The 142960-nt window shown below is 48.6% G+C and overlaps 1 protein-coding gene and 2 pseudogenes across 4 annotated transcripts; 1 reads left to right on the top strand and 2 right to left on the bottom strand.

Annotated features, from left to right (window-relative positions):
• Positions 1-9246: 9246 nt before the first annotated feature.
• LOC308549052 (heterogeneous nuclear ribonucleoprotein A1 pseudogene) lies at positions 9247-11347 on the bottom strand (annotated as a pseudogene). The gene has a single exon. The product of its transcript is annotated as a heterogeneous nuclear ribonucleoprotein A1 pseudogene (transcript).
• Positions 11348-19869: 8522 nt separating this feature from the next.
• Positions 19870-121557, bottom strand: KIRREL1 (kirre like nephrin family adhesion molecule 1). 2 transcript variants are annotated; one of them, XM_081120929.1, is made up of 15 exons: positions 121292-121557; positions 37830-37979; positions 35909-36058; positions 30664-30821; positions 28511-28661; positions 27400-27505; positions 27139-27287; positions 26790-26917; positions 25991-26165; positions 25810-25910; positions 24010-24208; positions 22691-22798; positions 22393-22532; positions 21529-21606; positions 19870-21282 (listed from the first exon to the last, which is right to left on the bottom strand). In XM_081120929.1, the coding sequence occupies exons 1-15, from the start codon at positions 121341-121343 to the stop codon at positions 20806-20808; spliced, it is 2322 nt and encodes a 773-aa protein (XP_080977055.1). In that variant the 5' UTR covers positions 121344-121557; the 3' UTR covers positions 19870-20805. The 2 variants fall into 2 exon arrangements, with proteins under 2 accessions (XP_080977055.1, XP_080977054.1); XM_081120928.1 differs by having other exon boundaries at positions 25991-26117; positions 121292-121426.
• LOC308549310 (non-histone chromosomal protein HMG-17 pseudogene) lies at positions 60388-60794 on the top strand (annotated as a pseudogene). The gene is made up of 2 exons: positions 60388-60624; positions 60772-60794. The product of its transcript is annotated as a non-histone chromosomal protein HMG-17 pseudogene (transcript).
• Positions 121558-142960: the final 21403 nt, after the last annotated feature.

A 142960-nucleotide genomic window follows, 5' to 3' on the forward strand; every position in this document is an offset into this window, starting at 1 on the left:
TCAGGCTCCAGAAGCTCCTTGCCTGCCCTCCCCACTTCATCTTCGTGCTGACCCCTTGGCCCCACCACACTCCCTTGGAAGCCATTACAGAAAACAAACTACCTTGTCTCTGAGATGGGTTCCCAAGGCGGAAAGCAAAATACCTGCCTTGTGCATAATAAACCAGGCATGCAGAGCCTCACAGAGAAGGCCAAGGCCACCCCAAGAAGAGGCAACATAGCCGCAGCCACCTCCTCACAGTGCCGGTACCCCCGATGCCTGGAGCCTCTGCCCAGAGTGTGGGTGGGCAGGACGGACGTCTAAGAGAAGCTCAAGAACACTTTAAGCAGTGGGTCGCCTCCCAGCGCCCATCCCTGTACTCAGTCCCCAGACAAGTTTGTGGCTGTTGGCTTATCCCAGGAAAACCACCCCAAGAGCACGATGCCTATGTTGCTAAACTCAGAGGGCTCACCACTTGGGGTGTTTATTCAAGAACGAGACCGCAGCCATTGCAAGGTAGTTTGATTTACTTGCGGCCAGTAAAGGAGACAGGAGATTCACATCAAACTGAGCTCTGTTCACAAAGCTGTTTCCCCAACAGGAGGCTTAGCCATTGCCTACATACACTATTTGGTCAATTATACCATGATTTCTTCTTTGCAGTTGGCTACACATATCTGGTTGAGCTCCTGTCAAGCTCATCCTGTTTACAGCTGCATCTGAAAAACACTGTGCTACATTCTAACATTTAGCAAGAGTAGCATTTAGTAAGAGCTGCCCAGACCTTGAGACCCTTGTCCCACCTAACGCCATGGCTGGGTCAGCAGCCGCGCTGGCGGGAATGCTTCTCCTCCCTGTGAAGAGTAGGCCCTTACTCATCCTAGCTCCTGCTCACAGGCCACACTCTCCTCGCTGTGAACCCTCAACAGTCACAGGCAACGGCTTTCTCTTCCTGCTCTGGCAGCAGCTATGCGTTCAGATTCCTAGTATTTAGCGATTATGGCACAGATACATTTATTTGCATACAGGTCTGTCCCTGCTACTGGACTGCACATTCCTAAAGGACAGAAACCATAATTTACTCATTTCCATACCCCGGAGACTTTGCACAGTGTCCAGTACTGACTCACTGAATAAACGAGTTTAAAAGGTGAAACTAGAAGCTAGGATCAACAGTCCATCTCAGGTTCCTTTTCTCCACTCACCCACGACTGGCTTTCTGAACGCCTGTTTTCCCCTACCTGAGATTCTACATAGGGGTAAGAGGCTATAATACACAGGGTGGGGCAAAAGTAGGTTTATAGTAGTTTGTATGAAAAATAATACAATATAATTAATAAATAATATAAGAATAAACTATGTTTCGCATACTTACCATTGTAAACTTACTTTTGCCCCATATATTAGATGAAACTTCCTCAGGAGAGATTAGCCAGACTTGTGCAGGAAGAGAACATTGGGGGGGAGGATCTACTGAGCCCAGTCTCTGCCTGCAGGGAGCTGCCATCTCATGAGAAAACCATGAAAATAAACAATGACAACCCAGTAAACCAGTGCATAGAAAGAGAAAAGAAGCTACACCTCTTCCTGCGATGAGCCAACAGTCACAAATTTGTGACCTTGAGTGCAAGGATGGGGGCACCTAGGAGAATCCCCTAATCCAGACAGGGGCAGGAGGTGAGAAAATCTCCAGGGAGGAGGCAAAGCCCTATATAGTTTGCGTAGGATGACCAGGAGCTAGCTAGAAAAAATTAAAGGGGATGGACAAGTGTCGAAGGAGAGAACAGCCCATTCCAAAAAGGAAGGAAATGGCACAGGAATCCTCAGGTTGGGGTGCGATGAAGAAGGAAACGTAATTCAGTGCCAAATGGCTCAGTTGTGAAACAGCATGACTGTGAGGCAGCCCCAGGCCAGGGCCTTCTCCAGCTAGACAGCTCTGCTGTGCAAATCCCTGCTCTGCTCTGCTCTGATCTTTTCTGTGCCATTCTTCTCTGGGCTTAGCTGGGCTGCTCCACTCTGCTCCTGCAAGACACCTTCAGTGTTTCAGCTCAGCCAGGGAAACGCAACCTTCAGTCTTTGGTGGAAAGGGAAAGTGCACTCAGAGAACCCAAGGGGAGCTGGCTTATATAGACATGAGTCCCCATCCCTGGTCCCTGCTTGGTACATCTTCATGCAAATGAGGACTCCAAATCCTAGCAGTTTTGTTACTGGAAAGAGGACCTGGCCCTGGACTGGCCTGCCTAGGGCCAGCAGGTAGTGTGTGGGTTCTTGACTTCATGCAGGAAAGAGTTCACAAGACAAGTCCAGGTGAGTTTTAGAGGATGTTTTTGAAAGCTAGGGACAGTGAAATATGAAGGGCTGGGGAAACGAACCCAGGCTGGTCTGCTTTGGTTCACTAAGAAGTCAGGGAAAAGGGGGTCTTCGGGTCAGGTTCCGGGGGTTTGTCTGGGACAAACTGCTGCTGCCCATTGCTGCCCTGGTTGCAAGCCTCGTGGGGTCCCTTAGAGTTCAGGGACGCCTGTGGGAGAAGAGGGGTGGGGGAAGCACAGCTCCTGGGAAGAGAGCAAGCTGGACCTTCCCTTTGAGGGGTTTTAAAGGCTGAGCATTTAGGGAAGGCCTTAAGGGAGGCTCTTGATAGACTATTCACTAACTTTATTCGGATGCACCAAAATGAAGATTATTCTCTTAACTTCCTCTGTCCTTGGGTGTGGCTGGCAAATGGCACTAATTGAATTTCTACTGTCTCCCTGAGTAGGGTGACTTAAGCTATTTACCCTCTGGTTGGGGAGGAGAAGTGCAACCATTTACTCATAAGTGTCCCAGGTTTAGGGAAGATAGGATTTACTAGATGGCTGCAAACCATTGTTTAACTATCTGCCTCAGTTTCCCTATTCTGCCTGTCCTGGATTACTAGCCTGTCTCAGTTTGGCCCAAAAGGCACTTCCCTGATTGGTCGGAATGGAGTTTCTCTGATTGGTCAGTGAAGAAGTGATGCTAGCTGCACAGCTCCAAGTGGGTGGGAACAGCCTCAGTCCCGCCGTTGGAGCAGGATTCCAGGGACTCCTTTATCAGGCCTGGCTCATGTGGGAGAAGCACAGTGCACGCTGCTCCCTGCAGTGCAATTTGCGTGCAAGGCCCCTGTGTAGAAATGGCTGCTAGTACCTGCAAGGGCTCCTGGAGGCTAACTGGGCTCAAACTAAAAAACAACAACAAAAACACACAAGAAACAGAGTCCAGCAGCCATTTCTACAAAGGGGCCTTAGGGGTCCCAACAAGAGGTGAGGCTGGAGAAGGAGCTTGGTTCATGGAAGCCGTCAACCAACTTCTTAGTGGGCTTAATTTTGTCCCAATCTTGACAGGGAGCCTTGAAATGACTTCAGGGATGAGAGTATCACATCAGATTTGCATTTTAGAAAAATTATTTCAGCAGCAGAGTCAAGTATGGATTAGAGACGTTAGGGTAAAGGCAGAAGGATCAGACAGGAGGCTCTCATATTCACCCAGACAAGAAGTGAAGAAAGCTGGAGCCAAGGCAGGCGTAATGGACGTCGAGAGGAGCAGCCAGGCTGGAGTGCGAGCGGGAGGCAGATCCAGCAGGTCTCAGTGACTGGATGCGAGGCGTGAGGAAGGCAAAAGGGACAAGCCTGTCTCCCAAGGTTTTAGATTAAGCACCTGAATGAAAGGTGACAATCCAAGGAAGAAAAGGCAGGTTTTGTAGGCAGAGCATGTTGCATTTGAGGTGCTGGGGGCATATAAACAAAGGCAATCTGCAGCTTAGAAGGAGAGAGAGGTTTGAGAGTCATCAGCATGACCTTGGTGGCTTGGAGACAAAACAATAGGTGATGTTTCCCTTAAAACTGTGGGCGGAGGGAGAAGGTGGTCCAGGACAAAGCACTGGAGAATAGCTACATTTAAAAAAAAAAAAAAATAGAGGAAGAGGGGCCCGCTTCTGCTGAGACTGAATGGGGGGTGGGGGGATTCAAAGTGACAGCACAAAACAAAAGGAGGAATTTCAGGAATGGCCATGTGGACAAAAGGGGGCTACATGCTAAACTCCACAAGCTCCTGAGGTCTGTGTGGTAGCCCTGCAGACTCAGAGACCTCAAGTAACCACATGGGATGGTCTGAAATTAAAACTTTTGAACTAAAAGCGGTTCACGGTGAGTAGCCATACCCCAAGGCAGTATTTTCCTCTGGCCGAGGTGAATCTTCATCTTAGTTAAGCCTGTCCATTGTCTTTTGCATCTAGGATAACACCTGATAAACATGCCTTTGCAAAAACAAAGTAATTTCCTTTTTTTCCACATCCCTCGGAGCACAGGCACTGCACCAGAGAGGAGACCACAAATCCTCCCATTATAACTGTTATCATGTTGACTGTTAACTGTTGACCGTCCTGTGCCCACCTATGTAAAAGAAGTAGGTGTATATGGTTTTGCTTTTTAGCCAACCCCAGAGGCCTTCCCACTTCGCTTTCTCCCGCCTCCCTAATCTTTCACCAGCGGATTTCATGTAACCCACTTACATCTCCTCTTGATTGTAATGTACAAAGCAGGGTGCAGAACTGCCATTCTCCAGAGCATTTTCTCAATTCTTTAAGGTTTTGCTTTCCAGCAATTGTCAGTTTGGCTCAAATAAACTCATAAAAATTCTCTACAGGTTTGAACGTTTCTTACGTTGACAATCATTAGTGTTAAATGTTGCAGAAAAGTCAAGGAAGTGTCAGGAAAGGCTTAAAAGGGACCCCAAAAAAATTAGATGTCCTGTCTAACTTTTCCATCAAGATTATCTCTGCCTTGGTCTATCAGCTATTTTACTCCTGTAAATTGTAAAAAACTGATAATGAAAATGATTCTTCTCCATAGAAATGCAAATTCGTTGTTTGTGGTAATTGATTAGTGCCTTGTGGACAAACCAGTTTTGTAAATTTACTTCAGAATTCCTGGCTGGCCTATACCAGTGTGTTTTTCTGAATTTTTCTTTGAACTAGTTAAAACATTGTACTGGATCTCTCATTAATTAAAGGATTAAACACCAATTTTGATACATGTCCATTTTATATTTGTATAAAAGTCATGATTTAACTTTTGTTTAAATGATTTTGTAACAGAAGAAAATAATTAAAAAGTGACCACTGGCTTTGACAACTGGAGCAAGACCTGTTTGGAGGTTTAGCAGGAGCAGAATACAGATTGCAGTGTGCTCAGGTGTGTGTGTGGGGGGGGGTTACAAGAGAAGCAGAGACAATGGATTTAAAGGTACTTTGCTGTGAATGGAAGGAGAGATTAGGTATTAGCTGATGGCAACCTATTGTGGAAAGAAGGCAGTAGTAGTTCTTTTACAGCTGGCACCACAATTCCTGTTTAAATGCTCAATACCTTAGTAAGCTGCACTGGGCACATGGAGAGGGAGAGGGGGCAAGAAGGGGGCACTATGAGATGACAAAGAAGGGATGATAGGTGGAGGACTTCCTGGAGGAGGTATCTACTGATTGACTTTTTTTTTTTTAATTGATTTTAGAAAGAAAGGGAGGGGGAGAGAGAGAGAAGCATCGATGTTAAAGAGAAATATTGATCTGTTACCTCCCAAATGTGCCCTGACCAGAATCTAACCTGCAACCTGGGGATGTGCCTTGACCATCTGTCAAACCCTCCACCTTTCGGTGTATGGGATGGCACTCCAACCAACTGAGCCACACCAGCCAGTGCTGATTGACTCTAAATAAGGGTGAGCCAAGTTTTGTTTTATTGATTGTGGAGGAATCAGAGATGTACTGAGTCAATGCCATTGTGAAGGTAACAGGTCTGGCCATTAATTCGCGGTGGGCGTTATAGATGCACAAGCTAGTGTTCTGAATGAAAAGCTGACGTAGAGAATTTGAAAGCGTGCTCTCCTAAGAATCCACATTGCTTAGTTTCCACCAGTTTGGCATCCCTAAAGCACATCAATATCATGGAGCCCAGTGGTCTAATCCCTTATGCCATTCTGGACATAGAAATTCTCTGATTTTTAAAAATACATTTTTATTGATTTCAGAGAGAGGAAGGGAGAGAGAGAGAGAAACATCAATGATGAGACAGAGTCATTGATCAGCTGCCTCCTATATGCCTCCTGTTGGGGATCAAGCCAGAAACCTGGTCACATACCCTGACCAGGAACATAGGTCTAGCTCAACCCCTGCGCCACTCCGGCTGGGCAAAATTCTGATTTTTGACATAAAAAAATGTGAATGTGCTTTCCTGCCCCCTGGGAACTTCAGACAGCAGACCCCTAAAGCAGACCACACAATGAGCCCATGGGCCTGAGCTCAACACCAGGCTTTTCTCCTCCATTTACCAGATTCCCAGTGTTTCTTGAGTATCTTCTACCTTGATGGAGATTTTAAATCCAAGAGGAACACTGGGGGACTGTGTCTCCCCATAAAAAAGGGACAATTCTTCAGCCCGAGGTCTGTCTTTTCCTACCTGGTTAAGGGGGCTCTCCTTTCAAAGGGGGATCTGGGGCTTCAGCTTCTTTTTCTGGCACGTAGCCAGGACCAAAAGGCCAGGCATTAAAAAATTTGTTTTAAAAAGTGAAGAGACTGTTAATAGCCCTTTAGGTTATTAGGAGAGAGCTGGAGCCCTGGGGGCTCTGAGGCTGGAAGCTTCTTGGGTTTATTTGCTGAACTTTTCTCTGAGCTGGCTGGTTGCCTGTTGGGGTGGAGGATAGTGGACTTCTTTTTAAGGTCTAGCACCAGAGACCCATTCTTTTGAACCTTGCATGTAATCACATTTATGAAAATGCCTGGAACATCATTTGTTTGTTCCCTGTCCTCAGCATCTCCCAAACTTCAGGTGGCTTCATTGAAGGAAGGGGTCTAGCATTTTCCTCCTTGATAGAATATCCCAGAGAGCAAGAAGGGCAGAGGGTTAGAGTGGTAAGTGACAAAGGCTGCAGAGAAGGTAGGCAAGGGCCAGGAAAAGTAGGGCTTGTAAAAAACGAGAGTGGACTTCATTTTATTTTTATTTTCAATCCTCACCTAAGGATATTTTTTCCCCATTGCTTTTCAGAGAGGGGGGGTGGGGGTGGGGGGAGAAACATCAATATGAGAGAGAAACATCAATTGGTTGCTTTCCATAGGTGCCCTGACCAGGGATAGAACCCTCAACCCAGGTATGTGCCCTGACTGGGAATCCAACCAGCAACCTTTCGGTGCACAGGACAGTGCTCAACCAACTGAGCCACTCAGGCCAGGCAAGAGTGCATTTTATTTTAACCAGAATAGGAAGCCATAACGTCTACAGCAAAGGAGTGATGTGATGTGATTTACATTTTTAAAGGATTGGAAAGTCTATCTAAAGTAGTATCCTTATTTTCATTTAATGAATAAGAAAACTGGTAACTCAAACAGTTTTGGTAACTTGTCCAGGATGACATGGCTAATAAATGGAGTTTACACTAGAACCCATATCATTTGATCTTCAAACCAGAAAGAAAAACATCTAAATCTTGAGAGCCAGGTCTGCATCACTGTGATGCTATTAAAAAATTCCACAAAGGCCCACCATACAGAGTACTCCAAGCCCTGGGACACACAAAGGACCTAGGTTGTGGTGCCAGTATGGCCACAGCTGAGCTTCTGGACCTGGGAAGCCCTCTTATTCTATCTCTAGGGATTTATGTCTGAAAATCTGGCACTACCTCCCATTGCAGTGGAGAGAATGGCTCTCAGGGCCATTGGGACGTTAAGGGGCCACTGCTCCCTCCTGGAGAGGAGCCAAAAGACAGTGTCTGTAGTTACTGAAGGTTAGGGGGTGAAGAACAGAGAACTGTGGACCCTGGGAAAGAAGATGTCTACTAAAAATGGGTCCTGGTTGCTTAACTGGGCTCAAATTTAAAAAGACAAAACAAAACAAAAACAAAACCAGAGCCTGGCAGCCATTTCTACCCAGGGGCCTCTCACACAAACCGCACTTGATGGAGAACCTGCGCTGAACTGCCTGCCTGCACTGTTTCTGCTGTCTGAGCCAGCTCTTATAAGGGAATTCCTGGAATCCTATTTTAAGGACTAAGACTGAGGCTTTCCCAGTCCAATTAGAGTTGTGCAGCGAAATCCCCATTAGCTTCTCCACCAACCAATCAGAGCAGCTCCATTCTGACCAATCAGGAAAGTGCCTTTTGGACCAATCAAACTGTGACGATTTGGAGTCCTCATTTGCATGACCACTTACCAATCAAGGGTGGAGGGTGGGCCGGGGCGTCCCTATTTATAAGCCAAGTCTGCTCTGGCTCTGGCAGTGCATTTTCTCTTTTCACTGGATCCTGAAGGCTGTTTCCCTGGCTGAACCGAAATATCAAAGACTTCTCACAGGAGCAGAGTGGAGCGGACCAGGGCAGGCCAGAGCAAACTGGTGCAGAATGGAGCAGACCAGAGCAAAGTACAAAGCAGACCCCTGAGCAGTACAGCAGAGCTGTCTACCCTGAGAGGCTCCAAGCCCCAGGACCACCTCACAGCTGAGCTGTGTCATAATTGAGCTGATTAAAGTTTTCTTCTTTACTGCATCCCCAAGGGATTCCTGTTGTAATGACCACTGGTTGACAGAACCTTAGTGGGCTGAGGTGGGGAATTCTTCCTCAAACTAGTGGTGCACAGTGGAGCACTGCCATGCCCTACCGAGTGTTTAAAACTCACTCAGAAGGTAGAGTGAGCAAGATGAGGATTAGTCAAGAAACCATATCATTAAATAAATGGTTTGAAGAATTAGAAATACTTTACTCAGAAGAGAGGTGTCTCAGAAGAAACATGACATCATGCCAACTATATTTCAGTATCAAAAGGGCCACTTGGGAAGGCTCCTTCCTCCACTACTCAGACAGTATTGCCCCAAAGGCAGAATTATAGCCTTTGGGTGAAAATTGCAAGGAGACAGATTTATACTCAATAGAAGAAATGCATTCCAATTAATCCTGCCAAATAATAGAAAAGCCTGTTTTTTAAAAGTGGTAATAACAAATTAACAATACAGCATGTTTACATCTATTAGGTTGAACCATGTAAAATTTCTGATGTTCAACAATTTCTGGCCTACAAAAACAACAGTTTCATATAGCTTGACATTTTGCCATTCCAGAATTAATTCCAAAGTTCTTTTAATTTTTTTAAAAAAGACACATTTATTCAATGTCATGATCAGACTATTACATTTAGCAATCAGCACCATGGGTGCAAAAAATCTACATTAAAACCCTTTGTTGGAATGCTTTCCACTTTCCACTGAACAGAAACAAAAATAACCTGTTAAACAACTAGTCGCAAATACAGCCCTCAAGGTTTTTGCCCATCCACATGAGTATTGTCTAAAACATGTCTTCTTTGTAGCAGCTAGGCCCTGCCACCCCTGTGCTTGGGTGAGTTCACAAATTTGTTGAACCTGTAGCTTCCCTGGCACTTCTCTGGCTCTCCTCTCCTGCTGAGCATTGTTTCCTGGAACTAAAACCTTCAGCCACTGCCATGGCTACTGCTGCTGCTGGAACCACCAGAGCCACCTTGGTTTCATGGTTTAGCAAAGTATTGACCTCCACCATCATAGGGGCCAGAGCTTCTGCCTCCGATGTTTTCTCCTTTCATGGGTCCAAAATTTGAAGATTGATTGTTGTAATTGCCAAAATCATTGTAGCTTCTGCCACCTCCAAAGCTGCTTCCATCATTACCAAGTCCATTATAGCCATCACCACTGCCACCATAACCACCACCACCACCACCATGGCTGCCACCTCTGAAGTTTCCTCCACTGCCAAAGTTGTCATTCCCACCAAAACCACCTCCACGGTCAACACCAGTTTCCAGAACCACTTTCACCTCTTTGGCTGGATGAAGCACTAGCCATCTCTTGCTTGGATAAGGCTTTCCTTACTTCACAGTTGTGGCCGTTCACAGTGTGGTGTTTCTGAATGACAGTCTTGTCTAGAGTCATGGTCATCAAAGGTTACAAAAGCAAAGCCTCTCTCCTTGTCACTGCTCCCGTGAGTCATGACTTCATTCACTTCCATTTCCCCACACTGTTCAAAATAACTTCTTAGGTGATATTCTCCAGTGTCGTCTTTAATACCGCCAATGAAAATCATTTCCACAGCTAAGTTGGCACCAGGCCTTTGAGAATCTTCTCTTGAGACAGCCCTTTCTGGCTCCACACTTTTCCACCCACCTTGTGTGGTCCTGCATTCATGGCTGCACCCAGCTCCTCCACAGTGGGCCGTGTGACAATCCCAAAGCCTGTGGAGCACTTGGTGTTTGGATCGCTCATCACCACAGTCTGTGAGCGTCCCCATTGCTCAAAATGGCTCCTCAGACTCTCATCAATTGTTTCAAAGCTCAAACCTCCAACACAGAGCTTCTGCAGCTGTTCCTGCTCTTTGGTAGACTCTGACTTAGACATAATGACTGTGGGAGGGAGACTCCAACAATGCTTCCTCGGCACTGTCCACAAAACAGAAAGGAGTCCCAAAGTTCTTTTAATGGCCTACAAGTTCTCAAAGAACCTGTTCCACCCCACCTCTTTAACAGGATTTTCTTCCAACTCTCATTACTCTCCCCAAACAGACTCCTTGCTGGTCCTCAACCCTCTAAACTCATTTCTGCCTCAGGGTTTTTGCAGTTGTTGTTTTCTCTGCCTAAAATACTTTACCCAGGCTTCCCTGCCCTCTTATCTTAGAGGCTTTTTCTGACCACCCAATGTAAAATAGCACACCATCTTCTCCTACCGTCCCTCACCATCTACTGTACCTGCCTCTCCATATCTCTTACCACTATCTGACATACTTCATTTACTGTTGGTGGTGAGACTGGTACCAGGTGTTAGACTGGTGGAGTCAAGACCTTGGCTCAGCAACCTCAGCACTTGAGTTCTGGCTAAGAAAGAATTCAGAGCCAAGACTCAGACTATAAGAGAAAGTTTATTTAGAAAGTCACAGATGTAAAGAGGTGAACTGTAGAAGAAATGGGCTCAGAAAACAAGTTACAGGGGCAAAAGAAGGACCCTTGGAGCTTAGAAAAGAGAGAGAGAGGCAAGGAAAACATGCCTGTGAGGAAAGGCTAGGTGAGCGCCATAGAGAGCTGTGTTGGGTTCTCCTTCTTGAGGGTATTTATCTGGAGGTCTCAATAGAGAGATCCCAATAGAATATTCATCAGCTTTCCAGGTGTGCCCTTTCAGGGTCTTGGTCTCTATTGATTGGTCGGCACCAGAGCAGTGGGTCATTATCAATGCAGCTGGTTGTGAGGTCAGCTGTGGGGTTGGGTGGCTTGTCTGGTTTTGCTGCTTTTCTGGGCCTGGAGCAGAAACACAACTGAGGCCTAGATGATATCCCGAGGGCCTAATGCCTAAGGGCTATTCTCAGGCCCACTTGTTTGTTCCCTAAGGGGGGCCTAACCTGTGTGACTAGTGACATGCCAGAGGAAAGGTCAGGGGAGGGTCCGAGCCATATGACCAGTTATATGCTAGGGGAGGAAATGTTACCCTGGAGGCGAAGTCCTTGTTTTGCCCATTGCTAAGCACCCAGGGCTTTCTGCCCTGGTGACCTTCTGTACCTGGCCCACCCTCCTTGCTCTGCTCCGTCTAACTGCCCACCACACTAACTGCTCATGCCTGTGTAAGTGCCATGAGAGCAGGGACTTGGTGTTGTTTTCTGCTGTAACCCCAGGGTTCAGAATAGTAACAGACACATGGTAACTATTCAATAAATACTTTTTGCACGAGTAAAGAAGTAATTTCTATAAATGAGGAAACTGAGTCATAGAGAGGTCAAATCATTTTCCCATAGGCACAGAGATGGTACCTGAAGAAGCTGGAAAGAAGCCCAAACATTCAGGTTCCAAAGTCCAGACTCCATGAAAAGCCACCCTGCTTTCCCTGTCCCCTGATGGTCTTGATGCTAAGGCAGAGGGAGGCTCCTGCATTGGGTCCATATTGGACCAGATGGCTCAAGAGGTGCCTTCAGTTTGAGATTGTATTGTCTATAGTTAAGCATCCATTTTAGTGAGGGCTCTGAGAAGACAAGGTTTTGGTCATCCCTCAGGCTACAGCATGACTGGGGTGCCAGAACAGGAGTATTGACACAGTATTGTTTAAAAAGAAGTTCCAACCAGTGTCCTTTGGGAAGGTGAGACATTAAGCTGAGCCTCAAAATATGAAATATTCCCTGTTTGCAAATGAATGAAGAATGTGTTTGCATAGCGACCATCAAGAGAGCAGTATTATGTGGAGAGAAAAAAGAGACAAAGCTCCTGGGTTCAATTCTGGGAGTTGATGGCTCTGCTCTCCCAGGAGATTGCCTCTGCAGCGAATTACAATGAGTAAAGGAAATGGGAAAGTGAGTGTCGATGAAGTGATCTTTCTTCTCCCCCAGAATCGTGCTTTGCAAAAAGCTGGTCTTTTGGTTTTAGAACCCTGGGGGCTGACAAGATGGGCTCTCCAGATGGGCACATTCTCCTGGTCACTGCTAAAGCTGCCAATATATAGTGGGTGTGTGTAATGCTGAGGGTATGTTTGTAGCAGTGAGTTGTGTGGTGTGGGGTGCTGCAGAAAGTGGGGATAGGGCGGGTTTGGGGTGATACAAAGTGTTAATAGACCAAGGTAACCAACTCACATTTGAATAGCATTTAGTAATTTACAAAGGGTGCTTGTATATCTCATCTCCTGGAAGGCTCATAGCATTTTACAGATAAGAAAAAGCTCAGAAAGTGTGCTGACTTGCCTTGAATCACCGAGTTTCACCAGGCACTGCGGGGTTTTAACCAGATTTTATGCCCTTTTCTTAACCCCTGGACAACTGTTGACCTCTTTCATGATGTCTGCAAGAAAAGGGGCAAAGGGAGAGGGAACAAATACCCATTGCCCACCTTTCTCCAGGCTAACAAACGCTAACACATACTGAGGACTTCTGTGCTAGGAAACCTGTTAAGCTTTTATAGGGGATAGGAGTTTCTATTAGTCCATTTCACAGAGAAGGAAAGTGAGATGCAGAGAGGTAAAGTAACTTACCCAAGGTCAAGTAGGAGCAAAGGGCGAAGCTCTGTGTTAATTAGCATTTTTATATTATGTTGCAATAACAAACAACTCCAAAATTTCAATATTTTAACAAAACAGAGATTCATTTCTCTCTCGAGCTACATGTTCATCACGAGTTGGCAGAGGGTCTCTGCTTCACTTAGTCACTCAGGAGCCCAGGCAGAGAGGGACTCCACCATTACGAAGCTGCACCATCTGGAACGAATGAGCTCCTGGTGCTATCGCGAAGAGCAGGAAGGTCCTACACTAGCAATTAAATGCTTTGGTCTGGAAGTAACATGTTACTTCTGTTTATAGTACATTGGCCTAAATTAGTCAGGTAGGCCTTGCCAGGCAACTCAGAGAGAGCCCAGTAGTAGTAAGTACTGGTAATGCCTGTCAGCTTGGCTCTACCACTTCATCAAGCATGCAACTCCTGGGTTAAAGCGCCTTCATGCATCGCATTTATGGGCTTTTTCCTTTCTTTCTTTTTCTTTTTTTTTTTTTTCTTTCTTTTTCTTTCTTTCTTTCTTTCTTTCTTTCTTTCTTTCTTTCTTTCTTTCTTTCTTTCTTCTTTTTTTTTTTTTAACATATCTTTATTAATTTCAGAGAGAGGAAAAGAGGGGGAGAGAGAGAAATAGAAACATCAATGATGAGAGAGTCATTGATTGAGCCCACAAACTGGGCATGTGCCCTGACCGGGAATCGAACCCCGATCTCCTGGATCCTAGGTCGATGCTCAACCGCTGAGCCACTCCCGGCCGGGCTGGGCTTTTTCCTTTCTTTTCTGTCCCTCCATTCTTGCATTCCTCCAGCACATACTGAGCAACTATATGCCAGACACTGTTGGATAATGAGGATACTAAATGACACATGCTCTCTGCCTTTAAGTGCCTTTATTTTAAGAAGAAAGTGCTAATATTAATGTGTCATACACAAAACCCTGAGGTTCAATCAAAGCAGACAGTTATAAATGGGGTAAGCAAGATACAGTTCACCTGTCCTGGGGCTTCCCGGGAGGGAGAGACAGTGAGGAAATAATGAGTCAGGTAAGGCTTCCTGGAGGAGATGGCCTTTGAGTAATGTGAGTGGGATCTGGAAATGAAAAGGTAAAAGGACATGGGCATTCCAGGCTGAGAAAAGAGCTTTGCCAAAAGCGCAGAGGGCCAGGGAAGTGCAAAGGTGTCCTCCAAACAAGGAGCAAGTCCATTTGACTGTGTTGAAATGCTGACTGGGGGGAGGGAAGGTTGAATGATTAGATTCTTTGAGAACTAATGTTTTTTGGGGACTTTGAACTTTCATACTTCGGTGGAAAAAATGTAAACAGGAGCATGTTTGTGCCCAGGGCAAGGGCTCCTGTTGTGAGGCAGACTAACTCACAAGAGAGTGGCTTTTTAAACTGCAAAGAACCCGGCACGCGTCGCTCAGTGGTTGAGCATCAACCTAGGAGCCCGGGGATGACGATTCAATTCCCGGTCAGGGCACAGGCTCAGGTTTCGGGCTCGATCCCCAGCAGGGGGCGTGCAGGAGGCAGCTGATCAATGACTCTCATTGATCTTTCTCTCTCCCTCTCCTTTCCTTTCTCTGAAATCAATAAAAAAATAAAAAGTTAAAAAATAAAACTGCAAAGTGTTGATCAAGGGGTTGTTGGTGTCATCACTTACATGTTCAGTCTTGGGTGACATGAGGGAGGGGCTTGGGCGTCTGGCACAGGAAGAAGCCTAAAGCAGGGTGCAAGCTCCTGCGGCCTGTCTTATGCCCAGAGAAGGGTGTCTGGTTCCTTGGAGCCTCATGTGGTGCCCTAAATAGCTCCAAACTTGTCCCAAAGTGCCTGCTGGCCCTGTCCTGGGCTCTGGGGATGCAGGAGGAATAAAATGCATCCTGAGTGGACACAGCACAGGAAGCATCCTATTAACACTACTTGGCCTAACAATTCACCCGGGCCTCGGTGTTTGCGGGAACTTGCTTGTGCAGCCCCCCCCCCTTCTGATTGCTTTTGGATTGCAGCTCTCATGCCATGTTTCACCTGTGCCAGTTCAACTTACCTGGCTGCTGCCTCGAGATTCACCCTGCACTGGGCCTCTTTCCCAACCAGGCTGCACTTGCCGTGGGTACCTAGAGGCTCTTGGTCCCGGACACAGGCCTCCAAGCTGCAGCCCCCACTGCTCCATCCCTCCCTGTGGTAGCCTCGGGCTGGGAATGCCAACCTTCTGAGAAATGGGTTGCATTACCTCAAAAGTATTTTTTCAGCTCTTCCACCCCTATCTCTGTCTGACTGTGTCTTATGTCCTGTGTGTACAAAGAGGCTGCTGTGGAACATCTTTAGTTTGGTTGATTGTTAGCTGGATGAGAAAAGCAATAGACCCTTGTATCTCTCTAATGACTTACAGCTTTCCAAAACATTATCTGAAAACAACTTTTTAAAAAATTATCCTCAAACACTCCTGAGAAATGAGCAAAGAGAACCCTTTGCCCTCTCTACAAAAGAGAATTTAGAATTTCTCAGCAGAATGGCTTCTGTGTGTAACTGTTTTTGTTTTTTCATTTTGTTTCAGTACAAGTTCAAAGGTTGAGACCTGATAACTTTGCTTTTCACCCAAACTGCTGCATTTTAATGAATGAACCCAATCCTGCTCCCACGCTTGTTCCCAAACCCCTTGGAATCTTATCTCAGATTCAGTCGCCCTCTTGCCAATCCCCATAGTCAGATTTCTAATAGAACATTTGGATGGTGTGTCCCTAAAGCATGGAGGCTTGAGCTGTTTGTCCCTGAACTGCCATAACTGGCTTCGGGGTTCTCCAACAGTCACCTACTGCTGAGTGAAATGTGCTCGCCCCGTGGCCTAGAGGTGACACAAATACAAAGTCTGCAATCGCAATCCAAAAATCTATCTTTTCCCCAAATTTGGACCATTTCACCCCAAATCAGGCAAGCCTTTAAGGAACTGGAGCTGCTCATGCATTAACAACACAAAACATGGTACTTTTTAGAACATTTATATTTATATATAAAAATTAAATATATATAATATATAATGTGTTTGAGACTAAAAATATAGTACATAATATTTTTTAAAAAAGGAAAATGAAAAAAAGGCAGAATAGGAAAAGTTGTGAAGGACACACAGATACACATTGCTAAAAATCTACGATGGTCTGTCCTAACAAAAATATTTTTCTCTCTTAATTATCATCATGGATCCATTTATCATTGGGGTTTGGGTGGAGAAAATTCTTTTGGAGCCACAAATGGAGGTTGTAATCCCAAGAACAGTTGGGGTAGAAAATGTGACCACAAGGAGCCCTGGGTCTCTTTCTGGTGAAATTGGAAGCGGCCAAACTTCTGGGTCACTATTGCTAACAAGTGTGGAGTTTGACTGTATTGGCACCTTGGCTGCTCTCTCCCCAGAGTTAGTGGTATTCCCAGGGGCAGCATCTAAAGATCTCCAGAAGCTAACAGAAGAGCCCATGGCCCACCAACACTTGACAAGGTCACTGGCTGGGGCCATCAAAAAGCCAGGAGCAGGAGGCAGGAGACAGGTTAAGAATGAGTGATAGTTATATGCAAATGGAGTTATTTTTACAGGCAGGCTTGTACCAGAGCCACCTAATATGGGCAGCAAACATTTCTTCAGGAACAGAACCTGGGCTCCCTCACAGTGACGCAAGAAAATGGGATTGTGCCCTTCCCTCCATCTCCCAGGCCACATATATTCAGTCCTCTCCACCAGCCCCAGAGGTGAAGTGTCAGGGCCAAGAGCATAAAGGGGAGGCTTTTCAGAAAGAGGCTGGCCTCCAGGAAAGGAGAGAAAATGGGGGGAAGGGTGTTGGGTAGGAGGAGGCAGGGAGAAGGAAATGGGATATTTAAATGCTAATTTTATAGCCTCTTCACAAAAATAAATGCCTTTCTAATTCCATCCCTGGGTCTGTGCATTTCAGTGTTCATTACCACCCCTCACTGGTCCCACCACGGTCAGGAGCTCCACTGCCTTTAGGGGTCTCCCGCAGCACGCAGCACGGCTTGCAGGGGCAGAGTAACCTGGCTGGGCACCCACAGCACCAAAATGGTGGAGAAGCCAGGAATCGTGAGGCTGGAGTGGCCTTGATAGTGTAGCAGTGGGGACAGATTGTCCACACAGCAGAGAGGCAGTGACTGAGCCAGTTCAGTCCACTGGCTCAGCCTTAAGTTAATTTTCTTCAAACCCTATAGTGACAGGCCACCTGATTCCATTTTAAGGAGCCCAGTACTTGAGCTCCTGACAGAGTGCCAACTGGTTAATGAGAGGGCAGGAGGGCAAAGAGATCCCAGGGCAGTGTGCTCCATCCTGTAAAGCCAAAGGCTGCCCTCAAAGTGATGAGGGAAGCAGTGACTGCCGGGATAAGACGGTGTCTGGAGACACAGTGGTCAAACCATTTCATCCCAAGCAAGACATCTGTTAGAAAAATAGCACTGCTCCTATCCCTGGCCACTTCCCTTTCTGATTGAAGGTTTTTGCTTAATGCAAACTCTGTGGCTGGGCTTTGAGGGGCCCAGGGTTTAGGATGGAGGCTAGGCCCTCCACAAAGAAACAACAGCTCACCCAGGATCACAAGAACCTCTTCAAGATTCAGAATTTGCCATTACTGCTGGACCCATCTGCCCTTCCTCTGTGTTCCTTCACAGAGGGACCGGCTGCACTCATGCCTGGTCCCCTGGCTCAAAGCAGCTTAGCCTGCAGGCTTCACCTTGTAAGTGGTCCCTAGTCAGGAAAATGCTCCTGAGCATGAGTGGCAGCTGGCTACTCCCATTTGTCACCATGGAAGTTGTCTGAAACCTGGATACAGTCACAGTGGATACACACCCTGCCGTGGCCATAGACACCCTTGCAAAACTGTCAGAATTCTGTGTGGGGAGCAGTACAGTTACCCAGCAGTCAAAGAATAACCCTGCATTAATTTTACTGAGGCTTAGGGCATGCTTTTTGGTGCTGTTTGGGATCAAGGGGTTCCTTAGTGGAAACTCATTCACAGTACTTCTGACAAGACAATGAAGCCAGTGGTGAAAGCTTCTCTAAGGGACCCTTTTGACTCCTCCATCCCTTAGCCCACTGTCCGCAACTCCTCGCCAGGGATGCCCAGGCTGTTCTAGTTCACCAAACAGAGAAATAGCAGAATTCTAGGTTTGTGCAACCCTTCTCCTTCATCTACAGGCCAGAAAATCCGAGGCAATGAAAAGTAGGCCACGGTCACTCAGTAAATGACTTTAGAATGAGGTCCCGGGTCTCCTGACTCCTAACCCCTTGACCAAAAAAAGTGGTCAGGACCACCAAGGTGACCACATCCAGTACTGAGGAACCACACTGGACAACTCCGGCTTTAGACAGCAAACTTCTATGTTCAAGGGCACCTTCTACTCCCCAGAAAAGTGGTTCCACTTGGCCTAACCCGTAGGTCCCACTTCAGATTCTGACTGGAGCTGAGTGCCAGCTGTGGCAAACAGAGACGGCTTTGGTGGCCGACGTCTCCCTGCGCCTTGCACGGCATCACTTGCTTGGAGGCCCCAGTTAAGGTGTTAAGGGTCGGAGAGCGCGAAGTAGCTCTGCATCAGACATCAGAAAATGAATGGGCCCTGCAATGTTAGCGGACCTTCCTAGTGACCTTGGGCCCTCTCCTCTCCATCTTTTCAACAGAATGGGCCCAACATTTTAAACTAAAAAGGGGAAAATAAGAGAATCTGACCAAACCCCCCCAAAAAAATGCATTTTGGAATATTCCTGTTTAACCGGATTACCCGTGGCTTTTGGTTTCTGTGAAAATAATAAAAATACGCACAGATCTGTCTGCAGAGGAGCCTGCACCCTTAGCAGGCCCTGTCGCTGAGCTTACGTAAAGGATCACACAGGAGGCATGAACTTCCCGGGGCCGACATGGGCAGGAGCCTGGACCAGGCTTTGGAAAGGGTGGGTTGGTGGGGCTCTAGTCCCTTCTGGAGGACACAGAGGTAGCTGGGAGGCCAGAACTGGAGCTACTTTCTTCCTGGACATTAACTGATCCTTACCAGTGGTGGGGGTGGGGGAGATGGCAAGGAATGTCACACCACAGACCCACCCGAAAGGGTGGTGATGGCCCATGGCTGATCAGCACTTAACTCATTAAAGCAAACATGAGGAATGAATGGTGACCAGGAGAAAGGGCCATGAACATTCTGGGCATTGCACAGGAAGCCCCACCTACGTAGTCAGGGCTGAGCGAGTTAGGAGCACCCTCCAGACCCTGATCGGTGGGAAGGGGAGGCCGACCTGGGTTTTCTTTGGAGTGCTGGTTCTCTTTGGTTAGCAGGTGGTGGCTGGGAAGAGCCAGGTGGACTGTGTACATGCATGTGTATGTGTCAGCACGGGTCACGGCTGCCGGCAGTGTCCTCTGTGCCACCTTACTCAATCTGCCCTTCCTCTTACCTGGCCCTGACCCATCTGTCTCCTAAATTCTGCAACGCTTGACAGTATGTCTGGGGCTCAGAATACCCACTCCCTGCAGAGCCTCCCACACAGGGCTGGCCAACCCAAGCTCAAGGCACTGCAAAGAGGAGGAATATGACTGATCCAAGAGGGGGGGAAAAAAAGATGCTAAAGCAAAACCTGGGTAAAGAGCACATCTCCCATGCTCCCTGGAAGGTGGCCTCTAACCAAGGTTCCCTCCCTAAGCCTGTCAAGGCCCATCCGCAAGATAGGTCTCACCACCTGGATGTTTAAAAATGAATTCAAAGTGCCTGGAGATGGAAAGAGTAATGGAAGGTGTTAGGAATCTGGTAGAGAACAGGTGCCCCCTTTCCTTTCCAGTAGGACTTATATTTGGGTGGGGGAATCCCTACAGCTTTATTACTTTTTTTTTTCCCCAAATGAGACTTTTATTGTTGTTTTCTTTGAAAAATAGCCTACAGTATCCTACCCTCTCACCCACAACTCCCCAGGTAGGCTCAAGAGTTCAAACCAGGAAGCCGAGCAGATTGGGGAGAGAGGGGCTTGGGTGGGCTCCCCTAGTGTGGGCTGTGGAAGCTGCCAGGTAGCACACAGTTGTCTTGCTGGTGAGTCAGGACATGGTTCCTGACCTTTCCTTCTTCCACCATGACCTTCTGACGTATCTGCCTAGCCCAGCATAGAGGAGAGGGAAAGGGGCAGCACTACCAGAGACACCTGGATCCCTCTGCAGACTGGCACACAGGTGTGCACAGTGGGCAGCCAGGATGACTGGCATTTTCATCTCAGCTAAATGAGAGCTGGATTTGAACTCAGTGCCAGGGTTGTTCTCTAGACAGAGATGAAAGAAATCCAAGGCCCCTTCTGCAATTCTGAAGGAGATACACCAGGGTATAAATGTAGATGACAGAAGTTCTGGCCAGGCCATCCTGTTTCCACCTATATGTGCCAGAGCCACTCACCCCTATACTTCATGTCCCCTAGGCCAAAGTCTACCCATTCCCACGTGAACTCCTCCATCTGCTTATGGGAGGCAGAGGGCAGGATAGAAAGGGAATGCTAAAAAGTGCCCCCTCTGCTCCACAACCTTCCCTTCCCCACCCCCACGCTGGGGCCAGGCGCCAGAGCAGGTCAGAAGACACATCCTCCCTCCCGGCCAGGAGGGAAGGGCAGGCCCAGGAGGCTGGGGCATGCACAGAGCACCTCGGGTGGGGCGTTTCGGGGAGACCTACGCCCCACCTGCCGTGGCGGAAGGGGGAAGGCTGGTGGGGGACAGGAGCCACGAGCAATGGCCCTGAATATCAGGGAACAGCTTCTCCTCTGCCCCGCAGAGGTGCCGGCAGGCTGCGGCCCTACACGTGCGTCTGCATGCGCTGCTGGAAGCGCTGCCCGTAGTCCGAGTGCTGCGACGTGTAGGAGAAGCGCGTGGCCGTGGCGAACTTGCCGATGGGGTCGTACGCCTCGAACGGGGTCCGCTCCAGGCCGGACGGCGGGGCCTGGGGGTAACCCAGTCGGTAGGTGGGGTACCCCGGCGCCCCGGGGAAGGGGTGGGCGCTGAACTTCTCGTAGTTGTCGTAGGACAGCTGGCTGGCTGAGTCGGTGCCCGCCGGCGTGGCGGGGCCGGGCGCCGCGGGCTCGGGGCCGTAGTCGGAGGCGGGCGCGCGGCTGTAGGTGCTGAGCTGGGCGTAGCCGCTGGAGTGCGACAGGCGGGAGGAGGGGCGGCCGTCGAAGCGCGCGGGGCCCGGGGCGCGGTAGTCGGCGTAGAGCACCGCCCGGGACGATGGTCGGTCCTCGTGGGCACGCACGTTGTAGTAGCCGTTGGTGGGGTCCTGGGGCAGGGAGAGAGGCGGTGGAGGCGGGAGCGCCCTCTGCGGGTGGGGTGGCAAACCTCACCAGGGCCCTCAGGGCTTCCTCTGGCTCTGCCTTCTGTTCCCAGCAAATACCTCTCCATCTCCTTTGCTCCTGCAAGAAACCTCCCGACCTTTCCTCCCCAACCTGCCCTCCTCTCCATCCTCAAGCCCTCAAAACCCCAGCTCCCGCCCAGCCCTAGTGCCCGGCCCCCTCCGCTTTCCCACCTTCATTTCATACTCCTCCCGGGTGTCGATGGTATCGCAGCGCAGGTCCTGCTTCAGGTCCACATCGTCTTTGAAGGACTGCAGAGCAGCAGGAGGGGGTGTTAGGAGTCCTGCTCTTATACCCCACTAGCCCCATTCCCATACCCAGAGGCTGCCTATTAATGGGAGGGGTCGGGGGTCAAGGGTAGGCTTGAGTTCTGTATCCACTCCCAGTAAAGACTCTGAGATGTGGTGGGAAGTGGCCAGAGACCTGGGTTCTAGCACCGGTTTTGTCACTAATACACAGTGTGACCTTGGGCATGTCGCTGCCCCTCTCTGGGATCCAGTGATGAGGCAGTGCGATGTGAAAAATTCTAGGAGCTTCCAGCTCTGACACTGCAGGGAAAGGATGGGACAAAGGATGCCTGTTGGGCCCGGCCAGCATGGCTCAGTGGCTGAGCATCGACCTAGGATCCAGGAGATCGAGGTTCGATTCCTGGTCAGGGCACATGCCCGGGTTGCGGGCTCGAACCCCAGTTGGGGGTGTGCAGGAGGCAGCTGATCGATGACTCATCACTGATGTTTCTAACTCTCTCCCTCGCCCTTCCTCTCTCTGGAATCAATAAAAACATATTTTTAAAAAAAGGAAGCCTACTGGGGGCCCCACCTGTCATCCTCTGCTGGAGAGAAATTGGTCTGGGAGTGTGTGTCAGTGTGTGTACACACACATGTGAGCATGTGTGAACGTGTATGTGCATGCGTGTATGTGGCAGGACCAGGTAAACTGACTGAGGACACAGTGACAGCGGTTATTAGAGCACTGAGATGGGGCCAGTCCCAAGAGTGTGAAGAGGGGAGTGGGCCAGGGAAGAGCAGGGCCCTTACTGAGTAGATGGCTTTCATGACCCGGGTGGCTGTGGAGACGCTCGCGGTATCGTCCTCCCGGTCGGAATGCATTGTGAGCGGCTCACGGTTCACTGTCTCCACCTTGATGTCCAGCTTCCTCAGGGTCACATCCTTACGACCTGGGACAGAAGAGACCGCCTGGACGCTTTCTGCCAGCCTCTGCGGTGGGTTATTTCTGAACCTACCTTGACTGGGAAGGGCAACTGCCCCTCCGAGGCCCTGCCTGCGGGAGGCCCTGGAACCGGGAGGGGCTGTGGCCCACAGGGCCCTTACTCACTGCCTTTGCGACGCCGGTAGAGGAAGAACACCAAGGCGACAAAGAAGAAGGTGAGCAGGATGCCCGCACCGATGGTGGCTCCGGCGATGATGCCCACAGGTAGCACCTCTTCAGGCGAGAAAGGAAAGAGGCGGTAAGGACGGAGCCACCCTGGGGGCTGAGCTCAGTGCTGGCTGAAGCCCAGGCTGGCCACAAGGTCGCCAGCTCCATGGCACCCTGGACTGTGCTTGGGGCTGGTTTAAGTCAAGGTGGGATTTTAGAGGAAGGTCTGCATTGTGTTTGGGTCTGGGCCTGAGCCTAACTAAGCTTGATCAGAGTGGAGGGCGTGGTGATGTCTTACCCTAGCTGCTGGGGCACCAGCCTGACCCAGGCCTTGGTGGTTGTCCCTCCCCTGTAGCCCACATTCCTATGAGGCTTGGTCTCTCCTTCCTGAGCTGGGCTCTTGTTTGAGGTCAGCTGTCTCTAAACTCTCCAGTCTGCCATGTGTCCCAACCTCTTTCACCACCCCCCACAGCATTGGGAAGGCCCCATCTGCACCTACCCACCCAGAACTCCAATAGTTCACCCTGCTCCCCAGAGCTGAGCAGGCCCTGGGACTCCCAACTCCAGCTTTCTCTCCCTTCCTTGAAGTCCTGGATGGATCAGACCTGTATCAAGGCCCTTCCCCTGCAGAAAGCCCTGCCTGCTGAGCTCTGCCTTCTCTATCCCCTCTCTTCTCCCACACCACCACCTTGCCGGTACCCTCAGTTAAGAACAGATGGATCCCCAGTTATTTTCCTCCATCTCCCATGTCAAATAGCTACTTTTAGAAAAAAAGTTCCTGCTTCAGACTTGGAAGCTTCTAAAAAAGTCAAAAGTTATACCTTTTTTTGTTATACTAGAAGTGCCTTAGGGGAGGGAACATGCATCTCCTATCAGACAGGATTCTTGAGGAGGTGGGCAACCAAACGTACTGGGCATCTATTATATGCCAGGTATTTTATAAATATCCTCTCACGTGACCCTCACACCAACCCAGCAAAGTAGGTGGTGCTATTCCCTTTCACAGATTACTAACATTTCTCCAACTGAAGTCATTTGCTGCCAAAGTGTAAGTTCCTCCATTAAACTAAGGTTCCTGAGGGCAGGGGCCATGTTCACATTGGTCCCTGCAGCCCCTGCAGGGCATATAACAGATGCACATTAAATGTTTCAAAAAGTAAGCAGATTTCCCCAGCTGAGCAGCAAGGCCAGGTGGGGAGGCCCAGCCCCCGGAGAGAAGAGGGAGCAGAATCCCTAGGCTGTCCTGTGCCCTGGCTACTGGTGAGCACTGCTGTCACCTCGCTCCTCCAGCTGGATGATGGCCGTGCCTGGCCCGAAGCTGTTCCAGGCAGTGCAGTTATAGTGGGTCTGGAAGTCGGCCTCCATGACATTGTTGATGGTGAGTGTAGACAGCACCCCACTGCCTGAGTTGGTCCTCTCCACCGTATAGCGTTCCAGGGTCCCCACCTCCAGGAAGTTCTCCTTCCATGCCCATGCCTGTGGTAGGGAGGGCAAGAGTGGGTAAGAAAGGTGTTCTTACCTCATGTGCCCTGTGTACCACTAAGCCCAGCACAACACACCCTGCAACAAACCTAAGTCACACTTACACCTACTGCCTCAGACCTTGGCACTGAACCTCCAGTCTAGGAGAATCAGTGACTCTCAAACATGATGGAGGCACATGCCAGAAACATTCAGATATATCTAGAGACATTCTTTAAAATGCCAATTCTTGGGACTTATCTCCTAAATAGGAATCTCTATATATATTTCTTATACTCACCCAAGGATACGTTTATTGATTTTCGGGGGGGGGGGGACACACTGATGCGAGAGTAAACAGACTGGTTGCCTCCCATGTGCGCCCCTACCAGGGACTGAACTCCCAACCTATGTGCCCTGACTGGGAATGGAACCTGCAAACTTTTGGTGTTTGGACCAACACTCCACCTAGCTGAGCCACCCGGCAAGAGAGGAATCTCCATTTTTATAATGATCCCATGTGATGTGAGTGCAACATTTGGGAACCCCTGATGTTATAGAAAGTCCTGGATGGGGGAGCCAAGAACGCTGGGCTACTTCGACTCCCTGTGTGGCCTCCCTTCCCCTCTCTGGGCCTGTTTCCTCATCTGTAAAGTGAGAGGACCCGACTAGACTATGCTCAGGTTTTCTTCCACATAAGTCAATTTTACCTTTAGCTAACCCAGAGCCAGCCCCACACCAACGTGCTTGGCTTGGAGACCCAGCCACAGACTCTCATAATGGTGAGCAGTTATCACCAAAGAGGGGTGTCCCAGGCTCTTTCACCCCTGAGCTCCCAGAAGGCAGTCCCCCTTTGTGTCCCCTCCCTCTTCGTAGAGCTTACGGGGTGGGTAATGGCTGAGAACTGGCCCCTTTCCAGGATTAGCCATCCTCACTCTCCAAGCAAAGCCCCTGGGAGCTGAGCCACTCCCTGTTCGGGCAGCCGTGGTAATGAAGTGTCCCCGGGCAGCCCTGGAGTCAGCCAAATGGTTATTAAATGTGATGAGGGGTTTGACGGTTAATGGTCAGGGAGGAAATTAATGGCTCGTGGTGTGGTGAAGAGGAGAGAGGAGGGAGGGGAGTCGTGAGGGAGCCGGTGGAGAGGAAGGAGGGCAGAGGGAGGGGAGTGGGATGCGGGACAGGATGGGAAGGAGAGCTGATGGGGCAGGGCTGAGAGAAAGGGAAGGGGGGAGCAAGGGAAAGCTCAGGAAGCAAGGGAAGGAGCTGCGGGAGAGAAGAGAGCAGAGTGGCAGCTGAGGGAACTAACAGTGAATCCAGTGAGGAGCTCCCCTTGGCCTTCCGTACCTGCTATTACTGTCCCTTGTCACAGCAGCCCTGTTAGGGCAGGATCACCGGCCCCATTTTACGGATGGTACTGAGGTTTAAAACACTAAGTAATTTGCTCAAATAAGAGAGGTGGCAGCATCTAAGCAAGGAAAAGGACAGAGGGGCATAAGGTTGGAGGACTGGAAGTAGAGACGAGCAGGAGCACAGACAGAGACTCAGGAGGAGACCGAGCAGGAGAGAGAGGCAGGCGGCTGACTGTCCCCACACCCCACACCAGTCCCAGCACTCACGATGCGGTCCGGGGGTGGCGTGCTCCCGATGAAACACTCCACCTTGCCACCGTCGCCCCTGACAGCATACTGCACTGCCTCGCTGGAGATAATGGGGGGCCCTGCAAGCAGAAGGTGCAGTCAGGGTCAGCTGGAGCCTACAGCGCCTGCCCACCCAGGCCCAGCCCCTCAGGCCGCTCACCGTTCACGTAAAGTGGCACCTCCCGCTCTGCCACTCCTATGCGAGGCACGATAGCCCGGCAGGTGTAGGTGCCCGCGTCTGCCTGCGTCACGGACTTCAGCAGCAGCTGGTTGCTGTTACTCAGGACCTGGGCAGAGAGAGCAGCCTCGGGTGGGGAGCCAGGAGGCCTGGGCCCCTAGGTCCGTGTGGGCCCCGCATTGGACGTATTGGAAAGAAAGCAGGAAGGGCCACAAGTGAATTCCCAGAAGGGAACTAGGGTCATGAGTCTGTCTGGTCCCTCCCCTGACTCTAACCAGTTTGGCATTTAAGCACCAACTCCGCACCAGTGGGCAGGGACAGGTGGGCCAGAGGGCAGATGAGGTCACGGAAGATGCAGCCTCTTCGGATGATCTGTTCTAGTAAAAATTTCATCCTGAAATCCCTCCTGCTGCCCGAATTGTTTAAGGCAGGTCTCTGTGGTGCTGCAGAATTCAGCCTTGTCCTCTCTGGTGACCCATCCCAGCTCCCCCACCTTCCTGCGTAGCACCCATTCACCGCATCTCTCACCACCCCAGCACCTCCACTCAGGCCCTCGTCCCTCCACCCACACACAGGTCAGCGTGTCCCTCCCACTCCACTGAATCGGCCAGCTGGTCTTCGAGGAGGGTGAGGGTTGATCAAAAGCACTGTCCTTCTCCTCTAAATCCTAAGACCATAGAAATATCCCAGATTCAACCTGAAAAATAATGCACACCCCCCCCCACCCCCCGTGGCCAAGTTCTTTCCTACCAGCATCCAGGAGAGGCAGCAAGCGTCTTACCATGTTTGAGTCCTTTTTGGTCCAGGTGAGGGTGAGGGGGGGATTCCCGACCCAGACACAGGTGAGAGTCACATCAGAGCCAATGTCTGTAGTCGTAGGCTTAGGGTCAACTACAATCCGGGGGGCAACTGAGGGAGAAGGGAGCAGCTCCTTAGGGTCTCAGCATCACCTGCGTCAGCTCCAGTCAGCCTTCTCTTCTTTCCCCTGCTCTGCTCCTTCCCCGCGTCTATTCCCCATCTCCTCAGCTTCATGGAGCCTCCCCAGCTCCACCCCAGACCCTTTATAGGCCCCTGTCCTCTGCCCCATGTCTCCACCCCTGTCCTCTGTCCCTGTCCCTCCAGCTACTCACAGTGGACATTTACTAAAGTGCTGACATTGGTGCTGCCCACTTTGTTGTAAACCTCACAGGACACAGGCTCCGTGAAGAAGGAATAGTCAACGTGCGTCTCATAGCGACTCTCATGGGCATCTTCAATCGAGAAGCCTCCCTTGGCCCATCTGGGGGAGGAGGCAACACGGGGATTAGGGCTTGGAGCGCTCTCACCCCCCATCCAGTGGCATCGCCCTCCCCAGTAACCTCCCAAGTGCTCCCAGGCCCTGCTCCTCACACCTGTAGCCCAGGATCTCAGGGTTGGCTGTGGCCTGGCATGTAAAGACAACACGCTCGCCCTCCTGTACCGTCTGTGGCTCAATGGACAGGGTCACCGTAGGAGGGTCTGCAAGGCAGGGGACAGGAAGTCAGGTCTTTTCTGTACCTTAGGTTTCTTTTTCTCTCCCTGGCACATATGCTCGGATACCACCACTGTGCAGGGATCTGGGAATTGTGAGTTTGCAGAGTACCAGCTCCAATAAGGAAACCTGTCTTCCTCATCGTTACCCCATGGCATCTCTAGGGGGCCATCCAGAGTGATGGTCAAGGATGATACCGAAGGGACAAATTAGTCAATGGGTGTAAAGGCCCGTGGTGGCCACTAGATGCCAGTGTGGGCTCCCCTAGCTCATTAAAAGGGATGGGGGTGGGGCATCTCTCCAATTTTTGTCCAAGATCCCACCCTACCCAGGGCAGAGGTACTGAGCACACACCAGTGAGCGTGCTCCATGCTTGATGCTCTTACACTCCATCTCATTTAATACTCACACCCCTGAGGAACAGGCACAGGTCGACAGTCCCTTATCTGAAACCCTTGAAACTATGTATTTCAGAATTTGGAATTTTTCAAATTTTAGAAAGGTGATAGTGTGCATGGACTGCTTGCCATGCAAGACCTCCAGCAGGGTCTGGGCAACACCCCATGGTACCAAACATTGATACCTCTGCAGTAAAATGTATGACTATTAGGATTAAGTGGGTTAAATAAGACTACAAAGAGCCTCAGTTCAGGTTTTGCACCAAATCGCTGTTATTTTGGAATTCTGGATAAGGAATTGTAGGCCTGTATTTTATTTTCTGCAGGTATACAGAATTGGAAACCGAGGCACAGAGAGATGAAATAATTGCCCAAAGCCACACTCTGGTTTAGACCAGGGAACAGCTCGACTTGTAGCTGATGCCTCACCAGCCCTCAGTGCCCATGGGTCAAACCAGGGAATCTTCACAGGATGAAGAGGGTGAGCCTCTGCCCTGGGGCCCCTGGAGGGTTCCTCTACGCTTCTCCACGGGCGCCCACGTTCCCTTCCCCTCCCCACCCCTCCATCCCGCTCTCCCTCGGGCCCCTGCTCACGGTGAACATCAAGTTCAATCGACGTCTCCTTGCCACTAGGGATGGCTTCGTTCATGCTGCGACAGGTGAAGACGCGCCCAATGTCCAGGTCGGTGGGGTTAATGAGCAACTGGCTGGTGGTAGTCTCCCTCTTCCCGTCCTGCAGCAGCTCCTAGGGCGGGACACAGGTGGAAGACACGGTCAGTCTAAAGGCCCCTCCTCAGCTCGCAGGATGACCCGACTCAGCACTGGCTTCCATTGGAGGGGTACTTTAACCTAAAGCTCAGCCCCCGTCCCCAGACACAACCTCTTTCCAGGTTTGGTTTTGTTTTTAATTAGTAGACTATTTTTTAGAAAAGTTTTAAGTTTACAAAAAAAACTGAAAGAAAATACAGAGAATGCCCATATGCCCTCCTCCCCTACCTCACAGCTTCCGTTACTAACGTGATACATTAGTGTGATGCATGTGTTACTACCAATATTGACATATTATTATTAACTAATGTCCGTAGTTTACATTAGAGTTCATTCTGTGTGTACAGAATTTTCCCCATGGTTTTGATTGAGTCCAATTCCTATAACTCTCTTGAGTCCAATTTAAGTCCCTCCTCTTCTTCCTTGGCCATCTCAGCCCTCAGGACTCTCTCCCAGCCTGAACTTGTGCCCCTCGCAGGCAGTCTGTCCTGCACAAGGCTCCAGGCACATTCTGCCCGGCCTCTTAGGCACCGTGCCTGAGTTTTTCTGAGTTGGTGCTCCTGCTAGAACAAAAACTCCTTGAAGGCAGGAAATAAACTCACAGGCTCTAAGCCTTGTACTACTCTGTGGATCAAAAGAACCCTGGGGCTGTTTTCCTTACTGCAAACTGCCCAAGGTACACCATCCCGTTAGCCAAAGTAAGGCCCACACTGTGATAGCAACAAGCACCTCTCTCCTGGGCCCAGAGTACCAACCCAATGAAATCACTAACAGTGGCTCCCTTGTGCCGTTTGGCAGAGCCATCATCTTTAATGAATATAAGGGAGGGGGGTGGACGACAAATGGCCATTAACAAATCAGCTTGTTTGGTTGCCAAGATATTTCAAAACGTAGCCCTGAAGGAGAAGATAACAGAGCTCTTGGTAGTGAAAATGTTAAGCACCACTGAGGCCAAATTCTCGTTTGTCAAATGGTGAAACTAAGGCCAACGAGAAGTGAATTGTCCAAGGTGTCAAGGGCCGAGCTAATCCAGGTTCGCCCTGGGGCCATCCTCATAGGCACGCAGGTGAGCATCTATGGGCATGAGGTCCAAGTGCCTGGGCCTACTGTTCAGGGCTCCTCAGGCCAAGTCCCGCATGTTCACACTTCCTCAGCTTTGCTGTTACTCTTCTTTCCTTCACAGCATCTGTTGAAGGGCTACCCATCCTATTGGCATCCTAGTTGCTGCACAGGGCATTCCATGCCATGTTCCCCTTGCTCCCCGACCACCACCTCAGTGGTCCTGGCCAGTCACTACAATGGGAAGTGTCTCCTGAAGCACCTAACAAAGGGCTGGGTACACGTTTGCCCACGGCTGGCAGAAGGAACTACAAACAGGAGATCACTGTTAGCTTCGCCAGGTGATCCTGGACGGGTCGCATGACGTCTTTCTCTGCTACAGGCTCATCTATGAAATGTACACAGTGACGCCTGCCTCCTCAGCCTCTTAGCCAACTAGAGGATGAGGGAAGCAGGGCGAGGTGCTCAGCAGGCAGAGCACAGACTGACCGAGGTACAAAACCCAGCTCTGCTGCACGCCAGCTGTGTGACCTGGGGCAAGTCACTCAACCTCTCTGACCATCAGTTTCCTTGTTGTGAGTTGGAACTAACGCCTAACTCATGAAACTCCTGTGAGGATCGAGACACTGTCCACAAAGAGCTTAGCATGCACAGTGCCTGACACAGAGCAGGTGTTTCATCAACACAGCCATTATTACTATTGCTCCTGGTCTCTGCTCAGCTACTGAATGGCATCAGGAACCTGGAAATTCGTTTCTCTTCTCCGGGCCTCTGTTTTCACAACTGTGTAACAAGAGGGTTGGTCCAGATTACCTGTAAGGCCCCTTCTCAACCTGCACCATCGAGTCAGACTCATGAGGTAAAGGAAAGATGACCTGGGATGAGGCCCTAGAGGAGGTGGGGGCGCATGCAGGTCTCACCGTGCTGGCCACAGCACCCTCCTGCTGAGTCCCATCCCGGAACCAGATGATGGTAGCAGCAGGCTTGGCATTAAAGGCTCGGCATGTGAGGTTGTGGGGGGTGCCTGCTTGCAGCAGAAGTACCGGACCTCCGTCAATCCTGATGTCCTCTGGGGGGACTGTGGGAGAGAGCACAGCAATGTCAGTCCAGGGTGCTGTGTGGCCAGCACCGCTCCGATGGCCAAAACCCTGTCCCTGGAAGCATCCCTCTCTTGGCACGTCCACCTCTGGGCAAGGCAGTGGCACTCTTACCCTCTAAATTGAACTCACGGCCTCTGTGCTTTCGTGGTGGCCTCACCCAAGGCCCTCGGCTCACACAGCTCCCCTGCCCTCCTGCAGTTATTCTTTTACAGCTTGCAGTGCGTTCTGATACTACACCCCCTGCCCTTGCTCAAGGCTGCATGCAGATGAGGGGAGTGGCCTCAAACCAGGAAAGTGCTGGGCTAGCTCAGGTGTGAGTACAGCTCATACCTGGGGGGCTGGCAGAGAGGCAGCGACTCCGCAGAGCTCCTTCCATCCGCTCCCTCCTACCTGCTCCTCCGCCTGGAGTAGCCAGATGAGCGAGCCTGATACAGCATTCCCCACGTGGACTGACTCATCCCTGCTGGCCCAGCCCATCCATCACTGCCGGCAGGTTATTTTCTCCACAGCGCAGCTAGGACTGTGCCACTTCCTTGCTCAAACACCTTCAATGGCTACCAACTACTATGAGCACGAGGTCCAAGCGCCTTGGCCTACTGTTCAGGGCTCCTCATGCCAAGTCCCGCATGTTCACACTTCCTCATCTTTGCTGTTGCTCTTCTTTCCTTCACAGTGTCTGCTGAAGGGCTACCCATCCTATTGGCATCCCAGTTGCTGCACAGGGCCTTCTGTGCCATGATCCCCTTGACCCTCCCCCCCCCCCGACCACCACCTCGGTGGTCCTGGCCAGTCACTCCGAGTTCCTCGTACCATGTACCTTGTGTTTGGGTTACTTATGATGATTATCTACCCCCTTCCCCAACCAAAATCATTCCAGGAGAAACAGAGACCCTGCCTCACTAACATTTACAAGTCTCTAATGCCCAGATGGTGCCTGAAGGGGGCTCTTGCTAAATGCTTAAGGAATTGAAATGCAGATGTCTGATACTAGGAAACCAGGGACCCTCCCACAGCCCTATCCTCAGAGTCCTCTCGGTGCTCAGGTGAACCAGACTAGTTCCCTGAAGGCAGGGACTGCTTCCGCCTTACGCTCCAATGTCTAGCCCAGGGTTTGATGGTCAGCAGATCCCCGGGGATGTTAGCTGAATCATTGAATAGGTGATTGATGAGACACAGGCAGGCAAATTTTGATTATAATCTTTCTGGTCCGCCTAGTGTTCACTGGACCAGAAACAAAAAGGGTTTTGCTTGTTGTTTGCTGGGAAAGACTCAAGGGGTGCTCTCCAAGGGAACCCTTCAGAATGAACCGGGGAGGCCCATGGAGTCCAGTGGTGGGCAGGGCTGTCCTGATGTTTATGAAACAATGGTCTCCATGCTGGAACTCTTTGTGGCCTGTCCCAGTGTTCTGCCCAACTCGTGCATGCTGGGCGGTGGAGAGGGGAAAGCCTAACATTTAGGATCAGGCTGCCCTAGTTTTAAATCCTGGCACCTAAATTAACCTGCCTTATGATCTTGGGTGAGTCCCTCAAGTCCCTGAGTCTTAGTCTCTTCAACAGACACATGCCAGTGTCTGCCTTTGGGACCCCCCATGAAGGCCTATGGGACCCATGTGAGGTCAGGTGAGGCATGTATATGGACCATAGTGTGCAGGGCCCAGGTGATGTGTCGAATGCACTCATTTTCCTGCCAGTGTTGCTTCCAACTCCTGGCTAGTGAGTCATCCATTGACCATCTGGCTTCTCCTCTTTGCTCTCTGGTGTACCTGGTTCTAGTGTCAGATGGGTATAGATTTGGAAATGGGGTTGGAAGAAGAGAAAAATGGAAAGTCATCGATAAAGAGCTGCCACTCAGGGTTTCCTGACCCGCTTGGGACGCTCCAAGGTCATGCCTTGCTGTCAGGTCCAGGAGGACAGTCCTGGAAGAGCACAAGCCTTGCGCTCCTATGGGTGTGGGGTGGGAGCTGAGGGATACCCTGCCCAGACACAAGGAATCCCTCCTGTAGGAGGCTTCTCTTCGCATCAGCTCTCCCTTCCCAGGTAACCTTGGCCCTTTCAGAAACACTGTCTATTTGTCACCTCTGTCACTAGCCCACCTTTCTCTTCGAATTTGGGGCAAAGAAAAACAGGTTGTTGAAGTAGCTGCTCTGCCATAGGTTCGACAGCTTGTGTTTCCGCATATGTTTGTTTATGAACAAATTTTTATGATTTGTGACAAATTTGCATATCAATATGTAGGTGTTGGTGGCCTCAGTTTCTTTGTAAAATTTCAAAAAGAACACTGACACCTCTTCCCGAGGGCTGTTATTGTGAAGGGGAAATGAGATCGAGAATGTGAAGGCACCTGTAAGCTCTAAGGTCCTCGACAGTTTTCAACCACCTACTGAATGCTCACAGGTGTCAGTCAAGTGCCTTGTGAATATGATGTCAACCCACCAAATACATTTCATTAATTCTCACATGGTAAATACATGAATCCCAATTTACGGATAAGGTACTGAGGCTCAGGGAGGTTAAGCAAATGTTTTCAGAGACAGGAGAGTGAGTTCAATGGCAGGGCTGGAGGTGGGCCAGGCCCGCTGGCCCCGGAGCCAGGCTCATCACTGCTACACTCGGGTGGTTATCACTGAAAAACGAAGGGGCTGTAGGTCTGCGGATTTATATCATGCCTGCGTCTGTGTCTGAGGGGGTGGAAGGCAGCTTCTCAAAGTCTTGCTGCAGGAGGAATAAAGGGCCACTCTGTGAAGAAGCTAACCTGCGATGGGGTTTGGAGGAGAGAACACTGAGGGGTATGGCTGCTGATGGGGGCGATGGTGGGGCTAGCTATGTGCAGGGAGGCTGTTACAGTCCCCTCTTGACTCTGCCCTGCCCGGTGTCTGGGCCCCCAGGCTGCCATGAGCAAAAGCTGTGTGTACGCAGGTAAGAGGGGAAGGATGGGAGAGATGTTCTGCCTTCTTATTGCCTCCTTGAGACCACAGGTGGCAGGGAGTTTGAGAATTCAAGGAGACAAAGAGGGAAAAGAAGCAGTCAGACTAACCTTTCATCTCTTTTATTCCTGCGGCCTTTTCTTGTTCCCCTTATCTGCCCCAATCACCCAGATAGGCTACAAAGGTCCACACCCTCAGCACCAATCGTGCCCTCCAAACAAGCCAGTGAGCAAACAAGCCAGTGAGCTCTCCCACTCATGAGGCTCTCCCTCGTTGGCTTGCAAGCTTTTTAACAAGTTACTCCTCCATGCAGGGTTCCCATTTATAGTCTCCTCTTCCAGTAAGCCTTCCTTGACTGAATGAAGCCACTGGATACCATTATAAGCCCTGTTCCTGCAACATCTAGGGTCTTGGTTGGCCTTTCTTCATTTCTCTTTATTTCAGTCTATGCTTGGGTAGGAAAGGAAAGGGAAAGGAAGATTATCAGGGCCTTCTCAAGATGGGAGTTCTCCAGGGCACCTATTCTAGAACCCAAAACAGAAGAGTTATAAAGGGAAATAGAGGGGAGGTTTCTAAGAACCCCATGGTTCCCTTGGAATGCCTGGTCCAGCTTGGGGCTCACACACACTCTAACAAGGGATGGAAGATGGTGTCCTATCTTCCATGCCCACCCCTGGCGGTCAACTAGCTCTTGCTCCCTAACCTCAGTCCTACTCCTTGCGAATTCTTCCCATTCTGTCCTCATGAGAGAGGAAAAGCAAGTCATCCACCAGCCTTAAGTCCTAGTCCTTCAGGGCCTTTACACCCAACAATATTGGCTGTGGGGCTCCTCCAGTCTCATTTATTCTGACACCTCACATTTGCCCAGACCTCCACAATTTACAACTCCTCGCACAGGATATAGCGAAGTGGCAGTTGCTACGAAAAGGCTGGCATCACTATGCCATGTTACCGATAAGAAAACTAATGTCCAGAGGTCATGACCTCTTCAGACTCTGGTGCAAAAATGGCCCAGGTCTCCCGATACCAGTCTAGGACTCTTCCCACCACACTCAAAGTATTCGTCACAGCCTCCCCCAACCCCAGTAAAAATCTTCCTTGTGCTCAAGCTCACTCATCTCATTACCTGGCTCCTTCCTCCCATCCCTCCTGGGGGCTTCCCCGACTTCAACAAACTCTGGTTAGAGGAGGAAAAAGAGGGGGAGCAGGGCAGATCAAACAGAGGCAGGAAAAAAGGGACAGAGCTGATAACAAAAAGGAAGACAGAGGGTCACAGGCAAATAGAGTCGAGCAGAGAAACACAGGATAGGCAGAGGCCCAGTGAGAGCCACTGAGCTCGAGAGAAACAGAAAGACCGATGGAGCCAGAGGTCCTGCAAGAGGCATGGCAGAGGGAGGAGGCCCTGAGAGCTAGACACTCTTCTACTGTGTGTGGGAGAGGGTCCCATCACTATGAAGATGGCCCTGGTGTTACCACAGAAACATGGCTCTGTGCCTCTTGGGTGGCAGCTGAGAGACATGACCTCCTCCAGGGCCCATCCAGATGCACACAGGACCCCTTCCCAGCCCTCAGCCCACTCCTTCCAGTCCTGCTCCCGGGTTCCCTGAGGAGGCTTCCAGGTGAATCTGGGGAGGAGGGGTGAGTGCCAAGGGAGGAAAGGAGGCAGAGAAGGGGAGGAAGGGCTGAGTGAGGCCGAGAAGGAGTGAAGAGGGCAGCTTCTGGAGCTCGGAGGCAGCAGATGGGAGAAAATGGGAGAAGCTCCCTCACCAACAGGCCTGTCTACCAGGAGAGGCTGGGAAACGAGGGCCGGTCTCCATCACCCCAACACTCCTCTGCTGGGACAGAGAGAGTCTTATATCCAAAAGGCAGAGCCCGGCCCCTGAACAGGTCTTGGGCATAGGACACCAGACCACACACACCCCACATGTCCCTCAAGTGCTATCCACATCCTCACTGGTTTCAAAAGAAGTTAAAAAAAGGAGTTGGGGAGGGAAAGCTAGGGAGATAGAGGGACAGCGGGGGCAAGCATGAGGCCAGGAACAGAGGAGAGTGAAAAGTAAAGAGAAGGGAAGGGGCTGCCAGGATTCCAAGAGAAAGAGACAGGAGGAGGGGGCGGGGGCTGAGGGACACTGGGGCTATTACTGAGCACGGTGAGTTTCGCCCGCCGGGAGCGCAGGGCGGCCTCGGTGGCCTGACATTCGTAAGAGGCATCGTCAGAGAGCTCGGCGTCTGTGATCTCCAGGTTGTACTGCCCGGCGTCTGCAGAGCCCACGACCCGGTACCGCGGCCAGGCTGCAGGAACAGAAAGGGGGAGCCCGGTGTGAGCCCCATCCCAACACGGGAGCCAGCCTGAATGCCCAGGCATATCCTCTGCCCACCTCTCATCCCCACATCAGGGTCCGCATCCCACTCCAAGCCAACACTCCACCCTCTGCCCTCTCCTGGGAACCCATCTCAGTTGATAAGGTTGAGGTCCCAGATGCGGACACTGATGTCAACCTCCCACAGCGGGGGGGGGGGGGGGGGGGGGGCTGGGAGCCACAGAGCAGGAGGAGGAGGGGATGGGGAGGGGAGCGGGGGCGGGGGGGGAGCAGAAGCAGAGGATGAGCAGAAGCAGATGAAATCTCTAAAGCGGCTCGCAGAAAACTGGCTCTCATAATAGGAAAGAGGGAAAAACAATGAAGGTGACAACACAGAGAAAAAGAGGAAGAGAGGGGGCGACGCGTGGGTGCTGGGAAATATAGGACATTGCAGCACAGACATGAGCTCACTGAGCCAGAGGAAAGTCTGAGGAAGGCCAAGGTCTTGCCCTGCCTTACCAAGGGAGGATGGATGAGACAGGTCCTACCAGCTCCCTGAAGGACCCCTAAACCAGAGATGCCTGTCCCCTGAAGCGGCCGTGGCTGTGGCAGGTGGGCCTCATGAACCTGGCCCCCTGCAGCTCAGTCTCCCTGGCTACTGCCCAACCCCTCCCTCTCTCCTGCCCTCCCCTCCCATTATCTCCCTCTGTCCAGAAGCTATTGATTCTCCTCGCTCCATATCTATTGATCTCTCTCTCCCAGTTTCTTTCCCTTTCTACCATCAATAGATCCACCAGATCTATCTCTTTCCTTTATACAGATCGCTTTTACAGACAGATTTCCCCACCTGTATTAATACATGACACCCACAGCAAATAATCTCAGCTCCCCGGACAAGAATAAAAATAAAAACATGCAGCCCCTCCCACACGTTTATCATCACACTGCCTCACAGGGAATAATGTTTTCACAAAGTATATACTCTCATTTGGTTCAAGACTCACAAGTGCACTTAGGGGGGCAGGCCGGCCTGTGACCAGTACACTATTTTATACAGTGGTGAACTCAGGCCCAGAGAGGTGAAGTGACTTTTCTAAGGTGACCCAGCAGGTAGGACTCACCTACTCTGCCAGGCAGCCTTCCCAAAAGGATCTTTACCTGCTTTGGGATTCAAGAGGTTGGTTTTTGGTTTGTTCATTTCTTTATTAATTAATTACTAACTCATTATATTTGCTCCAGCCCTGGCTCCAGGGTGCTTAATAAAAGCTTGTTGAGTAAATAAATAAATAAATAAGTGCTCAAGCTGACATTAAAATGAGTGTTTGGCCTCGGAGCAGACATTGCTTGGGCAGGGGCAGGAGAGAGGCTGGAGCAAGGCCAGGCTGGCATGGAAGTTGCTCTGCAGGCAACTCGCTCCCAGCACCTCCTGTGTGATTCCCAGCTTTCTGCCTGAAGCAGCTCTCCTGGTGTCCATCTGTCTGTCTGAAACTCTTTTACATAGAGATCTCTTGGTTTCCTCTGATCTCTCAGGCTTCTTATTGAGTTTCTTGAGCCACTCCTTAGGAAGAAACAAAGAATTGCAGGGTTTGGAAGGCAATGGAGACAGCTCAGGAGAGGAAGAGAGCCTGACCCACACACTCAGGAGAAGAGCCTGGAGCAGAGAAGGGATGCTGAGTCCAGGAGTCTATTTTGGGGGACAGAGGGATGGTGGGTCCAAAGATGGGACAGTCATGATGCTGGACAAGCTGGGCGGCCCCACTCACCTTTGAGTCCCTGGCCCATGCCAAGCGCTAACCCGTCCTTGGTCCATTGCACGATCCCCGAGTAGTTGAGCAGCACACAGGGGAGCACGGCCCGCTGTCCGGCCACCACAGTCTGGTCAGCTGGCTCCTGGCTGAAGCGAGTCTGGGTCCCTGGCAAAGCCAAAGCAGGCACTGGGTAAGGAGATGCATAAGGAGAGGGGCTCTACCAAGAGGCAACCATTCCCAGGCTCCTGCTCCCACCCTGCATCAGGCTGGAGAGAGATGAAGCCTGGGCAGGTGGACCCTCCAGTCTCTGCCTCTCTTCAGACCCAACACCTTCCTTGCAAGATGCTCACCCTTGATTCCTTCCTCCTTCCATGACCCACGGGAATGGTTTCAGGAGCCAAGTGCTCAGCAATCATAGAAAGTAGTACAATATTATGTAAAGGCCTTAGAGACTGGGCTAGTCAAACCTTCTCCCTTTACAGTTGAGGACACCGAGGTCCAGGGAGATGAGTAACGTACAAAAGGCCAACAGTGAAGCAAAGGCAGAGCTGGAGATTTGCACCTGAGCCTCAGTTCCAGGTCCTGGGCTCTCCCTCTACTTCTGCCCCTCACCTTAGCACCCATGTCAGTTTGCTTCAGCATTGGCTCCAGGGTGCTTAATAAAGGCTTGTTGAATTCATAAGTAAGTACTTAGACTGATATTAAAATGTTTTTGGCCTCTGAGCAGACATTGCTTGGGCAGAGGGCAGGAGAGAGGCTGGAGCAAAGTAGGTGTAAAGCACATTCCTCTCTTCCAGGAAGTCCATACAAATGCTGCTGGTGACTAAGTCCCCCTTCCTCCCTGAGACATGAGAATACCCTTGGACCCCTACTTGGACATGCTCTGTATGAGGCAATGTGAGGTAACGCACATGCAACCATGCCAGGTACAGTTCCTATGAATGCATCCAGCGAGCGCACAAGGGCAACTTCCATGGGGTGGATGTGTCCACGTGTGTAAATAAGCTGCCGGAGTGGCTTCGTATCCAAAACAAATGACTGTGACCCTGTTTCGTGGCACACCTGCCCTGCTCTGTGTACTCAGCCCTGGCTCCCACACAATGGGGGCATGAGTGCCCAGGAAAGGACGCCCTGCACACGCCTGGCCTCCTGCACTGTGGGAGCTGCACACGGCTGCCCGGCTGAGAGCATCTGATTAGGAACTGCCGAGTAACTGCCTTTAACTCTGGAGCCTAAATGGAGCAGGGAGTCGGATGGCGGCGTATTCTCCCCCCACTCCCTTCCACCCACTCGGCCAGCCTGCTCAGCCCAGCGGCGGGCAGCCCCAGGCAAGGGGGACAGCTTCAGGAGCAGTGCCTCAGCTTCCTGGGGGAAGGGGGCGGCCAGCCTGCTCAGCCCAGCGGCGGGCAGCCCCAGGCAAGGGGGACAGCTTCAGGAGCAGTGCCTCAGCTTCCTGGGGGAAGGGGGCGGGAGGTGGAGGGGCTGCGGGACAGCAAAGGGAGAGGTCTGGGGCATCTACCCATGCCCCCAATTTGTCACAGCCCTGTCACCCAAATCACTGTTCCCCAGAACTCAGGGGACTCCTTCCTCTCCTTTTCCTCTCTAGCTCCCAAGTCTTTGAAGAGACCACCATCCCAAATCCAACTGTTTCCAATCTAAGCTTTCCGAAACTTCTCTGACTCTCTACTACTCTGTGTATAAGCAAGTAAATGAAACCTGCCCTCCCCATTTCAAGACCTCCCTCTAAGTTATCAGACAGGGCCCTAGTCTCATCCCCCTCTTCTTTTTTTCCCTCCTCCAGCCTCATTTCTCCCTTTCTTTCCAAACCTGCTCCACATTACTCTATCCCAGGAAGTCCTCCTAGATTGGTCCCTTAGCCTCTTGGACAAACACAGCTTGTCCCATCCTTCAGCCCTGCTGTCACAGTCCTATCCATAGGATTTCCCACGTCAAGCTATCAGAGTCCGCGCCCATGGGGTAGAGGGCAGCTAGGGGTGGGGTGTTTGCCCTAACTCTTCCACCAGAACGAGAACCTCTGCTGAAGGCCAAGGGCCAAATCTCTTTCCTCTGAATTTCCCTGTACATTTGACATCTGCATTGGTTGCTGCACAAAAGGGACCAAGAGGAGGGGGCCGGGCCAGGAGTGGACTGGTGGCCAGCATATGATTTAACGCACAGAGGGAGCCTCTTTGGGTTAAGTGTGCAAATCTAGCTCTTTGGGTCTGCAGGGGATCGGGAATTTAGAAACAGGGCTCCTCCCCCACACTCTGTGAGCAGCTCCCCAACTCTGCTGACCTGACAGTCCATCCATGTCTCCTAAAGAAGCAAAGGATAGGCTCACCCAGATTTCCAGGGGAGGGGGCGGGTCAGGTGAGCAGCCAGCATTATTAATTCAGGCATTGTCCTCATTATTATTCAAATTTATTCATATCATTGCGCATTTCTCCTGCGTAGCTTCATGCTGCAAACTCTCCACACTCATGTTTCTCCTTCCCACAGCCCCCAGAGTCCAAGTCGAGGGCTTGGGAGTGGGGTGGCTTGTGAGCCTTGGCCCAGAGATGGAATTTCTATTCACAGCTTTCCTGCATGGGGCCCGGACACCCTGGTTTCCTAGTAAAGTCTCCAGAGGACAGTGAGAAGTTGGCTCCTTGTCCACTGAAGCAAGGAGGCAGCTGGCCCTGCAGCCGGACAGTCAGTGGGAACCCTTGGGGTCAGGGTCAGAGATGGAGATCTTGCCAGAGGGCAGAGTGGTGTGACCTCGGCCTGTCACTCCTGTCTGGCCTGCCTTTGCTCACCTATACAATGACAAGTCGGGACTAAGAACCGCAAAGGTCCCTTTAAGAGCATAAGTTGAGGAGACAGACAGGTTTGTACAGTGCCTCTGCCACTTCCTAACCGTGTGACCTTGGCCAAGTCACTTACTCTCTAAGCCTCATTTCCCTTATTGGTAAACAGGGATGCAAACGCTTACCTCCCAGAGTGCTGTGGAAAGTGAATGGTATGAGGCTTATGACATGCCAGGTGTGTTCCCTTGCATGTGCCCTCTAAATGGTAGTGATGACCCTTATCTTTCCTGGGCAGTTTGGTAAGTAGAAGAACTGCCAAAATCTTGAATAGTGACATGACAAAGAAGGTATCTGTCCCCCTGGGGATTTTGAAGTAAAATACCCTTTTTGTTTGGGCCTGATTGAAGCAATTTAGTCTAGAGACAGGAGATACAGAAGCAATGATCCTGAAGAGAGAGTCTAGGAAGGAAGAAAAATGAAGGATCTAAGGAATTTAATTCAATGGAAAGGCAGCCTAGATCCTGGGCCTGCAAATGTCATAGGCAATTTTTCCTGGCCCCTAAACAGCGCTTGCAGCAAAGACGTATCTGAGACAGAGTCCAGATGCCATAGGTAGTCCCGACTTGGTTCATGATTAGGAGAAAGCCCCAAGCCTGCCATTACCAAGGCCCACTCTCTCTACTCTGCACACTCCATGTTTTCATCACCCTTCATGCTCTTGGTCAGGCCTTTCCCCAGGTGGCACACTGCTCTCTCCCCCTCCTTTGGGATTCAAATAGTTACCTCCTCTGTGAAGTCTTCCATGACTGGCCTGCATGTCTCAGAGCCCTTTGCACTCACCTCTCACCTCAGCTATAGAAGGTCCACACTGCACTGCTCACCCCATCCCTGCTGGAGGAACCTGGACTATGTCCCTCAGAGCCCCAGCCTTATCCCCTAGCACAGGGCCTGGCCACCAGTCACACAGCAGGTGCTGTGAGTGAGTCCATTGAGTGACAGAATGAGAGTGAGCCGATGCCTGAGGAAACAGCCCTACCTTATGAAACAAGGGGAGAAGCCTGCCCCAGGTCAGGCTGACACTCCAGGAGCGACAGAGACAGGGCAGGAGAGTGGAGGGACAGGACAGGGTTCTCCCTGCAGTGAGAGGAGAAACTGCTGGGGCAGGCTTCACGTCCTGGGATGCTCCCTGAAAGAGGGAGTAGAGTTGGGCCAGGTGGAAGAAACAGAATTCTGGGAGCTCCTGATGCAATGACGGAGGTGGTCATGAAAAAATATGGTCATGAAAAAATAGTGAGGAAAAAGCCTAGAAAGTGAGCCATGGTGCAGGCATCGGAAAAGACACAAAAAGAAGAGCAGAGATGTCCGGGTGGCATTCCAACAAAAAAGGAGGTACTGGGTGTGTCTTTGAGTGTCAAGAAGGAACCAAGAACCAGTAACAGTGTGGTCTACCAAGGATACACACACACCCAACATCACACACCTGACCCTCCACCATCCTTGACACAGAGCAGGGCCTGCGTGGGAACTATGGGGCCAAGTTTCAGCTCCATCCCTCTGCCCTTACCCCACTTCCAGAAAATAAAACCAGGGCAAACGGAGATGCAGAGAAATACCTGGCTGTGGCATGGGAATACGGGGCCTGGGAGCCAGCTGGGAGGGGAACCAGGAAGGGCTGACCACAGACAGAACAGGAAAGCACGTCAAATAAATGGCCTTGCCTGCCGGGCAGCTCCAGTGTAGGCCAGGGTGAATCTGCGTGTGTTTTTAAAATAATTCCCACCTGCTTTGGTACCACTCTCTCCTTGTCTTTAGACACCATCCCAGGTGTGGTGAGCTCCTAGGCAGCCCCTGTGAGGAGGCAGAGCAAACCTGCTGCACACAGGTACAGCCAGTGGGGGCCAAAGAAGTCCCGACAAAGGCAGGCGGAAGGAGAGCGGGAGAGCGAAGGAGAGCAATGAAACTAAAGAAAAGGCAAGAAAGGAAGAGGAAAGGAAAAGAAGATCCAGTGAGAAAAGCACCAGGAAAGGCCCCATCGTGGAGTCTCCAAGAGCCAGGAAAGAGCCACATGTGGGGCACGCACAGACACACACACACACACACCTCTTCTGCACCTTTGCATTCAAGTACATGTTTCTGTACCCCACAGGCATCTGTCTGCACCCACGTCTTGGTACATATGCCCTGGCAGTCATGCTCCCAGAGCCCTGCTTGGCAGGTTTGCCAGGAACCCGAGAGGGAGTGGGGCCAAGCACACGAGAAGCCAAGGAAGCCAGACTGTAGGAGAGGGGGGAGGTGGAAGCCAGGCCCTGTCTCCCTGGATTTATCATGAGTAGTAATGAACCCCCTGGGCTGAAGCAGTCCCCACTCTCTCCACTCTAGATAGCTGCTGGTTCAAAGACAAGCCTGTGATTCACACTGACAGCTTTCAGATGGAACTAAATCTCTCCACACTCCACTCTTCCTCCCTTTCTTTGCTCTCCCCACTCCCCCCAGCCCCGATTCCCCCCGCTCCAATCCCTGCCACTCCTGTCCTGTTCTATGAAAACTCCAACAGCCAGAGAGAGCCAGTCCCATTGGATCCTTTCACCAAGAAAAGAGGATTGCAATTCTCTGGGCAGGGCCAGCCAAGAGAAAAGGAGACAAGAAAGGGAGGTTTGCACCTTTGGGAGAAGGGAGGAAGTGGGAGGGGGGTGAAGAGGGATGCTGGCTAGGGCAGGGCACAGTGAGGACAGATGGGAGAGGACAGAAACTCGGGCCCTAGAGGCAGAGAGAGAAGCAGGTTTGCAGGTTCACTACGGCCTGTAGACCGGAAGCTCCCAGGAGGAAGTACCAGGCCCACCCAGTGGACTGGGCATCGTCTCTGTTGATTTTGCCGTATACAGAGCCCAGCCCAGAATCTGAAAATGTCAAAATGTGAAGGGACTTCATCTCCCAAAGACAAGTTTCCAAACATTCACAGGTTGTCATCACCCCCACCCTTCTGCCCACCAGCATTGAGGTTATAAAGCACTTTGCCTTCACATCACAATTAGAAGTGGAAACGACTCAGTGAGGAGTGGGGGTTTCAAATGCCTTGATTCAAGGGACCCATCAACCCTCATGCTTTCCCATTTTGGGTCCTTTCTCATCCCAAGAAGCTGAACTCATAGGCAGAAGAACCTGTTTCTTTTCTCTCCCCACAGCCTGCTGGCCAAGCCTCCCTGATGTCTACCCCAAGGCTGGGGTAAGGTAGGGACAGCGGAAGGGGAATTGTCCCAGGGACCAGATGGGGTTTTACAAGTGGCCACAATCTAGCCTGGTTTTCTTGTGGTTGAGCAGACCACATAGGCCAGCTGGAGAAGCTGGCCACAGGGCTCGGCTGGTGTTCATAGTGACAGGGGATATGAGTTTATTGGTTTTAGCCAGTGGATTAGTCACTGAAAGAGGCAGAAACAGAATCCCTAAAGAGACAAGGGGAACTGGCCCAATACCGCTGCCAGGGACAGAGCACTCTGGGCCAAGGTCAGGAGGTGTGGGCTTATTGGTCCTGGCTCTGCCACCATTCAGCTGAGTGACTTTGGGGAGGTCACTTCACTTCTCTGAGTCTCGGTTTCCTTAAACTTTAAAGAGAGGAGCTGAATTACTTGGCGCCCAAAGGCCTTTCCAGCTCTAATGTTCTATGATTCTGCGCATCTCCTGCTCTCCTGGGACCTCGGCCAAACCTTGCTCCCATGCCTAAGGACTCAGCCCCATGCCCCATCCCTCTCAGACTGTGAGGAAGGGCTGGTATATCTGGGGCCATCCTGGCATTTCCTCCCTGAAGGGTGTAGAGGGAGGTCTGTGGGTTTGTGACATTGAGACAGTGGCCGAGGGGACCCAGATGATGTATCCAGCATAGGAAAAGAAAGGTGATTCTTTGTTTGCCCTGTAAGGAACTCCACATCAGAGTCCCTCACATCCCCTTCCTCTAGGTTTGTGGTGGGAAAGGTGGATAGAGAGCAAGCAACCCTGGGTCTCTGAAGTGACCTGCCAGCCCAGGCCCAGTCACAAGGACTTTGAGTTCCCAAATTGAAAAAGATCGGCAGGTGCAGGACCTCTAGGCCCCTCTACCCTGCACTTGGGCTAGACCTAATCTGGCAACGCTATGTAAAGGGGTTGTGGCAGGGGACCCTGAGATGTTTTATGGAAAGGACAATGGCACCGTGAGCTCAAGGGATGTTGGTATATAGCAGGTAGGACAGGAGGGAGCAGAAAGGGAGGTGGCAGGGATGGTGGATGGTTCTGCTGAAAAACTGAATTTCATTCTGGCTTCAGTGGGCAAGAGAAGGGTGCAGGAGAGAGGAGGCAGGTGGCTGGCTAGAACTGCAGCTCAGCTAGGAAACAGGATAAAAGGAAAGAGAGCAAAAGACAGAAAGAGAGAAGATGAGAGAACATAAGCTAGGACAGTCATGAGGCCAGAGAAGGTTAGAAGAGATGGAGGAAGGCACCAGTCGCTAGGGTGGGAAGGCAGGCGCGGAAGGTGATCTGCCTGCCCTCCTTCCCCAACCTACAGAAGCAGCAAACGGAGGGGGGGCCCAAATGCTAGCAGTCCCCAAGTCCACAGAGTGGAAAGGAAAGAAACTGAGACACAGGGCACTGAAAGAGACGGCCCAATGTGCAAAGACGAAATGAGAATACCACAGAGAAAAACATGGGAAGAGAGCCACAGACAGAAAATAGAGAGCAAAGTAGCCGAAGGGCAAGCTGGGGACAGGATGCGTGAGAGAGGCGGTAAGAGACTGTTTAAGGGCAGGTAGGAAGGAGGAAGGAGCGAAGGTGACACGAATAAAAGAGACAGAGAATAACATAAAGAGACAGGACAGGGAAAGAGAAGCATATTAAATTAGAAAGAGAATCTGAAGGTTAGAGCCGGAAAGGGCCTTGATCACCAACCCAACACATTTATACGAAGAAATTGAGGGTCAGCAAAGGACAGAGATATTTCAGGTAGGCATGTCTCCAAATTTCCAGTGGCATGTGAGCCAGCCTCCCAGTTACAGAGGGCCCCTTCTCCAGGGGCAGGGCACACCCCAAAACCTGCTCATCCAGTGCTGATGGTGGGGGTAAGGTGAGAGATAAGGAAAGTACCTGGAAACCCTCCTTCACTAAAAGGAGGGAACTAAAAGGGGCACTTAAAGAAAAACTACGGAGGAGAAGCCTGGAAGACACACACACACACACACACACACACGTAAGACCATCTGGGAGAGAAATGAGGAGGACAGGGGGGAGGAAAGAAACTGGAGAAGGCTGGGGGTGGAGAGGTGCAGCAGAGGCCTGGGGGCTGTGCAGACAGATGGGAGGGGAGTTCAGGAGCATTTAGGTCAAAGAAACGGAGTGAAATTCTTGAGAAATGGAAGGGATTTTTGAAAAGATTAGCCAAGGGGAGGGAAATGGAGAGAAGAGGTGGGTTGTACCTGAGGTAATTCCAAAGGCAACTAAGGGCAAGGCCCTTGACTCTCCTCCAAGAAGACTGTCCCAAGTAACTGTTACCACTTGCCTCCCTCCTGCAGGCGTCCTCAAGGGGCTAGCTAATCTTTGCTCCAGGCAGCAGGGTGCCCCCCTGGTGGGAGGTCAATGAGTCACCCCTCTTCTCCCGCTTGCCACCCTGCCTTTTTAAGGGAAAACAAAAAGGTTGTCCTGGGGCCTGACTCCTTTCCCTCCTCCTACATTAACCCCGCCCTCAGCCACACGGGCACGAGGCCTCTGCAGAGAAGTTAAAGTTCTCCTCTGAAAGCCACCCTCTGGTTGCTTTAACACTCTTAGTTAACACTGTTAGGAATTCAGCTTCAGAGTACAATCTGAAAGTAGCCAGAATGGCACTCTCGAGTGCCCTCAATAGGCTCAATGCCCAGGAAGAAATGTAAGTAGGTCCCCAGACCCTCTCCTAAGAGGTCTCCTGGCACTTTCAGAAACAGCTCCAGAATAACACAGCCTCAACTCTGAGAAATCCAGAAAAGTGAGGGCTGGGGTGGCAGTAAGGAAGGCATTTTCTCCGTACTTTGACACCAAAGGTGCCAGAGGACACCCAGGTCTTCTGATACCAGATGGGAGCTCTTAAGGACACTTCTCTATCCGTTTTATTATATTTCTCCACCCCCTCACAACCCTTCTGAGGGGGGAAGGGCACTGGATAAGAACAGGACCACAAACTATAGATAAGAGGTTTTCTTACAGACCCTGGGAAAGTAGAGGATGTGTTGCAAGGAGAAAAACAAAGCTGTAAAAAGATAAGAGAAGCCTCTAAGCTTGGATGGGTCCATTACTCAGAAAAGAAAGTACATTTTGAGAACAAACCAAGGACAGGACACCCTTTGATTTGGTTGCTGTGCCTGGACCCTGACCCCCTCCGGGAGTTTGCCTCAAGAATGCTGACCATTAAGCTGTCCCAGGAATGGGCTGAGCTGTGTTTTAACACCATAGAAACTTCATTACCTTGTTATCGGACTTCAGGATCCTGGAAGGAGACACACAGACCACGGACCCTGCAGCCCTTATCCTGCCCCTCTTCCTGCTTGCACACAGCCCTTCTTCCTTACCCATATATAATCAGCCGGCTAGTAGAATTTACAGGATGACCTGCTGCTCTCTCCATACTGCAGGAATTATTGGAATAAACGCTCATATATAATTCAACTTTGTCTCTGCTTAATTTGGCTCAAGCAGTAACAGGTGGCCCGGACCCATTGTGTCCAGTATCACTTCCCTCAAAGTTAAAAAAATATATATAGCAACATATCCATATCCAGGTGTTAGATCTTAATCTTTCAGAGTCAGGAACCTTTCGTCACATATAACTTCGCAGATCCTCCAGCATTTGCAAGATGGACTGACTCTATGAGCCAGGTGAGCAACTAATTCGGGAAGGAAGGGGGTCTGATGAATGCTCTTTAAATTGGCACTGGCTCTCCACTAGTGCCTCTGAGGATGGCTGACTTGGCAGATGTGCTACAAGCCTGTAACATAGGTATATCCCAAGGCCCCATTACTGAGCCTTCATTACAAGCCCCCAGGATAGACATTAATGACTGTGGCTCCCAGGGCAGCAGATTTTTTATTCGTATAAGAACTTTCCAATAGTACATGGCAGTGAGCTCCCATCACTAGAGGTTTCAAGATAAAGGTAGATGACCATTTGATAACAATGTTCCAGAGGGCTCTGAGTAATATTTAAGATTCCTTTCAATTCTGACACTTTAAAAAAATTCTATTCACACACCTCATATATTTTCTTCTTACTTTGGATGCACACCGATCAATTTGTATCAGTTCAATCGAGGTGGACTGAAATGATTTGTAGTATCAAAATTTAAAAGAAGGAATTCCTGCCCTGGCTGGCATGGCTCAGTGGTTAGGGCGTCGGCCCGCACACCAAAGGGGCACGGGTTTGATTCCCGATCAAGGTCATGTACCTGGGTTGCAGGTTCCCTGCCCTGGTCTGGGTGAGAGTGGGAGGCAACCAATTGATGTGGCTCTCTCATATCAATGTTTCTCTCTCTCTCTCTCCCCTTCCCCGCCTCCCTTCCACTTTCTCTAGAATCAATGGAAAAAATACCCTCAGGGGAAGATTAACCAAAAAAAAAAGAGGAAAGGAAAGGAAAGAATTCTGGACAGAGCCATCTGCAGGGAAAAGAACACTTTGAAAATGGTCTAGGATGGAAGTCATATAAGTAAAACTTTTGCCCCTTGGCAATTAATCAGGAAACTTCAATTAGATAACAATGGGACCTGAACATAATCATATTTTATTTAGACCTGTAGTTTGTAGCAACACTGTATTTTATTCTGGTTCCTTTATCACATGACTAGATTGTAAATTCCTTGAGGCAACAGATGCATCTTAGTTGTGTATCTTCCAAATTTACTAGTACAAAGTGCTTTTTGCACATAATAGGTATTGTCATTTGATTATCTAAATCAGGGGTGGAGAACCTCCATGGAATCATCTGGTCTGGCCCTGCCAAGGCAACTGCAGGGAGGACTGGAAATTCAATAAAGCCTTTTCCATAGCTAATTTTTAAGTTGATAATTTTGTATGGCCTGGGAATGATGTTATAAATATCCAAAAAGCCCTAAGCAGAAAAAAGGTTCCCCACCCCTGATCTAAATTAGTAATTAATGGATAAAGCACCTGCACTCAGAAAAAGTTAACCTAATTCAATATTCATTCATTCATTCATGTAACAAACGTTTTTAGCGTCTCCTACACAGCAGGCACCACCCTGGGCTCTGGGCTGCAAAGTGCACAAGGCAAGTCTGGTCCTGCCATCACTCAGCTTACAGTCTAGTGAACATATGCAAGTATCCAGGCACTCAGCACAATGACTATCATGGTGGAGAAAACAGAGGAAAGTGCCTGTGATCAATGAGGAAATAGCAATTTCACATGTCTGGCTTCCATACTGGTCTTCCCTTGAGCTGAGACCCATATCTTGTTAGCAACCTCTGTTAGCTAACCTCTGTCAGCTCTAGGCCCTTTCTACAGTCATAGAGGTTGGACATTGGAGGCCTTGCTTGGCACATAGTAGATATGCAATAAATATACATTTATTTACTAAAATTGCATTGAGCCTTGAAGACAAGAAGGATTTTGACAGCCAGAGCACTGGGGGGAGGGCATTCCAAAGGGAACAGCATGAGCCACAACATGGAAACATAAAAGACCAGTGAGCAGCTGGAAGTGCCTAGAATTCAGGCACATAAAAAAAATTGGACTCAAGATCATAGCTCTTTCGAATCAGAAGGAATACGGTGGCTATTTGATGGTGTGAAATGTGTGTGTTTTGTGGTGTGTGTGTGTAGTGGGGTGCATGTGTCCCTGTTTGAAGTCATGTGTCTAGTGAGCTTGTGTATGTTATGCATGTCTACATTAAAGTGTTGATATGTAGCCACCAAAAAAGAGAATGGGGCACTTCTGCCTACAAGTAGGACACTCCAGGCTTTTCTAATTAATCTCCATTAAAAAGATTTCCCACAAAGGCACTTCTAAAGGCCCCGAGTTAGGGTCATCTGGATCAATCCTGCGTGAAGTAAAAGCGGCTCCGACCAGCTGCTGAATTGATCCATCTAACTTGGTTCATTTTACACATGCAAGGGGCACGGAATGTTAATTTACTGCAGGGAGCAGAGGGAGTCTGTAAGTGGAGGCTCTGTAATTAACAGCTGTAGGAGGAGGTTCTCAATAGGCAGTGGCTGACATAGGGGAGGAAGGACCCAGAGGTAGTCCTTCAGGGTTGATGACACCAAATCTGGAGACCAGGGCTGAAAAGTCTGGTCTGTCTGCTCCTGATATTTCCTGTTCTGCCAGAGGGCTTGTAAAGAAGGTATTGATTTTCCTCTCTCATCCCATTCAAACCAGCTACTCTGACCTGTGCCCTCATCAGCTTCTCTCACACATGCCCTTTTCAACTTTTCTACTCACCAAAAATTTTGCTGATCTGCGGGGCCCAACTTTGCTTAGTTGTCTCTTTGTCTTGTAGCCGGTGTCAGCCTCAGGACTGCCCAGAGGCCAGAGGAGAAGCCCCAAGCACTTCACTGATGAAGGCGCCCACTAAAGCTTCCCAAAGGCAACATAAAGAGATGTCTGAAGAGGCCCATGGTAAAGAGGGAACAGACATGCAGGTATAGAAGAATCCTTGGAGAAAGCAGCCTGCCTCTTCCTTCATAGCCCCTCTGCTTCTCTCCTTCCCTTTTCAATTGGCCTGTGTTACCCTCCAGTGAAATGGGAAAGGGTCTCTCCTTCCTTCACTTCTCTGGTCTCTTCAATAACCTAATGATTTCTCATTTAGCTGCCCAGCCCTTGATGGGGACAGGCTCCCTCTGATTGCTTGTGACACCAGTCTCAAAACAAATTTAGCACTTCGTTTCCTGGAGGAGCCAATATTCCTCCTCAATTATCTCCTTGCGAGGGGGACAGGGCACCATGCAACCCAACAAGTAACTTAAGTCTTTCCAGATAAGAGAGTCAATCAAGCTCATGGTCCTCAGAAGGATGGATGAAGTGGGGTGAGAGGAAGTTTTCATGGGAACAAGAGGGCTCAGAGCAAGGAAAAGGCAGAGGAAGAGGCAGGGGGGCAGGCAGGATGGTGGAAAACAAACAGAAGCCTCTGAACACCTGGCTCTCAACAAGTTTATGGGCAGATTCTCAAAAATGGAAGGTGGGGATGGGAGCAGAGTGACCTTTGCTCAGATAGCTCTGGAACTTCCTTCCCAAGCCACTCCTGAAATCCTGGCTTTTCATTCAGCCACCCTCTAAACAATGGGCATGGGACTAATGAAGGAAGAAGAGGGTGACTTTGGAATCATGCTATTTCACCCTGGAATGAAACAGGAAAGGAAGAGAAACCTCTCTCTCCAGACCCTTACTCCAGTATTCCTTACACCTCATATCTTTTCCTAACAAAATCACGTACACCTGGCTGGGAAGCCGGAAGAAGCAGGTATCCTCTGAAGGCTCTGCCCCATATCACATGACTGATGAAGGAAGATGAAAAGAAACGTATCCAGCCCAAGAGGCTGTGAGTTGGAGGGATGGGGCTGGAGGTTCTCTGAAGGAAGATGTTGAAGAGGAAGGGCAGACTGAAATAAGAGCCAAAGGGAAAGTGAGCACACAACAACTCCAAATCTATGGGACACAGCGAAAGCAATCCTGGGAGGGAAGTTCATAGCACTGCAGGCCTACCTCAAAAAGCAAGAAAAACTTTTAGTAAACTATCTAACCATATAACTCAAAGAATTAGAAAGAGAACAAGAAAAGCCCAGAGTAAGTAGAAGGAAGGAAATAATAAAGATCAGAGCGGAAAGAAATGACATAGAGACTAAAAAAAACAATACAAAACATGAATGAAACCAAGAGCTGGTTCTCTGAAAAGACAAAACAGATTAATGAACCTTTAGCCAGACTCATCAAGAAACAAAGAGAAAGGACCCAAATAAACAAAATCAGAAACAAAAGAGGTAAAGTAACAACTAACACCACAGAAATACAAAGGACTGTGAGAAAATACTATGAACAACTTTATGCCAACAAGCTGGACAACCTGGATGAAATGGACAAATTCCTAGAAAAATACACTCTTCCAAACTGAATCAGCAAGCAGCAGAAAACCTGAAGAGGCGGATAACAACTGATGAAATTGAAGCAGTAATCAAAAAACTCCCAGCAAACAAAAGCCCTAACCAGACAGCTTCACAGGGGAGTTTTACCAAACATTCAAAGAGTAACTAACACCTTCCTCCTCAAACTATTTCAAAAAATCCAAGAGGAAGGAACACTTCCAAGCTCTTTTCGTGAGGCCAGCATTATCTTAATTCCAAAAACAGATAAAGACACTACAAAGAAAGAAAATTACAGGACAGTATCACTGATGAACATAGATGTTAAAATCCTCAACAAAATATTAGCAAACCGAACCCAGCAATATATTCAAAAGATCATACAACATGACCAAGTGAGATTTAGTCCAGGAATGCAAGGCTGGTACAATATTCATAATTCAATAAATGTGATACATCACATAAACAAATTAAAAGACAAAAATCACATGATCATATCAAAAGACGCAGAAAAAGCATTTGACAAAATCCAACAACCATTTTTGATAAAAACTCTCAGCAAAGTGGGAAGAGAGGGATCATACCTCAACATAATAAAGGCCATATATGACAAACCTACAGCCAACATCATACTCAATGGGCAAAAATTAAAACCATTTCCTATAAGAACAGGAACAAGGCAGGGCTGTCTGCTTTCACTACTCTTATTCAACATAGTACTGGAAGTCCTAGCCACAGCGATCAGACAAGAAGAAAACACAAAAGGCATCCAAACTGGAAAGGAGGAAGTGAAACTGTCATTATTTGCAGATGACATGATATTGTACATAGAAAACCCTAAAGACTCCACCAAAAAACTACTCAATTTAATAAATGAATTCAGCAATGTAGCAGGATACAAAATTAACACCCAGAAATCCATGGCATTTGTATACACCAATAATGAATTCTCAGAAAGAGAAACTAAAATAAAATCCCATTTACCATTGCAATAAAAAATTAAGATACTTAGGAATAAACTTAACCAAGGAGATAAAACACTTGTACTCTGAAAACTACAGGACATTGCAAAAAGAGATAGAGGAAGATATAAACAAGTGGAAGAAATACCATGCTCATGGATTGGTAGAACTAACATCATTAAAATGTCCACACTACCCAAAGCAATCAATAGATTCAATGCACTGCCTATTAAATTACCAACCGCATATTTCACAGATCTAGAACAAACACTACAAAAATTCATATGGAACCAAAAAAGACCCCCAAATAGCTGCAGCAATCTTGAGAAAGAAGAACAAAGTTGGAAGGATCATAATACAAGAACCAGCATATAGATCAATGGAACAGAAGAGGGACCCCAGAAATCGACCCAAGCCATTAAACTCAATTAATACTTGACAAAGGAAGCAAGAGCATACAATGAAGTAAAGACACTCTCTTCAGTAAATGGTGTTGGAATAATTGGACAGGTACACGCAAAAAAAAAAAAAAAAAGAATCTAGACCACCAACTTACACCATACACAATAATAAACTCAAAATGGAAAAAAGACTTAAATGTAAGATGTGAAATCATAAAAATCCTAGAAGAAAACATAGGCAGCAAAATCTCAGATATCTCACGCAGCAGAATTTTCACTGATACGTCTCCTAGGTCAAGGGAACCAAAGGAGAAAATAAACAAATGGGACTACAAAATAAGAAGCTTCTGAAGGCAAAAGAAACCACCAACAAAATGAAAAGGGAGCTCACAGTATGGGAGACCACATTAGCCAATGGTATATCTGATAAAGGGTTAGTGTCCAAAATATATAAGGAACTTAACAAAAGGAAGACAAACAATCCAGTTAAAAAATGGGCAAAGGACCTGAACAGATATTTCTCCAAAGTGGACATACAGATGGCCAAGAGACATATGAAAAAATGCTCAAAGTCACTAATCATCAGAGAGATGCAAATTAAAACCACAATGAGGTATCACTTCACACCTGTCAGAATGGCCCCATTAACAAATCAACAAATGACAAGTGTTGGCGAGGGTGTGGAGAAAAGGGAACCCTGGTGCACTGCTGGTGGGAACGAAGACTGGTGCAGCCACTATGGAAAACAATATGGAGTTTCCTCAAAAAATTAAATATGGACCATTTGAACCAGTGACCCCACTTCTAGGAATATATCTTAAGAAACCCGAAACACCAACCAGAAAGGATATATGCACCTGTATGTTCACAGCAGCATAATTTACAATAGCTAAGATCTGGAAGCAGCCCAAGTGCCCATCAGTAGATGAGGGGATAAAAAAGCTGTGGGACATTCACACCATGGAATACTATGGAACTGTAAAAAAGAAGGATCTCTTGCCCTTTGAGACAGCATGGAGGGACCTAGAAAGTATTATGCTAAGTGAAATAAGCCAGTCAGAGCAAGACAAGTATCACATGATCTCACTCATATGTGAAATATAATGAACAAAATAGGTCCAGAGACAGAGAAGCATGGAACAGACTGACAAGTCTCAGAGGAAAGGCGGGGTGGGTGGGGAGAGATTAACCAAAGAACTTATATGCATATATGCATAACCCATGGACATAGACAATAGTGTTGTGCAGGCCTGGGGGGGACAGGTTCTAGGTGGAGGAGGTCAGTTGGAAGGGTGACTATGTGTAATACTTTCAACAATAAAGATTTTAATAAAAGAGCCAAAGGGGACTTCTGATGGGACCCTGGGAAATGGATCAAAGGAGGAGAGAGGGAGTGATAAGAAAATATTGCTTTAGGGCAAGAGGGAAAACAAGAAGAGGCCAGAGAACCCTGAGAACTCCACTGAAGACAGAAGGGTCCCAAATGTTTAAAAGATGGGAGTGTGAAAGCCTGGGGCTAGGAGGGACAGTGGTGCCAGGAAAGGAGGTGAGGTGGGGGCATATGTTTCATCTGTAGTGACTATGGACAAAGATGAGGAAGGAGGGACTAGGCTCAGAGACTTCCAGAACATGACCTGTGAGAGAGGACATGAGTCACCAGGCCCCACCCCTTGGAATGCAGAATGCCGGACTTCTGCCAGAAAAGGGGGAAGGAGGAGTGGAGGAGGAAGGGGACAGAGACTGATCACTAGGAGGGGTGGCAGATGGTTGTTGTCATTAAGTGGATTCCAGTAAGTCCAGGGAGCCTCAGAGAGCAGCAGAGACCAGCTTGAGTGAGCAGTGAGAGGAGAGAATTAGGGAGCAAAGCCTTGGAAGGAACTTACGCAGAAGCCTCACGCCAACCTGTGTAGGTTCTGCACAATAACCCAAGCTCAACCCCAAAACAGTCACTCTAACCCCCAATTCTAACTAGAACATAAGCTTCTTTGCATCTCAAATGCCTTCAGTGCCTGGTCAGCAGAAGTGATCAATAGATGTTGGCTGAAAAGATGAGCACATAAACCAAACCTTAACCCCTATCTTTAGCAATCACCCCTGCTTCAAGTCTGACCCCTCCTGCCTAGCCCAACGCCCATACTGGCCACTGGCCAATCTCAATCCTAAAGGCCACTGTCCCTAACGACAATTTCACTTCATTAACTCCAATCTCAGTATTTTCTGTCCCCATACCTCTGGATAAATGGTTACAATTCATCTGGGCAAACAAAGGTAGAGAAACAAAAGCTATCAGTGCAACCTGAAGGCCAAAATCAAGTTGGGGATGGAGGCCCCTAAATTTTCTGGGTAATTATGGATGGTGATTCTTCTCTCTAACCCAGACACCCAGAGCTTTCTGCCCCAGGAGCTGGGTCCTAGGAAGTGGGGCTGAACAAGGCTATGAGGTTCAGGACAAAAAGAACCTGATGCTTGAGACACAAGGAACAGCAAGTTTGAGCCGAGAGAAATGTGACAGAGAGTAAGTGAACAGACCCCAGGTCAGGAGGCAGAGCTTGAGCTTCTTCCACTCACAGCTGTGGCCCTGGGGTCCCCTGCTCAGACACGGGGCACAGGAACCCTTCCTAGAGTGCCCACGAGAAGTCGCAGTGGGGAGGGTGCTGTGAAGGTGCTGAGTTGCTCTGGAGACTGCCTATTTGCTACATGACTCTGAGGCAGGCATCTCTCCCTCTTGGCCCTGCCCCTCCCCCCTCAAAATTCCAAGGAGCAAGGCTCTCCACATCTCTCAGGGCTTGTGGCTGTGGCACCTGGGAGAGGAGCTGAATATTATGCTCTGGTCTTGCTGCAGCAAAATCTGGTTATTGGGACATGTGATGGATGAGCTGGGTTTGGACCCCAGCTAGGGAGTGGAATGATGGAGTAGGTCTCTTACTCTTTCCACCGTCAGGTCCCAGATGTCATCTGGAACATGCTCACCTCAGACATGTCTCCCTAACCGAGATCCCTGGAGACTCTAAATCCCTCTCCAACCGTTTCTTGATATAAAGACCTTTTGAGCACCACAGCACCTGCACAAGCTCCCTGAGTTCTGCCCAAATCAGATCAGGAACTCACTCACCCCCAGCCCTGGGTGAGACCCATTGCCTCTGGCCAGCTGTCACATCTGCAGGGGCCTTGCAGAAAGGGGTGGAAAGCCTGCCTCTGCCTGGTGAGGGGCCTCTGGGTATTTTTCAGTGACAGCCACGGGCCTTGAAAGTCTGGGGCAGGGCAGGGAGAAAGGAGGGAGAAAGACAGAATAATCATCAAGGATTTTTAATAACTCCTCAGCTATGGTGTCTGCCGAACAGCAGTTTTCCACTGGGAAAACTCTGTGAGGAATTGTCTTCCTAGGAATGACTCAGAAGGGCTGAGGGCAAGGGGAGGTGTTCTCACCCCAGACCTGGCCCTCTGGGAGCTTCCACTCTGGGCCAGACCCCCAGGCCACAGACACAGCTGAGGACAGGAGCAGTCACTCTAAGAAGACGTTACAGAGCGCAGGCAAGCCAGCCTCCAGGAACACATTCCCCAGCCTGCTCCAGGAAATCGTCAGTTGGCAGGCAATTACACGCCTATCAAAGGGCTTCTTCCCTTTACCTAATAACTCACCAAGGAACTGTTTGAAGTAGGAGTGTCATCAAAGGATGTTAGAGAAAGCCCTGGTGACCGTATTTTCAATGGCCTAATTTTTCAGATGAGGACACTGAGGTCCAAAGATGCTGCAAACATGGTGACAGCAGGACTCCTAGAAACCAGAAATCGAAGTCTCCTGAAAATGAATCTTTTATGAAAATAGAATTTCCATATACTTTTCAGGGGGCCGACTGCTGCAGAGGCCCGCACCCCGGTTCTCCAGTGTGTTAAGGGCAGCTGTCCTTTGGGTGGGAACAATGGGAAAACTCGGGGTAACCCATCATAACCACTATACATCTTCTCTTTTCCTCGGATCACTCTGGGAGGGCTTTCTGGCAGCAATGGCTTCCGATGTAGGCTGGGAAATGGAGCCATTTCCTGAGCCTGTGGAGTGATGGGCGGAAAATGGCTCAGTGGCATGGATAGAGGGCAATACTCTAGGTCTGTGAAAAGCCCTGGAAAGGAATGAAAAAATAGGGGTACTTATAATACACATGTGTGAAAGGCACGGGGGCCATGATGGGAGGGCTGAGAAAGTTCCAGGTCTTAGAAGGTCAAAGAACCTACAAGCTTAGTGGCTCTGAACAGACCACCAGGTCCACGCACATGACTAGGTGGGTCCCCTTGAAGCCCTGGCAGCCTGCAGAGAGCGCCCAATATCCCACATACTCGAGCATAGAGGAGAGTGTCACCCCGCAGTTGCCTTCACTTTAGGCTACGTGCTAAGAGCAGAGGACTCACACCTCTATCCCACGCACTCCCAAGAGCCCCCAAAGGCAGTGGCACCTCTGCAGCCCAGGCCCTGGCACACAGCAGGCACTTACCTAGGGTTTGAGGGACAAAAACGTTGGAGGCCTTTCTAGAAGGCACATGAAGGAGAAACGCAAGTCTGGAAGAGATACCTCCACCCTGGCAGAAAGCCAAGGCTGAGTGATTCTTCTCGGTTTCAGAAAGGGAAACTAAGGCACCTGGGATTAGGCACGCCTGCCAGAGAAAACGTCCTGAAAGACACCTAGGAGTCAGCCCGCAGCCCCAGCTCAGGCTGCCAGCCCCCTGCCCAGCCAGCTGCTCTGCAAGATGTAAAGTGCTATCTAAACATGATGCATTATTAACACTTTAGAAATCATATTTCCCAGCCACCCAGCTGGAGCTGGGAAATGAATTCTTCCTTCTGCTCCCTGGCAGGGGAATTATTGTTGGAACCAAATGTGACAGCTGTGACTGTAACTGGGGGCCGAGGGCGGGAGGGCGGAGGTCACAGGCACTCACTGGGGCAGGTCCTGGTGCCTCTCCTCTACCTGGGGCCTTGAATCAAACACTTCGGCACTGCCTGGCACTGCCTAGGCAAGGCGGCCACGCTGACCCCTGCCTGTCCCACCTCATGCTGACCAAGCCCTCGGGCGTCCCTGCGGAAGGCACACAGAGCTGTGACGCCGTCTCTTACCCCTAGGCCGCTGCTGCTGCTGTACCCCCCCCCCCCATCCTGCTCGGTGAGGAGTTACAGAGGGCAGAGGACTCCGACCTGACGAGAGACACGTGGCAGAAAATCTGGATAGATGATGGGCCCGAAGTCACAGCTACAGGGCCTCACAGGAGAGGAGGGCACGGAGCGGAGCGGGCCACAGAGAAATGCAATGAGGGAGGAGCCGAGCGTGGCCTGGAGGGCCCGGTGGCCTCCAGCAGGCCCAGAGGTGAAGGGGGATGGTACTGACAAGCAGGGACTGGTTTTGCCCAAACGGGCTGAAAGGAGAGGACTGGGCAGCACAGGGAGTGGGGGAGTATACCTCGGGCAGGAGGCAGGCTGCAGGCACCGGGCTCCATCCTGCCCACAGGGGAGAATCACCAGCCAGGGGGCAGGGAGGAAGGAGGGCGGAGGGAGGGACTTGCCTGCAAAGACCAGTGCTTGCTCAGTGGTGAGGGAAGGGGCCTCAAGCGGCGTGTGTGGAAGAGGGAGCGCTGCCAAAGTCACCGCCATCCCCATCCCAGGACCTGCCCCTGGTCTCCCTTGTGCTGGGTTCCTGTCTGCATGCTCCACTGGCAGTGCAGGCGGCTTGTAATTAGGCAGGGGGAACAGATTAACTACTTTTCAATTAAAACCTTAACTGAGGGGCATATAGATATAAATGTGGGGAGGCCTGATTCTTTTCTAAGCCAGGCTTCAACATCCACAATGCCTAGAAGGAGATGCAGGGAGGGTGCCCAGGCAGCCCCGGTGTCATATAAATTCTGCACATAATTACATGACTTTAACACCACGAGATGCTAATAAAGTATTTGCAAGGTACACAAATTAACAGCGTGTTGGCATTCCCAAGAACGTGCTTGGCCAGCCAGGGCACAGGGAGGGTTTGCTGCGTCTGCCTACGAGGTTGGGGCGTCTAGACTGTGGATGCAGACACCCCTCCTCGGTGTCTCAGCAAAGATCTATGCTATTCAGGCCTGGCCCTACCAGCTCATCTCTCTGGAACCCCCAGCTCTGGGAGCAAGGAGAGTGAGGCTGTGGAGCTACGAACAGCTGTTGGTGATGACAGCAAATGTCAGGGTACAGGAGCTGAGGAGAGGCTCCCTCTGCTTCCTGAGCCTGGTCTCTTTCCTCCCACCTTCTTCAGCAGGGCCAACAACAGGCTAGGCAACCCTGGGCTGCCTCCTTCTCATTCATTCAGAGGGGAAGGCAGGTGTCAGTCCAAAGTTGTTGGAGCTTAGGTTCAATCAGGTGCCAGCTCTGCCTCTCAGAGTCCCCGTTTCATCAAAGATAAAACAGGAATAGTGGGTGGCCCAAGAAAAGGGGGCAGCAAGAAGGCACAAAGTCTTCACTGAGGATGCTTAGTGAAGTGCATACCCCCCCACACCCCACTTCCACCCACAGGTTATGAAGTAAACTTGTCAAGGTCAGGACTTCACCTTACCCAGGTGTTGTTTCAACATTCCACAGCACAGGCCTCTCTGTAGAAGTACATATTTGATAAAATAAATATTTGTTGACACCCTGGTCGGTGTTGCTAAGTGGTTAGTGCCGACGCACACACAGAAGGGGCACAGGTTTGATTCCCAGTCAAGGGCACGTACTTGTGTTGCAGGTTCAATTCCAGGCCTGGCTGGGGCTTGTGTGGGAGGCAATCAATCGATATGTCTCTCTCACATTGGTGTTTCTCTCTCTCTCTCTCCCTCTCTCCCTCCCTCCCTTCTACTCTCTCTAAAAAGCAATGGAAAAAATATCCTCGGGCGAGGGTTAAAAATAATAGTAAATAAATAAATAAATATTTGTTAATTAAACAGAATGGAGGGATATAGAGGATGAGGAATTCTAATGGCAATTTGGTGGGGCAAGATCTTAGCAGAGAGAGTAACCAAAAACATCTGCTGGGAATCAGAAGAACTGGGTTTGAACTCCAGCCATTTACTACCAGGGAAACCATGGCTGAGCCCTTGGTTTCCGCACCTGAAGTGCACATGCTGGACCGAAGGTCTGAGAGATGCCCCTGACTCTTGAGAAGGTGTGACAGGGAGTGTGTTCTGAGAACCATTCTGAGAAAATGCCTTGGCACAATCTTAGGTTGGTCATCAGAACATTACTCAGGACTCAGCATGCTGTTTGGGATAATCAAAAATTAAATAATAGTAATAATGATGCTTCCATAAACATCCACAGGCAACTGATTGGCAAAAACATCTTGGTGCCGTCACCATCATGCCCAGGAAGGCTGCAGGGGATGCTAAAGGAGATAAAGCCAAGGTGAAGAGCACACCACAGGGATTTGCCAGGCTGTCTGCTAAATCTGCTCCTCCAAAGCCAGAGCCCAAGCCTAAAAAGGCGCCTGAGAAGAAGGGAGAGAAGGTACCCAAAGGAAAAAAGGGGAAAGCTGATGCTGGAATTACCCTGAAGAAAATGGAGATGCCAAAACAGACCGGCCACAGACAGCTGAAGGTGTGGACATACAAGTGAAGTGTGTGCATTTTTTAAAACTGTGTAATTCTGGTGACTGTACAGCTTGAAATACTATTTTTAATAAAGTTTTATAAAAAAGCAGAATTTTCTTTTACTCTTTTTTTAAGCTATGTTGTTCGCACACAGAATACTTCATGGTTGTTTTTTGAGGAAGGACATATAATCACTAACAGAATGTCTCCAAGGCTGGATTAATATGAGAAAGAAACACCTTTCCCTTCTAGTTTTGAGAGACTCCCTCTTGGTGCCTCGGAGGAGGGGTCTCTGGATGTTGGCACACATTAGCCACCTGGGTACAAACACCTTGTGGTGTGGAAAAACAAAAATTCGTTTTGTCCTTTCTGCCTCTCCACGTTAAACATGGACTTGACTCCCTGAAGCCCAGAGACCTGTTGGGACCTGACCCAGAAACATTGGTTACCAGTGTGTCAGGCAATCTGGGCTTTCTAGTGTCACCACTGAGGTGGCATCCCTAAACAGCAGTTCCCTTTTTAGACTGTGGATCTACAGAATGAGAATTCTGCCATTTTCGTTTCATTTCCTGAAAGTCAAGGTCAGCTTGTGAAAAGCTGCTCACAACATGCTTACTAATCAAACACCCACAGGCAGCATCAACCCTCACTCTAAACGTTCCCTCTTCCGAGCATAAAATAAAGATCCACTGAGTTTTATGGTGGCTTTCTGATTTTGGGAGTCCACTGAAGAACAGAGTTTGAAAGGTGCTGTATACTGTTAATGAATGTCTGCCCGAAATACCATGATTGTTTATGGAAAGTTTCTTTAATGAAGCTACATACAGTTTCGATTGGGAAAAAACCATCTTGTTTATAACTCCTGTGTGAGTTTGTGTCAGGTTGACGCAGTCAGCCCTCTACCTCCACCCACACTCAGCTCCAACCCATTCCTACCACTTTCTTGGTTACCCTCCACCTGTGGTCCCAGCAAAAACTGGAAAAACTCTGGAACCTGGACAGCAAGCAAGTGCCAAGTTCAATGCTATCCTAATCAGCAAACAAGTATCGGGGCCCTGCTCTATGACAGGGTCTCTGCTAACCACCAGGCTCAGGCCAATCATCAGCTTTGGCGTTTAGGGGAGAAATGATGAGGGGACAGTGGATATGAGAGGGGTCTGTGCAAGGGACAAAATTAAGCCTTGAACCAGCAAATAGGAAAGTAAAGAGATCCTAGGCACAAAGAGCAATAAACATCAAGGCAGGAAAGTGTGTGGTGTGTCTAAGGAAGAGTGTGGCATGGCTGGAGCTCTGGGTACTTACGGAAAGGCTGGGTTGTTTATTTTTTAAATTTTAATCTGAGGATATGTTTTTATTGATTTTAGAGAGAGTTGGGGGGGTAGAGAAACATCAATGTGAGAGAGAACGTCAATTGGTTGCCTCTCATATGTGCCCTGACTGGGAATCAAACCCAGGATCTCCTTATTTTCCTATTTGCTGGTTCAAGGCTTAATTTTGTCCCTTGCACAGACCCCTCTCATATCCACTGTCCCCTCATCATTTCTCCCCTAAACACCAAAGCTGATGATTGGCCTGAGCCTGGTGCTTAGCAGAGACTCTGTAATATAGCAGGGCCGCAAGCTTTTGCTGTACAGGACAACGCTCCAATCGAGCCACCCAGCCAGGGCTGGAAGGGCAGGGTTTTGAGAATTAAAAGTGATAATCCCTTCATGTGCACTTGCAAGCTACCTGTGCCTAGCAATTCTAGGGTACTGCATTTTTATTGTTGATGGGACCTGAGAAAGGATAGGTAGACTGGGAATCAGAGTGGCAGGTCTGGAATGCTGTTCATGATCCATCCGCTCAAAATGCGCACTGACCCTGCTGTGTGGCAGGGACTGTGCTGGGGGCTTGAGGCAAGAAGTAGAATCCCACATGCCTCCTCTGAAGGAACAGACAAGGGAGTACAGACTTTAACACGGAACGCAACACGGGGTTATGGGACCCGCGATAAAAGTATGAAAGGAATATAATGGGTGCACAGAGGGAAAAAATGGCCAGTTTGGCCTGGGGTAGGGGGTTCGCAGTCAGAAAAGCTTCACAGAGGGGATATCACTTAGAATAAGATTTGAGGATGGAAGGTGTTCACAAAGCAGAGGAGCGTTGAGGTCGGGTGGATAAGTTCCTCCAGGCACAATATCAATGTGAGCACAAAAGGCTCAGAGGTATGGATTTTGATGGACTACGGCATCTGCAAGTGGTTCTGATTAACTAGAAAGAGAGGGAATAGAATTGGGGTAAGAGAGGTAAGCTAGGGCCAGGTTATATAGAGTTTTAAGTGGTGGATCAAGACTTTGGATTTTATCACAGTGGTTAAGGGGAATGAATGAAGAATTAGACAGAATACTCTGCCAGTCATTGGGGGAGGGTGGGCACAGTTGGGGAGCTGCAGCACTGCTCCTGGAAAGAAATTATTAGGACGTAAAACTAAGACAGTGGATAAGGAGAAATGAAATAGATATGAAGGAGGTAGAATCAACAGGACTTAGTGGCTGGGAGAATGTGGAAGCTAAGGGGAAGGGGAACATTTTCAGTTCGGGTAACCAATCAGTAGGCAAGGACAACTATGGGAGTCCTGGAGAAGGGCAACCATCCAAGGTCATTCTAAGGAGTGTGGACTTGATCCTGTAGATAATGGAGAGCCAGTAATGGGTAGATTTTTAAAAATCACTCTTGCACCCACCCCAGAGAAAAAGTAAGCAAGAGAGAAGCCTAAGTTAAGGGAAGGGTGAAGGTGGGAGGGAGAAGAGAGTTGGGCTATCCATTTACTTTGTCCCTCCAAGGAGGAGATAACCACAAGCCAAGTGTAGTGGCAGTTACTCTCGGTTGGTATTGTTGTGGCTATGTGTTGGTTGTTGGTAATGTTGACAGTTGTGAGGAGCAGATGATATGCACATAGTAAATACTTTAAAATATTAGCTGTTTTCACATCACTATTATTTCATTAACATCAGCCCTGTCATTTGTTGTGTGACCATGAGCCATTACTAATAATACTAATAATACTACCAATAATAATAACTTATCATCTGTGATTGTAGATGACAAAAGATAGAAAGAGGGGCTTGGGAGTCAGGGTTCTCATGCTCCCTCTGCTTCAGGAAAGGCCGTGGAAGGAGGAAGCCCTTCTAGGCACAGGGATCACCATGAGCACAGGCACAGGGGCGGGGGACCATGAAGGCTCTGAGTAAGAGCGTGAGCAGACCTTACAGCCACACTGGGCCGTCTGCGTGCCCCTGCTGTCCGCTCACCACGGTCCTTCCCACGTCCACCATCAGCATAGCTGGGGTACTCCAGCCACCACTAAGGGCTGAGGAGGGGCCTTTGCCCTGAACAATGGTAAGCAGATGTTCTTTCTCCCCAAAAAGTTTATGCTAAAGCAGGGGAAAGGGAAGGTTGACATGAAGGACTTGCTGTTCTCAAGTTTTCAAGAATCAAGATCAGACTTGGAAAAGTTTAGACATTGAGACCAGGGAAGTATCAGATGGACACAGCTCTCTGCCTGCACTCTTCAGAATCATAAAATGGTTAGAACTGGAAGAAACCCACATGAAATGAGCTAATCCAGATGAAAATCCTGAGGCCCAAAGAGGTGAAGTGAGTTCCCCAAAGTCACAGAGCTGGTCAAAAGCAAAACCAGAAGTATAACTTGGTCTATCTGGATTCCTAATGAGGTGCCATCTCCACTCCCACCCCATCCCAGTCCCGTCACCATAAAGGTCCCTGGTCACAGAATATTCTGTACTATAGTGTTGAGTGGCCTCTCGGAATTAAGTGACTCCTGTATTTAAGTTCGCCTCCATGTTCTCCATCTGATCTCCGAGTCCCTGCAGAACCCTGGGTGGAGGGGACTGAGGTTGATCCTGTTTGTGCCAGGAGGCTGCTGGTGTGGGGAGTGCTCAGCCTGAGGTACAGTACCCGTCAGCGGTGCAGCAGTCCCTGGAACCCAGGCATTCCTGGCTAAACGTTCTAGGGACTCCCTTCAACCACGCATCACATGCATGCATACATGGGCATGCGTGCACACACACACCTCTTTCCCCCAAACCCCACCTCCAGACACTGAGTTTTGGTTTTAACCTGAAAAACTGCCAAGTCCTCGGTCTTCACCCAAGGGATTTCCAAGAATTGCTCACCTACACTTGAGATCAGCTCAGCACATAAAAACTGTGACTAACTCTGGCCCTGGCTCACAAGCCTTCTGTGAACCGGGCATCTTCAGTCTCATTTCCTTGCTCTACCCACTGACCCTGCTCCTTCCCCACTCTCATTCAAACCAGGCTCTCACCCCAGACACTTTCCTGTCTTATCAACGTCCCTCTTAAATGTCCCGATTTTACCTGTCCCTCTCCACGTGGACTCCCTTGGTTGAAGTCTGAGTCATCACTCCCCTGAACTACTGCAGGAACCTCCTAATTGCTTCCCGCCTCCAGCTTTATTCTCTTAGATCCATTCTGCCCACAGTTGCCAGAACGATCTTTCTAAAACACAAATCTAACTTCGTCACCTTGTGAAAAACCCTCTAATGGCGCCCCAGTGACTTCAGATGAAGTTTAAATTAGGTTAGGTCCTGCCCAACTAACCTATTCACCTCTTTAGCATCACCTTCTTTTCTCTTCAGTGTGCACTGTACCTTCCAGAAATCCAGGGGTGCTGGGCGTGCCCGCACACCCCAAGCTGCTTCCTCCTTTGTGACCTGCCTCAGCACGCTCCCCTCTCCTGCCACGTGGCTCACTCCTCTTCAACCTTCAAGACACAGTCCAGGCTTAGTGCCCCGGGCGCCTTCCTTAAAACCCCAGCCTTGAGGACAGATGCTATATATATATATTTTTTTCTTTTTAAATATATTGATTTCAGAGAGAGGAAGGGAGAGAGAGAGAGAGAGAAATATCAATGATGAGTCACTGATCGGCTGCCTCTTGCACGCCCCCTACTGGAGATCGAGCCCATAACCCAGGCCTGTGCCTTGATTGGGAATCGAACCGTGATCTCCTGGATCTAGGTCAGTGCTCAACCGTTGAGCCACGCCTGGCCAGGCAAGATGCTATATTTTTAATTTATCTTTATATTTATCAAGGAAGGCTCGCTCTTAGTAGGCTCTCACCTAACGTTTGCTGTATTGAACTGAACCCGAAAGCTGACTTTCTCTTCCTTTCCCACCTCCTACACCACTTGTTCTACAAATATTTTATTCATTCTGCCTCCTCACTTGCTAATACAAGTGCTTCTTCAATGCAACCCAAAGGCCCCTCTTCCAGGAAGCGTTTCCTGACGAGCCCCATCTGACTGCTTCTCTCGATATCGCTGAGCTCAGTCTGTACTACATCCCTGAGCATCTCTACCTTACCACTCACTTCTTTCTTAAAAGGAAGCTCAACTCCTATGAAATTGGACAGCTCGTTCTTTCTCAAAGACCCTAAATGCTCTGTACTCCCTTAGTCAATGCCATACTATTTCCTACCCTTGCAATTCCTCCTCCAGCTGTGGGTCAAAGACTTCGCCTCCCACCTGTGGCATCACCCAGCACACGTTTTTACTGTACCAGAGGCTCAGCTGCGGTTGTTAAGGGCCTGCGTTGAACTGCTGACTTGTATGTTTTATGTTCTTTTTGTATGTGTGCAGAGGTGTGTGTTCCCTTTTCCTTTCTTAGGTGTTTCCCGTCACCTCCCCGTGTTCCAATTTGAACGGCACCTCTGAGATCGCTTCCCGCTTTGATGTTCTGTGATTCTGTAGCTGTGAGTTCACGAAGGGCAGGAACTTGATCTTCCCCACAGCTCCAGCACACCGAGGCTCAAAAAAATCATGCTGAATGAACTGAATTCCCCTCCTAGTCTTTCTCTCTCCTCTTTCCTCTTAAGGGTGGCGACTCAGTAGCCAGTTCTGCTCCTCAACCCAGGGCAATGGCTTTATTTCCTTCTCTGTGCCTCAGTTTCCTCATTTACAAAATGAAGATAATATAGTGGTTCCTTATAGACAGTGAGCCAGAGGTAAGGTTTATTATTATTACCCTCTTCTTCCTTCCATCTTTTTTATTTACAGTTTCTGGATATCTCACCTTCTTTAATTTTTTTGGTCTCATCAACATCAGAGGAACCCAAGGACCCCCAGTTTCAAGCCAATCTTGGGCTGCGGAGATATGGAAATAGGAGAGTATGAAGCAAGGTCAAGAAAAAGGGGCGGGTTGGGGCCAGAGGGGAGGAACAGGAGAGAAAGTCCCAGGCAGAGGGCAGGCAACTGTGGGAAAAACTGAGAAAAGCTCCAAGAAACCAGGGGATGGACACGAGCTATGAAACATTTCATAAGAGACCCAAACGTTGGCCCCAAAGCACTGCTGTGCATGGGTCAGAGCAGCTTATAATCAGTGTAGCTGAGTGCTCAGCAGCTGTGGGGAGGGTGTGTCCACAGGACTGGGCTCATGGACTTAATTCTGGCCCATATCCATCTTTATAACAATTATGTGACCTTAGACAAGGCTCATGCTCTGAGTCTTAGTTAACCCAACTATAAAACGGATCATAGAATGATCTTGGCAGGGCTGTTGTGAGGATTAAATGTGCTCTGTAAATGACAAAGCATCACCCATCTATCAGCCATCGTTTTTATTAAGGCTGTATCTGTATGGCCTAGTCACCCAGAAAATGTACCTGATAAATGAGGTTCCAGTAACTTTTAAGCCTCCTTTATTTAGGCCAAATAGGCTCTCTGTTATCAAAAGGTGGAATATCCTCAGTGGACATTTATTGCTCCCTTGCCCAGCCTGACCTTTCCCTGAACCCCATTCCCCATCCCATGCCCCTCCCAGTCAGACGCAGGGGCCCCGTCAGCTCTTTCTACTGTATTACAATTGTTTGCCTGCGTAGCTGCCCTCCACCACCCAGAAGGAACTGAGTCTGCATCATGACTTTGTCTCTGGTGCTGGTCACATAGTAGGCCTTCAACATTAATTTCTTGAATGAATAAAATAAATGGATGCACGAAGTTCTTACTTAGGCTGCACTATAATCTTCTCTTTGCAGCTTCTAACCATTGGTTCTAGCGCTTCTTTCCGAAATTACACAAAAAGAATCTAATTCTCTTCCATATGACAGTATTTTAAGCATGTGAGGAGAGTTATGACATGACCCCAGAGTCTCCTCTTCTCACGACCAAGCATCCCTAGTTTCTTAAACTGCTATGCCCTCTCCACTGGTATCCATCCGCAAACAAATGGGCTGCATCTTCTACCCTTCTAAAAAACTGTCTTGGTCCCATATCCAGCTACTGCCCCATTTCTCTGCTTCCTTTATAGCAAGACTACTTGAGAGTAGTTTGTATAATAATAATTCTCCCATTCTCTCACGTATTCATACCAGAATTTTCTGGTCAAGGTCATCAGTGACCTCCAAATTGCAAAATCCAACATTAATTCTCATCTTCGTCTTTAGCTCCCTTGATGGGCCAGCGGTATTTGTGTCAGTTTACCACTGCCTCCCTGGGCGTGCAGGACCCACGCTCCCCTGGCTCTGCTACTCTCCTGCCCATTCACAGTGTCCCCTGCTAGTTCCTCCTTGTCTTCCGGTTGGAGTGACCCAAGGTCCCAGGATCCAGTCCTTTGCTCTCTTCTCTCTCCATTCACTCCCTCAGTGAATTCATCCAGTTATACGTTGTTGTTGTTTTATGGTTTTATATGGTTTCAAATACCATCTCTACATTGATGTTCTAGCAGATATGTCCAGTTCAGATCTCTCCCTCAATTTACAGTCACATCTGTCAAACTGTTTAACATCTCCACTTAGGTGTCTAGTTGGCATCTCATACTAATATGTACAAAACTGAGCTCCTGATCTTCCACACCAAAACCTTGTCCTTTCAGTAAATGACAACTTCATTCGTCCAGGTCCTTAACACAAAACTTCAGAGCCATCCTCCACTCCTCTCTTTCTTTCTCACCCTGTATCCACCCAGCAGTAAGTCTCACTAGTTCTGATTCCAAAATAATTCCAGAGATGGACCTACGGACAAATTCCTATGTGGGCAGGTCATGGTGGGCAGTCATGCCCCAGGACTATAACTTCTTTAGTGAAAGGATTTTAAGCCAGCCCTGTCCATTGTTCTAATTTTTTTAATTAATTTAATTTATTGGGATTACATTGGTTCACAAAACCATACAGGTTTCAAGTGCACAAACTCAATAAAACATCATCTGTACACTGCATCGTGCATCCATCGCCCCAAGCAAAGTCTCTTTCTGTCACCATTTATCCCCGCTTTGCCCACCTCCACCCGGCCCCGCCCCCCCTTCCCTCTGGCCATCACCACAGTTGTCTGTATCCATGGGTTATGCATACATGTTCTTTGGCTAATCCCTTCACCTTCTTTCATCCAGTCCCCCAACACCCTCCCCTCTGAAAGCTGTCAGTCTGTTCCATGTATCCATGCCTCTGTTTCTATTTTGTTCATCAGTTTATTTTGCTCATTAGATTCCACATGAGAATGAGATCATGTGGTATTTGACTTTCTCTGACTGGTTTATTTCACTTAGCATAATACTCTCCAGGTCCCTCTATGCTGTCACAAAGGGTAAGATTTCCTTTTTTACAGCTGCCTAGTATTCCATGGTGTAACTGCCCCACAGCTTTTGTATCCACTCATCTACTGACGGGCATTTAGACCGTTTCCAGATCTTGGCTCTTGTAAATAACGATGCTATGAACTGAGGGGTGCATGTATTCTTTCAAATTAGTGTTCTGGGTTTCTTAGGAATATTCCCAGAAGTGGGATTGCTGGGTCAAAAGGCAGTCCCATTTTTAATTTTCTGAGGAAAATCCATACTGTTTTCCATAGTGGCTTCACTAATCTGCATTCCCACCAACAGTGCACAAGGGCTCCCTTTTCTCCACATCTTTGCCAGCACTTATTTACAGATTTATTGATGGCAACCATTATAACAGATGTGAGGTGATATCCCATTGTGGTTCCCATTAGCATCTCTGATGATTAGTAACACTGAGCACTTTTTCAGGTCTATTGGCCAAATGTATGTCCTTTTTGAAGAAGTGTCTATTCAAGTCCTTTCCCCATTTTTAAATTACTTATTAATTGATTTTAGAGAGGGGAAGAGAGAAAGAGAGAGAGACATCGATTTGCTGTTCCACTTACTTATACATTCATTGGTTCATTCTTATATGTGCCCTAACTGGGGATCAAACCCACAACCTTGGTGTATCAGGACGATGCTCTAACCAACTGAACTACTCCTTTGCCCATTTTTAAATTAGATTGTCTTCCTGGTGTTGAGTTGTATAAATTCTTTATATATTTTGGAAATTAACCCCTTATCAGATGTATCATTGGCAAATATGTTCTACTATTCAGTGGGTTCCTCTTTCATTTTGTTGATGGTTTTTTTTGCTGTGCAAAAATTTTGGTTTGATGTAGTCCCGTTTTCCTTGCCTGAGAAGATAAATTGGCAAAAATATTGCTACGAGAGATGTCTGAGATTTTACTATGTGTTTTTAAAATATGTTTTTATTGGTTTCAGAGAGAGGGGAAAGGAGAGAGAAAGAAAGAGAAAGAAAGAAAGAGAGAGACAGGGAAACATGGATGTGAAAGAGAGTCATCGATCAGTTGCTTCCTATACACACCCCTACCGGCGACCAAACCTGCAACCTGGGCATGTGTCCTGACCGGAAATCAAGTCAGCGACCTTTCAGTGCACAGGACGAAGTTCAGCCAACTGAGCCACACTGGTCAGCGTTACTGTCTATGTTTTCTTCTTCTATTTTTATGGTTTCACAACTTACATTTAAGTCTTTTATCCTAAGTTGGTGGCCTGGTTTCATTTTTCTGCATGTATAGTACTTGTTCAATCTTCCCAACACCATTTATTGAAGAGACTGTCTTTACTCCATTGTATGCTCTTGTCTCCTTTGTCAAATATTAATTGAACATAAAGGCATAGGTTAATTTCTGGGCTCTCTGTTCTGTTCCATTGATCTATATGCCTGTTCTTGTGCCAGTACCAGGCTGTTTTGACTACAATGGCCTTGCAGTATAGTTTGATATCAGGTGTTGCGATACCTCCAACTTTGTTCTTCTTTCTCAAGATTGCTGAGGCTAGTGCACCTGTGTTAACATACCTTTGAAATGCCAAAAATAATACCCCTCGAAAAGAAATGATTAAAAAAAAATACCCCTCGAGTGTATAACCAAACCCAAGAGAGCACATAATCTTAACTAATCTGTAATGTAATCCAATCTCCACCTTGCCTTCTCCCATTTTCAGGTAATCTTCCTGACATCCCCTCTTTAATTCAAAATGCATAGAAGAAACTGCAAACTGTTATTTTCTGGAGCATTTGAAATCTTGCTCCTCAGCTTATGTCATCAATTTTGGCTCAACCAAACTCTTCTAAAAATTCTCTACTGGCTGGACGTTTCTTATGTCAACAACCCCTTTACAGGGCCTCTGCTGGCACCATTGTTTCCCATGCCATCATCTTGTGTCTGGATTACATTGGTAGCTGCCTAATAGGTCTCCCTGCTTCCAGCCTTTCCTCACATAGTCTATTCTTAATATAAGAGTCAGAGAGTCTCCGTTAAAAACAGAAATTATATTAAGTCGTTGCTGCTGAAAACCCACAGATTCCCATTTCATTCAAAGTTAAAATCCCAATCTTTGTGATTGCTTCACAGTCCTGGTCTGGTCTTTGTCCTGGGTTCCTGGAGTGGGGATTCGAAACCCTTGGAATTTCCCAAATTTTAGGAGTGCCTTTGTCATTCATGGTGGCCCCCAAGATCACACCAGGGTTTATGCTAATGAAACGACTCTTGACTGAAGCTGGTCCTGCTGGAAATACCAAACGATTAGAGGTTTGGGGTTTGGGGCCACTGATATCAGCCTGACCTGCTGACCTCCAGGGAAAGGAAAGGAAAGGAACTGAAAGACACTCTCAGATTTCACCCTATGTATATACCTTTGTTTGTTTGGTCCTGAGTTTTATCCTTTATAATAAAACTATAACTAAGTACATCACTTTCCTGATTCTGTGAGTTGTTCTATCAAATGATCAAGCCTGAGGGGGCCATAATGGGAACCCTTGAATTTGTAGCCAGTTGGTGAGAAGTGTGGGTGGCCTGGGTGCAGCTGGTGTCTGAAGTGAGGGCAGTCTTGCTGGGGGCTGTGCCCTCAGACCTGTGGAGTCTGCACTAGCCCGGGGTGGTTAGCATCAGAACTGTACTGCAGTGTTACAGCCCTTCATGACCTGTGGCATGTGCACGTGCACACACACTCACACCATCTTTCTAGTACTTGTTCCTTTGCTCACTTTGCTACATTCACATTGGATTTTCCTCAAGCACACCAGGCACACTCCAGCCTCAGAACCTTTGCATTTTCTGTTCCTTCTGCTTGAAATGCTTTCCCCTCTTCATATGTCTGCTTTCTGACCTTCGTTAGATCTTTTCCTCCGTGATCATCTTCCGAGTAAGTTCTTCCCTAATCACACTACTTAAAATTGCCCCGCTGCTCTACCACACTTCGATTCCCTTTCTGTTGCTTTATTACCCTCCACAGTGTGGACGAAAGGGGCCACCTGCTAACCTGACTAGCTCAGGGGAGGCCTGCGTGGTGGCCTGGCAAACTCAGACCTAAAGGAACCACAAAGGGTGGTCTAAAATTAAAACTTTTTAAACTGAAAGCAGTGTATGGTGGGTAGTCATGTCCTAGGCCAGTATCTTCCCTGACAAAGGTCAATCTTTACCTTAACTGAGCTTGTCTATTGTCTTTTGCATCTATGATAACATAACTTTTGAATGTCAAAGTAATTTTCCTTTTTCCAGACCCCTCAAAACATAGGCATTGCTCTTCAGAGACCACAAATCCCCTCATTGTTATTAACTGTTGACTGTTAACTGTCCTGCGCCCACCCATGTAAAAGAAGTATGTATCTATCATTTTACTTTTTATCCAATACCAGAGGTTTCCCACTTTGCTTTCTCCTGCTCCCTAATCTATCACCAATGGATTTCAGATAACCCACTTACGTCTCCTCTTTTGATTGTAATGCATACAACAAGGTGCAAAACTGCCATTCTCCAGAGCATTATCTCAATCCGTTGAGATTCTGCTTCCTGGCATTTGTCAACAGTTTGGCTCAAATAAACTCACAAAAAAGCTCTTCCCAGATTTGAATGTTTCTTATGTTGACAATAGCATATAGCAATATCCAACTTACCATATGTTTTACTATTAATTTATTTATTGTCTCTGTCTCAGGAGCCTTATAAGGTCCATGAGGGTAAGAACATTTTCCCCCTTTCCTTCATTGCTGTAATCTCGGCACTTAGAAAAACTGCCTGGTACTTTAAAAACACTGAATAAATAAATAACCGTTATAATCCCTAGAAGGTCTATACTGCCCTCTTTTAGGGAAGTCCAGTTTGGTCACTTCCCATTAAAATGGGGATCCCAAAAGGATGGATGCTCTCCTGGCATGGACCACCCAGCACTGTTCAGAGGACCACCCCTTTCTTTGGAGACAGGCAAAGGTGGATTCACCTCCTCTGCCACTTTTTTACAGCTGCCTTTTACATAATGCTTCCGATATACGGCACTTATCAGGCCATGCAGACATTGCCTGCTTTCAAAAAGGCAGGATCCACATCCATCTTGCTCACTTTGTTTATCTAGCATGTGACACAGTCCCCAGCATTGAGATGGTATTCACTTCACATCTGCTAAATGAATGAATGAATGTTCAAGACATTAAATTTGTTATTTTACATGGATTATCTCACTGAATCCTCAACACCTATCATTATGACCCATATTATTAACCCCATTTTACAGATGGAAATGTGGAAGCTGAGGGAAATCAAATAATTTGCCTAATGCCACAAACCTAGTAATTTACAGCACTAGGATGAAAACAATGTATTTTGGCATTAAAGAGCCGGGTCCTAACCTCAGTGCTGCATTGTCCCAATGGTGATGTAAACATGGGCAAGTGAGCCTCACTTCCTCCATCTATAAAATATGACTGCAAAGATTAGATGAACGAAAGTATGTAAAGTGCTTAGCCGTACTAAATGCTACGTAAGCAGTAGCTATTAGCAATAATTATAATTGTAAAGTGACGTAATGGTGCATTAGCTTTTTTGTGGTCTACACCATGGTTCTCTGCTCACCTTAAATGAGTTAGTAGTTGACGCCCTCCCTGAGAAACCGCCACCAGCCAGCCCCTCTGGCAGCCCCACAGCTGAGCTGGGTGGGAGCGCAAGGGGGAGGAGAGCAGGGGAGGCCTCACCCCACACTGTGGTTCACACTCTTCCCGGGCCTCCTCAGCACCTCTCCAGAAGGCACATTTTCCGCTCTGTTTCCTACTCCCCCCATAAGCAGGGTCCCAGGAAAGCAGACACCCCCTCCAGAGCCCCTGAAACCTAACCGTAACAAGGTGCCCAGGTTAGGGGAAGTGATGCAGAGAAGTGACAATGGCTGGGGAGGAAAGGGGTTTATTGGGGGGAGCCTGACTTCCCCAAGCTGCACCTCGGGCTCCCCTGAACAGCTAGTGTGCCCAGACTGAAAGGGAGCAGCCAGGCAGAAAGACAAAGGCCCTATCTGACCCAGGCCGGGCGGATGCCACAGGCTGGGGGAAGGGAGGCATGCAGGAGGGGCCAAGCAAAGGGTGGAGGTAAAGCAGGACGGGGGAGGGGTAGCCTGCACTCAAGTGTTCTTTTTCTTTCTTTTCTTTTAAAAAAAACTTTCTTTATTGATTTTTACAGAAAGAGGAAGAGAGAGTTTGCACTCCTGAGAGAGAGTGCGTGATATTTGTTCTCCACTTATTTATGCATCCACGGGTTGGTTCCTGGATGTGCCCTGACCGGAGCGGCGACCTTGGCGCATTGCGATGATGCTCTGACCGGCTGAGCTGTGCGGCCAGGGCTCGAGCGTTCTTAAGAGACGAGATGCCAGCTGGTCAAAGGCCTCTTGCAATTGTGTTACCTTTCTTCTTCTATATTTTTTTAACATAAACTGTTACTTTTTTTTTTTAATTCTCACCGAGGATATGTTTTTATTGATTTTAGAGAGAAAGAGAGGAAGGGAGAGAGAGAGAGAGAGAGAGAGAGAAATATCGATTGGTTGCCTCCCGTACATGCCCCCAGTGGGGATCAAACCCGCAACCTAGGTATGTGCCCTGAACGGGAAATCGAACCCTCGACCTTTCGGGGTGCGCGCAGCAATCCAATCAACAGGGCCACCGGGCCAGGGCTGCCTTTCTTATTTTTATGGAGCTTTCCATCCACTCTCTTTCCCTTTTTTTAAAATTTTTATTTTATTTAAAAAATATCTTTATTGATTTCAGAGAGAGGAAGGGAGAGGGAGAGAGAGAGAAACATCCATGATGAGGGAGTCATTGATCGGCTGCCTCCTGCACGCCCCCGACTGCGGATCGAGCCCCACCCCGGGCCTGGGCCCTGACCGGGAATCGAACCGCAGTCTCCTGGGCCCTAGGCCGACGCTCACCCGCTGAGCCACGCCGGCCGGGCTCACTCTCTTTTCCAATGCAGATGTCAAGGCCCATTCGGCACGCGCCCCTCCGTCTCCCCACGGTCCACCTCTGTGCAGTAGGTGCTGGAGTGCCCGCCGCGATGAATAACCAGCCATCCTTTACACAACACACAACACACCACAGGAAGATGGTGCAGCTGCTGGTTCAGAGCACAGACTGCACCCGAGTGCCTCGCCGCTGTGCGCCTGTCTGCGCTTCCATTTCCACCTGCAAAAGTGCAGAGTCTGTACCTACCTCGGGTGGCTGTGACGGTGCAATGAGGCAATGGGCAGAGAACGGTGCCTGGCACTCAGTAAGCGCTCAGTGGACGTTGGCTATTGTTTTGTAGTGTGGCAGATTACAAGGGTTTTCATTTCCAGTCTCATCTCACAATCACCCTGCGGGAGGCACTAGCATCCATATTACTGTGGGGGTCAGAATAAGCCACCCCAAGATTTGCGTCTGTGGTATGCAGATTGTTTTGAGCTAAAGGTAACTTTAGCCTCAGGCTCAAGAGAAACTTCAGCTCCTCCCTTTAACTACCCAGAAGAACTTGAATTAAGGGCCTTGCCCTAATAAGAGATTATCAATGATAACCTCCTCTGCCCTATCTGTAGGGCAGAGCAAATTTCTATTTACTAAATGCCTGTCTCCTTGTCATAACTGCAATGACCCTTTGAAGCCCCCAAGGCACCTTAACTCATCTGTAGCCCAGGAGGTCTTATCTACCTCAATCCTTTCCATCTCTGAACCTCTTGTGCATGTGGGGCCTGACCCTTTCATGTATGTGGGGTTCCATACATACATATGTAGTAAATTTGGTTTTCTCTTGTTAATCTGCCTCATGTCTGTTTGATGATTACCCCAGGAGAACCTTGAGTGTAGAGGAAAGTTTGTTCCTCCCCCACAATACACATATCAAACGTGAGGCTCAAGTAACAAAGAATTAGGTGACAGCAGAGCCAAGGACGCAAGTGCTTCCGGCCCGGGTTAAAGATTCCTTCTGAACATCCTAGCTGCCTCCTAGTGAAACAAGACGTGGTTGAAAGACACAAGAGTTACCCACCCCATGTCCTTATCTGGGACCCCTTACCTGCATGTTCACCTGGAAACCTTGTGCAGTTACCAATTCTCTCACGCACCTCGTCCCCCAACACACATACACTCTTGTGTTGGGGAAGGTCATACACCACCTATCTGTTCGCAGGCCTGGGCTGCCTCTGGCCTCTGGTTCTCTCACCCCATGCCTCCCCCTGACATTGCTAGCTCTGGGTGTGCTGGGCAGTGCAGCAAGCTCCTTGAGCTTCTGTGAAGGCTCTGAACTTGGTTCTTACCTCCTTCCCCAGAAAGTTCTGGAACAGACCAACTACCCAACCTCCTCCCCACCTCCAGCTCACCAAACCCATTCCCTTCCGCTCCAACCAAGCCAACCTGCTGCCCACAGTGATGCCAGCTAAAATCCTAAATCAGCCTAGGGCTTCGCAATGTAAAAAAAGCCTTTCCCCCCATTATTTCCCCTATTACCCCATCTCAAAAAGGACAGGGTAAATTTGCTCACCTTCAGGCAATTATTAGTAGATAATGAAGGGGAGATTGGAATCTGGTTCATCTGGGAGAAGATGAATTTAAGGAATCTGAAGGGACAGCCCACGGGCAAGTGAAGGGAAATCATCCCCTCCTTCAGGGTTAGGCTCTAAAGATAAGTGAGTCTCGGCCAGAAAAGCCCAGACCCCCGGTGCCCGCCCAAGGTGTGTGTCCCCCAGCAGCGATCCCTCAGCCTTCTAGCCACTTTCACCATTCCTTGCCCCTTATATTGGAGCCCCAGTGCCTTCCAGAGAAACTATTCCTTACAGGGCCCAGACCCATTCCTCTCCCCCAACCCTTATGTCAAATCAATTGTCAATCCAAATCCTGAACACTTTTCTCAGTGAAATGCCTCCTCTTCAGAACTGTCGCTCTTCTGGTGCTAACCGTACTCTCTCCCGGACAATTTCAATACCAGGACCATCTCATGTAATTGTCGGTGTGAATGACATCCCCGGGAATTGGACATCACGCGTAGCTGTAGAGGTGAATGAGAGGCCTTGTCCATAGCCTCATTTATTAGCTGACCTTCCCTCAGGCCCTTGCAAGACTTGTGTTTCTCTCTAGCACAACTCTTATCCCAACTAACTGTATTCTCCATTTATCTGTCTCCCTCAGGGGCCCTATTTAATTCATCTTTGTAATCCAATATTCAGTAGAGTGCTTGGCACAGAATAGCTGCTCAATAAACTTTCATTGAATGACTGCCTATAGTCTCTCTCCAGCCCACACCCAACCTGCTATCTCTCTGCTATTCTACTCCTGCTACCACACTGCTTCCCAAAGTTATCATCCTAAAACACAAAACTGATTCACATCACTTACGTTTAAAAACTTCCATTATGCCCTTGCTGTTTACAATAAAATTCAAATTTTATTTTTTTAAACTCATATTTTAGAATCTTCTTTGGAGTAAAAGAGGCTCTTCATTGTTTACAAAGTTATTTCTGAGTTGCAAAAACTCCATGTTTTCCCCCTGCATTCCTCTATTCAATCTTGGCTGTCACAGCCAGAGAGAAAGCACGAGGACCCTGTTTTCCTGCATCTGCAGTGGGTAAAATTCAAAATCTGTAGCTGGACACCCAAGGATCTTCATAGCCAGATCCCTAGGCCCCTCCCCACCTTCTCTCCTGCCACCCACTCCACAGCACACACTCTTGTCCTCTTTCTCTGAATAGGTCAGGCCTTTTCTTTACTTAGCATTGGCGATTAAGGAAAGACCTATTCCCACTTTCTAGAATGTTCCTCCTCTCCATCTCGACTCGGACAACTGCTCTGTGGGCTGAAAGATCCAGCTCAACAACCACTTCCACTGTGAAGCCCTAATTTCCCCAGGCGAAGTGAACTCCCTTTATATTCTTTCAGACAACAGAGAAGAGGGATCCATAAGTATAGGGTGTTGGCTCCGTGTTACCTAGTTTAATTCTCCCTCACAACACTCTTGGAAGATAGACGGCCTCATTCTGCTAAACGTGAGCTCAAGGTCACAAAACTGGTAAAGCTGGAGTCAGAGTTTGAATCCTAATCTGTTTGACTCTGAAGCCCCTGCTATTTCCCATATTTGATCACTGCCTCTTACTTCTATTATGGGGCCTCTTTGCTACACTTTATGGCATTTATTGGTCTTCATGTCTGTTTCCCTATTAGACATACGGTTAGGGGTTGGTTCTTACATATATATCTACTCCCAGAGCCAAGTCCAGGAATGGGCTCAGAGAAAGCCCTCAATAAATGTAGCTAACTGAACAGATAAATGAGTGAATGAATGAACTGAGGGTTGCATCACTCCTTCAGGCATGAGCAGCAATGAAGGAACTGTCCAGAGGGAAAAAACACAAGGGAAACCTAGTCTCATGCTCTGAGCAGGAGAAGCCCTTGTGCACCAACTGTCTCCTCTCTTTGGAGCTCTGCTTCTAAGCAAATCAACAGCCCTCAAGGAGATGGCATGGTTTCCAAAAAACAAAACATCAAGCACATCAAAACAAACCAAAAAACATAACAACAACACCCAGAGGTGACAAGCGCAGCTCCCTATATAGAGCAAGACAGATGTATCCTATGCCTTCTGGGACCTCCCTCTGAGACCAACACACCAACACAGGTAGCGACATCCAGCCACTTGGAGAGGCCTAGAAATAGATAATCAATACATGGACAGACTGTATTTACATCACCGGCCCATTAGGAGAATGTAGGAATGGGGAAACAAGGGGAACACTGCAATCAGGCACAGCTCCTCAGCACAGGGAGTTCGGGAACATTAGAGTGGCTGGAGGAAAGCCAGCTCGATGAACTGGTGTGGGGCATGGAGTGGGACATTCTCGGCATGGGCAACGTGAGTGCATGCTCATCTGGCCTCGCCACCCAGGCTGCCAAGCTCCCCGCACCCTGCTCAGCCCCTGTTGTTCTTGTGTCCTCCAGCCTGCCATCAATGCTCTCTCCGCTGGCCACGGGTGGGAACGAGGGGCTATACAAGAAGTAAACAGCACATGCCAAGAGTCCAGAAATTTTACTGTTGGGAATTTGATACAGAAAAATAAAACGGGTGAAGCTGCAGGGTCAGGAAAGGGAAATCTATTTCCAGCTGATTTTTCCTTCTAATGTAGAGTAGTCAGGGCTCCTCTTCATGGACAATGCTATTGCAAGCAAGACACAGGCACTGTCAGCCAAGTCCAGGGGTTTATGATGCAAGATCAGGCAGGCTGGGCCTGGGGACAGGTGGTGATGGAATGGCAGACCCTCAGTGTTAAAAGGGACAATGGAGGTCACTTTGTCCAACTTCCTTCTCATTCAGAAGTCCCAGATCCAACATGCCCAGCATTTGGTCATCCAAGCTCTTCCTGAACCCTCCAGGGCAGGGGGCTTACTATCTCATGAAGCAGTTCCTTTTTTAAAAAATGATAATGTTCTTGTTGATATACTTGTGGTATATCAGTCTCTGAAAGCTGTCAGTCTGTTCCATATATCCATGCTTCAGTTTCAATTTTGTCAGTTTATTTTGTTCATTAGATTCCACATATATGTGAGATCATATGTTATTTGTCTTTCTCTGACTGACTTATTTCACTTAGCATAATGCTATCCAGGTCCATCCATGCTATCGCAAAAGGTAAGATTTCCTTCTTTTTTACAGGTCCCGTAGTGTTCCGTTGTGTAAATGGACCACAGCTTTTGTATCCACTCATCTACTGATGGGCATTTGGGCTGCTTCCAGATCTTGGCTATTGTATACAATGTGAAGCAGCCCTTTTTGTTTGCTGGACAGCTCTGGCTATTAAGAAACACTTCTTTCCAGTCTATGGAGCTCTGCCTCTCTGCAATGTCCACATACATTCATGCCAGCTCAGGCTTCTGGAGCCAATCAATATTTATTGAGGACCTACCACTATTCTAGATTCTGCAGCTATAGCTGTGAACAAAACAAAGTCCCTTGAAGTGCTTCTACTTTCTATCCACATGACACAAGATTCCACACCTTCGCCCCCAGACCCTATTTGTGTTCAGTCTGCAGTTTGTGAAATCTCTGAGAGCTAAGATCAGTTTTTCCTACTACACACCAAGAAGCATTTCTTAAAAGAGGAAGAGAAAATTTTAAAGGAACTGGAAGATGTCAGTCTTTTTTGTGTCATCCTGCATTACTTTCAACATCATAACACTTATTTCTAGTCGAAATGTTCTTATTGATATACTTATTGCCCTCTACCCACTCCCACCACCACTAACCAGCTCTGTTCAGCTACAACAGGGCAGAGCCTCGCTTATGTCATCACTGCTGATCACTAGGGCCTAGAACAATGCCTGGTACATAGTAGAGACTCAGTAAATATTTGTTGAACTGATGGGGTCTCTGCAGAGACATCTCTCTATCCCTTGGGCATCATGACCTGCCTAAGAAAGAAACAGCTGGCCTTCCTCCCGTCAACCAAGCAGATGGGCAGCAGGCCTAAGAGGTGCCTCCCAGGAACGTCTGTGGGCACAGAGCCAGGCCACTACTCAACCAGAGCCACTGAACAGCTGGCATGCTGGTCTTGCCTGGTGTCTGGCTGACACAGATCCTGGGACCGTTTCCTGGTGAGGAAACAAAAGTGAGACACAGTCAGTCAGTCAGTGCCCCTAGGCTTATCCCATGCCCTGTAGGAACCTGCTCTGGGCCTGAGCAGAGATGTGGAAGAAGAAATAGGCCCTTGCTCTGGAGACCATGTTTCTAGGACACTTGGAACAACAAGTCAACAGCTACTCAGGAACCCAAAGTAAGGCCACAAGAGCCCAGGCTCCACGGACGGGAGCAACAGGAGTCCTGTGAGCTTAGTAAAACAATGCTTCCTTGAAAAGGGGAGTCGCAAAGAAGGTTTAAAAGGAGAGAGGGGTTTGATAGTTAACAATTTCAAATAAAACTCATATATTGAACAGTTAAATATTCCAGCCACTCTGCTAACCACTTCATTGACACCAATTCATTTCAGGCTCACAACACCCTAAGAAGTAGGTATCATTAACCTCTTTCACAAATAAACAGAAAATTTGAGATTAAGTAACTTGTCTAAGGTCCAAGGCCAGTCACTGGAACCATCAGGATTTGAACCCAAGGTGTCAAGGGCTCCAAATTTAAACTCATTGCTCATGGCATCAATGGGTCCTCTGGCACCAGTGGTCATCATGGCATCAGTGGCCCCATGGCATCCTCTGGGATTTCCCTATTATAAGAAAGCCAACCCTCAAGGGCAGAGCTGAGACTGCACCTAGCCTAAGACCCATCAAAGTCCAAAGCTCACAAAGTTCACTGCAGACCCACCAAGGCCCTTTAGACACACAGGCGATCATAGCCATGCCACACAGCCCATGGGCCTTCACAGCCCTCGCCCCCAGAGTCTGCCCTGTTGTTTAACTGCTTTCATGGGGCTGTTTTCCCAGTGTTTCTTCTCTAGCCAGACTGCTCTCTATCCCAATTGCTTTCTCTCCCAACTTCAATCCTTAGACCAGGGCATATGAAAGCCTTAGCATCACCCATCCCAATCCCCTCACTTTAGAGGGGAGGACATCAGCCCCAGCAGGCTGACCAAGGTCGCACCAGCCTCTGTGGTCAGTGGGATGCCTGTTCCCTCACATGGGCTGTACCTTGTCTGGGAGAACTCACACCATCTTTTGCTCCAGGAAGGTCCTGTCCAGGCCTGAAGAGGCCTAGGAGCCCTCTCTGATTGCATTTTCTGTGCCTGTTATGAGCTGGATTGTGCCCACCCCAAATTTCATGTTGAAGCCCTAACCTCTTAAACCTCAGGATATGAGTATATTTGAAAAGAGGGCCTTTAAAGAGGTAATTAAATTAAAACGAGGTCTTTAGGGTGGGCTCTAATCCAATCTGACTGGTGTCCCTATGAGAAGAGGAAATCTGGACACTGAGAAGAGATGCCAAGGATGTGCCCACAGAAGAAAGACCATGTGAGACATAGAGAAGAGGCAGCGATTTGCAAGCCAAGCAGGGAAACCAACCCAGCCAACACTTCAATCTTAGAGAGCCAGCCTCCACAACTATAACAAAGTAAATTTTTATTGTTTAAGCCACCCTCATCTGTGGCACTTTGTTATGGCAGGCCTAGCAAACAAATACACCCCTTCACCATTTGTAAAGACAGGTTACCCAAAAGGTTGCCTTCTGCTAAGTGAGCACGAACCATGTCCCATCACGCCCTTGTACGTACAGGGGCTGTGCATTTCCACCCCAGCAGGCTCCCTAAAACACCGAAACTGTCCACTACTGCCCCGAGCACCCCAGCTGATATATACTCAGCACTGCAAGTTTACCACAGTATCCATCTCAATAAAGCAAACAGGAAAGTGAGTCGGGAACAGTGATTTATAAATAAATGATTAAATGAAAATTTTGAAATTGCCAACTCTGAGTCTGTACTCCAGGGGATGCCATTTGCACTGCAGTCTGCGTCCCTCATCTTACAATGTCAAGGCCTATGCTTCCTTCTACGTCAGGAACGAACAAGCAACAATACTGTTAGACTACCCCAGGACCCCTTGGTTTTCATTGTTGGTTTTGGAGAAGTCTCTCTCCACACCTTGGTTCTCTGCAGTTGTTGAGAGCTGCAGGCTGACACTACATTCTGTCTACATATAAATCTACCCCTGGAAACATCTATCCCCTTGGCTCTGTGTAGTTCTGTAGGATTTGGTAGATTTCTGGGACTTTGGTAAAATGTCTTTTTTTAAAAATATATATATCTCTATTGATTTCAGAGAGAGGAAGGGAGAGGGAGAGAGAGAGAAACATCAATGATGAGAGAGTCACTGATCGGCTGCCCCCTACTGGGGATCGAGCCCACAACCCGGGCATGTGCCCTGACTGGGAATCAAACCCGATCTCCTGGATCCTAGGTCGATGCTCAACCGCTGAGCCACGCCCGGCAGGGTGGTAAAATGTCTTTTTAAGGGGCAAAGACATGTTCCTCCCAAATTATTGGCACTACTGCTACTAGAACATAGACTAGGGCTAAAGTCACCCAAACATCCAGGTACTGTGATCGGCCACTGAGTCTCCATCTAGCAGGGACATGGCCCGTCTGCTTCATCAGAGTGGCTTTCTGAGGCCCTGAGAGAGTGTGGACTGGTCAAAAGTGCTAGGACTTTGGGGTTAGAAAGGTCTTGGTTTGAATCCCAGCTCTATTACCACCACCTATCTGGCTGGGCCTTAACACCTCGCAAGAAAATAAGGTTAATAATTCTTATTTAACAGAGCTCCATAAGAATTAAATTAAATGGGTCAACAGTAAGTAGAATACCTAGGAGAGCGTCTAGTACTCATTACATGTTAATTCTTCTCCCCTGGTTTTCCTCCTTCCTCTGCATTGACCCTCCTAGTGAAGGTCAGGTTCTTCTTGTCTCCCTCCTGATACCCTTGCCCCTCCACTGACGGATGGAAGACGCCAGAGACAGGGGGCAGAGCTCTGCAGTCCTAGCTGTCAGCGTCAGCATCCACAAATGCAGCTGCAATTATACATTAGCAACACAGTACCTGGACCTCCCTTCTCTGGTGACACTCACTGCTGAGGACCCCAGCCCCAAGGGGCTGTTCTAGACAGGTTTCCTTCCAAAAGAAAAAGGAAACTGAGGGATGGTAAGTAACTGATTCCTCAAGAGGTAGGGAGGGCGCCTGAATAGGCTACCTAGCCAGGAGGCAGGGGGGTTGGCTCCTACCAGCTCCTGCTTCAGTTCCCAGACTCCAAGATACAACAGGTACCAAAGAGATAAGTGAGAAGCATACAAGCCAAACAAAACAATGACAAAAACAAACACACACACACACACACACAGTTCAATATAAGTGTTTGTTAGGTAGAAAATATAGAGTAGAGAGAATCTCAATGTTGGCTTTCCCTAGCATGCCTTAATTTCTTTAATGAAAAAGGGATGTTCATTTATATCTAGTGAGATGAGAAACAAGTGTGTGATCTGCAGCAATAACTGAGTAGCCCTGCATTATTTAAAAATGTCTATCCTAGCTACCCAACTTGTGGATCATCAATATGGGCCTCCTACCCCTCAACCCCTAATGACCGGGTGACAACACGACTAACACAGAATGCGCAAAAGATAATAATCCTTTACATTTGATGAACAGCTTTATGACTCACAAGTCACTTTCATATCCACTTTACATTTTAAACCACGAAACTCAACCCTGGGAAGCTGAATCTCAGAAAGGTTCGGTGACTTCCCTAAGGTCTTACAGCTAGTAAGAAGGGACTGCGAACTTGAGCCCACATCTCCTGACCCCTGATACATGCACTCACTCTTCATACATCACAAGGGAGGGACATGACATCATGTGCCAGCGGCTTATCCACATGGGCACGCATACCTGGTAACAAGACAACAGAGATTTGACAACATCTCCCTTCTGCTTGGGCACTGCTCAGGATCCCAGAGAACCTGGGTTTTAGGACTATGACCAATGCACGCCAAGTACCTGAGACAAAACAGAATGGAAGTTGTAAAAGGGGAATCTATGGGACACTGAGGCTCCCAGAATCAAAGAGAAAGAGAAAGAAAAACTTCATATTCTGTCTCTAAAGTGTGAGCGCCACAGTGTCAAGCGACCATTTGTCAGGGGCCAAATGAGAGAAGTGACCGCAGCAGCAGGCTTCAGACAAGGGCTGGCTTCCTGGCTGGGTGGTGGTGGGGATGAGCACCAAGATGAGCTGCAAGGAAGGGAGAGAGGATACTACGGAGTAATGACACCAAAAGCTCACCAATCTGGTCCAGAACTCCGGGTGCTCTGCGAGAGGGCGGGTGGTCACTCGCATTTTCTGCAAGAGGCACTATACGGATAGCGGTGGAGGCATTCTCAAAAGAAAGCAGAGATCCCCTCTCCTAGGCTGGGGAGGATCTGTAAAGAGACTGGGGACAATCAGTAAAAGGGTACTTTGTGTGTGTGGGGGGGGGTCTTACTCTTAAGGTGGACTGGAGTGAAAGAAAGGCGTATCTCCTCTCAGACCTGCGGGGAAGAACTTCCCTTGCCACAGTCTACCCTCCGCATCCCATTCCTAAGGAAAAGAATTTTAAAATTCTGCCTCCAATACCCTTCTGACTCCAAGTAATCCCAGAGACACGAGATGAGCTCCCAGTTCCCTTACAACGTATCCTACATCACATCAAATCCACTTCACACGTTCACTGGAGCACCTACTATGTGCCAGGCACTGAGGTGCTAGGGGAAAGTCAGTCTTACCCTCGCAACCAGCCCCCTACCTACACCGACCTCATCTCCCTGCTCCGGGTCGAGTCCACATGTCTGCTCTGGCCGCACAGATCCAGCCTCCACCCCAGCCTCTGCATCATTTCCAGGCCTCTGCGTGAGTGGCTTCCTTCCCACGGCAAGAGACGTCTGCCCTCCACTTTTCCATCCTGCTCTAGTTCCAAGCAGACCCCAGACCCCAGCTCCCGTCACATAAAAACGTTTAATGCCAGTTTTGCCCTATCTTGTTCTCATTTGTACGTCTTAAAAGACTTTTCAGGCTTCTTCAATCTCTCTCCCCATCAAATGAGAGCCCTCAAAATGGGGCTCTTTTCCTTCTGGTTCTTCCCACTCTGCCCACAAGGGGCGATCGGTACAAGGAATGCAATGCCAGGCCGCAAAGTGTTTCCATATGTCGCCCAGCCCTTAGATTCAACAAATATTTATTGAGTACCTACTGAATACCCATGGACTCGAGTACTATATACCTATTTTCTGATGAACAACAAATGGCTTTAAAAGATTTACTGACTCGCTCCCAATGAAAGATGGTGACCGACAAAAAAGGTCTGCAATTGAGGCCTTCGGACTAGTATAGTCTCTTTTCATGCCCGCCCCAGCCCCAAGCCCAAAGACCAGGGTACCTGGAAGTACCAAGTTCACTGGGTGATTCAGGCCAGTTTCTGTAATAAGAATGGCATCCTAACTCTCCAAGCCTCATGGACAGGAGTGTGTATGTGTGTTGCAGAGAAGAAAAAAAGGAATAAAGAGAAAGAAATGAGAAGACAAAGGAGGCGGAAGGACAAAGGTAAAGGCGTCTGGCATCAAAGAAGCAGAGCTGGAACCAAAGGGAATCTTTCTATTTATTCTTCTACATCAGGGAACACATCCTACCATTTACTTCCCATTACTGCCTTCAATTCCCTTTCGTTCAGGGGACCTGAAGCGCAGAGCTGGCTTTTTTGATTAGATTGAGTTTAATTCACTTGTGTAATATCCCTGTTCAGACGATGTCTAATTAACACTTTTGTTAGGGGGAATAAAATCTCCCATAACCATTCATGAAGGGGGGAAGGAAATGGAAGCTTTCCCAGGCAGCAGCCTCGATTCTATTGAGCTGTTTGCCGGCTCCATCTTACAGATGTCTTAATGAGACATGTCTTAATAATGGGATCGTCACTCACTTTGGACCAGGACAAGCAGATGGAGCTGAGATTTGATGATGGGATGCTCAATGCTACAGGACTCAGCATTCACACCTATTATTGGGGACATGCCTAAATAGCTTCCACCAAGTAGGACATCATTCTCCAAGCCACTGGATGAAATTCCAAGTATGAGTTTACTTTTTGGTTTCCTCACTCCCTCCAAGCTTTGCAGGGAGAAATAATATCTTAGATTTGCTTATAATTTCACAGTTTGCAGAGTGAATTTACAAATGTTAAAAGACAACTCTTTGGGGACAGAGAACACCAATCCCATTTAACAGGCAAGGAAAGTGAAACTCAAGAGAATTAAGGGACTTGTCCAAGGTCACAAAGCTAAGACATGCCATGGCCAGGAGAGGAATCCAGATCTTCTGACTCCAGAACCTGGCATTCTTGGGGATCAGGCTCTGCTTGCAGGTCACTGGGCATGAGCTGTTGCTCTCCAGAGAAGTCCCACCGAGCAAAAACCCTGCTGAGAACATAAAGAAGGCATTGGGGTGGTTTGGGCTTCTAGTGGTAGAGAAACCATATAAAATTATATGTGAGAGTCTGAATGACATGAGGAAGTGGTGGGCGATCAACAGCTTTCAGAACATTTTTGAAAGAGTCTATGGCTTCAAAATCATAAGATTCAGTAACCTGGAGTCCATCTCTGACCATGCCTTCTACTGTGAAATACAGAATGCAGCAAGGTGGGTTATTATGATGAGGGCCTGGGTTCTAATCTTACTATTTTTGTCTGGGTGAGCTTAAGTAAATTGTTTAACCTCTCTGAGATTCAGTTTCCATTCCTGAAAAAGAGAGATATTAAATATTGAACTCTGTCCTGCCTACAACAGAGATTCTATGAGACCAAAGTGCATAAGAATAAGAGAACTGGTAGCTAGCAGATAACAATGGGAGAGAGATTTCACTGTCTACTCTACTGCATTTTTAAAATTTTGTACCATGTGCATTACCTACTAAAAATACACAATTAAAAATGTAACAAAAATGCATTAAGTCATCAGGTTACAGAGAGCTTTATACACACAATCTCATTTAATTCTCTCCAAAGCCCTGCAAGGTAAAGATAATTTCCCTAGTTGCACAAGAGGCAACTGAGGTTTGGCAAACTTGGATAAGTTGCCCAATGTTATGAATGTGACTAAAATTAACAGATCTAGAATTAAAATTCCTATTTCTCTCATTTCAGAATTGCCATTTGGATCTCTCTCTTTTTCTCCGATATTACAGGTGTTCATTCTACCTCATAAAAGCTTAGTCTGCAGAGATAAAACTTGATATTTGATGTATATTGGAGGAGAGTAAATTTTACTATATTTCTTCAGGAGGGCTAAAAGTTTCCCCATCATTATCTAAATATAGGACTTCCATAACTATAAGACTCCCATAAATATAGGACTCCACGATTGTGCCCTGGCAGCCTGAAGCACACACACAGGCTTTTGTTAGAGCAAGAAGAGAATCAGGATGGGCATCAAAATGCCCTCCCATGGTCTGGCACTGTGGAGATCTGCCCAGGAAGCTTGGCGAGAGTTGTTCGTTCTGTCCCACTCCTAAAACACTCTTATCCTTGCCTTGCACAGTCTTGTAAATACTTGGCTGTTGATTCACGTTAGGTTATTGTTTTTATTCTGTTACCTACATGCCTTGCACAGGATTGTCCATGTCGGTGCCTTGGCTTAGATTACAGCCCCTGGAGGGCAGGGGCTGGGCCACAGGTACCTACCTCTTCATATTTCATCCCTACTGAGCCAGACACAATTATGTGCTTAATAAAGATTTGAGCAGATGACCACAGAGATAAAGGTCATTTATTCCAACTAAAAGAGAAATGAAGCCTCTAGGTAGAGTCATTTTTACCAGGCAGTGCTGTGCGGTGAAATATGTACTAATACCTAGAAAAAGAGCAAGATCTGCATCCTGGCTCTACCCAGCTCCAGAGCAAGAGAATTCTTCTCTCTCACCATCAGTTTGTCTACCTATAAAATGGAAATAATAATACCTACTTCATGGGACTGTAGTGAAGATTAAACAAAGGGACTGTGAAATGCTTAGTAAACAGAAGAGTGCTATATATCTGTTACTTAGAAAAAGAGAGAGAAAAAGAAATGAAAAAATAACTGAGCAAACCCCTAAGATGCCAAAGTATCCCAGGGCTTATCAGGAAGAAAAGCACCTCCTGTGCTTCCCATTCCCGGTGACAAAAACTGTCTCGTTCCCCGGGTCTCCTGTGCCTGGCTTAAGGCCTGGCACAGCATCAGCAAATGGGATGAATACTTTCTCTAAAGATCCTTGCAAAAGCTGGTTGCTACGATAAAAAGCTAGATTTTCACCTATGTTTGGGAACATCTAAAGAGAAAACAAATAGCCCAAATTCTCCCTAAATTTCACTGAAGTTGCGTTATCCCATCTCTAACCATTCTGGATGGAACACAGCTACACATTCCCTAACACTAGGGAGGGTTTGTTCAAGTCATTAACCAACTGGTACAAATGACCACGCAGCAGCACACAGTGAGGACCCAGGCACGGAGGAGACCCTGAGCCGCAGGCATGGCAAAGGAAGTCTCAACTCCCACAGGAGTGCCGAGGCTCGTTCTGCAAGGGGTGGAGGTGAAGGGTTGGTCCTGGAGTAAGACAGCCACCCCAGGCACTGACAGTGGCTCGTTCAGAGCCTGGAGGCACGAATGAGCTGGCCTCACATGAGACCCGGCCGCAGCTGAGGGAGGGGTGGGGGAGGAGGGGCTGGACAGGGGAGTGAGGAGAAATAATATTAGTAAAACGGTATGGGCGTGCGTGGGGAGGTGGGAGCGTTGGTCCTTCATAAAGTGGTCGCTGGATTATCATTCCTTCCCTGAGGGTGCCCTGTTCCATCCTAAGAATGAACTACTATTAATTCTCCATGAGGGTCAAGCTTCCCAGGGCACCCTAAAGACAAATGACTTGTCCTTGCTTGGAGCTTCCTGGTTATGCTACTCACATGACAGTTTATCATCTACTGCCTTACTCAGAGATGACACAGACTTACTGAGGACCTACTATGAGCCAAGGTCTTTCAGCTGACCTAATCCTTCCCATAGCCCTGTGCCCTTCCCATCTCCAAAAAGACCTTGGAGTAGGGCAGTTAGCAGCATCGTCTCCAGGTCAAACTTTTTTTTTTTCTTTCTTTTTTTTAAATATCTTTATTGATTTCAGAGAGAGGAAGGGAGAGGGAGAGAAAGAGACAGAAACATCAGTGATGAGAGTCATTGATCGGCTGCCTCCTGCACGCCCCCGACTGGGGATCGAGCCCACAACCGGGGCATGTGCCCTGACCGGGAATCAAACCCCAATCGCTTAGATCCTAGGTCGATGCTCAACTGCTGAGCCACGCCCGGCCGGGCTGGGCCAAACTTTCTGTGCAATCCCAGCTGCCCTGTCGCACCTTAGCTGTCAGACTTCGGACAATTTACTTAACTTCACTGTGCCTCAGATTACTCTTCTGTAACATGGGGATGATAAAATATCAATCTCATAGGATCAAATGCATTAACATCAGTGAGAAGGGTGCCTGGCGCAGGGTTAGAGCATAAGGAAACTGATGTTTGGAAATCTGCTTGACACCTAATAAGCAATACAGCTGGGATTATAACCAAGTATGTCTGACTTCAAAAGCCAGCTCTTTCTACCTCTCCACAGCGTCTCACTCCTTCAGATTCCCTAAATACACTGTTTCCCATTTCTGACAAGTCCCCGTTAGGTTGCAAACTGCTCACGGGGCAGAGGTGGCCTCCCACTCACCCCTCTGTCCTCCACGGCACCTGCAGTGTGTTCCATCAGTTGTGAGCCAAGATAAGTGGGTCCAGGGTGTTAGTATATTCAGGCCAGTTTCTATGTTACCCAGCAGAACGGGAGCAGGGAGGAAGCTTGAGCAGCCTGAGGCTGGGGGCTCAAGTGCCCCTTGAGATTTAAAGGTGAAGCATTAGTACCAGACAGTCCTGGGCTGGGGAAAAGGCCCATGGAGGTGCTGGGGAGAGGCAACCCCTTGCCTGTAGCTCCTTCCTCTGCTTCCCCCTTCTCGCAAGGCCTTTGGCTCTCTTATGACTTCCCCCAGGACAGCAGTGCCAGCGTGCTACGCAAAACAGGTGTGTCCCACCACCACCGCACTCCCCGCTCCAGGCAGGCAGTGTGCCCGCCGCCAGTCTGAGGGAGGCCTGGTTGATCCAGGACAGGGCCCCTGCCACCCTGTCAGCTCAGCACTCCTACCTGCCCCCAGCCCTGTGCCGCCTGCCATTCTGCTTGGTGTGGGCATTTTTCAGACCTCCTGCCCTCTTGCCCAGGAGGAAGGAGGCATAATTAGCTGCGCTTTCCCCGGCAAGTGGGAGAGGAGAGCGGCTCGTTAAACCACCCATGCGTGCCATCCCTGCGTGCCTCGTCCGGGCTCCCTCCCCGGCTCCTTCCTGCCATTTCCCTCCCCTGGTCCTCTCGCCCTCCCGGCCTCTCCTCCTTGTTCTCTCCCTTCCCCTGGCGCTCTCTCCCTCATCTGGATGTTCACCCCTCTGTCCCCTGCTCCTACCTCTGGTTATTCCCCCCCCTTCCCCTCCAGTTTCCCAAGGTCCCGCCTGCTGTGATCCCCCCCCCCCTTTGTTTCCCGGCTCCTGCCTGCTCCGGGCCACCTGTCCTGGGGCATCCTGAGCCCTGCTCCTGGCCTCGAAGTCTTACGTCCTTGCTTCTTTCTCCCTCGCGCCACCTTCCTTCTGCCTCTTTATTTCATTTCCAGCCCGTTTCCTGGTCCACTTCCCCAGTCTCTCTCCCCTTTTCTTGCCGTGTTCCCCTCACTCAGGCCGTACCCTTCTGTCCTCCTGCCCTCTGCCGCGCGGGCTTTCACCGCACGAAAGGAGTGTGCGTCCTGCGTCATCTGTGCACATTCCACCCCTTTCCCGGTGGGAGGAGAGAGGGGGGCCTTAGGGGGCGGCACTGCTGACTTTTCTCATCCTAAGTGCCCATCTGTGTTCAAAATCCACTAGTTAGTTCCAGACCTGACGCCCAGTGACAGTGAACAGCTTGTGGAACCAAGGCCAAGGAGCAAAAAAATGTGCTGATGGCTTCTCCACAGATTAAAGGATGAGCTCTGCGTAGGAGTTACCACGGGTCACCTTAGTGACAGGGTGGCTGCCAGCCACACCTGGGCTGCCCACAGCTGTTGCCGAGGGAATCGGAAGGGAGGGCCTGTTTTTAAATCTGTTTTCCTCAACTTAGGGCAAGCAGTTCCAACCTTTGAGAAATTACTGACTTGGTTTTGCCAAACTACCCTTTCTGCTTCTAAAAATGCAGCTGGTGGTGACTGCCTTTAACTCTGAGGTCAGGGCAGTCCTGCCAAGCTGGGGCGGGGTGGGGGAGGGCGGCATGGCCTCAGGGAAACCATCCAAACATCTGGATTCCCTCGGCCGGTCTGTTTCAAGTTCCCCACTATGGGCCATTATGCCTTCAGTTACGATCTCCCACAACTGGGTCCAAAGGCCTCCCCACACTCGCGCTCCAGGCTGACCAACTCCTGCACTACTGGTTCGTCTGTTCCAACCCTCTGTCTCCCTCCCTCCACTCCTTCCCAGATGATGCTGCATAACAGAGATGTCTCTCCCAGAACAATCACTTCGTGTTTCCGTCCCGTTTTGTAAACACTGATATTGCACCTCTTCCAGAAAGCCTTCCTAGATTGATTCGATCTTAAAGATGGAAGAGAAGGAAGACACGGTTTAGTGGCACCTCAATTTAGAGTTGGGACGCTGAGCGTCACAGTAGTTCATTGATTTGCCTGATGCACACAGAATAGTAATGGCAAGGATGGGATTAGACACCCAAGCCTCCTCACTCCTACTCCTGTGCTCTTTCCATCTTACCCGAAGGTGCCTACTAATCAGAAAGGGAGAATTGCTGGCTGGTCTGGTGGTCAGGAGATTTCCATAACTATGCCGTGTGTTCGCTATCCTCAAATACCTCTCCTTGTAGTCAGTCTCTTTGCTATGTCTGAGATGGGTGCTATGTTGGTCTTAAATTAAAATTTACTTAACTACGTAGTCCTGGAAGGCAAGTAACCATATTGTATTTATCTTTGTTTCCTGGGCACTAAACAGTGCCCGACAAACAATAAGCGCTTGCCGAACTGAAACTAAGTGAAATGAAGACCTATTGCTGACTGTCTTAAACTGTGGAGGCCTTACCATCAACGGGAGGATGATGGAGGTTTTTGTAGACAGGATGTTAAAGGGCAGCCCCATGCACCCGGGTCCAGCCCTCTTCTGCCACTCCCTGCCACTCACAAAGGACATTAGGGTGGGGAAATGACTGCCTAGGCGCACATCTTACACTTCTTGCCCGTAAAGGTCAAAAGAGAAAGGCACAGCCTTCCAGGTCAGGACTTTGCAGCTGCTTGGCCCACTTCATGGCTGCAGGTCAAACCTGGGGAGGGGAGGGGAGGGGAGGGGAGGGGAGGGGAGGGGAGGGGAGGGGAGGGGAGGGGAGGGGAGGGGAGGGGAGGGGAGGGGAGGGGAGGGGAGGGGAGGGGAGGGGAGGGGAGGGGAGGGGAGGGGAGGGGAGGGGAGGCTACACAGGCTCCAAAAAGAACTTCACGAGGTACCCGTGGACCCTATATCATCTAGGGTGGTCGCTCCTGGCTTCTTCTAGACCAAATCCTAGGTTTTCCCTCACCTGCATGGGTGTATGCAGATAATAGTCCACTGGAATCTGAAGCTACAGCCGGCTGGAGACAAGGCCTGGGTACTTTAGCAGAAGGCCTGCACACATCCTTACACTATTCGAAGGAATACAGATGCAGAGGGCAAGAGAGGGGCCTCATGCAACAGCACCCGGCTGAACACTTGCACCCTCTCCCTTCCTTCTGGTTAAGGTGTTGTTCAATCCGTAGGAGAGGCTGTGTGGGGAATTTAAATCTCAAGGGCCTGGGATTTGGGTGTCTGGCGAAGGATCTGGGCAAGTCCTGACTTTTGACTACAGGGGGCAGCACATCTGTAGTAGAGATCCTGGATGTGTTAGGTCACTCGAGACCCAGGGGAACCCCTCAGGCACTAGATGCAAATTTAACAGTGAAATTGAGGTCAGTGAATATGGGTGGTGCTTAGCTGGAGCAGACGGAGCACTGAAACAGGAACCAGGAATCGGCTGGTCAGAATCAGCTGAGTGGCACTGGGCAGGTCCCATCCCTCACCTGGTCTTTGTTTCTTAACTCATGGGATAGATCGCCTCTGAGGTCCCTTACAGAAGTGATGCCCCAGGGTACAGCAAGTGTTTAGCATATGTTAAGTGAGTAAATAGATCTAATTCCAAGACTCATTTTCTCCAGATATTTGTGATGTTTTCCACACCACTCATATCCCATTGGTCTCATTTAGATGATCTTGCATATACTTTGCCCTTCCCTAATTTCATAAGCCCAGAAATCTAAATGTCGTCTCTCAGACTCCATTCTGTTTGTCCACTTTCCAACAACCCGCAATAGCTGTGTCCTGAGAATCCAGGTGTACAATAAGGTTTTAATAGCTGCCCACCAAGCCCCAACCGTCCCCACCCACACACCTGGAGTGGATTTCTTTCTCCCCGCGGTGGGTGCCATGTCTCCTCCTCCTCCTGAGCCCTGCTCCTGACTTATCCCTTTAAGGAAGTCCAGCCAAACTAGCAACATCTGCAACCACACTCGGTATTGTTTCCTTTCCCTTCAGCATTCAAGGCCTCGGGTTGCATTATATTTATCCGAAGTTGCACATATGCTACTTCATGGGAAATATAAGCATTCCTTAAAAGTGAACCTAAGGGACTAAGTAAACCCCTTTCACGAAGCCCAACAGAGCTGCCACATCCACACAAGCTCTGAGGCCCTCTCCAACTTCCTCAGATTAAGGGAGGAAAGTTAAAAAACATACTTTTATATATAAATTAAAAAGTTACAGCTAAAATGAGCCTCTGCTTTTACCCAGCCCAACTCCCTCATGTTAGGGATGACTGAGGACAAGGGAGATCAGGCATCTTGTTCAGAGTCACAGAGCACATTCAGCAGTCAGGAAGGAAACGGGGACATGCGTATTACCTCACAGAGGTGATCCTCTCACCAGCTCACTGAAGTAGCCAGACAAGGAGTCATTTTGACATCATGCAGCCAGCTGAATTCCATTTTTGGTGGAGAATTTGCATTAAAATGCAATAAAAGACCTGTCCTGGTCACCCAGAAAAGAGTTCCAATAACAAAAGGGGACACAGGGGCCTGAAGAACTGAAAAGATTTTATAATCCCAAGAATTTCAGAGCCCTAGGATGAAGTCCGGGATATAGCATTTTTTTACTGTGAATTTTTGAGGTTTTGGTGGAGATACTTCCTTGATTGCAACCCACACTGGACATTTTTAGGTTGCTGCTGAGGGTGGGACCACCAACAATATGTGCTCTGTGTAAACTGAGAAGAATTACAGCAGCCACTGCTGCTTCTTCCTCCAGCCCAATAAACCCAACTGGCCTTAAGGCAGTCCCCTCATCAATTATGATGAAGCACTCACATCTCAGTTATCCACACCACTGAGGAAGAGCAGATAATGCAAAAGCCATTTCCTTTTAGCTTTGCAAAGCATGATCCTGAATTTTTAGCAGCATCTAATTATGTTCTACTGAAGATAATATTAAAAACGTGTTTGCATTCTCTGAACACATATTAAAGTGATAGTATAATGAACAGATGTGGTTAGCTGGAAGAAGAACCAGACTTTGAATTAAACATTCATTCTAGGGACCCACCAAGGGGACAAACCACACTGAAATAACTGGAATAGCCATTCAACAACACTCTGCGTGTGTGTGGACTTACTGTGTGGCAGGAACTCTGCTATGTGCTGGGGAGAAGAGGTAGGAGAAGGAATTTACTTACAAATATGAGGAAGAGACACATTCCCTCCCCTCCAGGAGTATTACAGTCTGGTGAGAGGCAGAGGTAAACGGCTCACTGTGATTAAGATGAAAGATAAGTCTGCTGAAATTTAAGCAACTTTATTTGGAAGTCAGAAGGAAAAAACATTTTATTCTTTGTGGGGCGTGAAGAGGGCTACCTTAAGAGAGAGGCATTTAAAGTGCATCTTGAAGGCAAGCCCAGATTTCAAAGGGCAAAGAAAGGGTAAAAGCTGCTATTTGGGCTGAAGGAGCATGGAGGTGAGAAAGTGTTTGGGCTGCTCAGGTAACAGCGAGGTGACACGTGGGATAGCATCTACTTTCACTTCCTCACCCAGTGCACTGGGAGATCTGCCTGGCTTCCCCCTCACAGCAAAAGGAAACACTGGAACCCCAAGACCGCTTCTGATGTGCTCCCTGCTTGGTCACCATTTATTTCAACAAGACAGTTCTTGCTCAGGTTCTCCTAAAGCAAGTTACTTTCCACTGGTTATTCTGCAGGGCTTGGGAAGAAAAAAAAAATGCCCCTGGAAAATGCCCCTGTTCCAGTCCAAGCGGTCTGTTTGCAACCTCAGCTTACTCAACTAAGGGCCAATTTTTCCGGGATTTCCAGACCTGGGACTTTCTTTACAGTGGGCTGTTATTTTGGGGGCCTTTCTCTTGGCCATGAGCACCCCTCTAAACCTTTCTAGTTTGCTGCTGCTTTAAAACTGCGGGGGGGGGGGGGGGGGGCGGGGGATGGAGAGGAGGCAGCCCTCTTTGCCGCTCTCCCTTGCTCTGTGGTTAAGCTCAGCAATGATCCTACAAGCCTGGAATTTGAGGAATTTCCTGCCCAGTGCTCCCTGGAAGAGCTGAGAGAGACCTAGCAATTAGGCCTGGAGTTTCCACCCCTGCCTCCCTCCACCCAAGCAAAGCGCCCTGACTGAACAGCTTGCTCCAAGGGGGCCATGTGGAGCTCAGCCTGAGACGTCTGTGGCCTTAAAATTACAAAGGAACATCACTCCCAGAAAGTCCCCTCCACCGTCACCCCCGTCCTCACTCCCTTTCCAACCTCCCGAAGCGCGTCTGCCAAAATATTCCACATCCTTTCCTTTGCCCATCTTAGGCTGTGGAAGTAATAATAATACAGGACAAATATGAAGTTAATTCCTCCCAGAATTCACCTCGTTCTTCTACAATTATCTCAGGATAACTCAGTATTTTTTTTCTTCCTCCCCGCACTCCCCCAGCCCCCAAGGCACACACTGTGCCTTAGCCCTTCCCTCCTTCCCTCTGTGACCTGGTCCCCTCTCTTGCTCGCCTCTCCCTCTTTTCCACGTTGCCTACATATTCCTTATGTACTGACTTGTTCGATTTGTGGCCTTGCCTAGTTTCTTCTGCAGGTTTAGGGTCTTTGATCTGCTCCCTGCTGGCATGTCTGTCTCTGAGATGTCTGGAGGGCAGGGGCGGAAGCTCGGGGGCTTCTGCTTCTTTGGTTCAAGCCAGAACCAGGGGGTCAGGAATAGGAAAGACGCCCCCAAGCCATCAGAATGGACCTTGTGTAACTTCTCCGCAGCAGCCAAGACAGCAGAAGTAAGTTCTCCTAATTATGTTTTGTTCATAATATTAAAATTGGCTCATGTTCTGTTGTTACACATTAATCGATGGCTGGATACCAGGTGCCAGGCAAAAGCAGCCTGGGGCTTAAACCCTTCCCACGCGGAATTCTCAAGCTGGCTTGTCCACCCCTCGGGGTCTGGTGAGCGACGGGTCCCTGTCCCTCTCTGCCCTGCCTCTTTATTCCAGTGTTCTCTCGTCCGGGTGTCCAGCTGTGTGTTTCCTGCCCCATCCTAGCTGTTCCATTTCTGACACCCCTTCAGTAACGCCCCAGGTTACTCCTGCTCTCACCCTGTCTAAAGTCAAAGCACACTTCTGAATCTTTCCCTCCCAGAGTCCCAGGGAAGGTATGACCAGCGGCAGCCTTGCTCCCCCGCCGCCCATCTCCGCCCACATGGCACAGACCCGGGCACTCCTTTCCCAGGTCGGCCCCACCTCTCCCCATCCGACTCCATACACCGCCACGTGGCCTCCCCTGCCCACAGGCCTCTCCTGGGGTTTCACGCCAGGTCAGGGCAGTTCCCACGACTCTCCCGTTGCACCCCAACTCTGCTCACTACTCCGTTCGTCCTTCCTCTTGGAAAGTACCCAGGTCAGGACCGGGCCCTGAGGTCGCAAGGCCTAGGCTTTCTTTGTAATTATCCTGACTCTGACTCTTGACAGTTCTGACCCAGGGTAAAGTTAAAATGATAGTTTCCGGCTTCCCACCCCCAGCTCTTCTCAGCATAGTCTACAAGCCTGAAAAGGAGAAGGCTCTGGGGTTAAACAGGGAACCAAAGCTATTCTGATACTTCAGGGAGAACGCTCACTATCTCCAGATTTCCTTCAGCTCTCAAGATATTTGCCTTTTGAGGTTGAGAATTGTTATGTGCCAGTTCCCTCCTCCTCCCCCCTCACATTCCCTTCAAACAAAGCTTTTCTGTCAGGTTTTTGACCCTGATCAAGATTTTTAACTGGAATCTTTTCCCCCCTTCCTCTCCAATTCTGAAGGATCTTTTGTCTTCTGAGCAAAAAGAACTGAGAGGTTGAGAGGGCTGTTTTTTCCCTCTTGAAAGTAATTGGTGAAGTTATTTAAAAAAACACACACACAACAACAAAGGATAGAAGACAGAAAAAACGAGAAAGACACTGAAAATGTGAAAGGAAAAAGACCTTGAGAGAGAGGGAGAGGTAACAGAGAAAAAGAGGGAGGGCTGGAGGGAAAGACCTTGAGGAGATGAAAGAGAAGAGTTAGAGGAAGCGGGACCTTGAGAAATGCGGGGGGGGGGGGGGGGGGGGCACACGACAGAGCGCGAGGAAAGATGCCCATTACCTGGGCCGTTTGTCCGCTGAACAATTTATCCAACTTAGAGAAAAGAGAAAGGACTGGAATCCTGCCCTTAGCAGGCAAAGAGAACTCTCACCTCGCTGCACACCCACACTGCCTAACAGTGCCCAGCAAACAGTAAGTGCTCAATGAATGCAGGCTGAACGAAACAAGGCTGCCGTGCGTTGCTGTGTCCCCTCAGGACCAAGTGAAAGGCTGGTTGGAAATGAACAGCCAAGGAAGAAACAAGGAACTCAGGGCCAGCCTAACCGGGGAGGTGACGCAGGACCCACAGGCAGAGGTCACGTTTTGTCAACGGCTTCTTGTCTCGCCGCGTTGTTTTCCCCGGGTTTAGTTCTCCCCCTCCTCGGGCTGGGCAACCACCATCGGCTGTTACGGGCACACAGATTTCTCACTCTGGGTATCATCCGGGGAAAGTCTTAATCTCAGGCAGGCCAATTCCCTTTGCTACCAGAACTTTTCAGTCGTCAGTCTTGGTGTGAGCCGGGGATTAGAAACCCCTTCAAATGACAGCCCAAGCCAACTCTAATAAGCAAAGCAAATCTGGTTACTATCGTCATTATCATCGCGATGCATCCTGAAGTTAGAAAAAGATTAAAACAATCAGTGACGGGGCATTACCCATGGGGGTGCTCTCCTGGGTTCGCTGGGAGTTAACTATTTACACATGGCCTTAAATTGGGGGACTTCAATAGCTTCCCATAGCCATGGCCTGTGTGGCTCGGTTGGTTGAAGAACTGTGCCGTGCACCAGTGGGTGTCGGGTTCGATTCCAGGTCAGGACACATGCTTAGGTTTAGGGTTCAGTCCCCAGTTGGGGTGCGTGGGGGAGGCGAGGGGGGGAAGGAGAGGCTGCCTATCCATGTTTCTTTCTTGCATCAATGTCTCTCTCTCTCTCCCTCTCCCTTCCCCTCTCTCTAGGGAAAAAAAAATGCTTCCCACAGCCTGCAGTCCATCTTTACAGCACCTCTGAAAGGAAGATTAGAGACAATTTATATTATTTGTTACTTAAAATAGCTGACATTTAGTAGCTGCTTGCTTACTATTTGCCAGGTACTATGCTATATGTTTTATATACTGTATCTTAACTCATTTCATTAATTTATTGGTTCCCTAAGAGCCTTGAGGCAGGATACATAGACACATTCAGTCAATGATATAAACAATACATTAAGAGAAGACAGTAGACACTGGGAGAGGATGGTGGTGAGTAGGCAGGCAGGGAAGGAGAATGGGGACAGGAGAAATAACTGCGTTTGGGGTAAAGCGATACACTAAATATATGCCAGAAGATGCTGAATATCTCATCAGAGAGGAAGTGCAATGGCAGCCCTGAGCTTCCAAGCAGGCAGTGCAAAGAGAAAAGAACCAAAGTTAGTAACACAAATTACAGTGTCCATAAAATAAAAGCTAACCAGTGTCTTAGAAAAAGTACCACTACAGAACTTTCTCCCATGGATCCTCATTAAAGGGCACTGTGATGTGCTGAACCACGTCCCGGGCAACATCCCGACCATAAATACAATCAGGAGTTTCACGGGGCTGCTCCTCAGAACATTCCTCGGCGCGAGCCGCTGGCACGGTGCCAAATGCTCTGCTCAGTAAAAGCAATTATTTGAGGGACATTCAGTCTCAGTTTGCCACTCTCTGATGGTCTGGCTTAATCTAAGGCTAAAGTTTAAAGTATATAGTGGAATGAACTGGAGGTGGCTGATAACAGTGGGAGGGAAAGCTGCAGATATAAAACAGGACTCCTGCGACTTGGCTATTTTGGCCTTTGGTTCAGAGCTGCACCCTGAGATGAGAGGTAGAAAAGAACATCAGCCTTCTCTGATATTCCCAGTTTCTTGGGAGGCATCTGAAGGTAGGCGAGGCAGAACTCAAAGGATTATTTCCCTGAGGAGACGGGGCAGGGGGCCAGCCAGCTGTTGTAATGTCTGGGGTCAGAGTGAGATGACTGAGTAAGGCTCATTAAAAAAAATAAAAATGTACTTTGGCATTTAAAAAAAAAATTTCCGCAGAGTATACCCAACCCCAATATATCAGTTTAGCATTTGGCCTTGTTGAAGCTTGGGAAGATTAAGCCTCCTGGAAAAATCCTAAGGAGCATTAAAAGAGGAATTAAAGGTAGCATTAAACACAGTTAAGTGGCCTCAGCAAAGCTCCCAGACACTAATGTAGCTCCCCCTCTGAAGGAGGAACCCAGGACCCTAGCATGCCAGGGATCTGGAGGCCAACAACCAACACAGAGGTCGGCCTGCCATGACATCTGAATCTTTAACCCTGGAAATCATCCAAGGGAAGAAAACCCACAACTTAATTACCCATCTAGTCATTAATTCAGTGTCCAGAAGTTCTTCCGTTTATCTGATCAAAGCCGTTTTTGTTGTTTTCCCTACAAAGACTGTGTTTTTCCCAGTGGTTCAGGAGAGCGAGCCTCGGTCTGGGGGTTCTGGGGCTGCAGTGGGAAGGGCAGTCCTTGATAACGGGGAGCAGGCTGGAGGGAGGCCGGTGCTCCTCGGAAAGCCTCCCGGTGAGCGAGGGCGAGGAAAGGGTGGCGATGAGAGGCGGCGCGGGCTGGAAGCTCAGGCCGGTCCCCTGACAATGGGCAGGAGTCTGGAACCTGCAGCCTGTTAATCATCTCTCAATGGTTTTTGTTCCTGGCTTTAAACATTTACCCCTACTGGGTTTTCATGGCTTCACAAGCCATCTCCTTTTCTTTGCCGTTGCCATGGCAACGACTCCAGGCATACAACTGCTCTCTGATTTTTAAATAAAAGTTGAGGTTTCTCTCTCTTCCTTCCCCCCTCCTCCCTGCTTTTCTCTCAGGATAAATGAGGTTTCTCTCTCATCCCGTCTCTCCCTTCACCTTCCCCTCGGCCGCCCTCCCCCTCCCCAGCTCTGCTTTCTTATCACGATATTATCCTCTCGCTTCCTCCTTCCACCTGCCTCCTCTCGACCCTGTCCCACAGCCCTGGGCTTCCAAGCCGGCCCTAATCCCCTTGTTGCCATGACAGCAAGAGAGACCCCCGAGCAAGGGGGGTGGGGGCAGAGGCCAAGCGATAAGGGCAGACTGGGGGAGGTGGGGGACCTGCCGGCAGTCTCGGGAGCGGTTCCCCCCATGTTCTTAGGGAACCACCACCTTCCTCTATGGGCCTCAGTTCCTTAGCAGACCCTTAACTCACCAACACCCCACACCCAGAAAGGACTTTCGATCTGTGCAACTGAGAACGGTGGGGGGAGGCAGGGAAGTCCGTGGAGAAGCAGTGGTCTTCCAAACTGATGAAAGGAGAGAGAGAGAGAGAGAGAGAGAGAGAGAGAGAGAGAGAGAGAGAGAGAGAGAGAGGGAGTGTGTGTGTGAGTGTGAGTGTGTGTGAGTGTGTGTGAGTGTTGGTGGGCGACAGGGCAGGGTTAGGGTGGAATTTCCAGCTCCAGTGTCTGGTTTGGGGCAGTGAGCACTTACCCTCCTGAGTCTTGTTGTTCGCTGGTAACTTTCAGGGGTTGGATTAAATCTGATTTAATTTCAAATAGTCCTCTAAGGTGCCCTCGGCCTTCTGAGAAGGCTCAACAGCTACAGCTGGTGGGCGCGGGGAGTGAAGGTGTGAGGTGAGAAGAGGGTGCAGGAGGCACCTGAGACCCACAACAGGCAGTCCTGCTGTCTGGCACTGCAGGGGTCTGCTTGTATCTGTTTGAAGCAGAGATGTGGTATATCTTCCAGAAACCCTTATCACAGGCTTCAGATGTTTCTGGAGTAAGTCAGGGCCTCCAACCACCCACCCCCAGTGGATTGTTCATCTGCCTGCTTTTCCCACCCCCTCAGCCCCAACCTTGGATAGAGGGGTAAGTAATGCAGTAGGTGGAAACATAATCATTTTTTAAGTGGGCTGGGAGACAAAATATTTTACTTTCTGCTCAACAACATAAACTCTCTTAATTTTATGGGATATGGCTGAGGTTCAATATTTGCGTGAAGGGAGAAATGGAGAACCATTTTAGAAAATGCTATGGATTGGAAGTCGGAAGACTCGATTTCTAGGTCTAGCTCTTCCTCTGGTGAGCTCGGTGGTTCTCAGTTGAGGTGATTTCATTCCAGGGGATATTTGGAAATGTCCAGAGACAATTTTATTGTCACACCTGTGGGTAAGAGGTGCTACTGGCCTCTAGTAAGGCCTGGGATGCTGCTAAACATCCTACAGTTCACAGAACAGCCCCTGTAACAAAGGATTAGCTTATCCATCTTGAGCAAATCCTTGTACCATTCAAAGCCTCAATTTCCTTGCTCATAGATTAAGTACCTTACACTCAGTCATTCACATAGCACACATTTTCTGAGAGTCTGTGCCAGGCACTGTTCTAGGCACAGGGCATGGGGGTGGGTGGGTAAATGCAAGACCAAGACAGAGAACATCCTTGCCCCCAAGGACTTTACATTAACTTATGTTCACAACGCAGAATGAACTGGTACAAGGTCACACAGAAAGTTAGGAAGTAAACTGGGATCTGAACCCAGGTCTCCTGACTACAAACTCAGGGCTTTTGTTGTTGTTACTTTTCACCATAGACTTAGGACTCATTAACAGTAAGAGCCAACAGCCTTGGCCGGTTTGGTTCAGTGGTTAGAGTGTCAGCCCGCAGACTGAAGGGTCCCGAGTTCGATTCCGACCAAGGGCACGTGCCTCAGTTGCAGGCTTGATCCCTGGCCCTGGAGGAGGCGCAGGCGGGAGACAACCAATCGATGTGTCTCTCTCACATCGAGGTTTCTCTCTCCCCCTTCCACTCTCTTTGAAAAGCAATGGAGCCCGGCTGGCGTGGCTCAGCAGTTGAGCATCAACCTAGGATCCAGGCGATCGGGGTTCGATTCCCGGTCAGGGCACATGCCTGGGTTGCAGGCTGCAGCCGATCAGTGACTCTCTCATCATTGATGTTTCTCTCTCTCTCTCTCTCCCTCTCCCTTCCTCTCTCTGAAATCAGTAAAGACATGTTTTAAAAAAAAAAAAGAAAAGAAAAAATAGCAATGGAAAAAATATTTTCGGGTCAGGATTAAAAAAAAAGAAAAGAGCCAACATATACCACACAGTTAAAGCATCTCAGATGCCTTGCCAAGCATTCTACACAGATTATTTAATATGACCTTTATCGCCACCCTATGAAGTAGACACGGCTATTCTACAAAAGGTGAAAGGACCTGCACAGGGTCACGCTGGTCGGAGGCAGCAGATCTTTGATTCAACCCAGAAAAATCTGAATTCCAGGCGCTGCTTTATCCAGAAGCTGAAAGGCACATCCAGGGCTGCGGGTATGACCTAGTAAGCTCCTTCCTCACCCCAGAGTTGAATAAACTGAGGCCCTGAAAAGACACATGACTTGCCCAAGACGAGAATCAAGATGAAAATCACAGTCACCTGACTCCCAGGCTAAGACCAACTCTATGCAATCTCAGGCTCTCAATGTTTGTAATCTTACTGGGGACAAAGAGTGGGATGTACACTGTAAGAAACAAAGTCCAAATGCCCAAGAAGCAAAGTTTGAGGAAAGGGGGGTGGGGTGGGAGAAACAGCTGGTTGTCAGAATTAAGAGCTGCCTTCCTATGGAGAAAGAGAAATAGAGGATTCAGAGTTGGGTGGGACAGAGGCCTGGGGGAGGGAGCTCAGAAAGAAGAAAGATGCTTAGGAGGAGAAGCCCGGGTCTGGAAAGGGAGGTGGCTTTTGAGCACGGCTTCCAGCCATATCATTACCTCTCCCCTGGCCTCCCCTGCTTCTCCGGATCGCCCCAGGTTCTGCTCCCTCCCAATCATGTCACCTCAGGCTGAGATTCCCCGATTCCCTCTCTCACCTTAAAACACCCCTTGGCCCTGGCCGGGTGGCCCAGTGGGTTGGAGCATGGTCCGGCACACCCCCGGTTGGGGCGTGTGCGGGAGGCACTGAACTACGTTTCTCTCACACATGGATCTCTCTCTCTCCTCCTCCCTCTAGTTCTAAAATCAGTAACAAACAAACAAACAAACAAACAAACATATCCTTGAATGGGAATTAAAAAAACACAACCACCACCCTGTCCCCCAGGCTAGGGAAAGTGAAGAGCCTAGGATACCCCCCCCCCACCTCGACACCAGTGCCCAGGGGCTTCTCCTCCTACCTTTCCAGACAACCAGCCTCACCAATGAGGGAGGGGGCATGAGGACTGCCATGTCCCCCAAGACTCTAACAGGACAGTCCTTGAGACCATCCTAAAGTCCCCACCATAGAACGCAGAACAGAGTAGGCACCGGGGACCTGCCCAGCTCCCTCCCAGCCCCCAGTTCTCTGGAGCCTCTTCAGGCTCAGCTCATCTCTTCAAATCCATTTAAAAAGGGGGAAAACAGGCCCAGACGCTCCTCTGAGACCCTGACCCTCACCGAGAAGGTCCAGGCATGACTTGTGAAAGAGGTTGGGGTTTGTTGTTTGTAATTTTTGTTTTGTTTTAACAAACATAATCCAAGGCTTTGGGGAACTTGCAATCTGGTAGAAAGCTGAAAGGTCAGTGCTTTAAAACTGAGCCTGTGGAATGAGATAAAGGGAGGGGGGCAAGTCAGGAAGGGCCCCTGGGGGTGGTAACCCTTCTGAGCATCAGATGCAGGAGGTGGAGGGCACAGATGGAGAAGACGAGAAGCCTTCGGACCCTGAGATTCCTGAGCACTGGCTTCTTTCTAGTGGATGGCTCTGGTTTTCATTTTTACCCCTCCCCCACAGCTCTGCTCTGTAGGCCTCTGAGATGATTAAAACCAAAAGAATTTTAAATGTCTGGAATTCACTTTTCGCCACTGATGCCATTTGCCTATTTTCTCTCTCTCCTCCCTCCTGATAATTTCTCCTCTTGAGAGCCGTTTGCTTCAGTCCTTTCTTCTGGCCCAGTTTGCTCTGAGATGATTCCCAGTACTCACCAGTTCACTTTGTTTTCATTTGGGGAAGAAGAAGGGAGGGGGATGGGTGTCTCAGGAATATGGGAGGGAGGAGAGGAGGGCAGAGGAGGCTTGGTCTTGCTGGTGAAATTTCCCAGAAAAAGAAAGAAGAAATAGCTTTCAGGGAAAGAAATCTGCCAAATGTTTATGTTCCCACAGGACTCTGCAAAACCTTTTCATAGACCAAAGCTAAAGTTCAAGGTAAAGCCAGAGCATGTTTCTTCAGGGAAAGACTCTCATCAACATGCACCCACACCCTTGGTCCAGGATCCCCCACCCTCCTAGAGCAGTGGACATGGGTCCCCAGACAGTGGACTATCTGTGTCAGTAGGACTCCTGCTCCCCCTACCCCAAGTCCAGACCAGATCTGAAAATGTATAGAACGTTTACTTCCACCCTGGTTCCTGAGCAAATGATGCTTATCCTGGGGTACCCCTGCTCTAGCCCTCTGAAATCAGTACCTCCAGCCTTGGCACGCAAACCAAATCAGAGAGATCAGGGCCTCCCTCAGGAAGAACCAGTCCCTTTTGTGAACTCCCACAGGATGGCAAAGAGTTGGAAAACTAATCCTCTCATTTTATGTCAAGAAAACAGGCCCAAATCACTGCATAAGGTCACTCTATTACAGGCACAAACAGGGCTAGACTCCCACCACAGTGCTCTTTCTGTACTGCCTCCTGAATACAGATGCTCCCGTTGTAATGCTCAAGAACCCCGAAGCTGCAAGCCAGCCATGTGAGATGACACATTTAACCCTCTGGCACATGGGCTCTGCTGCAGGCAGCAGGCCTGAGGCCTGGAGGTCAGTAATGGGAATCTCCACCCCGCCTGGAGCTGGCTGCCACTCCACGCGAAGCAGCCCTGGCTGGAACAGACAACTGATTTGTAGAAAGAAAAACTGGGGCAGAGTGGCCTGGGCTGTCAGGGCTTTGCTCAACAGCATACCCAGAAGGAGTGCAGGGTAGGCATTCTGTGCCGTCCTTTACTGAGGAAGTTGAACTAAATAAAGCACCCTCCCTCCATCAACAACTTTTTAAAAAATTAACTTGTTTTATGTGGTTTCTACTGGGTTAGGCCAGGTGCTTTCATATAGTGTGGTAATAACCACAGTTGTAGTAGTAATACCGGCTATTCGTTTAGAACCCGTCGAATATCAGGGACTCTGTTTTACATATATTGTCTGCAGTCTTTTCAAGGTTTTCATTTACCAACAAAGAAACTAATACTTAGGTTACTATAACAATTTCAAGGTTGTACAGCTAGTCAATGGCAAAAAAAGTAGCAGGATCCAACTTATTTCATTCTAAAGACCGAGCACATTGGGTTAGGATATTAAAGAAAATTGAACCTAGAAAGGGAAAAGGTAAATGGTCCCCACTGCCCATCACCTCCTGTGGGGCGGGCAGGAGCCCAGGCCACAGAGACACATGATAAGCAGGAATGAGGGACAGACGCAGGAGTCCGCGAGAGCTTCAGTTCTAACCCAGCTTGTATCTAGCTCTCTGGGTGAACTCTTGTGTCTCCTGAGCCTCTCACATCCATCATCTGGACACATGTCCCCTCTCCTTTCTGGGTTGGAAGCTCAAGTAAAGCCCCAAGCCCTACGGGGATGGCAGAACCGGAAGGGGATGGCAGAACCGGAAGCCGGCGGGTCCATGGGGAGGGCCCAGTGGGAACAGTCTCTCTCCCTGTTTTTATCTCATCTCCTTGAGCCACACCTCTTCCCGTCTCTAAAATGGAGGTGACGAGCATCTTGTGAAAACGTGGTGTCGCGCCCACTGATGAAGCTGTGATAACTGTTAGGTCTCTCCCTCTTCCTTTGATCACATTACTAAGAGCTCATTTCTTCGTCATCTCCATGGGTTTCAGGCCCAAAGTGAGTGTCTTGCTCTGCTCAAAACAGAAAAATTCCCAGGCCAAGCCCTGGGTCATTCATAATTGGATGGTGGCCCTGCCCTTCCTTTCCTTGTCACCCCAGCTTGCCTTAGGTCCCACCCAGCACATGGTTAAATGATCTTCACTTTGGACCGTCTCCTGCTGACCCCACCCCACAGGCCAAGGGATCCAGAGATGCAGCTCAGACTGCGCCAGTGCTGGGGACCAGGGGCAGCCTTCTGGAGAGAACACTGCCAGCCTCCCTCCCCCCTTGTGGAGCCTCCTTGGGCCTGCTGGGCAGACTAGGGGTGCTGCTTACCACACCACGTGTCCCCCTCGCTGCTGCCCAGATGTCCCTTTCTCCTCCTTCGGTCTCACCCACCCCTTGCCCGCTGCCCCCACCTTCCTTCAGCATTTCTCTTCCCGCTCTGCAGCCCCCCTGCCTGCCTCCTCCCCTCTCCCCACCTCCTGCCAGCTTGGAACAGGAGGTTATGAAAATGAGCTTTGTATCCAGGAGACTGTAATTATCTGCTAAGTGTGAAAGCCAGAGTGATTAATTAAGAGATAATAAAAAGAAAGGAGGGCAAGGGAGGGGGGCGCACAGCTCTGCTTTGATGGCGGAACCTGAGGTGAGCCGAGCAATTAGGGGAATCTTTATCGAGAGTTAGCTATAATCCACAAATTATCAGGCACCAAATGCTTGAGGAGCAGAGCACATTTCACTCCTGCAAGTGACAGACAGACAGCAGGAGGAAGAGGGCCTAGGGAGCACCCAGCTGCGGGGCAGAGAGAGGCCAGGAGCCCGGGAACACGTGGCTCTGCTGGTGGATGACAGCCTGAGTGCTGCAGACTGTCCCCTGCCAGGCTACTGTGCCAGGACCCCGGGCCATAGCTACCCTTGAAAATGCAAGCTGCCCCACAGGCAGGCTCCACGCTGGAGCCAAGCTGTAACAGCCTCACGGTCTCCTCCAGGAGGACAGGAGGCCCAAGTTCCTCTCCCTCCAGACACATCAGCTCCTCCTCTCGGAGGACTTGCATTCCGCTCTGTCCTCAAGGGAGCAGGAGCTGCTCTAACACCATTCCTCCTCTGAGGCGCACGACTGCCTGGGCATGTGGGGGTACATCTCCAGGCCGGCGGGATGGGAAAGCTGCTGGGGCTACCACCTCACAAGGCAACACTGAAGCTCTCTGCAACCAGGACCTCTAGCCCACACAGCCCTAGCCAGCCGGACCTCTTTCTGGCCCCTACCCTCCTTCCACCAAGCGCTCCTATAGGGCGGCCTCTCCTACCATCTATTTCAATGGGTCCTGCCCTAACAGTCCTTCCCACCCCGCTCTATTGTTCCCTCTTACCTTTCCCAAAAGAACCTTCCTTAACTGACCCACCAGCTTCCCATCTTCTGGGCAGAGGCACAACAGAGTTCAAAATCCCCCCCTTCCCCAATTTAGATGAAATTGGTATGTGTTTAGACCCTGAGGAAGATGGGAAAACCTATCTCCCCTATTATAATTAGCTGTTCCATAGAAGAAACCAAGGCTCTTCCATAAAGTTCAAGTTCAGAACTAAGAGTCTGCACTAACCTCATGTGACCCAGCATCCCAGGAAGACGCCCCCCCTTCACCAGGTCAGGAGTTCTCCAGAAGCAGACACCCCATTTCAGACATCTCCTCCCCTCCGTTCTCTGCCCATACACTTGTCACTGGGGATCCACCCAGTCCACCTAGGCGAGGCTGGCTGAGGGCACTCCTGTGTGACTGCAAAGAATATTCTTGCTCTGGAGCTAGACTAGGTCCTGACTGTGGGTAGGCCTACTTCTGCCATCTCCCTTTCATGCCCTACTTTTCTATAGGTACCTGGTTCAGCTACAGATGCCAGGGCCTCTCTCAGCCTGGTTGCAAGGAAGGGAAGAAGAGGGGCTCTCAGGTTGTTAGCTAGAGAAGATGTGAAGGTCACCAGAGCCCTCCAGGCCCCAGCAGCTCTGAGCAGCCGAGAAGGGGAAACTAGATAGGTAAGGGCATGGTGACTCAGCCAGCTTCCCATGAACACTGTTCTGGCCCTGACTGGGGACCCTGGGAGGACAGCCTTTGTGGTCTGCCGGAAAACAAATCTGCCGCCTGAGGAGACAACCTGCTCCAGCTTACCTGGGGCCTCAAGAGGCAGTCTCACCTATGAACTCTCTGGGTTTGCTTCTCCATTATAAGGAACTTTGCCTTCAAGTGAGAGAAAATGAATCTATTGGGGGAAGTGTTATTTATCCAGACACTGAGAATACTAGAGACTTACTTATTCAGTTACAGTCCCTAAAAAGACAGTGTTTTTCCTGCAGGAGAAGGGGGGTCGGGTTAGACACAAAGAACGTCCTGCTTGCCAGGGATTATTGAATATAAGAGTGAGCACAGCGAGCTAATAAAATTCCTTTCTCTTCAGAAAAAGGACAAGCACTGATGTGTCAAGGTTGATTCAAATTTAGTCTTACCTACAGGAGGTATTTTGAGTGTCCAAAGATGTTGGGATTCTTAAAGAATCATCTCCCCATTTTCACTCCTGACCCCAGGTTCTAGGTTCTGGGGAGCCTAAACTGATTGATCCCACCTACGTCTTCATTTACTCTAAAATCTTTCAGGATTCAAGCGTGCAGTCTGCGTAAGGCCCCATGTGCACTTGCGGATCACCAAGTATGTGTCTGTTTTCTGAGGGACAGGCGAAGACAAAGGAAAATCAATGGGCGTTCCTGTTTCCCCCAGTGGACAGGATTCCCTCGATATAAGGACCAAGCTTCTTCCCCTACTAAATCAGAACTCTGAACCACCTTCCTTCCCAAATCTTTTTCCTGGCCTGTGAATCTTCTCTACAGCCTGGAGCTCTGCACACAGACAGAGAAGGGAGGGAAAGAGTGAGTTGGCTCATCACATTGGCTGAGCAACCATTAACTCCATGTGAGTGTGAGAGATGGCCTGTCCAGGGGTGGTTCTCCACTGTACCCCCCAAATCATGCTTCTGGTTAAGCCTATGAACCACCTTCCTTCCCAGATCATATGATTTGCTCATGACCCAAGTTTCAAGCCAAAGCTCCGGCTAGCAGCATTGTGAAAAGTCTTCCCCTCAAATCTACACCAAATTGAGAGCTGGATTATGAGGACATTTTTCATAAGAGAAAAAAAAAACCACAATTGAGTACAAATGAGCACCTCGCTCAGGCACAGAGGAGTTTCCACCAACATACTGGCTGCTTACTGTTCAACTATGCAGTTGCCAGCTATTGGCGTAAATGCACACATAGTGCGGTGGGTTGGGGGAGGCTGAGAGTTTGTGAGGTGGCTGGGAGGAGGCAGGGCAGGTCAACCTTGGGGTCAGAGATGGGCACGCTGGCAAGCACTGTACCTCCTCCTGTCCCACAAACATGCAGATGCTCCTGAAGCAGTGACCCACCTGAGCTCTGTTATACAACACAGCTGCTGAAAAGTGAATTCATTTAAATGAATCCCATCTTTTCTCACCTCCCATTAAAATGTTGAAGATGTATTTCCCTAGAGGAAAGCATCCTCTAACACTTCACAGCGTGGTTCTGGGACCAGCCGCCTCAGCAGCATCTGGGAGTTTGGTGCCAATGCAGAAATTCCATCTGACCTTCTGATTCCGAACATGCACTTTAACAAGATCCCCAGGTGTCTCAGAAGCAGGCTGAAGTTTGAGACTCATTGTTCTAACACTGTGGGTTGAAACCTTCTGGAGAGACGGGGCTAAAAGGATGGTCATGTTTACTGTGCACATCCTAGGGCTGCTTTTCCAGGACTTAAGGTATAGGTAAGTGGCTGCTGTCGCTCCACTTCACAAATGAGGAAACTAAGGCTTACGAAGGTAAAAGGTCAACCTTCAGAGCCAGGACTCAGACCTGGTTCTCCACAAAGGTGCTTTCCACGACGCTGTGCTGCTGTGTCCCGGCTCCCACGGCACTGCGCGCCGGAGACCTTCCCTTCAGGGATAACACATCACCGGTCACCTCCCTTGGCACAGTCAACAGAGGCTTGCCTGTATTTGGACTATTATTTGTTCTTCACTCACCCTATCCTCAGGTCTGCCTAGACTGTGGGCTGTAAGAAGCAGGCACCACACAGTATCAATAACTATGATTTACTGAATATCTATTGTTACAGATACGGCTTCTTAATACAGATTCCTTCATTCAGGCCTCACAGCAACTCTCTGGGATAGGTATTATTGCCTCCATTTTATAGATGAGAAAATGAGGCTCCGGTTAAGTGACTTGGCTATGACTGCAGAGGTGGCAGCCCCACTGAAAACGAGGCTGGTTTACCCACAGGCCCTCTGGCAAGGAGGTCCCACTGCACTGGAGGGGTTACCCAATTCCAGGCTGTGTTGAAAGAGGCCAGTCTTATGACTTGACCCTGGTATAAAAACGAAAGGCAATGTGCACAAACTGAACCCCTTAGGTACAGGCTCTACAGGCTCCCCTCTCAACTTTCTGAGTAAATGGAGGAGAGCAGTGGCACAAATAATCCAGAAGCCACTTCACCTTGCTTATCAATGCATTCAATTCTTTCTCTCTCTTTCTTTCTCTTTCTTTCTCTTTCTTTCTCTCTCTCTCTCTCTCTCCCCCTCCCTCCCTTCCTTCCAAAGCCAGATTTTCCTTTCTAACTATATTTGGCTCAAACGGACATTAAAATGAAATGAGTTTAGATTCTCACTGGGCACTGCCTGGTGAGGGGAGACTTCCCTGATGTGTGTACCAGTGACAGGTACTTCCGTCCAGGATCAAACATCACCCACACAGTAGCTGACTTGGAGGTAGATGCTGAAGAGTTGACAGTCCTGGCAGTGGCAGCCCCAAGTAGTATGTGTGTGTGAGAGGTGGGCAAAGAGGGGTGTCCCCCTGCCCCATCCCACAGTGAGGTCAAGCTGGTCGATTTCCAAGGAGGCTGGGCGTGAGGCATAGAGCAGCAAATCAATGCTCAGGGTCTGGGGTTAAAACCCAGGAGTCCTGCTGTCCAGGAGAGTCCTTCTAGATGACTAGGGAACCAAGATTAGAAAACTCCACCTCGCTCAGGGCTTCACCCGCCAGCCTGCTTTTCCCTGGCTTTCTGCTCCTTCGAATATGCCCTTCTCCCCTCTCACTGTCTCTCTCTTTCTCTGCCCCCATCTACCCATCTCAGTCCTTTGCCTTTTAATAATCTCCCAGTTGGAAAATAACGGGAAGAAGCAGTTAAAAGCACCTCATGGCTTAACAATACTGGGTAATGGAGCAAGTAGGGCCCCGAGGCTGATTCGGGGAAACTTCAGGAAGGAGAGGAAAGAAACTCAGCTAAACTGATTACAAGGACAAAGTTAATTTAGAAATTCGCTCAACTGAGTGGGACTGGGGGGGGGGGGGATGACGGGAACAGTTGGACACAGGAGTTGGGAGATTTGGGAAAGTATGCTTTATATAAACTGCCTTTGTTCCTGGAAATCATAGTCCCTGGGAGGAACCCCTTCTTCAGATTCCTCTGCTCCTTCCATCCAGAGCAGGGGGCACAATCAGGGATTGTCCAGAGGTTCCAGCCTTAGCCCTTGAGCCTCGCATCTGTGGAGGTCCCCTCCTCCTTCCAGGCTCCCTCCTCGGCTCCTCTCCCCTCTCTCTCCCTCTCGGACAGTTAGACTTCAGCCTTTTTCACGGATCTGTCTCCAGCCTTTATCTTACAGCATTGCCAACATGTGTTTATACATCCATCTCCCACACCCACTGAGAGGGCCTCAAGGAAAGGGGCTAAATTTCACTTACCTTTCTATCCTGGTGCCTAGGTGAGTGCCAGGCCCAGCCATTAAAAAAAATTCTTAGCTGAACACAGGCTTTTACCCCCCTGATGGAAGCCCTCTTCCAAGGTTTCCATTTGAAAAGCCAGAGCTCACTTCCTTGCAGAGGTTTAAAAGTCTCTAGTCTCAGCTCCCCAAAAGAACATACATCAGTGGCCACTGACCAGAGGAAGCAGCCCAGGCCTGACCCTGCAGGGACTGGGCCTCTGAGACCATGCACAGACTCTGCTCAGTGCAGACCTAGCCTAGTCTCCAGGGAACAAATGACAAAGACCTCAGGTATCTACCAGGCGGCAGGGCTCTCCTCTTGGTTATCTCCACTGAACTCTGCCTCTGGGCATCTTTATCTACACCTGAGGATTCTCAGACAAAAGATTTTCCCTTCATTCCAGAGCCTCCCCAATTCAGGTCAGAGATCTAAGGCTTCCCAAGGGGGAACTGATATTTCTCTGAGCTTTTCTGCTCACACCCTGATTGTCTGTCTGCTTCACTTTTTTTCTTTTTTTTTAATTGAAGGGGTTGAATATCTCTACAGCAGCACCAGCAGATGAGGAGTTTAAGAAGAGGGGGAGGGTTGATGAGAAATGAGTTAGGGAATCTCACCAGTTTTTAACACATTCTTTGCTTAAAAAACATAAACCCAACTCTCTTCTTATCGGAAAGTCTCTGGAGTGGTCTTTCAAGGCCTTCGCAGGTCTGGCCCCAGTCTGCTGCTCTGGATCACCTCATTTACTTCTACCCAACCCAAATCCTCAGCTGCCCAGCCTCGGCGTCCTCTGCACACTGGGCAGCCGTGCGACGCACAGCAGTTCAGCAGCCTGGTATAGGCCCCATCTTCTTGTCACACCCACATCCTGTCCATCCTGATTCTCTGCCTCCAGAGCCTTTCCTGGTCTCCTCGGTCCACAGCGAACCCCCTCTCCTGAACCCTCCAGCTCTGGCCCTGCACACTGCTATCCGGGCACCAACCAGCTTAGCCTTTTGGGCAGAAGGGACCATATGATGTCATTTTTTAAAAAATTCCCCATAAAGCCTACTGATACGTTTCACACATCGTAATATACACATGCTGATTTGAAAAAATAATAATAATTCTCCCCATTTTATGGAAGAGGAAACTAAAGTCAGTAATTTGAACCTAAACGAGGAAGTGAGACCCCTCAGCGCAGGGACATATTCTATCCGTGTCGCAATACCAACGCCTGGCACATAAGCACAGACACATTTCTGCTGAATGGAGTAACCAAGTCCTTACTCCCCTACACATCTTCATGTTGCTTCAGAAGGAAACAGGGGCAGAAAAGAAAAGCACCCAATGGCCCAGTCCAGAAGAAGAATCTAGGATTCCTCAGCTGGCCTGAGGTAGCACAGCCTTGTAGTCACATAGCACCAGAGGCCTGGGCTCCTGCTGCCCCCTCACGGCTTCAAAACCCCGGCCCACGGCCTTCTGGGAGATTCTCCCATCACCTTCCCAGAGCCAGGCCACCAGAGGAACAAGGCCACAGCATTACCTCCTGGGAAACTAACAGAATTTGCCAGGGATTGCTAGAGATTTCCATACCTGGATTTAAGACCCTTAATCCTGAGGAGGTTGGCTGGTTGCAAGGTTCATTTACTTCAATACAATCCCAATTTTGTTAAATGGGCTCGAGGAGGGCTGAGAGAGATGAGGCTTCGGCTTCTGCAGACTACAGAGGTTAATAAAAGTTGCTGGAGAGAGGGACACTATGGAAGGAGGGAGAAGCTGGGAGCTTGGGGAGAGCTGATGAAGGGAGAGAGATGGAAAAAGAAAAAAAATATGTGATCATCAGCAATGTCTGGGAACTAGAGCAGCTTTAATCTTAGGTGGTCAAAGAACTTAATCTGGTTCATATTGTCTGTGAATCGGGAAGGAAGGTGTAAGAACTGGGCTGCAGGATGGAAAGAGATGAGAGTCAGAAAATGGGGAGCCAAGGGGTCTTTCTTTTTCTTTTCTTTTTTAATGTATCTTTATTGATTTCAGAGAGAGGAAGGGAGAGGGAGAGAGAGAGAGAAACATCAATGATGAGAGTCATTGATTGGCTGCCTCCTGCAGGCCCCCGACTGGGGATCGAGCCCACAACCGGGGCATGTGCCCTGGCGGGGAATTGAACCGAGATCTCTTGGATCCTGGGCCGAAGCTCAACTGCCGAGGCACGCCTGCCCGGGCGGGTCTGACTTTCTTAACCTTGTACTGTGTGCATCTATCAGAGGGGATACAGAACATGCAAGACGAAACAAAAAGCAGTGCCTTCAAAAAGTCAGGATGGCTGCCATAACTAGAAGTAAAATGGTACACAGAAATGTGGCAGGGCTGCACACCAGTGCTTTAGGGAATGGAAGGACTGGCATCAAGATTGAGGTATTTGTCCATAGATGTATAGGGTGAGAGAGGGCTACATGTGCAAATGCATGTGAGGGCATGTGTGAATCTCTGCATGTGCACACACACTGGACACAGAGGCTACCTACGTCTGCAGACGTGCATGCAAGAGTGACGGAGAAGACATGGACATGCCAGTCTTCAAGGGCTTCCTTCTGGGAACCATTCCCTTTGCTCCACTCCAACTTCCCTGCTTGGGTTCTAGTCCTGGCTGTCACTTACTAGCTGCATCATTTTGAACTTAACTTCTTTGTGTCTCTCTTTGCTCACCTATAAAATGGAGGTAAGGCCTACCTTTAACAGATTATCGTCAGTATTAAATTAGCTACCAACACATGCAAAACACAAAGCAGTCCCTCCACAAACTTGAATGACTTTCTCCCTCACTTGAAATGAGCCCACTCTCTTTCCTGATTCCCGAGACTGTCTCCTCTGGCTTCACATTTCAGGATCACTGCCAACTACCCACCCACACAATTCTAGCCCTTTCCAGGTCAAAGCGTCCTCCAGGAGACTGCCCAGTAAAATAGCTTGGGGGCCTTGGGAAAGGACCAGGCAGGAGCAGGTAGGTCTGGAAGGGAACAGCTTTCTCTGCTCTAGAGCCATGGAGAGGAATTTCCCCACCCTCAGCTAGAAAGAGCCCCCAGATATTGATATTGGAGTAGTTAAGGAATTTGCCCCCTAGTCCCTCCCTTCAGTCCAGCTTCCACCTCTTAGTAAGTCATTTAAGCTCTTTAGGTCTGTTTTCTCATCTACTAAGTGGAGAAATAATAACTACTCTGCCTACATCATGGGATAGCCTATTAAATGAGATGGTACATGTGGAAAAGTTGCTAAAATTGGAAAGCACTTTAGAAAGTTAAAAGACTAGAAAGGGGGCTGAGTTATTACAAACCTCCCTCTCCTGAAAGACAAGGGGCAATATGTACCATTCTCCACTCCCACTATATAAACACATAGTTATCAATCCAAGGCACAAAGATGGCTGCAGGCTGCATGTCCTGGCTGTGTCTTGGGAAAGAAGGCTGAGAGAGAACCAGGGGGAGCTGTCTGCCACTGAGGGTCAAGGAGAAGGAAGGCCTCTCCCCAGCAGAGCCGTCTCTGCTCTGTGGGAGGCATTGCATGAGCTGTGCTCTGTAGTGGAGGTTGCCTGGCAGAGGATGGGTTTTGTAGTGAGACAAAGAGCTTAAATCTGGGCTCTAACACCCTAGGTATGGCCTTGAGCAGGTTAATTAAACTCAGCTTTGGTTTCCTCATATATAAAATGAGAATAACAGTAACACCACAAGATCCTTAAAAATAATAAGGCATAAGGAATGTGAAAAGCACACAGTAGGAATTCAATAAAAAGGCATTTTGATGCTTTGGTATGGTGCTCACTTCCTATAATCACTTTTCACCACCCTAGGCCAAAGCAGGGCCTCCCATAGCAGACTGGAACAGGCCACCCAGCACCCAGCCTCCATGTCTGCCAGGGACTAGGCTGCTTTGGAAGCTGACTGTCCTGGGACTGCCCCCAGGTCCCCACTCAGCGCTTCACCTCTGTAGGATTCTGGACCAGGAAAAATGCTGTCCTAGCCCAACATCCATTACTGCTGGCACGTGGGACCTCTGGCAAAGGGGAAGGGTGCAGGCTTTGAGGTCAGCTGGTTCTCACAACTGCCAGCAAGATACTTAACCTGTCTAAACCCCAATTTCTCATCCATGAAATGAAGATCATTATAGAGCTGCTCTCAGGGGGTCGTTGTATAGATTAAATTAGATAATGCATATAAAGTAGTTAGCACAGGACTCAATAAATGATCCGTGTTATTTCCAGACTCTGAAATGCTGCCACCTGGGGCTAGTGTCCCTCCTTATTTCTCACAAAAGCCTTGGTTCCTCCTCACTAAAATGCCAGCCTCTTCCACTTTTGCTCTCTTCCCCAGACCTTTACTGAGTTCTCCGACCAGGGAGAGGCTGGTCAGTTTTCCCTCTGCGTCTGCCTGCCGCAGCCCAGTTCTCTCCATGAGAGACACAAGAAGAGGTGCTGAAGCCCAGGATCAGGAATCTGGGCAGCTGGAGCAAGAAAACAAAAAAGAAGCATAAAAAAAGAGCTAGAAAGGAGGCACAGACAACTGCGTTTCCATCTATGTTGAGCCACAGTTAAAGCAGAAGCATTACTGAGCACTTCCTCTCTGTGCCAGACACTGTTCCATGCACTTTACATGGATTAACATATTTAGTTACCATCAAAAACCCTATGAAGTGTTATTTCTATCTTCACTTCACAGATGAGCAGACTGAGGCACAAAGAAGGCACATAACTTGTTTAAGCTGACAAAACTACCAAGTGGCCAAGGTGGGGTTTAACCAGGGAGCTGTGATTCAATTACCATTTAATACTGCCTCCTAACACTGTAGCACTCTCATCAAATCAATTGATCAGATACTTGAGGGAGCACTTACCATGTGCATAGCACTGTGTCAGAAATTGAAAGGGCAATAAAGAAATTAAGACTTGGTCTCCAAGGATATAAAGAGGGCCTAGAAGAGCTTCCACCAGAGCACTCAGTTCTCACGTCAAGGGGGTGAGTGCTAGGACCCACAGGACAGCCTTCCTGGTCCCCATACCACCAGAGAACCAAGGCAGAGCAAGACAACCAACCAGGCAGCTATAGTGACCAGCAGAAGGCAGGAAGGCCTAGAGGCCTCCATGTCGTCCTGATCCAAGGCTGCGTGCGGATCAGGTGGAGGCCAATCAAAGGCAAGAAGGGGAGCCTGATATCCTGATTTCTGCCTGGTCTCCCTGCCTCTTCTTCATCTTCAAGGCCTGCTCTGGTCTAAGCAGGCAGAAGTGGGACATCTGAAGTGTGTGTGTCTGTGTGTAGCATGAGGAGGGGGGATTCAATTTCCAACTACTCCTTTCCAGACTCATGTTCTCTGCCAGGGTGTAGCTGTGTTCAGGGAGTTGAATACTGGGAATTTGGGAGGGCCTCAGGCCTCTTGCCTTTACTATTCACCCCCCTCCCAGCTAGTGGCAGGGGAACCCAGGGGACCTCTGGGAGCTGAAGGGACAGATTTTTCTCCAGGGCCCCCCCCCCAGCCCCCGCTGGAGGCAGCTCCCATCTCGAGCCAGCCTGTCAGCCCACATTGCTCTGATTAGCTATAATTTTTCTTTTTCAACTTCTCTTCAAGACTGGGAGCGAGAAAATCTCCCAGAAAATGATTAAATATTTCAATTTTCGGCACAATCAGTCTGAGGAGCTGACGCATGATGGAAATGGGGGTAAGGATAATGGTTTTCATTTAGATAAGATACAGAAAATTATTTAGTGAAAAATGAAGATTGATGAAGCCCACTGACATTCTTTAAAATGTGATTTTTATTTCTCTGACTAAGCTGAATCTCCCCTTCCCTCTCCTCTCTGCTCCCCTCAGTTCAACTGCTTTCTCCTGCCAGCTTCTCCCCATTTCCCACCCCCATCCCCTCCGTTCCCTTGCAATCCCTGTTTCCTCTGCACTGCCCCAGTCCCTGACCTAGAATACCTACTTTCTAAAGACGAGGCTAATGAGAGGAGGTCCTACAGCCTCCCTGCCACACCATGTCCCCAGATCTCCACTCTTTCTGTCCCTGCCTCCTCCACCCAGTCCTTGCTCAGCTTCCCAGAACACTCAGTAGTGATTTCCTCTCCCCTCTGGTCTATTTTCTCCCTGTCTTTTCTTTGGCATTCACTGGTCCTCCATCCCCCCCTCAATACTTTTGCACACTTTCATCGGGTCTTGCTTTCACCCCTGTTGGAGATAGGGACATGGGAGCCCAGCTAACCCCTAACCTCTCCCCCTTTCCAAAGGGAGAAAGGCACACAACACACTTCTCTCTTTCTGGCCATTTTCCTCTCCGATTCAATCCACATGTCTCTCCTGTTTCCTAACTGCAGCTTTTGTTTCTTGAAGCTCATTTGTATCCATGTTGCTGACATGTAAGGGCTGCAGAGAAAGGAGCAGACATAAGCTTGCCCCCAACACATACCAACACCGACCCAGCTGCCCACCCCCCTTTTCTCCCTCCCTAGCAGACTGGTTAAACAAAATCAGAACTTAAGTCATCTTCCCAACTTTCTGCCAAGTGGCTGGCCTGGCCCAGCCAACCCCAGGACCAGGCCTCCTTTCACCCCCAGCACCAATTCCTACTCAGCTCACACCACAAATGAGTGCCTTTCCCATCTCTCAAGTGTGTGGGGGTGGGGAATGGGGGTGGGGGGGCTGGGTGCCTTATGGGGAAAGATTGATCAAGATCTACCCCCATCAACTCAGCCTTTGGAGCTTGGGAGGGGCCCTACAAGGAGAGAAGGGGTCCAGGACAACACTCCACCTCTAAACACACACCCACAAACCTGGGAAGGGAACAGAGCAGGGCAAGACAACTGAGAGTGTTCTATCCAAGCTGACTTCCCTCCTCTCAGATCCCCCCACTTCCAAAAGAGACGACCCCCCTCCATTTTGCAGTCTATACATCTCCATAGGTGTCTGACTGTGTGGATGTCTGCGCCAGGTTCTTTGTTTGCTGGACGGCTGGTGTCTATAGAAGGTTTTCGGTGTGAGTGTGTGTGTCGTGTCCTTGTAAACGCCTGCCTGCATACATGTACTGTGTCCGCGAGTTCTGGTGTGTCCGGGTGCATGTGTGTGCAAACATGTGCCAACATGGAGAGGACTCTGTCTTCTTCAGATGTGTCAGTGTCTTTGTGTATAGGTCTCTCACAGTGCAGGGGACGCTTGTGAGTATGTCTACCTCAGGAGGTGAGTGTCTGTGACTATTTTTTGGTGCTTGTGTATCAATTTCTGTCAGCTCCCTTTTTGGGGGGGTGGGGGGCCAGCTCGGCAGTATTAAATCTTCCTTAGAGTCAGGCCCACAGACAAGGCAAGAATCCCTCCCACAGACTGCCCAGTCCTGCCTGGGGTCTGGGCTCTTTATTTCCCCTTCGCTGCGCGCCCCCCCACGAGGATTCACGAACCTCATTTGTTTCAGCCTCTCCCTCATCTCCCAGCCTCTCCCCTGACAGTTCCAAATAAGCTCACAGCATCAGCACTTTCCTGGCCCAAAGTGGGGTGTTCACCGACCCCTCCAAAATGCCCCCTTCCCTATGAAGCCTGCCTGAAACTGCCTTTGGGACTCCACCCCCCATCCGAGCCTCCCTCCTTCCCTCCCTCCCTCCCTCCGGGGCGGGCAGCCCCAGGCAGGCAGGAGCCAGGGCTCCCACCCGGGCCCCGAGGGGCCAGGCTGGAGCAGGGGGGCTCCCTTAGCAGCACCCTCCCGAGCCTGGGTCCCCAGCTTTCCGCGCACCTCCCACCGCGCCCCCAAATCTGAAACCCCACCCTCTTTCCAGGCTGGCCCTCGGGCAGGACCCGCGCGCCGGGAGGGCGGAGGGGTCGCCAGGGCTGCTGGAGGCTCCGGAGGAGACTTTGGACGTTCGGGTCTCCTTTCCCCCCCGTTCTCCCGCGCAGCCAGAGGAAGCAACTTGGTCAAATCAACGGAAAACTCCTTCTCCGCAGCCGCGGCCACTCCGCGCCCGCGCCGCCGGGGTTCCGCGCGGGGACCCAGCCTCGCCTCATGGCGTCGGGACCCCGGGACCCGCCGCGGGCCGCCCCCATCCCTCCCCGGGGGCGCGGTCCCCGGCTCCGGGGTGCGAGCCGAGCCCGGGCGGGCCGGAGCCCTTACCTTGGGAGAAAGTGTCGGAGAGAGTGAGGATCCAGACGAGGAGGCTCAGCATGCTGCCCGCCCGCCGTGCGCCCGCCCGCGGCTGGGCCGGAGTTGGCGAGGGAGCGCGGAGCGGCTGGGGGAGGAGCCGCCCCCGCCGCGCCCGCGCCCGCGCCGCGCGCCCCGCGCCCCGCGCCCCCGCGCGCACTCGCGCGCACAAACTCACTTCCCTTCCCTGCGCTCTCTCCCTCCGCCCAGGCGGTGCTCCGCGCGCTCGCCCCGTCCCCTCCTCCCGCGCCCCTTTTAGGATTCCTCGTCTCGAGCTCTATCTCTCCGGCTCTTTCATCTCCGCTCTCCCTTCCGAGCCGTCTCCCCTTCCCTCTCTGCCCCCTCCCCCTGACGTCTACTCTTCCTCCACAGCCCCCCTCCTCCCGCCCCACGCGCGCGCGCACTCCCACCCCCGGCGGAACGTAGATGCAAAGAGAGCGAAGAGAAGACGGGATCGAGGGCAAAGGCGGAGGGAGTACCGAGCGTGGCGATCCGGGCGCGGGACGGGGCGGCGGGCGCCGTGCCCGCCGTGCCTCCCTCCAGTTCACGTCCCCAGTCCTGCCCCGGCTGCTGAACTAGGCGCTGGATGAGGGAGGCGGGCCACGGCTGAGGACAAGCCTCTAGCCAGCGGAGGACCGCGATGTGGGGAAGGAAGAGGTGTGAGTGTGTCTGTGTGTTTGGGGGGTGTAAGTGTGTGTGGGAGAGGAGGGGGTGGGCAGGCCGTGGTTCATGGAATCAAAAAGCACAAAATCCTTTCCTTGTGTTATGTTTTCCTTGTTAATCCCACGCCCAGAATCGACCCCCTAGGTTTCCCAAACTGGGAATTTTCAATTTACTGATGAATGATTGGGGATGGTCCATTCCCTCCCCGGAGCTGCAGCATCTGCCTCCCGGATCCGCCTGGAGCCCCCGCCCGGGCGCCTCCCCCTGCGCTCGGCGGAGCCGGCGAGGGGCTGGAGTCCTGCGCTGGCCTCGCGGGGGGAAGGTGCAGTTGTCTCCTCCCTCCCTCCAGGGCATTTACCCATCCAGAAGGAGAAAGTAGCCAACTCCACGCTCTGAAGGGACAAGGAGAGGGCAGCCACGGGAGGAGCTCTGATCGGGAAGGAGTTTGAGATCCTCTGGGGCTGAGAGATCCAGGTCCTGGGAAGGAAGGGCATTCGGTGGGGGTCTCCTCCTTGGGAGCCCAGCCTGGCAACCAGCTCCTCTCCCAAGCGCTAACCAGATGCTTCTGTTCACAGGGTCGCTGGGGATGCCAGGATGTTTGAGTCCTGGGGTATGAGTTCAGGAGAAATAACAGGAATTGCACAACTTTGCAGTACTGTGTTCGTTTAGAGAGGCTTCCTCGCAAATTCCAGGTCTCCTGGGTCCCTAACACAACCCGCCAAGATTTCTCCATTTTAGCCCCTGTGAGGCCGCGCGTGGCTCTCTGGTTCCCTCTGCTGGATTGAGGTGGCCACACTTTCTTCTAAGGACGAATGGTCCAGACATCCACATAAAACTGGAGGCTGCAGAAACACAGGCAGAAAAACATACAAGCTCATATTCAGGAGCACATTGTGCGCAGGCCCAGAGAGTCCTTCATATGTTCAAGAACACATATGCCCAGGCAAACACAGAGTTTAAAAATAAAGTCATACTTAGCCCAAAGAAATAGGAATATAATCACACATACAGCCACACACCAATGTACATATATGTAAGTGGTTTTCATTTACTTATCAAGCATTCCTCAGATATGTGCCTGCTTACGTTTCAGTCACAATTCTAAGTCTTGGAGATATAACAATGAAAAAAATGTTGACAAAGTCCCTCCTTCATAGTGTTTTATTCTGTAGGAGATGAAGTGACAGTAGAAACATATAAAAATACACCGCGTTGTAGTAAACGCTATGACACAAATAAAGCATGACAAATGACTAGGGAGTGGGAGGGAGGGAGAAGTTGCTCTCCTTATGGGTAGTCGCAGAAAGTTGTGCTAACGTAACATTTGAGCAGACACCCGAAGGAATTAGGGATTCATGGATTCAGGCTTCTGAGGGGAGAATGTAGCAGGTAGGTGGTAACAGCAAGTGCAAAGGCCCCAAGGTAGTGGTGCTCTTGGAGTATCAGTGAGTCAGCCTTTTCTTCTTTTCACTCGGCATGAAGGTTCATGAAAAGGAGGCCCATGGTAATAGTGATTGAGGAAAATGTTAAGAAAAAGTTCAGAAGCAAAGAGAATAACTTAGTGCGTCTTGCCCACCTTCCAGCTCCTGGTATTCAGGTTTGATGATTCTCGGTGTAAGGAGAGACTGAGTTAGCAAAGCTTTTACTTCTCCTCTGGCCTCTTCTCTCACCTCCAAACCCTAGCAACAGAGGAACCAAATTTTTCCAGATCCTTAGCAGCCAAAGCAGTAATGTCACCTCTCTCTTCTGGTCCCTTAACTTCCTGTCCCCTTCACTTTAATCTCAAATCCTTCACAGCTCAGTTCATAGTGTGAACCCTGAGAAAGAAGATACCTACTAAGAAGGGCTCTTGGTGGCTAACTGGACTCAAATTTTGAAAAGCAGAGCCTAGCAGTCACTTCTATAGGAGGACCTCTCACTCAAAGTGCACTTCTGGGAGAAGCCTGCACTGAACTGCCTGCCTGCACCATCTCTGCCATCTGAGCCAGCCCTTATAAAGGAGTTCCTGGGACCCTACTCAACCGATAGGACCGAGGCTTTCCCCATCCACTCTAAGCTGCGCAGCTCCGACCAACCAGAGCAGCTCTGTTCTGACTAATCAGGACAGTGACTTTTGGACCTATCAAACTGTAAGCATTTGGAGTCTTCAACTGCATGAGGGCGGACCAATCAGGGAGCTGGAGTGGGGACTTCTGTCTGCGTAAGTCAGCTCCCCTGGGCTCTGGGAGCCCACTTTCTCTGGCCGAGCTGAAACACCAGCAGTGTCTTGCGGGCTGGAATGGCCCGGTGCAGCACAAAGCAGACCGGCTGGGACCAAGCTGTCTAGCTGCAGAGGGGTCTGGCCCCAGGGCTGCCGCACAGCCACGCTGTTTCACAGCTGTGTTGCATCACAGTGGAGCTGTTTTGTACTGAATAAAGTTTCCTTATTCACTGTGCCCAAATTGGGGATACCTATTGGTGTTGAATTGAACTGTGAACAACCATGGGTTGAAAAGAGCAAACACACTTCTCTAGAATCCCCTTCACATAAGCCACTCAAGATCCCAGTTCTCAGAGCCCAGCTCCAGCTAGTGGTCCTCAACACCAGCTGTGTATTAGAATCTCCTGATGGGCTTTTAAAAACAGCAGTGTCTAGGCCTCACTCCCAAAGATGCATTGTTCTGGGGTAAAGTGCCAAGTGTGAGTATTTTTAAACACCCACCCCCTCCAGGTAATTCTAATGGGTGGCCAGGGTTGAGAATCACTGAGCTAAGCAAACCCCTGCTTTCTAGGCATTGCCCTCAGCAAGTCTGCACCCCACAGGGGGCCTTGCCCCTCTTCCTTCCACTAGCAGTCCTGCTTGTTGCCAACTCTGCATTACCCTCCCCTCCTTCAGGGGAGAACGCCAATGAAGCTCCTTCAAATTGGCTTCATTCTCATCTTTCTCACATCAATGCTCACAATTCTGTCTAATTGGATTAACTGAATCTATGAGAGTGTAATCTCATAACCTTCGTCAAACTGGGAGCATCCTGGGGCTGAGCTCCTAATGTCACAGATGCTCCAAATGCAAAGTCAGTCATCAGACTAGACATAGTTCCCCAGGAGAGGATATCTGCCTCCCCTATCAAACTTGGGGCTCCTTGGGGTCAAGGGCTATGCTCCCTCAGTCTGGAGCTTCCTGAGGGTAGGGGAGAATCTGGGCACTCCCTCCCTATCAGAGAGGCAGCAGAGTCATTGCAAACAAAGTACATGGGCCCTAAAACCAGCCCAAGGGGATTCTAAGCCAGCTTTTGCCCCTTACTTCCTGCGTCACCATGGGCAGTTTATTTACCTAACCTCCCTAATATTTGGTTTTTTTCATCTGAAAAGAACGATGATAATAGTACTCACTTTATGGGGTGGTCGTGAGGATTAAGTGGGTCAATGTCCATACAGCTCTGAGAACAGTGCTGGCCAGTGGGAGTAGTAGATGGTGGCTGTGATCATTCTTGGTTTGGGAACTCCCCAAAGCAGGGACCTTTCGAATCTCCCTCTTGCAGAATTCATCTTCAACTCCGTGCACAGGGCCCTGCCCAGATAGCAGCATGCAGGCGTGGCGCCAGAGGAAGTAATCCCTAAGGGTGCTACTTCACTCAGAAAACAGGGGAGAAACAGCAAAAGGTTATATGTGGAGTTAAGAGAAATATTAATAATATTTTTTGAACACAAAAGCCAAAAGGTCAAGAGGTCAGAGAGTAAGCAGTTAGGCAATTTATGACTATCAGCCCGAGAAGCCACTCTGAGGGATGGAAATGAATTATTTGTCTCAGTGAGGGCTAAAAACAGCAGAACAATTCTATAAATTGTCCTATTTTCCTCCAGAGAGGGCAGAAAATTACGTTTCTGCTGCTTACCAGGGAAAGGCTAGGATACTGATTTTCAGCCTGGAAAATAATTCTGACCATAGAAGAAGCCCGAGTCCCCAAGGGTGAGGAAGTGCCAGAGGTCCCTGTGTCTCCCCCTGCTGCAGAGACTGTAACCAGAGCAGTGAGAGTTGCACCCCTTTCTCTAAAGTCTTCCCAGCAAAGGGCTTTCTTTCCAGTATTCCTTTTCCACTTGTGTGTCTTATAGCCCAGGTGGCAGCAAAAAGTCTTCCCAGAGAGTCGACTTTGGGCTCTCCTGCCGTTTACCAATCCATTTTCTCTTGTTCCTTTTTTCCTTAAGATGCTCAGTTTTTGAGATGTATAAGAATTAGACCAGAGACAGAGGACAGCCTTAATGGCAATGGAAAGAGGCTCAGATGTGCACTGTGAGGGCAGGGCATGGGGCCAGGGAAAAAAGTAGGAGCAGTTGAAGTACCCTGCCCACTCCTTAGTGGTCCCTTAGCGGAAGGTGGACCAAGGAGGTCAGGCTCCTTGATGGGATGTGAGTGTCAGGATATCTTGAGGAGCAGTGTTGCAACTGGAGCAGGATGACTAAAGGCTAGACCCTAGATGGGACTGTCTATTGAGGACTGCTCAAAATATTTAGGTAGAGATTTGGATAGGCTGAAGCTACTTCGAGGCACAGGCTTAGAAAAGATGGCCTTGCCCAATTCAGGCTTTCAGGGTGTGTTCCGTGAGCCAGCCTGGCCTGTGAGCAACTATAATCCATTTCTTACACCCATTTTCAGCCCTTCCAGACAAAAGCAATTTCTGCCTGCTAGCTCCAACTTGGGTAGACAATTTGTGCTAAATGGACCAGTTCTCTTTTATTAGGTTTAATGAGGATTTCATTGCCTATGCTCACAGGAATTGGAAGAGTCCTGCTTCAAATGAGCAGCCCAGCTGAAGAGACCAGCTCAGAGAAAGAGAGAAAGTTAAAGTTCAGGGGCCCAGGGCGGGGGACTGAGGTGGGGAGTGGGTGTGTTGGAGGAGGGGAGAGTGGAGAATAGACTTAATTAAGAAAATGGAGAAAGTAATGTGAACTAATGACTCAAACACCAAGCTTCAGAACTAAATGAGCCCTCGGACAACGTCAAGTCCATTCACCTTTGAGGTGGTGAAATGATCTGTCAAAGGTCACAAAGCAAATTATATGTTAAATAGGACTGGCTGCAGAACCCAGGCTTCTTGCCTCTTAGGTCAGGATTTGCCCATATATGTCACTAACTCCACCTTCCCCACCCCTGCACCCCAGGCTTGTTCCAAATGCTTTTATCAGCAAAGGCCCTCATATGCCCAAACATCTCTGACCATTGTATAGCTCTGGTCTCCTGCAGGTGTGAGAGCATCAAGCGAGCAGGGGTGAGGGTCTTAAAGAGAAGGGGGGAGTCTCTCATTTTTCTTTGGCCCTTGGTTTTAGTTTCCCTGGATCCTACTCCCAAGCCCATCGTCTTCTGATCTTTAGCATCCCTAGTGCTTTCTCAAAGACCGTCAGTAGACCCCCTCATCAGTATCAGGACCAGCTTACAGGGTGATGGTTTGTGTTTGCATCCAAGCTAAAGATGAGATTAACTTGGCAAAGGTTATTGCGTGAAGTTGTGTTAGAGTCACTGAACATCATGGTAGGGTTAAGGGTGATGTTGGAAAAGGTACATAGGAGTGGGAATGCAAGGGTTAGGCTCACTTGCCCCTTGTTATAAGAGGGGCCATTAACTTACAGTGTAACCCTTAGCAGTGTCACTTGAACCCTTATATATAACCCAAACAGAGGTTAGCCAAGGACTTGAGTTACGAGTAATTAACTGTTTAGCTCATTCACCCATTCATCCATCTATTCATCTTACAGACATGCATTAAAAGCTTACACTGTGCCAGGCACTGGGCTAAGTACTTGGGATGCAGAGATGACTGAGGCACACCCCTGATTCTCCAGGAGCCCACAGGCTAGTGGGGCAGACCGACAGGTCATTACAGCTGAGTTGGGAAGTACAGGGATGGGGAAGTGCCAGGATTTTCAAAGAGTGCATAGCAAGAGTTACTGAACTCAGCGTGGAGGCATCAAAGAAAGTTACCTAGAACTGAGAATTGAGATTAGGACCTTCAAAGTCTGAAGATTGGCCTTAAGTAAGATAGTTCCTCTCTCTGGGCCTTAGTGTTCTGCCAATGTGATACCCCCATGGCCCTGTGATATTTTTGTCTTTAATAAGAAGTTGGGAGCCACTCCCTTAAGATATCTGCTGAGGTTTTTCTATCATGGCACGTAGGGGTGTCCTGTGAATGTTGCCTGTTTGAGAACTGCTTCTTGAAACTCTTGAGTCCTGTTTCTAGCCAGAATTCCTTTCAAGGTCCAGGGTCAGGGACCCATTTCCTAACCCTCTGAACGTGATGTGGTAGGACTTCCTGCACGTGACAGTCACACTCTAGGCCAGTGGCATTACTCCCTGCTCCCACTGGCTTTCTAGCTTCTGTTCCAGGAAACAGGCCTGGCTGTGACTGCCAGGCAGGGTCTGGCTACTTTTGGTAACATTTCCTAAATGGACAGATAGAAACTGTTGATTTGCTGTCTCTCCAGTGCCTCTAGTCCAGCCTTCACCACTGAGCCAGCAGCGAGGCCTGGCACCAAGTCCTCCTCTATCAGGCCCTGGCAATCCCCTCCTCTATCAGCCCTCAGCGAGGAGTCTCCACCCCACAAGTCTCCCCATATAGAGCCCGAACTGAGGCTTCACAAACAGACCCAGGGGAGAGCACATCCAGAGGGCAGAGTTGCCCCTGAGGGGAAAAAGAAGGCTAGAAATCCAGCTACTCCTTCAGTGGTCCTCCTTCAAGGGTGGCACCTCCAGAGAGTAGGATGGTGGTTTCCAGGAGATGGGGGAAGGAGCAAAGGGGTGGTTTTAATCAAAAGGATTCAAAGTTTCAGTTATACAAGATAACTAAGTCTTAGAGATCTACTGTACAGCATACATAGTACCTGTTCTTAATAATGTTTATTGTATACTTAAAAATTTGCAAAGAAGGTAGGTGTTAAGTGTTCTTATCACAAAATAAAATAATCATAAAGGGGGCAGGAGAAAACTTTGAGGTGACGGATATGTTTATGGCATAGATTGTGATGATGGCTTATTTCATGGATGTATACTTATCACCCAATTGATCCATTTGTATGCATTAAATATATACAGCTTTTTGTTTGTCAATCAGACCTCAATAATGTGGTTAAAAAAAAATGGCACTAGCTTCCGTCCTGTTATTCAAACCAGACAGATACCTGCCAGTCTGTACCTGACTGCTCTCTTCCACCCCATTCGCGTCCAGTCTCCAGTTCCTATTGGTTGTTATTTCCAAGACAGTGGTCCACATCTTTCTATCTCCACTGTCACCATCCTATGTCTCTGCTGCCTTGACCACCGGCAACGGCCTCTGGGCTTCTGCTCATGTCCCTTCCTCAGTTCTGTTGTTTGCAAGCCCAGTGGCCTTTCTCAAATTTGACCCCCTCACTCCCTGACTTAAAATCCACTGGTATGGAAGTGTCTTGCCTCCCACCTCCACTGTTCCCACTATCCCTCTTGCCCTTATACTCCGGCTCTATAGGCTTCTCTGAGTTTTTGGAACTGGACACATATCTCTCATTATTGGGGCCTCCACATGCGCTATTCGCTTGCCTACAATGTTCTTTTGCACTCAGGGCCCCACCCCTACCTCATCCCCTAGGCTAAGTCCTACTGATCTCTCAGACCTCACACTAAATGTCACTTCTTCATGGAAGCCCCTCTAATTCCTCTAAACAGGTTGGATCACCTTATCAGGGCCCTCACGCACTCTCTACTTCCACTGGCAACATTAATCACACTTGTAATTAGGTATTCACTGTCTGTTTCCCATGTTGGATGGTAAGCCCTGTACAAGTGGAGACTGTGTCAGTATTGCTCACTGCTGTCACCATAGTGCCTGGCCCATAGAAGCATCTTAGGACTGAAAAAAAGAGAGATGTTTCTTATTCTGAATTCTACTAATAATTTCCTATAGCAGGGAGGGAGTTGAGTTCCAGTTTATAGATGACATAACCAGAGGGCTAACAATTAAACTACAAGAGGAACATCCCCACTAACTAAGCATTTGGTAAGTTCCAGAAAATCATCCTTACGAGGCACTGGAAGAAGAGCAGAAATGGCATGATTGTGTGTGGGAGATATATATATATATTACCTTGAATGTGCCAAAAAAAATCCCCAAGAATAGTGAACAAAGCTATAAATACAACCAAGTGTTGGGTGACATCACCTGAGCACAGTGTGATGATTTATGGCCAAATGCCCTAAAGTGTATTTATAATAGTGTAACTCACTAGCACTTATTCCTGCCGGCCAGCCCCCCTCACCCCATGTTCGATGGTGGCCACGTTCCTTCTTCTGCTAATGAAGCAATGGCAGGACCAGGGTCCTCCTTGGATGCTCTGAAGAATGAAGCTGTCTCTCCACAAATGTCCACTAAAAACCTGTCATAGTTCCCCATCTCTTAGTGCATTATGAACACCTAAGCCAGGCATCGAAGACATGCAAAGTCGCTTACTCTGGACTTCAATTACCTTTGGGCTTCAGGGGCAGCTTTATTCACATATACCACCTGGTCCTTTATCTACAATCTATTAATGTTTCTCCAAATAGACCCTAGGGTTTTACTTCTTTGTCCCTTTGCTCATGTTTTTTGTTTTCTTTTTACCATAAATCTTCAGTCAAAACTCCTCATTCAAGTCCCAAGTCAGATGCAACATTTTCACTGAACTGCCTGATGGGATGAGGCACCTTTGCCACCAACTCTCCACTCTCCACTCCTGAGGCCACCTGCTTCCCTGTAGGCATGTGTACAGACATGTCTTGTTTGCTTTTCAAACTGTCATCACTTTTCCCACACATTAGCTCCTCCCTCTGGGTCTGCTCAGGACCTGCCACACGGGAGAAGATTAGAGAATGTTTTCTTCAATCAGGTATCTGTCCCTTTCGTGAACTTGTTCCCCTCAGCATCTAGACATCCAGCACTGAGCTGGACACTGCACTGGCACTATTCTCCATCCTCACAATGACAAGGTGGTGTCAACATCCCCGCCACTTCTGTGTAGGGGAATTGAAGCCGAGAGAGGTTAAGTAGTTTCCGCAAAGGCACACTGCAAGTAAATGTGACTCTAGGATACTCGCCTAGTATGTCAAACTCTACCATGCTTCTTCTATTCCTGGAGACCTTGGGCTTGTGTTCTGGAGCCTGGTTTCTACCTAATATCTTGGGATTTGCATTCTCTTGTCAAAGGCACTGCACACAGCCAGCTGAGATAACCAGTCTCTTCACAGCTGGTTCCAGGGCATCTCGCCCAGGGGCTGGGGTTATCAAAGTCAAGTTTTCTTGACTAGGAAGATTATCAGAGAATCACTGCTATGAACAAAGAAGCACCACGCCCTGCCGGTGTTCTGTGGGCCTTGCCCTCTCCTGCCTCACTTACCTGGGGAAAGGAAGCTCAGAGCCAGCGGGGAGGCTGAGGTATAGTCACCTGGCAGTTGCCTACTCCTCAGGATCCTGGCTCTCCTTCCCACCCTCCCTTCCTCTGCTTCGGGGTCTTCTTGGGTGATTTTACTGCCACCCCTCTATTTAGTCTAAATGGAAAGAGAAGTCATGTGGATTGAGAGTCTCCCTCTCAAATGCTTACCTGAGGGAAAGTTGGAACTAGAAACTAACCAAGGAGGGTGGGCAGTGTTGGTGCAGCCCAGCTAGACTGGGGCCTGAGTCACGGTCTCCGCAAGCAGAGGCTGGGAAACGGGGGCACCACGGTGGGAGAAGCAAGCTGGAGTAAAACAGAAATATTTGTCTTTCCAATTCACCTCAGCTAAGTCCCCAGCACGTGGCTTAAAGCACTGAATAAAATCCCAAATATTTCCCAAGTGATTTTGTCGAAAATTGCTATTGATATGAATAATTCTTATCTCTCCATTATTTCTCATAATTGGAAATTCACTAAAAATGATGCTGTAATGCTACAGGGCTTCTCGCCCACTCTGCCTTCCCACATAGGCCACTTGCAACCCCAACACTGGCTGCAGAGCCCAGCATATCTATTCCCCAGGCAAAGTGTGAGCAGAAGGAAGTTTGCCTTTGGTGACAGAGCTCCCTTTTTTGTGGAATCTTTATTCCACAGCCCATTACTCTAGATTTCCCCTGATGAATGAGTTTATATTAAAGTGGGAAGGACTCCATGTCCTCCCTCTCCCCTGCTGGTGTATTTTAAAGAGAGCTGGCACTGGGGCAATGCTTTAACTGGACTTATAGACACCTTTATACTTAGAAAGACCTTCTAAAGCCTCTGAAGTTATGCCTAGCCCAAGGGTCTACAACCAGAGACAGACATACCATGACGTTAAGGAAGCACACTTGCTAATGGCCCTTCTAGGCCCTGGGTCACACCCTGCCAGGGTGTTCACAGTGGTTCTGCATAAAAGATGCAACAGTAAGCTATTGTAAGCACAAGTTATTAAGACTGTTGCTGTTTTCATTATGACTTCCCCTCTATCTCACCTCCTCCCATGTCAGGTAGTAGAGAAGCCACAGGCATTTCAGAGGTCTGGATAAGTGGAAATTGAGTTGTATATTTAGATTGGATTAAAAGGTTATGTGCCCAGCCAGTGTGGCTCAGTGGTTGAATATTGACCTATGGACCAGGAGATCGAGGGTCAATTCCCGGTCAGGGCACATGCCCGGTTTGTGGGCCAATCCCCACTCGGGGGCCTGCAGGAGGCAGCCGATCAATGACTCCCTCTCATCATTGATGTTTCTATCTGTATCTCCCTCTCCCTTCCTTGCTCTGAAATCAATAAAAACATATTTTAAAAATAAATAGATAAATAAATAAAAGGTTATGTAATGTGGGTCAAAATCACTTGCATGTATGGTTATGCTATCTCTCCTGGTGTCAGAATAGCTCCAAGAATGCTCCTGTGGCCACCAAACTGACCCATGCAGCATCACAACATGCAAAGGTAGAACTAGAGGGTCATGGTGGTACTGGAAGCAGTGTTGGAGATAAATGAGGCCAGAAGCTGATCCAGAGAAAATTCTACCAAACACCGGATGTGTAATATAGCAAGTGGTTTGGTTCCCATTGATACTTTGTCAAAATTAAAACTCTTTCCTGTCAGGAATATTTCTGATGATGTAGTGCATAACAAATTATAAATATACCATACAAAAATGTTTCTCATGTATTTTTTATTGATTGATGGATTTTAGAGAGAGAGAGGAAGGAAGAGACAGAGAGAGAGAGGGAGAGAGAGGGAGAAACCAATTTGCTGTCTCACTTATTGGTGCATTCATTGGTTGATTCTTGTATGTGCCCTGACTGGAGATCGAGCCAGTAACCTTGGCTTGTCGGGAGAACACTCTAACCAACTGAGATACCTGGCCAGGGCTCTCATGTTTTGTTTTGTTTTTAATGGGTGTTTTTTTTTTGGGGGGGGGGGTTAAATTTATTTTTATTTTTTAATTCTCACCCAAGGACATTTTTTCCATTGCTTCTCAGAGAACGTGGGAGAAAGAGAAACATAGATGTGGGAGAGAGACACACTGATTAGTTGCCTCCCGCAAAAGCCCCGACTGGGGCCGAGCCTGCAACTGAGGTACAAGCCCTTGGCCAGAATCAATCCCCGGACCCTTCTGTCCAAAGGCCAACACTCTAACCACTGAGCAAACCAGCCAGGGCTAATGTTTTTTTAAAGTTGATTTCATAGAGGAGAAAGGAGAGGGAGAAAGAGAGAGAAACATCAGTGATGAAAGAGTCATTGATCGGCTGCCTCCTGCACGCCCCCGACTGGGGATCGAGCCCACAACCTGGGCATGTGCCCTGACCAGGAATCGAACCCTGACCTCCAGGTTCATGGGTCAATGCTCAGCCACTGAGCCACACAGGCCAGGCTTTCATGTATTTTTATATGAAATTATTAGATAGAAATTATCCTGGCATTAAAAAATGAATTTAACACAAAACTCAGATTATTCCCAAAGAGATATTATATCAAGAGGAAGAGAGAGATTCTAATCCAATTAATGAAGAGGAGCAACTCCATTGAAAAGTTTTAAATTTCTTGGTGATTTAATGAAGATAGCGAAACTCTTAATAGGCCACTACAATAAGGACAAACTGGTTAATAACAATTGGTATTCTTTATAACGTCGACATAAGAAACGTCCAAACCTGTAAAGGTTTATATGACTTTATTTGAGCTGGATGCAATATCTCAATGGATTGAGAAAATGCTCCAAAGAATGGCAGTTTTGCACTCTATTTTATACGTTACAGTCAAAGAAGGAGTTGTAAGGGGGTTCCTTGAAACTCATTGGTGATAGATGAGGGAGGCAGATTACCAAAACCGGGCAGGGAGGGTGGGGAGCTCTGGGACTGGAGAGAGAGTAAAAGGAATAGACACTCGGGGTTTTTTGCATAGATTGGTGTAGGACAGTTAACAGCCAACAATGAACACAATCACAATAACAATGAGGGGATTTGTGGTCTCTGCTCTGGTGCGTGAGGGGACGGAAGAGAAAGAAAATTAGCCTGACATTCCAAAGATATGTTATCATGGATTTGAAAAGACAATTGACAGGCTCAAGTAAGGTAAAGATTGATGCTTGTTAGGGAAGATAAGGGTCTACTAGGACATGACCTGCTTTTAGCCAGAAAGTTTTCATTTCAGACCATCCTATGTGGTTACTTTAGGTCTCTGAGTTTGTAAGGCTGCCATTGCGGGTGAAAAGGGGCCACATACTAAACCTGACAAGCTCAGGGGAGGCCTGTGTGGTGACCTTACACACTCAGAGACCTAAAATACCCACAAAGGATGGTCTGAAATTAAAATTTTTAAACTAAAAGCAGTGTATGGTGGGTAGTCATGTCCTACCACATCTTCCCTGACAAAGGTCAGTCTTTACCTTAACTGAGCCTGTCTGTTGTCTTTTGCATCTATAATAACATACCTTTGAAATGTCAAAGTAATTTTCCTTTTTTCGGACCCCTCAAAGCACAGGCACAGCTCTACAGAGACCGCAGATCCCCTCAGTTATTGAGTTTATTGTTGACTGTTACCCACCTATGTAAAATAAGTGCGTGTCTATCATTTTACTTTTTATCCAGTCCCAGAGGTTTTGCCTCCGCTTTGCTTTCCCCCGCCTCCCTAATCTGTCACCAATGGATTTCATGTAACCCACTATCTCCTCATTGGATTGTCATGTATAAAACAAGGTGCAAACCTGACATTCTCTGGAGCATTTTCTCAATCCAATGAGAGTTTGCATCCCTGCAATTGTCAACAGTTTGGCTCAAATAAACTCACAAAAATTCTTCACAGGTTTGAATGTTTCTTACACTGACACCACGCAGGCATCCCCTTAGCTTGTCAGGTTTAGTATGTTGCTCTTTTTTCATCCATAGTAACAAGTATTTAAGATTGGGTACAACATGAGAAAACATTAACTATTCAGAAATCTTACTGCTTAATTATGAAAAAAGTGTATTAAAAAAAATTGACAACAATCCAAAAATTATATATGGTATTACTAATAACAATGTTAAACTTGACAGACACTTTTAAAGACTATAAAAAATAAATTTTGATAAATCATGCTAGAGGAAAATTGAATTATCTTTCTTCTCTCTATAAAAAATAATACAAAATCATTATGAAGATTCAATCAAAGGGCATACAGCCAAAAAAGTGGAAAAACATGACTGGGTGAGTCAATTAATAAAAATAATTTAGACTATTTTTCTGGATTTTTAATAATTTTTGATTTGTTAACTTTTTAAAATTAATAACTTTCTGTGACTCTTTTTTTCCATTTTTAAAATAAATTTTCACTTTAGTACCTAATTTTTTATTTTAAATTTTGTATTCCTTTAAGGGAGCCCACCTCCCCAACAGTACTATATATGCTTTAGGCCCCATAAAATTGGATTCATCTCTGTTTACAGCATTGGATTTTATTAACATAATGCTGAATAATAATAATAATTAATAATAATAATAATAATAATAATGGTGGCAGCATTTTTCCTGAATTTCCTATGTTCTCACGTTATTCCAAGTGCTTTACTATGAATTTTCATTTACCCCTCTCAAAATCTACTTGTTTTCTCCATTGGAAACTACTTGCTTTCTCCATTTCACAGATGAAGGAACTAAAGTCCCAGAGATGTCAGGTAACCTGCCCAAGGTTGTCTAGCTGGGAGGCTGCAAAGTCTGGATACAATGGTCAGTGTAAGAAACATTCAAACCTGTAGAGAATTTTTAGAGTTTATTTGAACCAAACTGACAACAATTGCCAGGAAACAAATTCTCAACAAACTGAGAAAATGCTCCAGAGAATGGCAGTTTTGCACCCTATTTTATACAGTACAATCAAAAGAGGAGGCATAAGGGGGTTACATAAAATTCATTGGTGAGAGATGAGGCAGGCTGAGGAAAGCAAAGGGGAGGGGTGGGGGGAACCTCTGGGATTAGATGAAAAGTAAAATAATAGACATGTACATCTTTTACCGGGTGGGTACAGGATAGTTAACAGTCAACAATCAACAGGATAATAACAGTTCGAGGATTTGTGGTCTCAGCTCTCGTGCAGTGAGGGGCAGGGGGTGGGAGGGGGAGGAATGACCCTGACCTTCCAAAGGTATAGAAAGGCTCAGTTAAGGTAAAGACTGACCTTTGTCAAGGAATATGCCTCCTAGCACAAGACTACCTGCCGTGACTCACTTTTAATTAGAAAGTTTTCATTTCAGACCATCTTGTGTGGCTGCTTTAGGTCTCTGAGTTTGTAAAGCCACCATGCAGGCCTCTCCTGAGCTTGTCAGGTTTACTATATGGCGCCCTTTCCACCCACACAATACAGGAGCTTGTTTCCTCTCTCTTTCTCCTGCTTTAAGTCCATTTCCTTCTCCTTCCCTGATTCCAGACACCCCCTCTCTTATATTTGGAGGAGTTGTAAAGTGACTTGCTGGAGGACACACAGCTGGCAAATGGCAGAAGCAGGATTAGACCTCCAGCTGTGACAGGCAGCACAGACACCTGAGAGGTGTTACCGGACAGCCCCCTCAGTCAGTGGGGGGGGCTGTCCCCAATCTCGATTCTTGTCTTGTAAATGATTTTATACAAGAGACCTTGATCGCATTGTGATAAAGTGAATTTACTAAAACATTAAAACAAATTAATTTAAAAAAACTAAAGCATACACTTTTATTAACTAAACAAGACAAGCAAATCTATACATCTAGCTTGGGAAGCACAGACGGGCTCTCGGATAATCTGAAGAGGGCTCTCGGATAATCTGAAGAGCCAGTGGGATGGGAGGTTTCTGTCTTATATACTCTCTTGCCTATAAATTTTTAAAAATTCCTCTGCTAGATATCCTGGTACAGGTTAACTCTTTGTTATGGTTTTCTCACAATTTATGAGAAGTACCTGGCAGCTTTATCTTGACAAACCAAGACCACTGACTTCACTGTTTAAACATTGGACACTCTTCTCTCTCCCTCCTCCCTGCTGTTTTAACAGCTTCTGGACGATTCACACTAAGTAGTCTCGGATTAGTTTGATTCCACCTCTCCCCCCTTCTTTCCTCCTCCTCTCCAGCCTTCTTTTGTGAGAGGTTTTAACCCTTTGCTCTCAAGATAATGTTTGGCTACAAGCGGCCTGCAAAGCTTTTTGGCTTTGTTCAGTTTTCCTGCCTCTGTTTCCCTGTTCCTCCTGCCCTGAAACTTTCCCAGCCTTTTACTGTTCTATAATACAGCTTCTGGGCTTTCCTCTCCCTCCCACACGACCAAACACCAGCCTTGGCCCAGGCCTTTTGGCAGTTGCTGCCGGGAAGACAGAGTGCAGTCCTAGGGTGTGGGGGACCTTTGGCAGAGGTGACGCTTGGCAGGTGTGACCCAAAGGCAGCCTAGGAGGTAGGCAAGGGAAAGGAACAGGTACCAGGCTCCAGCCTCTGGAGGAGATGCCTTCAGAACTTCAACATCTCCAGGGACACCTCAGTGAAGCAGCTTCTCCTCCACCACCCCACTTTCTGCCCTGTTTCATTAACTGGAAAATAAACTGGAGCCGCAAATGCCTGGGGTATGGGGAGTGCGAGAGCTGGGCAGAGAGCAGAGGAGGGGGGAAGATACCAGTTTGCTGAGATGGTAGTAAATCCCTGCCTGGCTCCCAGACTACAGCCCCTCTCCTGCAGAGGGCCGCCCTACACTGTGCTGCCTTTTGTGCCTGGGAGTCCTGGTAGCCAGAGAACTTGGGGGGGGGGGGATTTTTTTCCCTCTAGAGTCACCTCATCAAGATCTGTGGGCACAATAGGCCCTCAGATGGTGGGAAGGGGTGGGGACAGCTCTCCACAGTCCCCTTCTAGGAGCCAAACTTGTTCCCACAGAACAGGGACATCAATAGTGTAGCCCTGGGCCAGGGGAAAACTGAATTTTAAGAGAGTATCAATGTAAAAAACACTCAAACTTGTAGAGAATTTTTGTGAGTTTATTTGAGCCAAACTGTCCACAATTTCTGGGAAGCAAAATCTCAATGAATTGTGAAAATACCCCAGAGAATGGCAATTTTGCATCCTATTTTACACAGTATGATCAAAGGAGGAGACAAAAGGGGGTTACATGAACTCCATTGGTGGTAGATTAGGGAGCGAGAGAAAGCAAAGTGTGGGGGAACCTGGAATTGGATAAAAAGTAAAATGATAGACACATACTTCTTTTACATAGGTGGGTACAGGAGAGTTAACGGTCAACAATTAACTCAATAACAATGGAGGGGATTTGTGGTCTCCACTCTGGTGTGGTACCTGTGGTTTGAGAAGTCTGGAAAAAGAAAATTACTCTGACATTACAAAGGTATGTTATTGTAGATGCGAAAAGACAACAGACAGGCTTAGTTAAGGTGAAAATTGAACTTTGTAAGGGATTTCTAGCCTAGGACATGACTACTCACTATAAACTGATTTTAGTTAAAAAGTTTTAATTTCAGACCATCCTTTGTAGTTATTTTAGTTCTCTGAGTTTGTAAGGCCACCATGCGGGCCTCCCTTGAGCTTGTCAGGTTTAGTATGTAGCTTCTTTTTGTCCATAAGAGAGAAAGGAGACTTGCTGCCTGATGCACCCTGCAGTCCTCTCCTCCTTGCACACAGTTCCTACTTATTCTGGCCAATGCTTTTCTTTTCCTTTTCTCCCAGGATCCCCCAAAGAAGCTGTGTCTTCCTTAGTGTCCTGTCGTTTCCCCCCTACATTCTCACCTCCCCGTTGCTCTGATTCTTTCCTGTGCTCACCCCTTTCTTAGTAAAGCTGTCCTTGCCTTCCAGTCCCCTTTTGTGTTAGTTTACTAAGGTTGTCATAACAAGTTCTACAGACTTGTTAGGGGGTAAAGATGTTGGTCATATTCTGTTGGCCGTGATTGCTAGCTATAGTTATAAGAAATATTAATCAAGTTCTGTTAACTGTGATTGTTCTGTTCTAACTAAAAAAAGCACTTTCTAACTAGGCTGGGAGTTATATGCCCTGGGACATGGGAATTACCTTAGGAATGTGGTCCATTCTCCTTTTCTGAGAACCTCCTATCATCATGGGAAGATTAACAGCCTTGTTTCCGAAACAATGGAATCCCAGAGGCACTAACCCTTTGCAACCCCCCAGCCCACATTGCATGTAACCTGTTAGCATTACCTTGCCTACTTCCTCATGCCTGTAATTCCTATTTTCCCATGTAATCTTTGTCCTTCTACTCAATATAAACAGCTGGGTTATGAGGGGGTGGCAGAGCAGATTTTTGTGGATGACCATTACTGCTCTACCAAATTGCTGGCGATATTGGAATAAACGCTCATATATGATTCAACCCTGTCTCTACTTAATTGGCTCAAGTGGTGACAGACAGCCCAGACTCACTGTTGTCAGGTTTCTGACTGTGTGGTTTGAACAACAGAGATTTATTTTCTCACAGTTCTGGAGATTGGAAGTCCAACTTGTCAGCAAGATTAGTTTCTTCTGAGACCTCTGTCGTCAGCTTACAAATGTCTGTCTTCTGCCTGTACCTTCACATTGTCTTCCCTTTGTGTATATGTCTGTGTCCTAATTTCTCTTTTTATAAGAAAACTAGTCAGATTGAATTAGGACCCACCCCAATGACCTCATTTTAACTTAATTATCTCTTTAAGATACAGTTTCCAAATAGTCACATACTGAGGTACCAAGGTTAGGATATCAACATATAAATATAAATTGAGGAGAACACAATCTAGGCCATAATACCTTCCATATTCAGACCAATGAGCCACCAAATCCTGGAGATAACAAGGTGCCCTAGACTGGACATAGTGACCCTGCTCCCCCTCCATCCCCACAAACACATCCTAACACCTCCCTCCCATCTCCCTCACATTCTGGACCTCTCAGAAATACCTGGCCACATAGGCCCACATTACCTGGCAAATAGAACTAACATGCCCAGATATCATCCTCCTGGTCACAAAATTAAATCTGGCCTCTGGCTACTTTCTCTGCAGTTTCAAGGCTGCCTACTACTGAATCATAGCTCTTCAGTCCTTTAGGGACCTCTTCCCCACAAGATGTTTCAGTAACATTAAATGATGTGTTGAATAGGTTGAAAGGTTCAAAAAATGATATAGGAAGGAAAATTTCAAGAAGCCTTTTTCCCACTGATATCATCACAATGATGTAGTTAATAATAACAGGAAAGAAAAAAGGAGAAGGCTCAATATTCTAGGCATTTGGGCAGCTCCACCAGGAAGCTAAAGTTTTACATTCCCCAGGGAGCCACCAATCTATTCCCCACAGATCACTGGGGAAAGGGACTGGGCACAGAGGAGAACAGGTGCATGCCCAGTAAATTTTGGGTCACATCAGGAAGGTACTTGTCTGTCAGTCACACCTGAGAACAGGTCATTCTCCAGAATGGGCATGGCCACTGCAAATGCAGGAAGATTTGGAATACTTAATTCCCTAAACAAAGAAACTTGCTCTCTTGGGCTTGTGTGCTCTTGGGTCCTCTTGCAGTGTTGTGCTTGACTCCTGGCTTGTGGGGCTCTCTCATTCCTGCTTCCTGGCATTCGCCCACATGGCCCACGGCCATGGACCCCCACACACACAATGGACTAATGGGCTGTAACTAGCCTGATGCTGAACTGGACCTGGCTCCAACATGGAACAGAAACTCTGGACACTGGCTTTGCTTTCAGCGTTACTGAAACCCCACCTATACTTCTTCTGTGGCTGGAATTGGACTTTGGAAACACAGAGATGTAATTCCACAAAAATAAAAATCACTCATCCTCCCGTGCAAGTCTCAGACAATTCTTTTTTTTGAGATATCATAAGGACCCCACTTCCATCACCCAGTGGGAAAGAGGATACCGCAATTTCCCTAATAGCATCACCATCTTCATTCACCCTGATCCTTCCCACATTGCATCCCTTATAGGGAACTGGATTATGAGCTTTTGCTGTATCTTTCCAGTGCTTCTACAAGCCTATACAAATGCATGTGCTTATATTCCTCCTTTCTTAAATAAAAAGTAGTATGTTTGATACCATTGTAATTAGCTAGTTATTAATAATAGGAAAGGAACAAAGGGAAGGCCAAATGTTACAGGCATGACATTTGGGCAGCTTCACCAGGAAGCTGCAATTTCACACTCCCCAGGGAAACACATAGAGAAGATAGACATAAGCCCCGTAAAGTTGGGGTGGCATAGGGAAGGTACTTGTCTGTCAATAACACCTGGGAACAGAGACGGTTGGCCAGAATGGATGTGGCCACTGCAAGCACATGAACATTTGGGAATACATAATCCCTTAAACAGAGGAGTTCACTCTCTTGGGCTCTTGTTGCGCTTGTGTGACTCTTTCGTTCCTGCCACCTTGCATTCATTCGTATGGCCCATGGCCATGTGGACTCTACGCACAATGGACTAATGGACTGCAGTGGGGAAACACAAACTAAGTTAGTCTGATGCTGGACTAGACTTGGCTCCAACATGGGAAGGAAACTGGACACTGGCTCTGATTTTAGCTCTACAGAAGTCCCAGCTACACTTCTATGAATGGGCTGAGAGAAATGGGGCTTTGGAACCCCAGGGCTGTATTCCATGGAAATAAAGCTTTCAACTATACCGCATCCTCCCATGTGAGTCTCATAAAATTTCTTTTCCTGGGATATTGCAAGAAATCTACCCCCAGCAGCAACCAGATGAGACGAGGCCCTCTCCTGCCCTGTAACATATTCATTGATTTATCCTTTGCTTTTTCCACTTACTATGTAGGATTTTCCCCATAGCTACACAGATGGTTTCCCTTTTTTCTTTAATAGCTGTATAGTTTTATTTAACAAATTCCCTCTAGAGGGACATTCCAGTTGTTTCCATTGCCTTTTCTCTTGAGAGCAATACCTTGAAAACCTTAATCAGCTATGGTTTCCTAATACCTGGGAAATGTAAGGTGATGGAGGAAAGGCAGGAGAGTGGGCAGAAAGGATTCAACTGTGGCAGAAAATGTGGTCTCTTACCTTGGGGATGTTTCAAAGTAACAGGAGAGCTGTGACCATTCTGCTTCCTGGATTCTTCTATATGAAAAAGACCCTATAGAAGCTCACACTAGACAGATTTCTTTGAGCTGGTTCAAGACCTCTTAGATTAGTGATGTCCCTGAGAGAGAGAGGCTATGATTAAAAATAAACTTAATAGGTCACCCCCCACATTAGTTGTTTATTGCTATATATCAAAATACTATAAATTTAACAGTTTTAAACAACACACATTTATTTGCTCACAGTTCTGTAGGTCACAAGTTTGGGTGAAAGATAGTCGTGGAAGTTGGAATGTGGTAATGGGGAGAGGTAGACAATAACTAGCCCAGTGGTTCTAGAGCCTATGATGTATGGGAAAAGGGGAAGTAGACTGGGAAGTTTGTAGCTATGTGGCATACAGACTGTGAATGGGTTCTCTTTCCCGTTTCTCATGGTTGTAGGGCTAAAGCCCTCAGCTCCTAGAACCAGCCCTCTCTGTAGGCTGTTCA

Source organism: Miniopterus schreibersii (assembly GCF_964146895.1).
Source record: "Miniopterus schreibersii genome assembly, chromosome: 19".
Taxonomy (NCBI): domain Eukaryota; kingdom Metazoa; phylum Chordata; class Mammalia; order Chiroptera; family Miniopteridae; genus Miniopterus; species Miniopterus schreibersii.

What these genes read in the sequence shown, in the direction of transcription:
- KIRREL1 (XM_081120929.1), bottom strand. Translation starts at nt 121,343, where the DNA reads ATGCTGAGCCTCCTCGTCTGGATCCTCACTCTCTCCGACACTTTCTCC. An exon ending in CCTGAGATCCTGGGCTACAG is followed by an intron (nt 27,288 to 27,399) that starts GTGTGAGGAGCA and finishes CTCCTCCCCCAG; the next exon opens with ATGGGCCAAGGGAGGCTTCT. An exon ending in CCAAAAAGGACTCAAACATG is followed by an intron (nt 26,166 to 26,789) that starts GTAAGACGCTTG and finishes ACACGGACCTAG; the next exon opens with GGGCCCAGGCCTCCTGGCTC.